At 32.4% G+C, this 128,988-nt stretch overlaps 10 protein-coding genes, 4 long non-coding RNA genes and 2 pseudogenes across 18 annotated transcripts in view; 10 read left to right on the top strand and 6 right to left on the bottom strand.

Moving 5' to 3' along the window:
• Positions 1-12,537: 12,537 nt before the first annotated feature.
• LOC146912552 (uncharacterized) lies at positions 12,538-13,947 on the bottom strand. The gene has a single exon (XM_085720748.1). The coding sequence runs from the start codon at positions 13,945-13,947 to the stop codon at positions 12,538-12,540; it is 1,410 nt and encodes a 469-aa protein (XP_085576874.1).
• Positions 13,948-30,942: 16,995 nt separating this feature from the next.
• LOC146912551 (7-deoxyloganetin glucosyltransferase-like) lies at positions 30,943-32,870 on the bottom strand. The gene is made up of 2 exons (XM_085722122.1): positions 32,126-32,870; positions 30,943-32,003 (listed from the first exon to the last, which is right to left on the bottom strand). Exons 1-2 carry the CDS (start codon positions 32,649-32,651, stop codon positions 31,093-31,095), a joined length of 1,437 nt encoding a protein of 478 aa, XP_085578248.1. The 5' UTR covers positions 32,652-32,870; the 3' UTR covers positions 30,943-31,092.
• A 5,328-nt stretch (positions 32,871-38,198) lies between these two features.
• On the top strand, positions 38,199-42,965 carry CM1 (chorismate mutase 1). The gene is made up of 6 exons (XM_085722121.1): positions 38,199-38,420; positions 39,869-40,094; positions 40,419-40,505; positions 40,801-40,944; positions 41,638-41,730; positions 42,547-42,965. Exons 1-6 carry the CDS (start codon positions 38,257-38,259, stop codon positions 42,781-42,783), a joined length of 951 nt encoding a protein of 316 aa, XP_085578247.1. The 5' UTR covers positions 38,199-38,256; the 3' UTR covers positions 42,784-42,965.
• A 3,898-nt stretch (positions 42,966-46,863) lies between these two features.
• On the bottom strand, positions 46,864-47,751 carry LOC146912549 (glutathione S-transferase T2-like). Its single transcript, XM_085720746.1, has one exon. The coding sequence runs from the start codon at positions 47,749-47,751 to the stop codon at positions 46,864-46,866; it is 888 nt and encodes a 295-aa protein (XP_085576872.1).
• A 986-nt stretch (positions 47,752-48,737) lies between these two features.
• ENODL17 (early nodulin-like protein 17) lies at positions 48,738-51,526 on the top strand. The gene is made up of 2 exons (XM_085722120.1): positions 48,738-49,021; positions 50,901-51,526. The coding sequence occupies exons 1-2, from the start codon at positions 48,820-48,822 to the stop codon at positions 51,236-51,238; spliced, it is 540 nt and encodes a 179-aa protein (XP_085578246.1). The 5' UTR covers positions 48,738-48,819; the 3' UTR covers positions 51,239-51,526.
• A 3,461-nt stretch (positions 51,527-54,987) lies between these two features.
• Positions 54,988-55,358, top strand: LOC146912547 (small ribosomal subunit protein eS28z/eS28y pseudogene; annotated as a pseudogene). Its single transcript, XR_015016746.1, has one exon. The product of XR_015016746.1 is annotated as a small ribosomal subunit protein eS28z/eS28y pseudogene (transcript).
• Positions 55,359-57,944: 2,586 nt separating this feature from the next.
• On the top strand, positions 57,945-61,960 carry LOC146912546 (uncharacterized). The gene is made up of 3 exons (XR_015016745.1): positions 57,945-58,078; positions 58,937-59,595; positions 61,656-61,960. It is a non-coding gene; the product is annotated as an uncharacterized LOC146912546 (long non-coding RNA).
• An 11,286-nt stretch (positions 61,961-73,246) lies between these two features.
• LOC146912545 (uncharacterized) lies at positions 73,247-75,091 on the top strand. The gene is made up of 2 exons (XR_015016742.1): positions 73,247-73,394; positions 74,058-75,091. It is a non-coding gene; the product is annotated as an uncharacterized LOC146912545 (long non-coding RNA).
• Positions 75,092-77,988: 2,897 nt separating this feature from the next.
• Positions 77,989-78,562, bottom strand: LOC146912544 (small ribosomal subunit protein eS28 pseudogene; annotated as a pseudogene). The gene has a single exon (XR_015016744.1). The product of XR_015016744.1 is annotated as a small ribosomal subunit protein eS28 pseudogene (transcript).
• Positions 78,563-82,931: 4,369 nt separating this feature from the next.
• On the top strand, positions 82,932-84,981 carry LOC146912543 (early nodulin-like protein 20). Its single transcript, XM_085722119.1, has 2 exons — positions 82,932-83,169; positions 84,518-84,981. The coding sequence occupies exons 1-2, from the start codon at positions 82,989-82,991 to the stop codon at positions 84,862-84,864; spliced, it is 528 nt and encodes a 175-aa protein (XP_085578245.1). The 5' UTR covers positions 82,932-82,988; the 3' UTR covers positions 84,865-84,981.
• Positions 84,982-85,079: 98 nt separating this feature from the next.
• Positions 85,080-87,029, bottom strand: LOC146912542 (uncharacterized). The gene is made up of 2 exons (XR_015016743.1): positions 85,656-87,029; positions 85,080-85,549 (listed from the first exon to the last, which is right to left on the bottom strand). It is a non-coding gene; the product is annotated as an uncharacterized LOC146912542 (long non-coding RNA).
• Positions 87,030-95,540: 8,511 nt separating this feature from the next.
• LOC146912541 (glutamate NMDA receptor subunit epsilon-1, putative (DUF3598)) lies at positions 95,541-100,443 on the top strand. Its single transcript, XM_085722118.1, has 7 exons — positions 95,541-95,829; positions 96,064-96,158; positions 97,737-97,854; positions 97,978-98,096; positions 98,572-98,752; positions 98,953-99,096; positions 99,928-100,443. The coding sequence occupies exons 1-7, from the start codon at positions 95,575-95,577 to the stop codon at positions 100,216-100,218; spliced, it is 1,203 nt and encodes a 400-aa protein (XP_085578244.1). The 5' UTR covers positions 95,541-95,574; the 3' UTR covers positions 100,219-100,443.
• Positions 100,444-100,686: 243 nt separating this feature from the next.
• On the top strand, positions 100,687-104,911 carry PAP23 (purple acid phosphatase 23). Of its 2 annotated transcripts, none has more exons than XM_085722117.1 (9): positions 100,687-101,286; positions 101,467-101,658; positions 102,030-102,366; positions 102,579-102,796; positions 103,024-103,214; positions 103,454-103,735; positions 104,055-104,177; positions 104,464-104,514; positions 104,610-104,911. In XM_085722117.1, exons 1-9 carry the CDS (start codon positions 101,016-101,018, stop codon positions 104,700-104,702), a joined length of 1,758 nt encoding a protein of 585 aa, XP_085578243.1. In that variant the 5' UTR covers positions 100,687-101,015; the 3' UTR covers positions 104,703-104,911. The 2 variants fall into 2 exon arrangements, with proteins under 2 accessions (XP_085578243.1, XP_085578241.1); XM_085722115.1 differs by having other exon boundaries at positions 100,734-101,286; positions 104,458-104,514.
• A 1,145-nt stretch (positions 104,912-106,056) lies between these two features.
• LOC146912539 (uncharacterized) lies at positions 106,057-108,163 on the bottom strand. Its single transcript, XM_085722114.1, has 5 exons — positions 107,899-108,163; positions 107,596-107,809; positions 107,013-107,192; positions 106,799-106,887; positions 106,057-106,538 (listed from the first exon to the last, which is right to left on the bottom strand). Exons 2-5 carry the CDS (start codon positions 107,779-107,781, stop codon positions 106,310-106,312), a joined length of 684 nt encoding a protein of 227 aa, XP_085578240.1. The 5' UTR covers positions 107,782-107,809; positions 107,899-108,163; the 3' UTR covers positions 106,057-106,309.
• A 2,510-nt stretch (positions 108,164-110,673) lies between these two features.
• Positions 110,674-112,060, top strand: LOC146912538 (uncharacterized). The gene is made up of 2 exons (XR_015014618.1): positions 110,674-111,182; positions 111,886-112,060. It is a non-coding gene; the product is annotated as an uncharacterized LOC146912538 (long non-coding RNA).
• Positions 112,061-128,345: 16,285 nt separating this feature from the next.
• Positions 128,346-128,988, top strand: part of LOC146912537 (cyclin-dependent kinase C-2 C-like) — a 5,091-nt gene continuing 4,448 nt past the window's right edge. Inside the window, exon 1 of one of the 2 annotated variants that reach the window (XM_085722110.1) lies at positions 128,346-128,984. In XM_085722110.1, the coding sequence (XP_085578236.1) occupies positions 128,640-128,984 (345 nt within the window). In that variant the 5' untranslated portion in view covers positions 128,346-128,639. The remainder of the gene's footprint in view (positions 128,985-128,988) is intronic. The other variant, XM_085722111.1, reaches the window with a different exon arrangement.

The raw sequence follows: 128,988 nt of genomic DNA, 5'->3' as shown, positions 1-128,988 counted from the left end.
GGGTTACTCCATCCGATACGTACACTCCGTAAAATGAACTCAGATAATATTGTTTGTTCAACGCTAACCCCTAACATAATGAATGGTTATGAATTATGATATGATATGTTTATGTTAGACTACGAAGTATGTATAAGCTTATGTATCAAGGCAAGACTATGAAGATGAGTTGTCGACGATCCTAGTATCTCCCCGATCGTTCAGTTAGGACCATGTCATGAATGATCTTTGTTAGGTTTCAATGCGATTATCATATCCTAAGTAGCGGTCTTAGGTTCCCTTGACCGCCATGACATGTAAAAGATAACGAGACATGTAACCCATGTTACGTAGAACCTAAGACGGCCCTAGTATGCACGAACGTCTAGGTATGCATGATCCACACTTGTATAATCAACCGGAAGGTTGTATTGTGTAACACCTCGTTTTCCCAACATAAAAATTTCATAAATAAATCAGAGTTTCTCAACGTAAACGGAATGTCACATATCTTTTCTTAAAAATCATAAACGGAATAATAAATAGTAATCCTTCAAAATCCAACAACGTAATATTTAAAACTTCGCAGCGGAATTATTTCAACAACTTAAATAGTCTTTGGCACAAGGGTCTCAACATAAAATCTCATAAAAAACGTAGTTCATCAACAATAATTCTTGAAAAGCTTCTGAAAATAATACGTAAGGAACAGAAAAGCAATAACAAAATTTCCATCCCGTTACATATCAGAGCACCTAGGACACACTTGTGAGGAGTCCACTCACGACCGCGGCTAATCTTGGTTACCTGCAAGTTACCCATACGAAGAGCAACATTTTCAAGCATAAGGGGTGAGATTTCACATTCATTAATAATAAGCATATAATTCTTCAATAGAATTTAACAACATAAACATCAGCATCATATCATATTAATAATCATAGAAAATCATAGCATCATCATAAACAACTTCATAATCAATCATCAATAACAACTTCTTAATCAACTTGACGACTTTGACTCGACTATGCAACTTCAACTTGACTAGGCAAATTTAACTTCTTAAAACCATCTTGATAATGCAAATGCATGTGGTACCAATTCAGGGCATCAAGCCCCCAACATATTTAAGCGTAAAAAGGCTCCAAGGCATCAAGCCCCCAACATAATTGAGCAAAAGCTCCAGGGCATCAAGCCCTCAACGTAGTTGAGCAATGGCTCCAGGGCATCAAGCCCCCAACTTGAATGATGTATGCATGGACTCAACAACAAATCAACAACTTCAACGACATCAACAACAACTTACAACTTAATGACATTGACGACAACAGCGACAACGACAACAACAACATCTTCTCATGATAATATCATAATTCATCAATTATAGACAACATCTTATATCATCATATTAAATAGCATATACCTTCATATAATATTTCATCAATCATGAACAACATCATTGTCGCGTCATTTTTCGGAGATCAAGGCTATTTGATTAGCTTTTGACTCACTAACTTATTTCACGACTGAACATTTTATTTTATAAAGAAAAGGGGAAAAAAGTTCAAACTACCCCATATTGGAAAGATTTAGGGTTCGGGGGTTAGTTACATAAAGGGAAGGTGTTAGCACCCTTTATGTCCGTAGTACTCTACGGGAACCTCTTGGTTTTATTTAAATAATGTGCTATAACTTGCTTATTTTGAAAAAAAAGGAATTTTAAGTGATTAAAAAAAGGAGGACCTAATTATCTACATTTTATTGATTTGGAAGGACAAGTGTCCTCTGCCTACGTACCCGTGAGGGATCAAAACCTCGTAGTTCGGGGTAGAAATTGACGTTTTGATTGGTTGAGTGTTTTTTAATGTTTTTGAAAAAAAGGTTTTAAAATGAAAGAAAAGCCAAAGTGGCAAAAGAATATTTGTTTGTGTTTTTTAATATTAAAGAAAATGGACTCGAAATAAAATTAAATGGATTGAAATTTGATTAAGAAAGAAACAAAAGAAGGACGTCACTTGATTTATGATCAAGGTTTGTTTAAGAAAATATTTTTGTGGTTTTGGTCATTTGCATGTTTTTGTTGTTTTTGAATGATGATGATTAAACTAAAATTAAAACTAACGGAGCGAGAAAATAAAGTGTAGGGGTTATGGTGGTGTTGGACCACCACAACGACCTTTGACCTAAACTACGAAGCAATAAAAGTAAAGCATACACACACGCACGCACACATGCTCCTAAGTTATTACAAAAAACCTATTAATACATTCTATGGTCTGCGAGAAAATAAATGAATTACATCAAGCCTATATTTACATTCTAAGTTCTATGCATGAAATAAATTAAATTACATTAAAGCCTAATTACATTCTAATAAATAAAAGAAACTAAATTAAAATGTGCAATGCTAAAACTACACTAAAAAATGCATGAATTATTTGCATCTAAACCTAATATGCCTCCTAAATTCCATATGATGAGAAATAAACAATGCAAAATAAACATGTATGTAATAAATGAATTTTAAATATGCAGCCTAATCTAATAAATATAGGAATGATAAAATGCAAAAAAAAGAAATTTAAAATGCGAGAGAAATCTAAAATGCATGAAAAATGCAAAAGAGGGGTGCAGGTAGTGAATGGGGGGTGCAGACATTAAAGAAGCAAGACACTGGGCTAGGTTAAAACGAACCGGGTCGGTCCATATGTTGGGTCGGTTCAGTGAAAGAAGCGGGTTTGGAAATGGGCTTCAAGGTTCAATCAGGACCCTTCAATCACGATCAAGTGATCAGAAAGGCGAGGGTGTATGATAACGCATACACTCACGCACACACAAGCAGGCATATGGGTATATAAAGGCTGTAGAAGCCTTTTCATTCATTTTTCCTTCCGCACTCTCTCTCTATCTCCTACAAATCCCTCTGTTATCTCTCTTCAGTCTTTTGCTCCCTCTTCTCTCTATTCTTCTCGGTCCTCTCTCTGTTCTCTCCCTCATTCTTTTTCACGATTTTCTTCCTAAATCCCTTATTCTTCTTCTTCTCTTTTTTTTCGTTTTTTTAAACCCACAGTTCCCAAAACATGAACCTATGCCCCTAGATATGCGAATAAAAAGAATAGAGACACTACCTTTGATGATTTGCTTCTCGGATTCGATTGGGTTGCAGCTTGCTTCGTTGATTCACCGTGATTGGGTTGTTGAAGCTGGATTGCGATTATGGCTTGATTGATGGTCGTTGATTCGCGAGACGGTGTCGGTACTGCTGTCACGTGTTCTTGCTGATTCGTTTGGTTGTTGTGGTGGTCGTGTACGTCGGTTTGGCTCGTCGACGGTGTGCGCGTGTGGTTCCGTTGTGGTGTCGAATTGATTTCGTGCCGCGTGTGTCTCTAATTGTAGGTTTGGGATGTGGATTTGTAACAGGTTTTGAGACTTTTGAATCGGTACTGATGTTTGCCTCGGATTTGATTGTTGTTTTCGTCTGGGTTTGGTGACGGTTTGGAATGATTGTGTGGCTATGATGTTTGTGGATTAATTGTCGTTTGGTTACTGCTGTGTTTTTAGGTTTCAGTGTTGCAAAATAATTTGTGCGTGAAACTTGGTTTGATGAATTTGTATTGTGCAGGTTTATGGGTGTTGAAATCGGCCTTTGAAAAAAAATTGCGTGCTTTCTATGTAACTTGGCTGTTTGTGAGTTGAAGATTTGGCCTCCCCTGTGACTGTATGTGCAGATTGCTTTTATAGTCTTAAGTTTAGAGATTAGGGTTTGTTTATCAGATGCAGAAAAATCAGTGGCTTTGGGATTAGGATGATGAAAAGAAAGCGTGTTCCTAAATTGTTGCAGATGAAGCATAATTTGGATTTGGACGAAACATGACAGGCTGTGTTGTTTTGGACTTGGATTTTTTATTGTTACCATTGGACAAAAATAATAAAAAAAATGAAAAAGGATATAGAAAGGATAACGACTAAAAAAAAGGAACATAATAACTAATAATAATAAAAAGATTCTAACAAAACAAAAATTAAAATTAATTAAAAACTAAAATAAAAGATGGAAATTAGAATTAGAAAATAAAAATAAAAATAAAGCAAAGAAAGAATGGGGTCCGACTCGGAACCAAAAAATGAGGTATTTTAAAATACTTCTCTGTCGAAATTTCACTGAAAAATCAAAGATTGAACAGAGTCAAACGACATGTGTCAGTGTATGTATGTAGGATCCATAGGTCAAAAATTGGGGTATGACAGATGCCCCTATTTAAGTTTCTTCGTCCGGAGATTTGAAGATGGAATCTTTAATTCGATCGGAGCGAAGAAACTTAAATACAAAGTACACCAATTTTGGACCTAAGATGATATGAATGCTCGTGATGCAAGTATGAATGCAGGATGACAAATATGATTCGACCGAGACGAGAAACAACAACGGGATACCCAAATTTGTTGAAGAAAAGGGATCCGACTCTGCTAGAGGGAATGTAGTTTCGCTGGGGAAAATGCTTGTCTACTACCATATTGACAGTTGTGTGAAGACAAAAACTATGGGGTGACATCTCTTGAAGGATAAACTGGGGACGACACATTTGAAATTGAAATTGATTAATGACATCACTGGAACAGCTGACGTTGGGGATGACACCGGAGGAAATAAAATGTGATTTCAAATTGTTCATTGGTCGGGAACTAACCGTTTGGAACATGATGAAAAGTAAACTCAAGCGGTCCGTTGTTTAGGACTGGTAGCTTGAAACAATTGAAAAAGGTAAAGTCGAGCGGTCCGTTGTTTGGGACTGACAGCTTGAAACAAGATAAACATTTGCGAGAATCCACTCGGCTTTTGCGAGAATCCACTCGGCTTTTGATAAAAGTTTGCCAGAATCCACTGGGCTTTTTGCGAGAATCCACTCGGCTTTTGCGAAAATCCACTCGGCTTTTGATAAAAGTTTTCCAGAATCCACTGGGCTTTTGCGAGAATCCACTCGGCTTTTGCGAGAATCCACTCGGCTTTTGATAAAAGTTTGCCAGAATCCACTGGGCTTTTGCGAGAATCCACTCGGCTTTTGATAAAAGTTTGCCAGAATCCACTGGGCTTTTTGCGAGAATCCACTCGGTTTTTGATAAAAGTTTGCCAGAATCCACTGGGCTTCATAAGAGTTTTGCGAGAATCCACTCGGCTTTTGCGAGAATCCACTCGGCTTTTGATAAAAGTTTGCCAGAATCCACTGGGCTTTGTAAGAGTTCGCCGGAATCCACCGGGCTTATAATGAGTGACATCTCTGGACCAGGCACACTGGGGATGACACTTCTGATGATAAGAAGGTAAATGTCAAATGTTCATGTGTAGAAACTTGATGCTTGACGCAATGATAAGTAAAGACCGAACTGAAGAGACACGATCGACACAAGATTTTGGTGACTAATGCAATCATGTATGAATTGATGTTGTGTATATGTTGTGTAGGCATGAGTGTATGAATGTGTGAAAGTATTACTGTATGAATGTGCGATTGTATAAATGGATGTATGAATGTATGGATGCAACTTGTACGACTGTATATGACAGATGACTTGATGAAACAAGACAAGACAGGTAAGATGGGAGTCGGACTGACATCGCAGTACAAACACTCGGCAAACTTCCTTGGAGATGATGTTATTGTGAACAAATCAAGTCGTTGACGATCACTTCGACTTAGCGAGCATGATGTATGTAATTTTACATCAAAAACAAGATAAGTATTTGTATCGTCTCCACAGGGATTAGTGCGACATCAAGGATATTTCAACATCAAATATCATTCTAAGTAAAAAGGGTGATTGTTTGTTTGAATTTACAACTATGTTAACTAAATGCAAAAAGTAAAAGATGAGATTAATAAGGATTGAAACTTGTTAGGAGTAGCGTTCCTTAACCAAGCGTCACACGTAACCTAATGATCCATACGAATTCTAGCTTTATAAACAACATTATCACAATCAATTCTAAACTACCCTTCGTGTCCAAAGTGATATAATTATTTCTAAGTTATCATTTAAACATTCGTGTCCAAATCCCTTAAACGATAACAAAGTCGATCGGATAACTTAATCGACCGTGTCCAGCCTGATTAAGCATCCGAAAGCATTAAACTCTTGATTATGGTGATTATCACAAGATTAACAAAGTTGTCAAGTAAGTTAACCTAAGATATATTGCTACTCTAGCTCTAGATTCAAGAGTTTGTGTCCAAAGCATCTTGAATCTCATTGAAAGCATTAACACAAGAATAACAACAATATTGAATATAAATTGCTAGAACCATATGTAAGCTTAAATCAAAGGATTGCATGTTAGCAAGGATCAAGTACCTCTCATCCCAACAAAGGATATTTAGCTACACATCATCATGGAAGCCTTGCAAGGATGGATTGAAAAGGAAGGATTCATTACACCTTGTGATGTCTCAACAAAGGAAGAAGAATCCAACTTCCAAAATCACTCTCACTCTATATGCTCTCTAGCCCTATTTCTCCCTCTCAGAATCTATAAAATATCTAATGGAATAGTCTATATCTAATAATCCTTCAAAGAGAGGTAAAAGTTCTATTTAAATGGGCTGAGTTTTTACAGCTACGCTAATAGCGAAATACACGCTATTAGCGAAGTAGGTCGGCCTATTTGGTGGCCAATGAGATTCTGCCACGTTGGTCCTTGGGCCTTGCTTCGCCCAAATTACGCTAATAGCGTGGTTCTCTGGAGCATTTACGCTAATAGCGTAGATCACGCTAATAGCGTATTTCTTCATGACTTCTTCTTGGCTTCGCTCCAGATACGCTAATAGCGTATCTCTCTGGACCTTGACACTTCATTGAACACGCTAATAGCGTAGAATACGCTATTAGCGCCATTTCTTCAAGCTTGCTGGACAGCTTCTGCCATTTTGCACTTTTTCATGATGAATTGGTCTTTGATCAGTGTCTTGAGGCTTATTCCTGCACAAAAGGATAGAGTAATGATAAGTAAAGCGTAATAAGGCATTTAACGCTTATTTCTCGGCTTTTCCTTCAATTACTTGCAAAGCAAGCAACAAAAAGTGCTTAAAATATAACATGAATTTAACACTTTTATGACACTTATCACTCTCCCCAACTTGACTCTTTGTTTGTCCTCAAACAAAGGATTGAAAATCAAACAAGTTAATAACAAGACACAAGTACAAAAGGCTTTGAAAATATTTTCAGATGAATGATTTAAAAGTGAATGCGCAGGCAAGTCTAAGTTTCCAACTAATCTAAAATTCTACTACCAACATGAGTTGAGTCCTAAGTAAAAAGTTCATGTCAAATATTTCAAGACAATAATACATTTATTTACGAACCACAACTAACACACTTCTTTGCAAGTAGATAAACAATTGAAATCAAATGAATGAGGATTATGAACACACATCCAGCAATCAAGTTAACATTCCAATCAAGTTATGTGTCCATCCAAATATCATTTCAAAAGGCATAAGAACATGGATCAAAAGGTCTTTGAGGGTTATAACTTGGCTTGGCTACAAAAGAAATGTCATATGTGGGGCAATTGAAATCAAAAAGCCTAACAAAGAGGAACATTCCTTGAATCAACTATTAAATTCCACAATTTTCCCTACCAATCATTACAAACCCTTGGTGTTTACACATGAAGCACTTTGATCTTGACAATTTATTCTATTTTTGGATTTTTCTTTCTTTTTCTCTTTTTCTTTTTCTTTTCATGTACACATTGTTTTCTTTTCTTATTGTATTTACAACACCATGTTGTCTTGATCAAAGATAAAATTACACCATTATACTTGACATAAGATTTACATCTACCTTCTCTCCCCAACTTGAATCATAATACACCCTATTTGAATGTTCCCTTACTCTAAGGCAAAAGAGACAAATAAACACTGAAGTTTTAGGGTTCAATAATTAAAAACAACTCAGAGTCCTAAAGTGCGTCAAAAAATGAACTGGGTTTAAATTTAAGGGCAAGATCATCAAGCATGGTGCTTGTGACTTGACAGTTCATAATTGAGGACTCCGATTCATTTGGCTCAAGTGGGTTAGCAAATACTCGCTCTTCTCACAAGGTAGGCTATTTGTGGTCAAGTATGTTTCACTCATTAACAAAAATGTGCCTTGATCACTTCCATGCCTTCACACAATTTAAAACAATTATTGGATTTAAAATAACACAATCGAGTTAAACAATGAAAGCCGGTCTCCTTGCATATGTACAAACACTTGATGTTTCCTCACTTTTAGCTAGAACTAAGTGGTTCACAAACAAACACAATATTGGGAAGAACTAAATGACATGAAATTTACACAAAGTACTCGTTCCATATTTGAGTAAAAACCTAGAAAAACTGGAAACTTGTACCTTGGCTTTGCGCTTTTGATCACAACTATGAATCATTATCAATCATCTGAGATTTGAAATTTAAGCAAGAGTGATACAAAAGAAACTTCCATAATTAAAACAAAATGAAGTGCCTAATCAACCAAAAGTGCTAACAAAATTATTATGCATTAAAACAATAAATGGACTTGCAAAGTTGGGTTGCCTCCCAACAAGCGCTTGTTTAACGTCGTTAGCTCGACGCCTTTTTCGTTAGGGTGGCCAAAATGAGACGGACAACACATCATCCTTTGTGTTCCTTCTCTGTAGGAGGAATTCCATGAACTTTAAGTACAGATGATGTGGAGTCCATGTCCTCCTTAACTTTGATTTGAACAAGGCGAAAATTTCATCAATGACCCGGTCAATTTCAGCCTTGCTCACTTTCTTCCCCTTTTGTTCAAATGTTTCTTCCTTGTTAAGTAACCGTTCCTTTCTCTCTACCACCTCTATCACTTCTCCGCTATCAACAGTTTTGTCCTCTTCAGTAAATGACCTTTCTTGAGGAAGTTCGATTTCATGTGGTGGACCACATTCCTCTACTATTGCATCTTCCTCAAGTTCAACAACACCTTCTCCAACAATCTCTCCGTCATGAGTGGATTGAATGTTGACTTGATTATCCATGATTTTAGCTTGAATCATCTCCAACTGAATTGATAAATTCCTCAATCTTTGGTTGGTATTTTTCATGTTTATCATGGATTGTTGCATGAAGATATTCAAAGTATTTTCCACATTGGTCATTCGTTCATCTTCAAAAGGATATTGCTGATGCTGTTGATATGGTTCATACTCGGGTGGAGTGTAGAAGTTGTTATAACCATGATCAGCCATGATTTTGTCTAGGTGATGATCTGAAATGGAAACAACTAACAAGAAACTTTTCTTTGTTTATCAAAGAGGGGTTAGTGGTAACAACTATTAAGTAAAGAAAAATATTTACGGAATATGTACGAATACTTAAAACAATAAATCAATCGTTCTATCTATGATATCTAAACACCAATCCCCGGCAACGGCGCCATTTTGATGTATGTAATTTTACATCAAAAACAAGATAAGTATTTGTATCGTCTCCACAGGGATTAGTGCGACATCAAGGATATTTCAACATCAAATATCATTCTAAGTAAAAAGGGTGATTGTTTGTTTGAATTTACAACTATGTTAACTAAATGCAAAAAGTAAAAGATGAGATTAATAAGGATTGAAACTTGTTAGGAGTAGCGTTCCTTAACCAAGCGTCACACGTAACCTAATGATCCATACGAATTCTAGCTTTATAAACAACATTATCACAATCAATTCTAAACTACCCTTCGTGTCCAAAGTGATATAATTATTTCTAAGTTATCATTTAAACATTCGTGTCCAAATCCCTTAAACGATAACAAAGTCGATCGGATAACTTAATCGACCGTGTCCAGCCTGATTAAGCATCCGAAAGCATTAAACTCTTGATTATGGTGATTATCACAAGATTAACAAAGTTGTCAAGTAAGTTAACCTAAGATATATTGCTACTCTAGCTCTAGATTCAAGAGTTTGTGTCCAAAGCATCTTGAATCTCATTGAAAGCATTAACACAAGAATAACAACAATATTGAATATAAATTGCTAGAACCATATGTAAGCTTAAATCAAAGGATTGCATGTTAGCAAGGATCAAGTACCTCTCATCCCAACAAAGGATATTTAGCTACACATCATCATGGAAGCCTTGCAAGGATGGATTGAAAAGGAAGGATTCATTACACCTTGTGATGTCTCAACAAAGGAAGAAGAATCCAACTTCCAAAATCACTCTCACTCTATATGCTCTCTAGCCCTATTTCTCCCTCTCAGAATCTATAAAATATCTAATGGAATAGTCTATATCTAATAATCCTTCAAAGAGAGGTAAAAGTTCTATTTAAATGGGCTGAGTTTTTACAGCTACGCTAATAGCGAAATACACGCTATTAGCGAAGTAGGTCGGCCTATTTGGTGGCCAATGAGATTCTGCCACGTTGGTCCTTGGGCCTTGCTTCGCCCAAATTACGCTAATAGCGTGGTTCTCTGGAGCATTTACGCTAATAGCGTAGATCACGCTAATAGCGTATTTCTTCATGACTTCTTCTTGGCTTCGCTCCAGATACGCTAATAGCGTATCTCTCTGGACCTTGACACTTCATTGAACACGCTAATAGCGTAGAATACGCTATTAGCGCCATTTCTTCAAGCTTGCTGGACAGCTTCTGCCATTTTGCACTTTTTCATGATGAATTGGTCTTTGATCAGTGTCTTGAGGCTTATTCCTGCACAAAAGGATAGAGTAATGATAAGTAAAGCGTAATAAGGCATTTAACGCTTATTTCTCGGCTTTTCCTTCAATTACTTGCAAAGCAAGCAACAAAAAGTGCTTAAAATATAACATGAATTTAACACTTTTATGACACTTATCAGAGCATTGATTTTTTGTATCATTTTTTGTATATATTTTTTTTGACTGTGAAAGCATCTTGCTTGAAGCAGAGGTCCCCTCCATTGTGTTTAGACATGTTTCTCTTCCGGAATGTAACCGTTCTCGAGGCGGATGCTGATGTACGCTTCGACTACTCATAAGTTCAAAGAGAGTGCGTTTGTTGTTCATACTTTTCAAAAGATGTAAAAAAAGTTTTTGTATTCTGAAAATTTTTGCTTCAAGTATTGCCATCAAAAATAGAAGAAATTTTGCAAATAGAATAAATGAGAGTTCCAAATAAATGGGCACAGGCTCGAATTTGATGAATTGAGTGGTGGCCTACCAATGGCATGGCTCCACGGATCTTTGAAAAATTTGGAAAATGGTAAATATATGGGAAGGTACATTGAACACATATAACTGTTATACTCCCTGACAACTTTGAATGCCCCAGTTCCGAGTCTTTGGTTTGTAGATGCTTCGAATCAGAGGTCTTTTGATAGTCAAGATGCCCCAAGTGGATTGTGCCTGACTGATGCAGTTACTTTGTCATGATCCTTAACTTTTGCATAGATTGCCCTTTTCGGGTTTTCAATCTATCAGGATAATCATCATTTTTTTGTCTCTAATTTTGCCTGGACCGCCCTTTCGGGTTTTCAGTCCACCGAGACGCTCATTTTTGCCTAAGCCGCTTTTTAAGATTTGCGACTTACCGAGCTTTTATTTTTTGACAGAGTATTTCTTGACTGCACCGGCATTCATAGGACGTGTGAGTTTGTCACCATCCATAGTGGTAAAAGTTTTTGCACATGAACCTTCATAGTTAGGCATCCACTTGCCCCTGGAGTCTGGTTGGAAAGTAGTACAAAGTTCCATTCTTGAAATTCATGGGGACGAACCTTTTTGTTAGAAGCTTGTTTCAAACCTCTTTTGATATATTTGTACAAGGTCGTCATGCATTTAAATTTGATCAAGCTTGGATTTTAGCAGAACTCCTATTGACGGGACTTCAACCTCCACGGGAAGCACGACCTCCATGTTGCATATTGGGGAAAGAGGGGGGTTGCCCCTGTTGAAATGTGTACTGAAGTACGACATCCATGCGAGGCAACTGTAACATCTCATGTCAGTCTTTGTGAGTGAATGCCATCTTCTGGACAATCTTCTTGATATTTTGTTTGCAGCTTCGACGGCTAAGATGCCCCAGTATGGGAGAGATCTCGTCGGGAGTCTCTTCATTCTCCTTCTTCTTTAGCTTCAGATACAAGGAACTCAAAGTTGGAAAAGAGTACATGGTTAATGTGTTCAACGGGTTTATTAATGCATGATTTGATTATTGATTTTGACAAGTGTAAGTTATGATTATGCAGATATTTGAGAATGATTATATTTTTTGGTTTTTTTGTATTACCATTTTTCCAAAAAAAGCACAAGATAAAATGAAAGTCGGGATCAAAACGACCTCTTTATTAACGATGGAAAATATATGAAGCAAAAGCCCTACACAAGTTCACTTTCATCTCGGGCGGGACGAAAGGATTTTTTTGAAAAGCAGTAAACAATAAACATATCATTTAAACAAATCGAGTAGCGGAAGAAAACATCAACATCGACTCAATTGCAGCTAATCCCTCTTTGTGTTGCAACATTAGACACCATGATCTAGTAGTAGATTGGCTTGCACATTTGGAGTCAAGACTTAGAAAGTCAGGCGATTGGTCCGGATCAAACTCTGGACTTCTTTCTTCAGTGCATTACAATGTTCAATATCATGGCCAGGTGCCCCTTGATGGAAGTTACAGAAAAGGTCAGGTCTATACCATGTTGGCAATCTTGCTGGCACCGGAGGAGGCGACTTGGTCTGGACTAGATTCTTTTCGAGCAACTGTGGAAGCAAAACCTCATATTTCATGGGAATCGGGGAAAATTGTGCCCTTGAGGCCTGTTGTCGAGGCTGCTGTAGCTGCTGAGGATATTGTGGCTGAGGGTGTTCTTTCACCATACTAACCTCCTGCTCTTTATTTTTCGAACTACTAGCGGGAACACTTTCTTTGACCAATCGTCCTTCTCGGACTCCTTCTTCCAACTGTACACCTATAGTAACCATCTCAGCAAAGTCCTTGGGCGTACTTCCGACCATATTCACGTAATAGAACTGATTGAGAGTCTTTAAGAAAAGTTTGGTCATCTCCTTCCCTTCCACACGTGGGCTGACTTGGGCAGCGACATTTCTCCACCGCTGAGCATATTCCTTGAATGTTTCTTTGTCTCCCTGAGTCATAGCCTGAAGATCGCTTCGGTCTGGGGCCATATCCACATTGTAACTGTACTGTTCTACAAAAGCATCACACAGATCACGGAAAGTTCGGATCTTTGTTTTGTCTAGATTCATGTACCACTTTGAGGCAGGACTAGCCAAACTTTCTTGAAAGAAATAGATAAGGACTTTGTCATCCTTGGCATATGCAGACATTCTTCTCACATACTTTGTTAGATGTTCCTCAGGACATGAATTCCCTTTATACTTCTCGAAATCTGGGACCTTAAACTTGTGGGGTATCTGGACATTCGGCACCAGACAAAGATCATAAGCAGTTTTCCCAAACACTTTCTTCCCATAGAGAGCTCTCATTTCCCTCTGCATCTCATCATACTTCTCTTGTAGGTCATCCACCCTGTCATAGGCCCCCACACCCCCATAATGGAAGATGGGTTCCTCTTCTTGTGGGATAGTATGAACAGCAAGTGCCGAGTAGGTCACGGCAGCTGGAGAAAATGTCGTAACTTGTTGAGGAACATGAGTTGCACGTTGAAAAGTAGGCATCTGAGCTTCACAAGCAATGGGACGAAGTATTTCGCCAGCAGTAAGAGGCGGGAACCAAGGCACAGAACGTTGCGGTGTAGAGTACTTCGAAGTATCAGCACAAAACGTCCATTCAGGACCAGTAGAAACAACTTCGGCTAGAGTCCTGATAGGAGGAGGAGGAGGTGGTGGTTGACTCTGCGCAGCTGCCAGCGTCTTCATCAATTCAGTCATTTCGTCCATCTTAGCCTGCATGGCTGCCATTTCCTCCCGGAGCAATTGATTTTCTTGCTCGAGAAAATCCATCTTTTCTTTATGATTGCTCGAGTGTTGTACATGTGAGTTGGTTTCGAACGAGGATGCCATGACACTTTTGAGATTGGTTGACCTTTTTATGGAAAAGAAAAAATTTGTGAGACTCGGAATTAAGACTATGAAATGCACGATGATGCATGATGTTATGCAAAAATAGACACATTTTTTATTTTATCGAAGGACTCATCAAAGTAATTGTAAACATCATAAGGAACATTGCTTCATTTGATGATTTGGAATATTACAAACAGTTTCGTTAAGAGCAAAAGCAAAGTCAAGGACAATGTCCCCTAACAAAAGCTAAGGTATAATTTAAGACTTTTGAAATTGTATTCCTTGTTGTTCCTCTTTATAAGGTCTACACCTTTGATGTTTACAAGAACTTATCTAAGTCTTTCGATGTTTTGATGAGAAAAAGTTAATGAATGTATGCATGTATGCATGATTATGCAACACAAACGGTGAAAGCATGGTGAGGTTAGGTCCATAATGATGGAGTCAAGGGTAACAACGCCATTTGGTAAGGACTATGGTTTTATTTGCACTTGTAACAAGGGTTCTACCAAGTTCCCAGAGTTGTCAACCACTTCCGAACATTATCGGGTTGCGGAACTACTTCCGGTCCAACAATGTTCGTAAGAAAGTCTCGTCTGAGTGTAGTATCGCGTATCAACCAACTCAAGACTACTCTTGATTAGCCACCGCACTACGTCCTAAAAGGCCAAGATGGGTTAAAGGTAACTAAAGGTCCTCAACATTAACAGTTACTTGAAAATAGCAATGCCAATCACGACTACTCATGTCGACATAAATTACTTCCAAGAGACCTCCGTTGAGTGGGGTTATCACATGTGCCATATCTCGAAACTTACTCTCGGTATGGGACTTTGATTATACCACCATCATATCTTATGTTTCCCTCAAGTCCGGGTGTAGGACTTATCTCACCACTCACGTTAAAAGAAGGGAGAAAGAAGGAGAAGGGAGAACATATATATATACAGGTATTTCCATCTTTTATTTTTGATTTTTTTAAGCAAGTAATAGCACAAAAATTTAGATAAAACCAAGTTAGGCTCAACCCTCTTAGGGGGGCCCCCAGCGGAGTCGCCATTTCTGTCGCATCATTTTTCGGAGATCAAGGCTATTTGATTAGCTTTTGACTCACTAACTTATTTCACGACTGAACATTTTATTTTATAAAGAAAAGGGGAAAAAATTTCAAACTACCCCATATTGGAAAGATTTAGGGTTCGGGGGTTAGTTACATAAAGGTAAGGTGTTAGCACCCTTTATGTCCGTAGTACTCTACGGAAACCTCTTGGTTTTATTTAAATAATGTGCTATAACTTGCTTATTTTGAAAAAAAGGAATTTTAAGTGATTAAAAAAAGGAGGACCTAATTATCTACATTTTATTGATTTGGAAGGACAAGTGTCCTCTGCCTACGTACCCGTGAGGGATCAAAACCTCGTAGTTCGGGGTAGAAATTGACGTTTTGATTGGTTGAGTGTTTTTTAATGTTTTTGAAAAAAAGGTTTTAAAATGAAAGAAAAGCCAAAGTGGCAAAAGAATATTTGTTTGTGTTTTTTAATATTAAAGAAAATGGACTCGAAATAAAATTAAATGGATTGAAATTTGATTAAGAAAGAAACAAAAGAAGGACGTCACTTGATTTATGATCAAGGTTTGTTTAAGAAAATATTTTTGTGGTTTTGGTCATTTGCATGTTTTTGTTGTTTTTGAATGATGATGATTAAACTAAAATTAAAACTAACGGAGCGAGAAAATAAAGTGTAGGGGTTATGGTGGTGTTGGACCACCACAACGACCTTTGACCTAAACTACGAAGCAATAAAAGTAAAGCATACACACACGCACGCACACATGCTCCTAAGCTATTACAAAAAACCTATTAATACATTCTATGGTCTGCGAGAAAATAAATGAATTACATCAAGCCTATATTTACATTCTAAGTTCTATGCATGAAATAAATTAAATTACATTAAAGCCTAATTACATTCTAATAAATAAAAGAAACTAAATTAAAATGTGCAATGCTAAAACTACACTAAAAAATGCATGAATTATTTGCATCTAAACCTAATATGCCTCCTAAATTCCATATGATGAGAAATAAACAATGCAAAATAAACATGTATGTAATAAATGAATTTTAAATATGCAGCCTAATCTAATAAATATAGGAACGATAAAATGCAAAAAAAGAAATTTAAAATGCGAGAGAAATCTAAAATGCATGAAAAATGCAAAAGAGGGGTGCAGGTAGTGAATGGGGGGTGCAGACATTAAAGAAGCAAGACACTGGGCTAGGTTAAAACGAACTGGGTCGGTCCATATGTTGGGTCGGTTCAGTGAAAGAAGCGGGTTTGGAAATGGGCTTCAAGGTTCAATCAAGACCCTTCAATCACGATCAAGTGATCAGAAAGGCGAGGGTGTATGATAACGCATACACTCACGCACACACAAGCAGGCATATGGGTATATAAAGGCTGTAGAAGCCTTTTCATTCATTTTTCCTTCCGCACTCTCTCTCTATCTCCTACAAATCCCTCTGTTATCTCTCTTCAGTCTTTTGCTCCCTCTTCTCTCTATTCTTCTCGGTCCTCTCTCTGTTCTCTCCCTCATTCTTTTTCACGATTTTCTTCCTAAATCCCTTATTCTTCTTCTTCTATTTTTTTTCGTTTTTTTAAACCCACAGTTCCCAAAACATGAACCTATGCCCCTAGATATGCGAATAAAAAGAACAGAGACACTACCTTTGATGATTTGCTTCTCGGATTCGATTGGGTTGCAGCTTGCTTCGTTGATTCACCGTGATTGGGTTGTTGAAGCTGGATTGCGATTCTGGCTTGATTGATGGTCGTTGATTCGCGAGACGGTGTCGGTACTGCTGTCACGTGTTCTTGCTGATTCGTTTGGTTGTTGTGGTGGTCGTGTACGTCGGTTTGGCTCGTCGACGGTGTGCGCGTGTGGTTCCGTTGTGGTGTCGAATTGATTTCGTGCCGCGTGTGTCTCTAATTGTAGGTTTGGGATGTGGATTTGTAACAGGTTTTGAGACTTTTGAATCGGTACTGATGTTTGCCTCGGATTTGATTGTTGTTTTCGTCTGGGTTTGGTGACGGTTTGGAATGATTGTGTGGCTATGATGTTTGTGGATTAATTGTCGTTTGGTTACTGCTGTGTTTTTAGGTTTCAGTGTTGCAAAATAATTTGTGCGTGAAACTTGGTTTGATGAATTTGTATTGTGCAGGTTTATGGGTGTTGAAATCGGCCTTTGAAAAAAAATTGCGTGCTTTCTATGTAACTTGGTTGTTTGTGCGTTGAAGATTTGGCCTCCCCTGTGACTGTATGTGCAGATTGCTTTTATAGTCTTAAGTTTAGAGATTAGGGTTTGTTTATCAGATGCAGAAAAATCAGTGGCTTTGGGATTAGGATGATGAAAAGAAAGCGTGTTCCTAAATTGTTGCAGATGAAGCATAATTTGGATTTGGACGAAACATGACAGGCTGTGTTGTTTTGGACTTGGATTTTTTATTGTTACCATTGGACAAAAATAATAAAAAAAATGAAAAAGGATATAGAAAGGATAACGACTAAAAAAAAGGAACATAATAACTAATAATAATAAAAAGATTCTAACAAAACAAAAATTAAAATTAATTAAAAACTAAAATAAAAGATGGAAATTAGAATTAGAAAATAAAAATAAAATAAAGCAAAGAAATAATGGGGTCCGACTCGGAACCAAAAAATGAGTTATTTTAAAATACTTCTCTGTCGAAATTTCACTGAAAAATCAAAGATTGAACAGAGTCAAGATTGAACAGAGTCAAACGACACGTGTCAGTGTATGTATGTAGGATCCTTAGGTCAAAAATTGGGGTATGACAATCATAAAACATCATATTCAACAATCATAAACAACATCATATAACATCGTATTTAAACAACAACAATAATTCACTATGTATCTTTGTAAAAACATAATAAATTATCCACAACATATTTTCATGTCAAACCAAAGCTACTGGAAATATATCACAAATATCAACAACTTTCATGTTTATACCAAAGACCAATTTAAAACAGAGACGTGTGAAAAAGACGCAAAAACATGAAACAGAGAATTTTGTCACTGTACAATTTCACTAAGATCTCCTTGGAGTATTTTCATCATAACTCAAAAACTAAAAATCATGTTCATGTCAAACCAAATCCATTGGAAAGCTAACAAAATTATCTAAAACTTTCATGTTTACACCAAAGGCCAATTCTGTACCGATCAATACCAGTTTTCATTTTAAATTTGAAAAAATGTGCAGAAGTCCATAAAAACTCACTATGACCTACGTGCAGTAATTTGACCATAACTCAAGTTCTATAAATCGTTTTGACGTCAGACCAACGACATTAGAAAGCTAACATCCATACCTACAACTTTTGTGTTTACACCTAAGACCAATTCTACACCGATCAATACCAGTTTTTATTTTAAAATTCGGGACAAAGATAAGAAAAAATCAGGAAAAGCAACTTATATTATTCAAACTTCACATTCATTCGAAATCATCACAATCAACAACAACATAACATAAATCATCAATTGAGCATAATTCATCAAGTATTCAAATACATATACCAAGAGCATGCAATTTCATCATCAACAATTCATTTATCAACAAATTAACATACTCAAACATATCACTACAACTCGAGCACGAATTTCATCAATTAAATTGCAATTCAAAACCCTAACTTCTTTAATCATCAAAATAAAACAAAAACAAACATGTTAAACCCTATTTCAGAACCATATACTTATGATTAAAGAAGGTTAGTCCCACTCTTACCTTAGATTAATTGACACTTCTCCTTCTCTAACTCTTCTCTTCTCTTCGTTTCTCCTCTTTCTCTAGGTTTCTCCTCTTTCTCCCAAAAACAGTTTGCACGTAATCCTTATTTTCTAACTCTGACTCTCCTCTATATCCTTAACCTATTTATTTTCCCTTATTTCCAATTCTGCCCCAAAGTCTCATTCTTCTAACTAATTATATTTTTCCACTAAATATATTTCTCCACTAAATATATTCTTCCACTAAATATATTCTTCCAGTAAATATATTCTCCCACTAAATATATTCTTCCACTAAATAACACATAATAACATATTTCATCTAAATATATATATGTATATAATATTTTAACACCAAATAACAAATATATCTTTACATCAAATAACAAATATATTTCTACACAAGATAACATATATATTTCTACACAAAATAACAAATATATTTCTACACCAGCTAACATATATATCTCTACATCAAATAACAAATATATTTCTACACAAGATAACATATATATTTCTACACAACATAACTAATATATTATACTAATATATTTCTACACGAAATAACAAATATATTTCTATACCAGATAACATATATATTTCTACACAAAATAACAAATATATTATACTAATAAATACCAACATATAACATAACAAAATATCACTCAAAAAATATATCAACTAAATTATAAAAAGACATTTAATCTCAATAAAATAAATAAGTAATAAAATAGGGTGTTACAACTCTACCCCCCTTAAAAGAATTTCGTCCTCGAAATTCAAAGCTCAAGAGAAAAATGAATTTAATTATTACTTAAATATCTTAAACAATATATAACAAAATAGTAACTTCAAACATTACACAAAAACCACATTAAGGTTAGTCAGTCAAACATGATTACATAATAAAACATAACCATTAAGTAGAAAGAAAAAAAAAACACAACGACAGTATTCAACTGTCACACGACACAAACGACTCGACTACTTGGCCGGACGGACCGACCTGCTCTGATACCAATTGTAACACCCCGTTTTCCCAACATAAAAATTTCATAAATAAATCAGAGTTTCTCAACGTAAACGGAATGTCACATATCTTTTCTTAAAAATCATAAACGGAATAATAAATATTAAGGTAAACCATAAGGAGGACCTTGAAGATTAAGGTGTTGCATCATCCTCCGGAGTATTTCATTGTTCTCTTGTTTCAAGCGGTTGCCCCTTTGGACATCATTCCGGAGCCCCGATAATTCAACATCTTGCCTTTGTTGTTCGGTGCTTATTCTCTCAACCTCGTTGTGCATCCATGCCCATCTTTGATTTTCATTTAGTTCACCGGCTTCATGGTCATGGTGCTCTTCCTCATGGTGCAAGTTAGCACCTTCTCCTACATCATGGTGCAAGTTAGCACCTTCTCCCTCATTATGATCTTGCTCCTCATGTACCTGGTCACCATCAACATACAACAAATTTTCTTCCACCTCGGTGGTAGTCCGAGATGGGTTAGGAAGTAGTAACAAAAATAAGCATATTGAGTTCGAGTGAATATTGCATTGGCGGATGATGTTTTATGAAGTTCATAGCAATAAGGGTGTCTATGTTAAGCATATTATTTCCCTGATCCCCTCATCTTCACCCACTCCAAATTGCCTATCTATGTATGTGATGATTCCCCCGCCACTATCTCTCCTGCTTGTTGGTTATTTTCCACTTCTCCTTGAAGCCATTGTCCTTGACCTTGGTTTGACTTTGTGTTTTGATAAAGGTTAGGGTCTAGAAAGGTTTTTGGTGTAAAAGGTTGGTTTAGGTTTGGGGTTTATGTTTGAGTAAGGTTTATGAGTTTAGGTGTGGAGATTGGTTAAGAATTTGTGGTTTTTAGGGTTAGGTTTAGGGAGAAAAGGGGTTGGTGAATTATGGGTTTGGGTGGATGAAATTTGTTTTTGATGGAAGGGTTTTGTTTAGAATTTGGGGAAGAAATTGGTTGAATTGGTGAAGATGTGATGGAGATATGAATGTTTGAAGGTTGTTGGTTATGGAGGTTTTAGAGAGAAGTTTGAAGGTAGAAGAAGAAGAATGAGGGAAGAAGTTTGAGGGAAGAAATTAGGTTTTAGAGATATGACTCTTCTCTTCTCTTCGTTTCTCCTCTTTCTCTAGGTTTCTCCTCTTTCTCCCAAAAACAGTTTGCACGTAATCCTTATTGTCTAACGCTGACTCTCCTCTATATATATAAATCATTAACCTACTTATTTTCCTTTATTTTCAATTCTGCCCCAAAGCCTCATTATTCTAAATAATTATATTTTTCCACTAAATATATTTCTCCACTAAATATATTCTTCCACTAAATATATTCTCCAAGTAAATATATTCTCCCACTAAATATATTCTTCCACTAAATAACACATAATAGCATATTTCATCAACATATATATGTATATAATATTTTAACACCAAATAACAAATATATCTCTACATCAAATAACAAATATATCTCTACATCAATATAACATATATATGCATTATATTGCTTACAATTTGAACTTACCAACACCTCTCACTAAATTCATCATTCTGCACGACTATAAACCCAAATCGATAGGGGATTTACGAACACAAAACCACATTTTAATCTAATATTGTTTAAGCAAGACCTCATTAATCGATCAGTTTATCCAAATTCGTGTATGAACAACCACCTGGACTGATGTTCTCCTCTGCCTTCTTCTTCAAATAGATCTAGTTACTCCACAAATAGCATATCATAAAAACAATACACTGCTACAATATATATATATTTTGCGATATATGATTGAATGTAGGTATACAGCAGCTATAGACAACCTTATGCCAAGTTCAATTAAGTAAACATCAGTTACTACCTATGAACTACTGACTTTCACATTGTTAAAAATTTGAAAGAAAAAAAAATAGTAAGTGATTGAAAGTATCCACATCTTGCAGTGTAGTGTCAAACCAACACATATCAGATACCATGCATATACACCTCCAATCTCAAATATCAATGTTACAAAGGTTACTACTCCACAATTGTGTGAATCTGATGAAAACTAAATTTTGACCTTTCATCTACTCATGTTAACTTTGGTAGTTTGGTTAATTAGGTATATAATAAACGAGAAATTATAGATTATTTTAGAGGTGAAGAGTGACTTCTCTAACAGTTAAACAAGAATTTTTTTCTTCAGTTTCTTTTAAACTTTTGAAATATACAGGAAATAGTTATGTTTTTTAATAGCTTTCTCATATTTCAAAACTTAAAAGTTCCACATAGGATGATTTAGAGAGTGTTAGAGTCTTTATATAATAATGTGTAACAGGAGCTATTGAATTGGCATATTAGAATAAAAGAGCTTATTTTATTTTATTTTTGCGAAAAACGTATTTGCGCATCAGAAAAATACCTTAGTTACAGAAAAGTATTCATCTAAAAGACAATTAGCAACTAATAACTATTATAACTAATGAAAAATATTATATTACAAGTACGGATGGGAATAGGCCGGCCTACAGGGGCCTACGGCGTAGCCTACGACAGGTCAAGCCAGACCAGGCTTTTTTCTTTCTTAAACAGAGAAGGCCTAGGCTTCTAAGAAAGCCTATTTAGCTTAAAGGCCAGGCCACATGCCATTCAAAAAGCCTCTTAGACCTATTAGGCCGGCCTATTTGAGTAAATATAAATAATATTATTTATTTTTATATTATATTTTGTACTTTGAATTAAAATAAAAATTTGTTAACTTTTTCAGTAATTTAAGCTTATTAGTATACATTAATTTTATATTAGTATACATTAATTTTATGCATATTTAAATGTATTATTATAAACTAGAATTGAAATATGATACAATATATAGTTAAATTCCCTAAAAACTCATTTTGATTATCAAAAGATAGTTTAATCTAATTGATATATTAGTTCGCTAGTCTATTTAAACTTAGATCACATTGTTTATTTAAAGATGTCCATATGAAACAGGCTAAAAGGCCGTATCAGGCTATCAGAAGGTCAGACTCAAGCCCAAAAAGTAAGCTTATGACAGGCCGCAGGCCAGGCTTAGGCCTTCAAAAAAATTGGCAGGTCAGGCTCAGGCCTTGCAAAGCCTAGCTCGGTCTAACCTATTCTCACCCCTAATTACAAGTCCATCGTTTTGTTTTAAATGAAACAACAAACTAAATCACAGCAGGAAGGAACAGAATCATGATGTTTGTTTACCTTTGAAACCTGATGCTCCTAAGATTACCATGTCGAATGTTGGTTGTTACTGTTTATTTTTTTTTTTGAGGGAATTGGTTGTTACTGTTGTTGATGCTATCATCACTTGTTAATCGCTTGCTTCAAAAAACACAGTTTCTGATTCATCTATGCTATTGTCTAGAAATAAAATGAGGTTAGCCAAAAGATTTAAAATGAGTTTTCTTTCTTTATTGGATTGTCATTCTTATGTACTAGGATTCAAAACTACATGTCAACCAAACGAGTTCAACCATCTTGTAGTCCACGTTAGGAATGTTAAAATTGCGAGTTAACTTATGGAATCGTACGAATTCTACGAGTTTAGATATCTATTTGAGTTTATTTGGATGTAAACTTGAATTTTAGTTCTCAAAAATGAAATCGATAAACTCGCAAGAAATTTGAACAAAACTTTTTTATATTTTCATCTTGGTTTTTACATTTTCAGTAAAAGTTGCTTTTGAGAATGCCCTCAAAATGGCAATGAAGATTTGATCACATCTTAATTACTTTTTTCTTATAATGGCAGCAGAGAGACTTGAAAACACAAACGTAAACATTTGGATTTTCTTCTAACATGTGAAAAAACAATACCATTAAAACTTGAAATTAGTAACGGTCATTAATTTGGGAGCTGTATGATTATTGTTGAGGGCTTCAATTACATTTGTTGAGTCAGTTTAGTCCTTAAATTATTTAAATCAATTGTCACTCACTCAACAATTTGCTCATTTTAGTTTACCCTATTCTAAAAACTTATTTAACATATAACATTGTAAACTTATCTTTGATAATTATTCTTGCTACTACGTAAAAATAACTTAAATCACGTAACTCTAATCTAAATATTGTTTGTTACGTTTGTCCAAAACTGTCATGATCCATGTTTGATTCATGACGAAAATCCCATAAAATGATAAAAGGTTTGCACATTAAATTATTCTATAACCATAACTTATTTTTAAAGAATTATATAACCATGATTTATTCATCAATGAAAGCTTGATGATGAAATTGAAGAAAAAAAAATGTTGAAAATATTATTTAAAGTTTTAAGTAGAGGAATGACATTTCTTAACCTTCTTCATCATCAATGAAGAGCAAAAAGATATTAGTTTTTTTTTTTTTGTGGTTGATTATGAATTGTTTGGGGTGAAAAGTGTCTTCTCTAAAGGTTAATAAGTGTGAAGATTTGTTTTGTTGGTATGATGTTAAACCAATTTTTTGTGAGAAGTCATGTTTCTAAGCGTTTTCCTTATATTTCAAAAGTTAAGAAGTCTCACATAGAATACTTTAGAGAGTTTTTGAGTCTTTATATACAAATGTGCCATCTAAAATAGTGTACAAGCATTAATGAGGAAACTTCTTCAGGGTCAGAGGGTATGATTGTGTTGTTGTTATGTGATAACACAATACAATCATACTTCACATAGCCTTTGGAGAAACTTAATCTTTATGATGTGTTTTTTTTTTAATATAACACAAATAAGAACTCGTGAATGTGATAACACAATACAATCATACTTCACATAGCCTTTGGAGAAACTTAATCTTTATGATGTGTTTTTTTTTTAATATAACACAAATAAGAACTCGTGATTGATTATGAAGTTTGATCAATTGTGTCTACATCTCCGACAATATAATGACTGCTATAACTTTTATATTATGCAATACTTAGAATTACCGTATACAAACCACTACTACAATAATGACATTTAGTAACAAGGTCACACTTGAAAAAATTGTCAGACATTCACGTGTCAATAATTTCCCAATAATTTTAGTCAACAATAGTCAAAATAAAATAGTAAAAAGTATCATAAGCCATTGTGTCACACTTTTCTTTCTTAGCGTCCCACTCAAATCAGCATAACATTTTTCTCCACCATCACACTTCCCACGACCACGATCGAACGTCACAGACAAATCTCGCACCGTTAACGGTATCCGATCCAACGTAACAACACTTAGATCGAAACATTCATCATGTGGCAGGGACTCAAAACCCTAACTTCTATGCACATAACATATCACACTTTACCCCTTTGCTCTGTTACACTTGATATATTCTCTATTTTTATGTGAGTATTACTGTATTTTGACTCAAAAATGAAGGTTTGGGAAAACATAGAATCGTGACACGATTTGTATACCGTGTCACGATTTCTGAGGTCGAATGGGATGTTGGTCCTGGAGGCAAATCGTGACACAGTTTGGGAAATCGTGACACGATTTTTAGCATGCTTGGCACGTTTTCAGGTTAAGGTTGGATGTACCTTGGGTCGTACGCATCAATCGTGACACGATTTTGGCAACTGTGACACGATTTTGACAGCTGCAGAGTACTATTTAAGTGTTTCAATTCATTCTTTTGAGAGAGAGCTTCAAGAGAGAAAATTGGATTACAAAGGAAGTAACTTTAGGGTTGAGTGTCTTTGTAGTGAGGTTCTCTTGGATTGGGAAACATTGTAAACACTTTGGGTTGTGAGATTTCACCATTGGAAGGATCAAAAAGCTTCCTTTTGTGTTTTCTCTTAGGATTCATTGTGAGTGTGGGTGACATGAAAATGGGTAGAAATTAGGTCTTGTTCTTTTGTAAGCTTATAAGTTAATTTCTTGTAACTCATTTGTATCACTTTCATCTTATTGGATTGGAGGGCTGCTCTCTCCCCCAGAGTAGGTCATATTGGACCGAACTGGGTTATTACCATCTTGGTGTGTTTGTTCTCTTTCTTGCTTTTCTTATCTTTGTTTTCTTTGATATTGGTTACTACTTTCCTTTGCTCCACAAACCATAGTTTCATTGGTGTGAGTTTTGAGTCCGGATTCACAACAATTGGGTGGGGTTATTCCTGTTATAATTCCGATGTTCCATATCAAGTTTCGAGTTTCCTTTTGAAGCAAGAAAACCCTTATTGCTAAAACCATGTTCTAGATCAAATCCGAGAAATATGAAGGTGTTCATTAATTTTAGAACTTGCTTGGTTTATTTTCTATTTTTATATTAAATTGATATTTTCAAGTCCCACCATTTTGTTCTGCAGAGAAATAGTCTAGAGATGACAATTAGTTGTTGAGCCAACATGGATCTAATAAATAAATGATGAATGAGCTGCACATGTCAAGAAGATAGGGTGCTTTTTGAAATGGCATCAAAAGATATTCCATTTTGTTGAAGTCTTTCTTGAAGATCAATTGGAACAAATACAATTCCAAGAGTATAAACTCCTCCCTAATTTGGTAGGTAGTGTATTCGAATTTGATCATGTTTTTCCAACGACAGATGCTGCTGAAGGTAGTGTAGTGTTATCTGCTAAAGGCGGCTCCTGCACTAAGCCACCCTTTTATAACTTTTGATTGCTTATACATCCATTTAAGAATCAATCTTCAATATGCATATGGTATATAAGTATTGAGTCGTACAGATCATAGACTATGGAAAATATATAAGAAATTATTTAGTTTTTTTTTTAATAGCTTTCTTATATTTCAAATTCTCGTTTAACCGTTAGAGAAGTCATTTTTCACTGCTATTCGCGATTGATACCATTGATTTGTACTTCTGTAGTGATATTTTAGAAACTAACATGGTAAAGTGATCTTATGGTATGATTTTGAATTAATAAATGAGTAAATAGGCAATTACCCACCTTCTGTAGTGATATTTTATCTTATGGTATGATTTTGAATTAATAAATGAGTAAAGTGATCTTATGGTATGTTTACATTTTTATCCATTTTAATTTGTAATTTAAGTTATTGAATAATAAATGTTAAAGGAGCGAAATTTGCTTATAATAGTGACCGGATGGAGTAATTCATTATAATGCATAAAACAAATGTAGTTTATCGTCTAGAAGAAGCAATATGACTAAACCAGAGTTCAATTTACTTTGTCGACTAGCTGGAACATACCGAGGTACATGAGGATAAATTTACCATCCAAATGGTCTTTGCTGTTTGTTTGAAACATGGATATGGAGACATAAAGGATGTTTTGATGGCACAAACTGCAATCAAGTAATCACATTAATCAGATGTTCTGCAAGGTTTTGATTCAACAAACTGCATATTCTACAATTTGTAAGGCAAAGCAGATTTGAAACACAAACCCTATATCTCATAGTAGTCAGTTTAATTATGTGTAACCACAGTGTCTCTTATGAGTAGATCTGTGACCGAGGTTTGTAGCCTGTATTTGATCTATGGTTTTACTCATAGTTATTTGTATTTGTGGTACCTATGCAAATTGGTTCGCACATATTCTCCTATAATTTCTGTGAACCGACAAACTAGCGAACCAAGATAAATAGGTGAAGATCGAAGAAAAAAAAGAGGTTGAGCACGAGATAAAAATTAAAGTAAAATTTATGGCGGTGCAAATAAATTTTTCAGAAAATATGTTTAAGACTTGGAGAAAGAGAACATCTTTTTGAAAATAACAACGATAAGAAAAAAAGTGGATATCAAAAAAGTTTTCGTAAGTGGGTGTTAGTTTGTCGCAGGCGACTATTATAATCATTCTACTTTTCCGTACTAATAATTAATATAACTAATTAAATATTAAGATATTTTAACTATTAAAGTAGAGACAGTGTTGATCAGTTGGAAAGACTCACTTTGGGTAAAAAATATATTTTTCTTAAAAAATTATTGATAGCTTACTATACTTAATTAGAGAGTACTCGTACTACAAACCGACGCGTAACGAATCCCTATATCCCTATATATATATATATATATATATATATATATATATATATATATATATATATATTGAATTCTTCATATGTCGTGTACCACGAACTCACACTTGTACCACAAACCTATGAATTGTGAATTATATGATTGTGGTTTATTTAGTAGAATTCAATAATTTAGAGACTTTTTTAGAGATTTAGTAAAAAAAAAAAAAAAACTTATTCAATTTTGTGTTTCTTTGTCTTAATAACAATCAATTCTTTAAAAACAAAATTTGTTTGGATATAACTATAGAAAAGAGATTTTTTGTTATAAAATTATCTTCAACTTTTGATACTTCTTTTCTCCATCTTCTAAAAATATCTCTTTTTTGAAAAGCTGTTGTTAACATCTTTATTTCAAGTTGTTTTTAGATTTTTTGTAGATCCTGTTTCTTAAAATACTATAACCAAAAAATAAAAGCTTTTGAAGTGATTTTTTTTAAGTATAAAAACGATTCCATAATAGATTTAGATTAAAAAGTCCGTTTGTTATAGATTAAAATAAAAGTGATTTTGACATTCAAATAATTCAGATATTATTTTTTAGATATTTAAAAAAAAATCAGGATCTATTTTGTTTTTGGTTATCCTAATAAAAATCATTTAAAAAATAATAATTTAGTTTCTTTTGATACAACTATATAAAATAGATTTTTCGTTACAAAATTCCTTCAATCTTTTGAGTTTTGACACTTTTTTTTTATATCTCCTTTAAATATGATTTTTTTTCTGTTACTTAAGACACAAAAGGGTAAAAATATATTGAAATATCAAATGATTAGGATGGAACATGTTTTTTCTGGTCATTATATTTCATAATTACATATAGATAAGTTGCTCCTACTTGTCAAACAAAAAAAAATTGCTCCTATTTTATAAGGACTTAACATTTATTAATCAGTAACTTAAATAATAAATTAAAATGCATAAAAATGTAAATATAATAGTTTAAACGAAGGATAAAGTTCGAAGTTAAAAGTCACCACAAAATCATACATTTCCTTTATACATGGTGTGTGTAGATATATATTGGTGTGTGTAGATATATATTTAAATAATATTCCATATTACAAAAATGATAAAATAATAAATAAAAATACTTTAAATTCAAAGTAAAATCGAAAAGAAAAAAAATAGTTCAGCTGAAGTATGCTCTTTTGCAATTATGCGTAAAGAGCATACCTAGCTTACATTTCCTTTATACATGGTGTGTGTAGATATATATTTAAATAATATTCCATATTACAAAAATGATAAAATAATAAATAAAAATACTTTAAATTCAAAGTAAAATCGAAAAGAAAAAAAATAGTTCAGCTGAAGTATGCTCTTTTGCAATTATGTGTAAAGAGCATACCTAGCTTAACCATTTAGTTACTTTTATTATACATTATTATATAGAGACTCAAAAACTCTCCAAATCATCCTTTGTGGGACTTCTTAAGTTGTGAAATATAAGAAAACTATTAAAAAAACTAAATAATTTCTTGTATGTTTCAAAAGTTCAAAAGAAACTAAAAAATTAAATTCTCGTTTAACCGTTAGAGAAGTCATTTTTCACTGCTATTCGCGATTGATACCATTGATTTGTACTTCTGTTGTGATATTTTAGAAACTAACATGGTAAAGTGATCTTATGGTATGATTTTGAATTAATAAATGAGTAAATAGGCAATTACCCTTTTCTGTATTGATATTTTATCTTATGGTATGACTTTGAATTAATAAATGAGTAAAGTGATCTTATGGTATATTTACATTTTTATCCATTTTAATTTGTAATTTAAGTTATTGAATAATAAATGTTAAAGGAGCGAAATTTTTTTTGACAAGAAATAGGAGCAACTTATCTATATGTAATTATGACACATAATGACCAGAAAAAACATGTTCCATCCTAATCATTTGATATTTCAATATATTTTTACTCTTTTGTGTCTTAAGTAACAAAAAAAAATCATATTTAAAGGAAATATAAAATAAGTGTCAAAACTCAAAAGATTGAAGGAATTTTGTAATGAAAAATATATTTTATGTAGCTATATCAAAAGAAACTAAATTAATATTTTTTAAATGATTTTTATTAGGATAACCAAACACAAAATAGATCTTTATTTTTTTTTTAAATATCTAAAAAATAATCTCTAAATTATTGAATGTCAAAATCACTTTTATTTTAATCTATCACAAAGAGAGTTGTTTTTTTTAGTATTTTTCTCATATTTCAAAACTTAAAAGTCCCACATGGTATGGTTAAGAGAGTTTTTGATACTTTATATACTAATGTATAATGTGAAAATATATGGAAGCTTAGAAGGGTAATCTCTTTAAACATACTTGCAAAAGAGATTACTCTTTATAGCTTTATTTTTACGCCATAAAGTTTATACTACACATTAGTATAAACTTTCTTAGTTTTAAAAAATGGCTATGATTTGTAAGCATACACAGTTCTAAGGCCACCATTCAAACCAGAGAGACAATTAGCCCATGCTTTTATAAGGAACATCTTGATACAATGCCCTCAATATGGATCTTAGCTTTTTCTTATAATGGTAGTAGAGAGACTTGAATTTATCTGGATCACTTAAAGTACTATAGTTGGTACAAAAGTGTTTATCATAAAATTGATATTTCCATACTGCATAGTACATTTGCATACTCAACCAATTTGCATCTATCATAAAAATATTCATACTGCATGGTACATTATTCCATAGCCTGCTACCCATTTTATTAACAATGCCATCTCTTTTTAGCCTATAAATAAATTAAGCTTCATATTTTCAGAACAGAAGGGAATGAGGTTGTGGAAGGAGAGTTACCAACCTTGTTTGTTCACAGTCTCAATAGTTTTCAACTGCATTTGTAGTAACACTCGCGTTGCAATCTATAATGTTGCAAAGAATAATGTTACGGTTCAATCTTTTAAACTACCTTCATCCACTTGTATGGATTAATAAGTACCAGGTCCATAGTAAATAATGTGCATGTTTCTGCCCTATGCAGATTCGTAAACTCCCAAAACCAATTATATGCAAACAAATACAGCTTTCAAGCCAACAAATACAATTATATGCCATTTTTATATATGCAAAGGAAACAAAAATAACACTAGTAACTGAATTTCATACAATTATATGAAACATTATTTATATTGAACCAAAATCACTAAATGCATCATATTTTTTTACAATAAAACAAATTCAAGAGGAGATGACACAACCAAAATTCATATAATAAATCACTTTAATCTAGTATTGTTTAAGCATGACCTCCTTAATAACTTTGTCCAAGTTCATCAATGAATAACCGCCAGGACTGGTGTTCTCCTCTGCCTTTTGCCTCATCTTCTTTCCTTTATCTCCCGACATCAATTCATTGATCAGCTTTGCCAATTCCTCTCTCTTCACATTAGTATCGATTTCAATTCCAATCTCCCATTCGTTACAAATAAATCTACAGTTTGTTGGCTGATCAGCAAAAAATGGCCAACACAACATTGGAACTCCGGCACAAATGCTTTCAATGGTTGAGTTCCATCCACAATGAGTCAAGAATCCACCAATTGAAGGGTGATTCAGTACTTGCTCTTGCGGACACCAGCTCGCGATTAGGCCTCTATCCGAAATTTCACTCTCAAACTCAGATGACAAAATAAAGGAGCCACCAATGACGATGTCAGGCCTAATGATCCACAAAAAGGGTTTCTTGCTATTGGCCAATCCCCAAGCAAACTCTAACAGTTGATCTGGAGTCATAACTGTAATGCTGCCAAAATTCACATAAACAACACACTCAGGTTCCTTGGATTCAAGCCATTCAAGACACTTGATATCTTCTTTCCAAAGATTGGAACCTAAAGATGCCAAGTGATTATGTGGAGTTTGATTTAATAATGAAGGTAAAGGTCCAATGGTATACAAAGAAGAGAATATAGAATAGAGAGCATTCAATACATCACTCTCAAGTTCATTATAAGTGTTAAAAACAATAGCAGAGGCTCTGCGAAATTGATTTGCCGCTTCAATGAAAAATTCTACCATGGAATCATTTTGGTCTGTAATCCTTATAAAGTCAGGTAAATCCTTTAGCCTGAAGTTCTTCAATCCAGGAACACAATCTACTTTAGTGTCCAGATATCCATTCGTCAGATAGCCCTTATCTGCTTGTCGTAATTACAAAAGTCAGGTAATAACAAAAGTTCGTGTGTGTGTGTGTGTGTGTGTATTATCATATTATAAGTAACTTTTTTGTCTCCTCATAAATATAATAACAAATTTTTACCTTTGAATGGTATTAGACCTTTCTCAAACAGTGTACGGAAGTGTAAAGCAGACAAGAACATACATGCACTAGCAGGGGAAAAGAGAACAATTGGGAGTGCATGCTCTTCAGCAGCTTGTATAGTAAATGACATGTAACAATCAGAAACTAAGGAAGTAACTGGTGGAACAAGACCAGCAGTGGCTGAGTCTTGAAGTTTAGCAAGAAGTTCAACAAAGGGCTGAAGGAAGTTCTTTCTTACTGATTTAGAAAGAGATGGTATGTCTTGACTAACATCACCATCACCTTCCTTTGGAATTAAACCATCTGGAATGGTTTCAAAGTTAAAACCAGTGAAACCATCAAAAGAATTAAGACCTCTTGATTTGAGTAAGCGTTTGTGATTGTATTCGGTGTTGACAAAGGTTATGTGAAAGCCTCTAAGGTGAAGAAGCTTTGCTAGTTTGAACAATGGATTGATATGGCCTTGAACTGGATATGGAATCAACACAGCATGTGGCTTTTTATTATCAGTAAAATAACTCATCTTTGATGAAACTTTTGTAATGTGTATAAGAATAACTGTTTTTAAACAAGGGAAAGAACTATGTGCTTTTATAGAGAGAATTGGTTGAAGAAGAAATAAAAACACATAAAATATGGTAACTCAACTAAGTTGTGAGGTATTTTTCGTATATTTTTAGTAAATCAAGGTATCATCGCCCGCAACTACAGAGACTTATCCAACAGAGATCGAACTAATATGTAGGTATATTTTTGAAGTATATATAACAGCAACAAATAGTTGCTTCTATTCTAGAACCAACATTGATTCTCAATAACCAAACATCAAAAAATTTGGTCAAAGTACATGAGACCAGACAACTTACAACTGATGGTAGTTACCAACTTCTAAAAAGTGAGAGTGACATTTGCAAGGTTGAGAAATGTCTTTATCCTAATGACATTTGTTAAATCTCAATTTCTAGAGAAAATTTATTTCTATCTATATGCAATATATAAATTTCAAGGTTATTTTAACTACTTTTTGTGTTCATTAGGTGTTAGATTAGTGGTAAGAGTTCGACATTGAAATTCATAAAATGGTCAAAATTTTAATCTCATGTTGCATTAGTGGTAAGGTAATAACTATGGTCAAAAATTTATAAATTGAAAATAGTTTGACATTGAAATTTATAAACTGGTCCCGTTTAAAATAGTCGCATCAATGTTGCATTTTATCTCCCATGCTGCCCGCTTGCACCATCGGATCAGAAATTGATTGGTTGTTGCGCTACTGCCTTGCTCTCCCCTTGCTGCTCACTTTTTGCTGACACGGATCTGCTGCCATTGCATCAACACATTCTACGTTGTGTGAACTGAAAAGCGAGGATGAGCTTCAACATCGTGGATAATGTGCCAAAGACCCGCTGTGCTCCACGCCGGTCTTAGAATGTTGATTCTACTGGAACAATATTTTACTCTTAGACTATGGTTTATTTGGCTTTGCTATTTTCCTTTATTGCATTTTAACATGTTTATTTCCATTTTCTATTTTCCCACTTCATACTGTAACAGAAGCTGTTGTTGCTGATGCCATAATCACTTATGTTTAAATTTATTGCTTAAAAACACACATGGAAATATATAAAAATGATAAAATGAGTTCCTTCAACAAAAAAAAATATGATAAAATGAGAGCTACGTTGAGTAACAATGAAAAATATAAAAAATAATAAAAAGAGAGGTAACAATGGAAAATATAAAAAATAATAAATAAAAAATAATAAAAAGAGAGGTAACAATGGAAAATATAAAAAATAATAAAAAGAGAGGTATTTTAAAATACCTCATAAATACTTCAATTTCTCCTTCTTCTTTCTCTTGGTGCCAGTCTCGAACTGTGTACCTTAAAGTTGAAGTGTGACCTTGCAACCATTGGCTTCACAGGAAACTCGGCAACATATTAACTACACAAATATATTTAACTACAAGCTTATGCTTTTTCTCAACTAAAGTGTTTCCAATTTTGTGGTGGGGCCTGTATGCTTAGAATGTGTTCATCTTCTATTGGATTGTTATGGGCAAGATAAGACCATCATTGTAGAGATAAACTATCATTTTGAATGTGTGAAATGTTGTCAAGCTATCATTATAGTTCATGAATGGAACAAAATTGTAAATTTATTTCAAATGTTTCTTTTGTTTGTAATTTTATAGAGTATATATTTTGGATAAATTAATTTTATAGAGTATATAAACACAAATTTAAAGTCGCTAAAATTGAAAATGATAAATTTGTAAACAAATTCACAACAAACATGTTACTAGCTTAAGATGGGAAAATACCTAAAAATATAAATAAAACAAAAATTATTAGAATATTTATGTCTTCGGATCAATAACATTGACATCCAAAGTATTGATTAACTATACAATGGATCAAAGTTGATTTGCCAATCTTAATTTCTTTAATGTTGAGAAAATAATATATATCTTTTTTTTTTCAAGGAAAATAATAAATATTAGTATATTCTGATGAAGTTAAATATGTTTTTGGTCCTTATAAATATATCAAGATTTCGTTTTAATCCCTCTAAAATTTTCCTTAAAATTTGTGTTCATATAAAATTTTCAATCACTACTTTTGGTTCTATTTCTAAGTTAATTTTTGTATTTTTTAATGAAATGTGTAGAATATTGTAAAAATCTGTCCAAAAAAATTAATTTTTTTTAACAAAACATAAATTAAATAAATGTGTCAATTCTGAGTGTTTGGATTGGTTGTGTGCGCAAAGTTGTTTTGAATTGTCGACCCACCACCATTAAACTTATTAAGTATTCAAATTTATATTTAATTCATGCTTTGTTAAAAAAATCTCTTTTGTTTTGAGAGATTCTTATAATATTATAGGTTTTTCTGCAAAATTTTATTCGAAAATATGAATTCTACATATGAGTTTACTTTAAAGGAGTGACCAAAAGTGAAGATGGAAACCTTTTAAGAAGTAAAAGCTAAAAATAAATTTTAGAAAGACTAAAACAAAAAGTAGACATTTATAGGAATCAAAAACACATTTAACTCATTCTGACGAAAAATATATTAATTTTCTCTCTTAACAAGGTAAAACTTAATTGTGCTAAATAAATAAAGACTTTAAAAACCAAAAGTCAACCAATTCAACAAATATATCAAATTTTTTTTTTTTGACTGGATATATATCAACTAATCTTCTTAATTGGCTATTCGATAGAATGCTATATTTACGAATGTAGTTTCCGTCAAAAAAAATTATAAATGTAGTAAACTAGAATTTTGATCAAGAACAAACTATTATTTTTTTTACTAAAAGGTTTATTACAAAAGTTAAAACTGATTATCTCAAAGAAAAAGAAGTTGGTCTTAAATTGTTGTCACTAATTTTCTTTAAATAAGCAAAGTAAATTACATAACATAAATATAAATTCTTAAAGCAAAGTAAATTACATAACAAAGACAAAGTAAATTAAATTACATAACATAAATATTTGAAATACCTCATATTCTTTATCAATTTCTTCCCTTTGATTCCCAGCCCTTGAACCAAGGACCGACCTAAAGATTGGGGGCACAACCCTCTAACCAATAGACCGCTTGGGAGCAGGTGTCAATTGTGACCAAACAATTGTATTTATTCATAGGCTTATGTTTCTTCCTATTTACGTATACATATATGCTAGGGAGGTGTTGTGTTCTTTTTTATTATTGGTGACCGGAGTTTAAACTCCGGACCTTGCATATTTTATGCATTGTTATTACCAACTGAGTTAAGCTCACGAGGAGAGGGAGTTAGGCAAAGAGTAGAGTAAGGGTGGAAAAATGAGTTGTCCTTATTGTTTTGGGATGGGGCTGAAAAGTGCATCCTAGCATCGCTAAATAAGTTAAACCATATTTTAGTGTATTGTTAAAATTGCTAGTTAATTTATGAAATTGTACAATTTTGCGAATTTAAATATCAATTTTGAATAGATTTGGCTGAAATTTGAATTTTAGTAAATTTGATGGAAATGAAATTGTACAATTTTGCGAATTTAAATACCAATTATGAGTTGATTTGGCTGAAATTTGAATTTTAGTAAATTTGATGGAAAATTATATCTTTTTGAATAAAAACATTTAACTCTTAGTGTTGATCAATTGTTGACTAACACTCTTAGTATTGAAACTTTATCTTTTAACATAAAATAAATTGTTAAGAGTCCCACATCGGTTAGGAGATAATCTAACATAGTGTTTATAAATAAATTGTTAAAAAAAACTTGAAATTAATAAAGATCGAACGATTCAAGTTTTTTTAAGGACCAACTAAGTAAAGTAAACATCTATAATAACTAATTTGAAATAAATATTTCTAATTAAATTAAATAAAATTAAACTTTTTATATTAGAATTTTGAAGCATAAACATCTAGCTTGAATCGTTCGATCTTTACATTAGCCACATTATGTGTGTATTAGGCAATTAGGCCACTTATATCTATTAAAAAGGAGTGGTGAACGCCAGCTGGGTCTGTCGTTTACTGAGTCGGATGGTGTAAATTAGATCCCCACTCGTAGTGGGCCCCCCGTAGTCGAACCTAAAAGTTATTAACGCGCAATGTGTTTAATCGTCGTAAATTTTGAGCACATAGTACATTTTTTTTATCATAAGAAACACGTAAGTTTGAATAGTATAAAACATAGTTGCATTTTCTTAAATGTTTTTCATATGATTTTTTACTTAAAATACATTTTATAGTTGTGACAAATTTGAAAAAAGGTAATGTGGGGAAAGTGTGAAAAGTGTTTGGTTTAGTTTGATATGGTAACTGATAGCTCTATCCACCAACCTACAACATTATCATGCCAACCACTTTGTTTTTTGGTTTCCTATTACAACTACTTTTATAATCAAACACATTTCATCTCCTAAGAGTTTCACCTAGATTAAACTAGTTCAGATGATAAGAGATTAAAAAAATGGTGATGACATATTTAAATTTTTAAATGGTCATACATTTGACCTTAGTCATTTGCGTATTGAAAATTTTTGGTTGAGAGGATAGGATTTATCTTATATGCACTATAAGTTTTCGATAAAAATTAATCATATTTAAACGACGGTACAAAACAAAACACATTAACAAAAACAAATAAAATTTATTCAAAAAAACAAAAACATATAAAAAAAATAGTTTAATTAATATACTCCGTCGATGTACAAATATTTTACACATATATATGTATTTAATGATATTTTTAATATTTATTAATTAACATTACAACAAATCGTTGAACATTAAACGTATGTTTAAAAAAATGGTTAAATATGTTTTTGATTTCTATAAAATTTTCAAGTTTTAGTCTCTATGAAATTTTTTTATCAAATTTTGGTCCCTAATAAATTTTCCGTCACAACTTTTGGCCTCTTCATTTAAGTAAAATCATGTGTATTCTTCAAAATCTTGTGTTATTTTTTGTGGTAATGTTTAGTACGATATAGAAATCTTCGAAATTTTATGTTTTTAACATTTAAAAATTCATATTTAATTCATTTTTTTAAAAAAATTCAATTTTTTTTGAAGAACGCCATAACAGATTGTTATAATATTATTATAAAAATCTCGATAAAAATTCATTAAAAAATGTGAAGTATACACATAATTTGATTTTAAAACAGAATTTTTTTTTAAAATCGGATATCCTCTACGCGCAACTTGCAGAGAATAATCCTTCGAGCCTTATGGAACTCGAATGAGAGGCAAACTCTCCCTAAAAATTTTAACGTTGTTGTATGCCCAAGACTAAGTCTGAACCCATACCTTAGTTAAGCTATAATAGAAAATACAAGTGACAAAGAAAATTTATAAGGAACCAAAAATTTTATTAAAAAAAAATTGATAGGACCAAAACTTAAAATTTCTTCTTTCCACCAACAACCGTTACCACACCACACAAAAACAACAGCCGCCAAATCAAACCCAACAACTCTCTTACGTTATTTGTTTCACTTTTTTTTTTTGCTTTTTTTAATGTTTCAATTTTCTTAAAACCCTTTCTCTCTTTCATTGTTAATGTTTCTTGTTCTTGTTTCTTTACCAATTTTTGTTGTTTCTCTCTTGTTTTGAATAACAATGGATGCTGCTAAGCTTCTTCAAGCTTCTACTATTTACACCCCACCTACACCCTCTTCTTCTTTTCATCAAAAAACTGGAGGGTCTTGTTTTTCTTTCAAGCCCATTTTTTATTTTCCTCAAAAATTCAATCTTTCTGTTAAGGCTCAAGCTGCTTCTATTGGGTGAGGACTACAAATTTTAAGAATTCTTCAATTTTGCTATTTTTGTGTTTTTGGGCTTTTCACTGTTTCAATTCTTCATTTTTTTTCTTCATGTTTGTTAAATTTTGCTTAGTGTGATTGTGATATTAACATTTTTGTTGTATAGGGTCAGCTCATGTTTTCTTAGTTTTATGTTTTTCTTTGATTGAATGGTTTTATGTTTTTTTGGTTGTGTTTGTTTTTATGTTGTTTTATTAAACAGTGATTATGCTCATGGTTTTCGATAGTGGTTGCGGTCGCGTTGTGATTTTTGATATTGTATAGAATCGCGGTGAAATTTGGCCGATGTAGCCTCAATCGGGGTGGCGTTATGGTTTTCGCCACATAAAAAACCGTTATGTCACGGCCCAGATCGCGATCATGAATATTTATTTAAAAATTTGATTATAATTACTATCGAGGTTTAAAATTGCGATTGCGATTCTTGATATTTCAGAAAATCGCAGCTGTGTCATAATTTTATATTTTGTCGAGAATTGTGGTCAAATGTGGCCGATGCGGCCTCAATCGTGTTAGGTGGCTGATGTCGAGGTCCAGATCGCGGACTTCCTTAAATTTTATATTTTGTCGAGATGTGTGGTCAAATGTGGCTGATGCGGCCTCAATTGTGTTAGGGTGACTGAGACATGAAAAACCTCGATGTCACGGTCCAGATCGCGGTCTTCCTTTAATTTTATATGTTGTCGAAATTTGTAGTCAAATGTGGCTGATGCAGCGTCAATTGTGTTCGGATGGCTGAGACATGAAAAACCTTGTTTTTGTGGTCCGGATCGCAGCCTTCCTTCAATTTTAACCTATTGTAGTCACTTTCCCTATTTAGTTAGTTTTTGTTCTGCCTTCAATTTTAGCCTATTTTTTAAATGGGATTATAGCAGATTCATCTGCATAGATTTCTTTCTTTAATTGTTTATACTATTCCAACTGTACTTACCTAATGTTTTGTTGATGCTTGTGTCTCTAATAGAGATAACACTTGTTATATTTTATACTATATGTTACAATTCTTAACAGATTAAGACAAGATATTTATGTTTTTAAATGATTCAGGGCCTGTTTGGTTCTACATATTTGAGCTGATCTACTGATGTAAGCACTTGTGAAATTGTTTTGAAGAGCTTATGAAAACACCTTATTGTTTATACAAAAACAATTTGACTTTATTTTATCTTTTCTTATTGAAATAGCTTATATATAAGCACTTATATGACAAGCGCTTATGCTATAAGTGCTCAATTAAGCTGTTTTTTACTCATGCCTTAAGTTTTGCATTCACAGTTTCCTTTACTTGAGTTGAATATTTCATCCTTAAACTTATGTATGCAAATTTGTGTGTTGCATGAAAGACTGTCGTTTTGGTCTTCTATTTCGGTCCATTCAAATTTTATGATTACCTTATTTCTTTTGTGTAGATCAGTGCCAACAAAGAATAGGATTGATGGGAGTGAAAACTTGACCCTTGATCATATAAGAAGTTCTTTGATTCGTCAAGAGGATAGCATAATCTATTGTCTCTTGGAGCGAGCACAATATTGTTACAATGAAGATACTTATGACCCTGATACCTTCTCCATTGATGGATTTCATGGCTCTTTGGTAGAATACATGGTCAGGGAAACTGAGAAGCTTCATGCCAAGGTATGGACTTATGCCTAACAAACAATGATCTGGTGTTGTCAAATAGCAGATATCAGTGTTGCTATTGCGCCGTAACGTAGCGGCATTTTAACAAACCGCTATTGTTTTGCAATACGTGATTTCATACAAAGTATTGTTAAATAGCAACAATAGCATCGCGATAGCATTGAGCGTCGCAAAATTTGAACAAACTGTTATTTTCTGTTATCTGTGATTTATGACGCTGCAATGATCAAAATGAAAGTTTTATATTGAAAAAACGATGAAGTGAATGAAATTTTATATAGATGTTAATTTCCCTGACTGGTTTCCATTACATTGAAGGTTGGTAGATACAAGAGCCCTGATGAACATCCGTTCTTTCCTACTGGTCTTCCTGAACAATTGTTACCGCCATTGCAATACCCTCAGGTAAATAATATTCCTTAACTACAGTCAAGGTTGTTCCCTGAGGATGTTAATAAGCTGAAAACAGTTTATGCACATGTCATAAAGTTTTTTTTTTTTTCCTTCTATAAGCTCTCTCATATAGTCTCACGAGTGATTATGCCAGTAGATAAACTCAAATAAGTCAATCCAAGTAGGCCATTAAAGATAAAGTCTCTCGTACTGCAAGGCTTTTCCTTTGCTGATTGCTTCTTTGCCGAGTGATTTGGTATCGTACTAATTGCTTCTTCATTGAATTTTCTTTGTAATGTCTGAATAGGTGCTGCACCCTATTGCTGAATCAATAAATATAAATGATAGTGTGTGGAGTGTGTACTTCAGAGTTCTTATCCCACAATTAGTCAAGGAAGGAGATGATGGTAATTATGGATCCTCCGCTGTTTGTGATGTAATGTGCTTGCAGGTACATATTATTAGTTGCCTTTTAATTAAATTCCTGTTTAAATTGACATGATAATTTGGGGTTGTATTACCTTGTATATTTTCAAATATTAAGGCTGTGTTTGGATAGACAACTTAATTATGCGCTTATAGCATAAGCACTTGTTATATAAGTGTTTATGTATAAGCTATTTCTATAACAAAATATAAAACAAAGTCAAACTGAAACAGCTTATTAACATGGAAAGGTTATGAAAATAAGTTGAAACAGCTTAGTAACATGTCGTAAGCTATTTTTCTCTCTTTTGTTCTCTCTAGGGTTCTAGGGCATTTCTGATGCTCGGCCTCAGTTATACTTGGTTACCTTTTTTCTCTGTATTATCTTATATAGTAATAATAATATGCTCTCGAGTCCTGAGTCAGATCTAATGACTGACTGTAACAGTCTACAGCCGGCAGCTCTATGATGCTGGTTGTAGAGTATCAATTTGAAAACCCGGTACACTTTACATATAGAAAAAGTATAAAGTGTGTATGTTTTTGGTATTGGAAAAATATAAATTGTACGAGCTAGGTTTCATACAAATTGTTGCAACTTTGCATTGACCGTGTTATATATGTTTGGGAAAACCAATTTCCTTAAGTTGAGATTGTAATTGCAAATTTTGGTTCTTACTTTGCTGAAAACTTATGATTTGTTGTGATGTGACTGCAGGCTCTCTCAAAGAGAATCCATTATGGCAAATTTGTAGCTGAGGCCAAATTTCAAGCTGCTCCTGATTCATACAAAGCTGCCATTATAGCTCAGGTACAAATACCTTTCAAGAAGGCCTTACTCCAATTCAATCCTTTTTATTTTTCTACGTTCTACGAAATTCATTAGATTTATAAAGGGCAATTCCACATCGAATTGCAAACACATGATCCAAGTGGTAATTAACTCATCATGCTACTTTTTGTTGGATAAAAATATGGTATTTGATAGAACAATATGACATCGTTTGATCCAAGTAGCCGACCCCAATTAGAGGGATAAGGCTTGGTTGTTGTTGTTGTTGTATGCTATTTTTTGTGGCATAAATTGCTTTGTTCTGATTATAAATAGATAAAACTTACCTATAGTACCATAGGTTTTATTTTCCACTATAAATGTCCTTAACTGTCTGCATAACTGATCTTAGAATGCCAACTTTCATGCGATTTTTAGAACCTATACAGAGAATGTGGTATTGTCGGTATATTTTGTCCTTTATAAATCTATTTTGTAACCGGCAAAATGGTATTGATTTGGATGGACATGCTTTCTTAGTTTTAGAAGTTTCAACCATTGTAGATTGTGAAGGGACATTTTCTGGTCGGTGTTGTCAAATGGTGGCGCTATAGCATAGTAGAATTTGAACTAATCACTGTTGTTTGTTTCACAATTTATTAGTTAGTACAAAGTGTGTTATCAAATAGCGGCTATAGCGGTACTATATTAGTGTAAATTAGCAGAGTTTTCACTAACTGCTATTTTCTTCAATCAGCGATTGATAACATTATTTCTGGTTTCATTTTTGTGATTTAAGGTTGTAACCTGGATTTTTCACATAATCAACTTTCTTTTACCGCGATGATTTTGCAGGATAAGGATAGGTTGATGGAGTTGCTTACATATCCTGAAGTTGAAGAATCAATCAAGAGGAGAGTGGCTATGAAGGCCAAGACTTATGGCCAAGAAGTGGCTGTAAATCTGAAAGATCAAAAAACCGAGCCTGTGTACAAAATCAATCCTAGCTTGGTTGCTGATTTGTACAGTGATTGGATCATGCCACTGACAAAAGAAGTTCAGGTTGCATATTTATTAAGGAAGCTGGATTGAACATACACCTTATTATCAATTACAATGTTCATACATTATCTTTTCGAAATAATGGTACTTGCTGTGAATGTGTATGAAGGACACAATTGGTGAATTTATTTGAACTGTGACTATAAATTCTATGTAATTAACATGTGAGGATGTTGATATTATTTTCTTATACAATTCATGATTGATGAGTATATTAAGTCTAGAAAAAACAGTGAGTAGAATGAAAGGACACATGAGAATATCGTCATAGGATTCACTACAATGTGCAGTAACTCGAATATTTATATCGCGGGTCCAATTTTACTCGTCCCATGATTTTTTAAAACCGCTAATGATTTTGGAAATACACTTTCAGACGGAAAAATAGTGTTTTGTTTGAAAATGCATATTCAGACCAAGAAGAACTATTTTTCTCCCTTCACGGAAACAGTTAGTGCCTCCCTTCTCTATACAGGGTGGTTCCTCGTCACCCTCAAGGCGTGACTCATTTCCCACATATTTTTACATATTCAACCTCATTTCTTACACTTACTTGAGCGTTAGAGTGCTAACGTGCCGGCAGGCACCCTCCGTTCCACCGTAACAACGTTGTCGCCACTGCACCAAAGTACCGCACCGTTACAGTTGCCTCCATCCATCTTCACCGGACAAATAAATATGAACCCATTCATCATATATATCATTCGATTCAACATTGGAGACTAATCTTTTTCTTGACACTAAATATGAAAACATTTATTTTTTTGCAATACTACATTTTTTTCTTGTAAGAAAAAACAACCAAAATCAATATTTTTTGACTTGTAAAGAAAAAAAAAACCAAAATAAATAAATGATAGTAGCTTAATACTCACAGGTTTAAATGTGGAATATCACAGCAAAATCTAAACAGATTGGAATGGAATATTCACACTTTCTGTGTTAAAATTAAAAAAATTAGGTGTGAGATAGTGAAAGTTTATGTCTTATTTGACGTACATGTTGCATGATCGTGATTTTAGGGAAAAAAATAATCAGGACCACTCACTGGTCACAATGATAAACAAGAAAAAGGAATATATATATTTAAAAAATATGTTTTGGTCCTTCTTTCCCTTTCTTTTCAGATCAACTATAACGCTCTCTTGTAAAGGGGAAGAAGAAGCACATGGATCTGGTCAAAGCATCAACCAACATGAAAAGCAAATAATAACAATTTTTTATAATAAAGTATAAAGTTCTTAGATGAGAATGATCAATGTTTATTATCAATATTGACAAAAAATTCAATAATATTCTCATGTTTTATATCGTTTTGAATTAGGTCTTAACCATTTGGAAAAGACTTCACTCAAAATGTCGACTGATATATGTTGTTCTATTAGCGTACACGCACGCTCATTACCCTTCTACGAAAAATAACTGTATGATGAACATCAAAAATTGATCAACCAATTACATTATAATTCTTCGAACAATCTCAACATGATTTTCATCGTTTCTCTCGAAATCTCCATTATAAAAAGGCAACATCAAATAAATAAGATAATGAATTTTAACTCCTTCCACCATTCCTTTACTAAAAAAAGAAAGTAAGATAGTGAAACTAACATCAAAAATAAATATATGCCACATCATAGCTATCTATTATATCCCTATTTGCTATATCATCATCTCAAAAAGAAAGTGACCCCAAAAAAATAAATATATATTATGTTTTCTAATTTTACAAGATGAACTTAAAAAATTTCTGAGAAACTAAAACTAAAATTTACAATACTTACAAAGCCTAAACAAATATTTAAACTTTTTTCTTATATTTAAAATCTGAAAGAATAAACACTAACATATCTTTTTATTTTTTCTCTAATATAATTGGAATTATTTTCCATTAGACCATATACAATGGGAAAAATAATTCAATACCCTTCAACACCCACTTTTTCAATTCCCAACACTCCACATCATTTTCTCTCTCTTAATTCAACACCCATTCAATTTTTACCACTCCAATGGTAAACATTCAACACCCTACCCCACCACTTTTTATTTCTTATTCTTATTTAATTTTTGTTTTTATAATTACATAAAATTATAATTATCGATTTAAATTAAATTAAAATAATACAATTAATTTTTTTTAAAAACAATATTTATTGAAATATTTTTTTTCTTAACTTAAAATGCAATACAACAAACTAAGCACGCGACACACAAATAGCTTAAAATGCAAGACAACAAACAAGCACACAAAACACAACTAATTTATTTAGTCTGATACAAATCATCTTCAATCACGAAACATTCCAAACTTTGTCCATATGTGCTTCACGAGATCTGCTTGCAATTCGTGATGAACATTTGGATCACGCAACTCGGATCTAGCACGCACATGATTTGCAAAGGTGGGTAACACCTCGGTCGAGTATGGTTGCGGTGTACTAGATTCACTTCCCTCAGATTGCTCAAAATCGGTCCAACGTTGAGCATATGTATCTCTTTCATCTTCAACAATCATATTATGTAATATGATGCATGTCCTCATGATGATACCCAAATCGGCTATGTCCCACAAGCGAGCTGGTTCACGGATGATTTTAAATCGAGCTTGAAGCACTCCAAAAGCACGTTCGATGTCCTTTCGACAGCTCTCCTGTTGTTTTGCAAATAACTTATCGGGTTCACTTTGAGGAAGTCTAATTGATTTGACGAAAGTTGGATAAGAAGGGTAGATACCATCAGCTAGATAGTATGTCATATTATAGGGACGTTGATTCACAAAGAAATTCACCCTTGGAGTCTTTCCCTGTTCCACATCATCAAACACCGGTGATCGGTCTAGAACGTTGATATCGTTCAACGTTCCTGGACATCCAAAAAAGGCATGCCAGATCCATAGATCATGAGATGCAACTGCTTCAAGAATAACTGTGGTGGTTCCCTTATCCCCCCTAGTAAATTGACCTTCCCATGCTTTAGGACAATTTTTCCACTCCCAGTGCATGCAGTCAATACTCCCGATCATCCCTGGGAACCCCCGCATTTCACTAACATGGAGTATTCTTTGAAGGTCATCTTGGGTTGGTGCTCTCAAGTACACATCCTCATACAATCGTATGATTCCTTTACAGAATCTACGTAAGCACTCCAATGCTGTAGTACCTCCTATTTTGATGTATTCATCGACCGCATCTGCTGCCACACCATATGCTAACATTCGCATCGCTGTGGTACATTTTGCTAAGGGTGATATACCTTCTTTGTTGGTGGCATCAACTCGTTGGGTGAAGTAGTTGTCACTACTTGAAAGGTCTCCAACGATTCGAAGGAAAACATGTTTTTGCATCCGAAACCGACGACGAAACATTGCATCGTCATATGTAGGCTCATTGGCAAAGTAGTCGTCAATGAGTCTTTGGTTAGCTGCTGCATGATCTCTATTTAAATATTTTCTTCTACCAGATCCACTACCGGATCCACTACCTTCCTCTAGTTTTTTTCGACGCTGAATAAATCGGTTGACCATATAAGTGTCTTCAGCATCACGTTTTTGGAAGTAGGCTTTCATATCAAAACCAAAAGGATCCATTGATAGTGTTTGGAAGTGGATATGAATGTAATTTGAGAAAGGAAATAGTTTAAACAATATTGAAGTGGCAAATAGGTTTGGAAGTAGATATGAATGTTATTCAAGTCCCTATATATAAGAAAATAGTTGAAGCAATACCATGGGCTACGAATACCATGGGCTAGGAATACCATGGGCTATGAATACCATGGGCTATGAATACCACGGGACAAATTATTTAAAGCATAGTAAACGCATAGTAAAGCATAGTAAAGTCACGGGACAAATTATTTAAAGCATAGTAAAAGCATAGTAAAGTCACGGGACAAATTATTTAAAGCAACACTGACAATTATTTAAAGCAACATTGAGGACTAAACAACACCGACAATTATTTAAAGCAACATTGAGGACTAGAGAACACTGACAATTATTTAAAGTAAACATTGGGGACTAGACAACACTGACAATTATTTAAAGTAAACATTGGGGACTAGACAACACTGACAATTTTGACCGAATACAAACAAATATTAGTGAAATTAATTTCCAAACAGCTCACGCTCCAAGTTTTCCAACATTTTTTTTTTCCTGTCATCGAGATGCTCTTGAGAACTTAACTTCATGTACAAGTCCATTTTCTTCAATCTGTTTTTCTCCTGTTGCACTGCAGTGTACTTTTCCATTTTTTCGGTGTACTCTTTAAATTGTTCCATCTCTTGCACCTTCATTTCTTTGAATTGAACCCACTCGTCTTCCACCTCCTTCAAGCGAGCGTCATTGCTTTTCTTTTTTCCTTTTTTTTTAGCTGCCTCCCTTCCCATTGGACGAGCACTAGATCCTACAGAGTCCTCGTGAGATCTCTTAGATCCACTACTACCTGAGCCAACATTTCCTCCCACTTGACTGCCTCCTACTTGACTGCCATAACGTGGTTGATCACGAAGAGCGCGCCATTCTTCCTTTAAAGTAAATTTACCATTCTTCCCACATGCATATATTTCCTGGGCTTTTGCCAAAACATCATCTTCCGACCAACCGCTTGCTTGCTGACGCTTAGCGGTATCATAAGCACCAACCCATTTATTTATTAATTTGCTCATATAATTAAAACGGTTTCGGCATGCAATGACATCGCGTGGAGAATCGAATGAGCAATGCTCATTACAATACTCAGTAATTTTACCCCAATATGATTCACTTGTCTGGTTTCTCCCGACAACACTGGACGTTCCATATTTTATCCACCCACTAATTAACACCAAATTTTGTTCAGTGTTCCATGATGGTTGGGGGTTTTTTTTGCTCTTAGGAGTTGTATCCTCTGGAGTGACTTCATTGTCTCTTGTCATTTCTCCAACACTCTGAAAATTTTCATTCATCATCGGCATATAACCATTAAATGGGGGTGTTTGAGATGGATATCCCATCATAGATCTAGAATATGGATGAAAGTTGTTTGGAACAGAGGATGAGTGATTGAAATTTGAGGCAAAACCAAAATTAGGCATGTTTTGAGGATTTTGGTTGAGAAATTGATTTGGGTTTTGAGGATATTGGTTGGGAAATTGATTTGGGTTTTGAGGATGTTGGTTGAGAAATTGATTTGGGTGTTGATAATTGTTGGGATTTTGGTAGCTAAATGGGTAATCAGAAGAATTTTGGGTGTTGAATTGATTGTTATTGGGATCCATTTCACTAATCAAAGACTAAAACTTTAAAAGAAAGACTAATAATGAGATTAAGAGAGTGAAAAACTCGATTTTTTTTCTGTGTCCAAATGAAATGATCCAAGTCTCTATTTATAGAGAAAAAAAATCACGAATTTTGGTAAAAAAAAAAAAAAAAAAAAATTATTTGCAATGAAATAATTGAGTCCAAATTATTAAGAAGATAAAAATCCAAGCAGCCAATCAACGCAAGCCACGTGGCATTATCTTTACCCCTTCCCTTTCTCTCACCGCGTGCCTCTGCTTCTCACCCTCCCTGTCGGCGCGTGACGTGCACGCGCCAGTTTCAGCCATTCCCGCTCGGCCACGTGGCAGTTCGCACAGTATTTCAACTTACTGAATTTTTTCATCCTCTCTTTCCTCTGCATAATATTCAATAGGGCATTGCAATGGTTTCAATAGGTTGAATTGTTTTTCAACAAGCCCATTGTAAGTGGTCTTATTGGCTACTAGTACATTAAAAAAATAGTAGTTCAAAAATTTTATTTTTAAATATTAGAACCAGCCTAGATAAACAATCAATGGTAGATCTAATAAGCAACAAACAACTACCATCAATAAAATAAAATAAAATTAAATAATGACAGAAAATAATATTATTTTTTTCAAAGAATAATAATATTTTTTTCAAAAACCCAAAAAAGAAGACAAAAGGTTCCTTAAAAGGGCCAAAAAAACAGAACATCATAGAACAAACAAAGGACACAAAAGAGTGTTCCAGAGTTTACAAAAACAGTGAAGAAAATTGTGCAATTTTCAGAAACAACAATGGAAGGAACAAAGAAGAGAGTGTTTGCTTCAACAATTTCACCAACAATGGTGTTTCTGTTACTTGGTTTTGCAGTTCTTGTCATGTTGCCTATGGTTTCAGCTACAAGGTTTATGGTTGGTGGTAGAATGGGTTGGAACACAAATTTCAACTACACTACTTGGGCTAAGGGCAAGCATTTCTACAATGGTGATTGGCTTTGTAAGTTCTTTCTCTCTCTATAAAGTTTGAATCTTTCTCTCTCTAAAATAGTTACTTTGGTTTGTGTACTTTGTTTAGATTGGATCTGAACTTGTTTGAATATAGACTGAGCTAAAAATTGTAACTCTTTCATGTTTTTGATGCTTAATTTGATATTTTATGGACTAATTAGCAAAATGGTTGAATTAGTTCATCTTAGATATTTTGGGATTATTTGGTTAATCTTTAAAGTTGATAGCTTTTTCATGTTTTTGATGTTTAATTTGATATTTTGTGGTGTAATAAGCAAAAGGGTTTGAATTGGTTAATGTTAGATCTTCTGGGTTTATTTAATTAATCTTTAATGTTACTAGCTTTTTCATGTTTTTACTTAATTTGGTATTTAATGGACTAACAGAAAAAAGGGTTTAATAAATTGAATTGATTAGTTTTAGATCTTTTGGGATTGTTTGATTAATCTTTAAAGTTGATAGCTTTTTCATGTTTTTGATCATTAATTTGACATTTTATGGATTAATAGGCAAATGGGTTTGAATTGGTTAATGTTAGATCTTTTGGGTTTATATGATTAATCTTTGAGTTTTTTGTGTCAAGAATAAATAGTTCTTGAAAAAGAAAGTGAAGAACTTGTTAGTGTTCTTGAAGAATATTGTGGTAGTTTTTGTCCAAAAGTATAGATTTGTGGGCAATGTCATTGAGATTTCTCTTCAAAATTTCCTTTTGATTGTTTATTTACTATTTTCTTTCAATAGGGACTGTAAATTTAAAAATAAATTTGGATCCTTTTTCTATCATTTTTTGTTAGTTTGTTCTGCATTCTCAGATCCACAATTCTTGGCTTCTTTTGACTAATGATGTGTATATTTTATTGCTTATTCATGCCTTTCTTGTTTCAGATAAACCAAATGCCCTCTTTTTTCTCCCTGTTGAGTGTTTTTTTGGTTTTTTTGTCTTTTTTTTAACGACTTAATTTGTGACTGTAGCTTAATTTGTGCTGGTCACAATCGATGAATTAGTGACACCGACACAATCACGACATTGATACTAACACGTGGATACCATTAATAATTTAAGAAAATGAAAGTAATGAAATGTAATCACATGTGTCAGAAACAGACATTGATTAGTGTTAAGCAAACAAGACTTTAATCTCAAGTTTTACTTGTGTTTCTATGTTTGGCTTTTTAAAACTTTTAAGCAAGTTTAGCTATTTTAGGACTACCCTGCCACTGTTTATGGACTCAATAATTCATCTAAAGTCAATCTATTGACTAACAAGTTATGCAATGTTCCCACCCATATTTCAACCAAAATGAAGTAAAATAATACAATTTCCCTCCTCAATCCATGGCTTAATTTGCAAATGAAAATCAAATTACCAGATGTTGACTTTCTTTACTTCTTCTTTAGTGATTTATCATTACTCTTAAGGTCCTAATTTTGGTCATAGTCTTAAAATAAGCAATATTATTTAATTAAATATTTTCTTCTTTAGGGCCTATTTGTTAAAAAAGGTGATTTTAGCATTATCTTTTAGAGATTTTTAAGATAGGCTGAAGCTATTTTGTGCTTGTTTGCTAAAATAAACATCACTTTCTAAAAAACTACTACATCAACATCCAAGCCTTATCCCACACATGGATCAAACACGCCATATTGTTATAAAAGTGATTTTTTTAAGAGCAAAAATGTAACAAATTGCGCTTAATTTTGCTACTAATGTCCTAAGTACACTTGTTAGATTCTCTTGTGTGTGTGTGTGTTAATTTCTAGTTCCAATCCAATCCATGAAAGTGCTTGGAAGATTAAATATTGACATGTTATTGTTTTCATCACATGATAATATACTATGTTACTAACCTTGATTTCATTTTTTCAGTTTTTGTGTATGATAGGAACCAAATGAATGTGCTAGAAGTGAACAAAACAGATTATGAAACTTGCAATTCGGACCATCCACTTCACAATTGGACAACTGGAGCTGGAAGAGATGTCGTTCCGTTGAACGTGACTCGCCATTACTATTTCATCAGCGGCAAAGGATTTTGCTTTGGTGGAATGAAGTTAGCCGTTCGTGTTGAAAATCTACCACCACCACCTAAAGCTGCACCTGAAAAAGCTAGTGCAACATTCCTTTCTTCTAAAGGACAAATCTTTCTCATGCCTATTGTTTTTGCTATTGGTGCAGCATGGGATTCATTCATTTATTTATGGTAACTTTGCAATGATATTTAAAAAATTAACATCCTTAAACAATACCAAATGGTGTTACATTTGTTCATGTTGTGTTGTATTCATTTATAATATTTTGCTTTGGTGGTAATTGTTATTGACCTCAAATGAGGTTAAAGGGTGGTGTGGTGTTTGTAGTTTTTTAGGTAGTGTTTGGTGTTTGATTTTCAAAATGTAATGTAATGTATTTCTGTTTGTTGTATGATCAGAAATATGTGACAAAACTTGTTTAATTTAATTTATTGGAGAAATCAAATGCGGAAATTATGGAAATGTTGTTTTATGCTTTTGGACCCTAGTAGAGTAGTAGGTCCTTCTTGTCCATGTGGGTGGAACACTAGTTGCTTTCCATCATTTTTCTTGTTTCTTAAGCCTAAATTCATTTTTTTATACTATGGTCTATTATTTGAATATATATATATATATATATATATATATATATATATATATATATATGGGGAATGCTAATACACACCCACTTGAATTTTAGAAGGTGTGCATTAGCATCCTACACCCATGTGCTTTGGACAAAAATTACCCTTCATCTCTTTTTTAATTGCTATTAAATAAATGACCTTTATAGTAATTTGCATGCCAATAGTTTCTCTCTCTTTCACTAATTTTTTTTTCACGTGGTCCCAAAAAAAATTTAAAGATTCATCACATGGCTGGTGTTTTTGTTTGAAACCGAAAGTGAAGAGCAATGGAAACCATCAGAGATTGTGATCATCCAATACCAAAAAATAGATCTGTGTACTCTCCAATCAAAGAAACTTGCTTGGTTGTGGTTGATCATCAAAAACCCTCACCACCGGCATCGGAACAGCGTCGAATGGGAACCCATCCACCGAAAAGCTTGTGGACGGTGGCACCTGTATCTCCACCCTTCCATGCTCCATTTCAGTGCAGCCCTCAAATGGGAAACCCTCCATCGGAATGCTCGCGGACGGTGACGCGTATACTGGAGAATTGGAATTGCTCTGTTTTGTTAGTTGTTATTACAGGGGCGCGTGGGAGTTTTTTTCCAGATAGAGAGAGAAACTAACATGATGAGATGGGATGGTTGAGAAAATTACTATAAAGGCCATGTATTTAATAGCAATTGAAAAAGAGATGAAGGGTAATTTTTGTCCAAAGCACATGGGTGTAGAATGCTAATGCACACCTTCTAAAATTCAAGTGGGTGTGTATTAGCATTCCCCTATATATATATATATATATATATATATATATATATATATATATATATATATATATATATATATATATATATATATATATATATATATATATATATATAGTTTGATCAAGGCTTCATTTTAGTTTGAACAGTAATTCAGAGGTCTAACCGGTTTAGGGATTTCGATGGATATATATGTATCCTATCCATACCAACGTTGATATCTGCCATGCGCCGCAATTTGTAGATATCCACATATTTCATAAATAAATAATTTAAAATATTTAAAATAATTTAAAATTAAATTATGTTGAATTTCTTTATCATTTTTTGACAACAAAATTACTAGCAATCAACCATAGTTTTTTTGTCATGCCTAAACCGGTTCTATGTTTGTTCTGTTTTTAAACATTCATTAATTTTTATTTGTGAAATAAACATTCATCAATTTTGAAACTTGTAAAATGAAACAAAAGAATAGGACACTCAAAATCAACAATTACAGTTCAAAACTTGTCTTCAAAGACACTCAAAAATTCAACACACATTTGTAACTATTCAATTTTATATCAACTAACTTAGCATTAAACTAACAGCATGCGAATAATGTGGTATTTAAAAATAGGTTAAATACAATTTTTGGTCCTTTTAGTTTGACAGAATTCTTAAGTTAGTCATTTAAATTTCAAAAGTTTTAAATATGTCATTTTAGTTGATGAACTATTTCACCATTATCCTTGCTGTTAGTTTCAGTTTAACTGATGCTGATGTGGTCATTAAATTGCTGACTTGGATCAAAACACTGCATTCTAAAGGCTCGAGGGTGTCAAAACGATGTGTCAATAGTTGTCTTTCTTGCCCTATAAATGATCATTTATGACCAATATAAGCAGTGTTTTGATTACCTGAATCCTTTAAAACTCAACCTTTTGATCCAATTCAGCGACTTAAGGGCTACATCAGCATCAGTTAAACAAAGATTGAAAGCAAAGGTAAGAATGAAAAAAGTTGATCAACTAAAATGACTTTTTTGAAACTTAAATAACTAGCTTGGTAATTCTGTCAAACTAAAAAGACTAAAAAGACTAAAAGATATATTTGACCTTAAAAAGAAAAGTATTTTAGTTTAAGGGTATGAGTTTTTACGACACAAGTCAATGACATTGACAAGACCATTCAATCAAAACTTGTCAATAAGTTCTTTTGGGTTTGTAAACCCACCATTAAGTTATAAACCACTTAAGTTTTTTTTTCTTTCTAAAATTATGTTTATGGTGACACACTTAAACTGAATTTACATAAACATATACTTTAAATGAATTTGTGTAAATGTACATAAATTGAGTTTACAATAAATTTAGAAACACACAATTTAATTGCATCATTGACATTACCAACCTATATTGTCATTTTAAAATTTTAGGGATCGTTTTAAAATATTATTACCAACTAAATATGATTATAAGGGTATTTTAGTCATTTTATTAATTAAATTGGGTGAAAAAAATGTGACTAGTAAGATGAAGGGTGTAACTAGTACTTTTCGTGTTTTTGGATCAGATACCGAGTCTTAAAATAAAAAAAATAAAAACTAGTACTTTTAGTTTCTGTTCAATAATATAAATACCAGACCACAAACCTAAGAACAAGGAAGAAAGGTTCTTGACAATTGTAACCGCAGCTGCGAAATTAGGGTTCTTCTCCTCCCTTCACCAACATCAAGTACGTTTCTCTGTCTTTTTTTCTTCTTTCAGTTGATTATTAATTTATCTAATTATCTATTTGTTTCTCTAATTATCTTCTTGATTTTGATGTCTTTTATGTTTGTTCTTGTTGTGTTTTTGTGAGGTTGTGAAATATGAATAACATTTGTATTTACATTGTTAATGTATCAAATCATTAGAATTATGAATATGTGATATCTATGATCGTGTTTTTTTTTACCCAATTGCAAAAAAACAATTTTTGTGGTTCAAACACTTCACGTTGTTGGTTTCAATTGGATCTTATTGTGTGATTTACATGTTTGTGGTTTCAATTGGCCTTTTATGCTAATGTTATTTGGATTTGATTGTTTCAAGTGTTTATAGCACCGACACTTTAGGTTGAAGGTGTTTCTGATGTCCGATGCGTGAGTATCGGACTGAGATATGATGTATTCAATTGGATATTGTTGTGTCCTTAATATTTTTGTTTATGAAAATTACTTGCCCTTGTATGTTACTTTTATTTGGATTGATTGTGTTAAGTCTATGTAGAATCGATACTTTAGATTGAAGGTGTTTATATTGTCCGATGACACCGACACATATGTATTCAATCACTTTGTATTTTCTTAAAAATATTGCGTGTATCATGTTCGGTGTTTAAAAGTTTTAAATGGATATTCATTGACTTCAGGCACGGATTCAACCATGAGAGTCAAATGCTGTGATTTTAGATTTGTTTATGAGTTGTTAAGTTGTTTCACTCCTTACTCTGTCACATAGATTATATGCTATATGCTTCTTTGCTTACTCTCTTAACAATTGCGAATGTGTTTGTGTTTGAGCAGGATGGAATCACAGATTAAGCACGCTCAAGTTGAGAAAGTTATGGGTCGTACTGGATCCAGAGGACAGGTCACTCAGGTTAGAGTCAAGATTCTGCATGAGAATCGCTACATCATGAGGAATGTGAAGGGCCCCATTAGAGAAGGAGATGTCATTGCCCTACTTGAGTCTGAGAGAGAAGCAAGAAGACTCCGATAGAAGAGTAGCTTTTCTCAATGGTTTGGTGCAAGATATAATAAAGCAATGCTGGTTTTGTGGTTGTTTTTATGAAAAATGTTTATGTATTGACTTCCATTTTGCACCTATGACCTATTTATTATTACTAGACCTTTTATTTTGCTGAGTTTTGAGTAAAGATTTTGGTTTGACTCTATATTATGTTTGGAGTTCTTGGTTACTTTGATATAATTATGCAAATGCTTATGATTGTTGGGTAAGATTGTCACGCATATGTGATGGAATATCAAAGAGTTAATTGCAGGTTCACTCCTGATTCATGCATGCAATAATGCAAATGAATTGAAGGCTCAAACTATTATTGCAGGTTGTGCATTTGGACATATCAAATCCAAAAAAATAAGTTATCAGTACATCTTCATTTGATAACTGAGATCCAAAATAGCTTTCAGATAAGGCTTGAGACTTATTATGGTCCCTTGGTGCTTGTTAAAGAAATTGCAAGCTTTTATGAATTGCTCATGTGACAGTCTTCTTCCAATAATTTATTTGGTCCCTTGGCTAATAAAAGTTTTTTGAACTTGTGTGTGTGAATTTTTGTCTTTTCAATACAATGCTTCAATTTTTTTATTCCTTATCACGTGTTATTGTGACACATGTTTATCAAGATCCATTTATAAATAAAAATATTAGTTTTATATTACAATAATGTTGATTTATGTGCAAGTTTTATATTGAATGCTTATAATGATATATATTATTGGGATGTGATTAAATAAAAAATTGTGTTATTGTTTGTGAAATAATGTCCTACTCTAATAGTTACATTATAATTTGATTATATGTTGATTTTACCCACAAGTTGGCTTTTGGGTGTAACCTCGTAAACAATAAACAAATTAAGTGCCCGTTTGTTAATTAAGTTGGTTAGACAATATGTGTCGGAAAGGATCTCACTAACATTATACCAAGTTTGCGTGTTTCTACATCTCTATGTAGTACTGATGTCAACTGATGTGTCAGGTTCGATGTGCAGTGTGTCGATGGAAACTATGTCGTGCTTTTTGTGATGGTGCTTGGGCGTCAAAGATTTGGGTGATGGTTGAGGGTGTCGCGCCTCATTCTTTTTGGAGGCTGATGTTGACGACCGGATCAATGCGAATTTGAAAGGTGTCGTGTCTTGTGGAGGCCGGGCTTGGACGCAGATTATGGAGGGATCAGAATTAAATGACCTTCGTTAGTATCGATTCAGGGGTAACATGAGATTATTTAGAGAGTTAGAGAACAAGCAATTGAGATGCAATTGACATTTGTTTGTTTAAGAAGAAACGACTAGATTGAGTTCAATGGTGGTTGACTAGGCTAACATGTCTTGGTTTTCACTGGAGGTGAATTAGTTAAAAAAATTAACAGTTATGGGACAATTTCATTGTTGGGTGAAATAGGTTTGCATGGGAAATTCATGTTTGGTTACTCTCATAATATCGGTTTTTGCTATGTTATTATGGCAGAGATGTGAGGCATCTTGAAGGAGTTGAAATTCTCTATTTTCAAAGGATTCTCAAATGTTCGTGCTGAAATTGATTCTGAGAGTTCCTTATCTTTGATTAATGGTAGTTGTGATCAAAGACATTTCTCCTTGGTTTTCAGGATTCATAGTTTGATTGACAAGTTGTAGGATTTCATGGTCAATCATGTATTGCACGAAGCCAATAAGGTAGCCAACAGTTTTGTCAAGTTTGACCTTAATTTAGAGATGAATTGCAAATTGTTTTACTATTCATGACCTTAATTTAGAGATGAATTGCAAATTGTTTTACTATTCATAATTTTGCTTATCAAGCCATGTTGACAAAACCCAGTTCAATTGATTGTTCGTAAGATCTAGTTCAATTGACAAATACATATAGGATATTGCTATGTATCCCGATAGTTGTCCTGAGAATTTCACGAGTTAACCACGAGTTAACATGTCTCTAAATTTATCTTAAATTATGCCCCACCACCTCCCTTGATTTGTGGTTAGGAAGAAATTTGATTTGGACAATTGATACTCGCTTGTAATTCAGTACAACATTTCTCAAGAGAAACAACATTACTCATACCGATATAGCTAAACTCAACACTTTCACTCAAGTTCAAGCTCAAAATCTTAAGTTATGCATTCGAGATGATATTGTCATTACATCTATAAGCCCTAATCTTTAAAAAAAAATGGACAGTGTTAACTTGTGCCCTTAGAACACATGTTAAGAAACCTAAAAGAAGAAAAACTTTTTAAAATTTTGTGCATTCAATTAATTAGAAAGTTAAAAATTAAATGCAATGCACACATTCCAATTTTCTATATTTGAATCATTAACTTGTGCCTTGAGGGCACGAGTTAACATTTCTCAAAAAAAATCAAACCAATTATTTTTTATTGGTTGAAATCTTATTCTACCAAAATATCTTCTTATACTCCCTCCGTTCCTTTATAATTGTCACTTTTACATAAAAATTTTGTTTCTAATTAACTGTCGTTTTCAAAGTCCAATGTATCATTAAATGTGGTTTTACCTATATTACCCTTAGATATTTATTGTAGAGAGAGAAATATATGAAATGAAGTATTAAATGATTAAGGTTATTATAGGAAAATGATAAATTGTTGTATCAAAAGTAGTAAAAGTATTTGTTGTCTTGATTTGTATAAAAAGTCAAAATGTGACAATTAAAAAGGAACGGAGGGAGTACTTATTTTTTATCTTTTATAGCCTAGCCCAACCCATGAGAGACCTATTTAACCCTAGGATTGATCACTCTTTTTTACATCACTTTGCAAAATCACCGAAAAACTTTACCGATTTCGACGCACTTTTACTCTACAATCACTTTTACTTAATCGATTCTCTCTCTTTTTTTTCGTAACTTCTGGTAAGTACTATTCACCACCACCTTTGTAGTATCATCTAGGGTTTTACTTTCTGTTCATTCATGAATGCTGTGTTCAATATGCCATTCTTCAAAAACAATGCTTGAATATGCTATGATTTGTTCACGAATACTTTGTTGTTTCGGTGTTTTCAGTTTCAATATGAATATGCTATGATATGTTCACTCGTTTTATCAATTTTTTGGCGCTAAGTTTGAATATGCTATGATTTGTAGTGTGATTTAGGGTTTTACTTTCTATTAAAAACATCATCTTTTCATCATTTTTAACTAAAATCGTCATCTGGGTTATTGTTATTTTGTCCTAAAAATGCAAATGGGTTTGTTGAAAAAATTTGATTTTTATTTATTTTCATGAGTTTTCAGAACCACCCTTCATTCTATTTTCTGTTTTGTTTGATTTCTTTTATTTGGGTGTTTCCAAAGTTTTGATTTTTATCAAGATATGGTTTGATTGAATATGCTATGCTTCGTTCATTTGGGTGTTTCCAATAGTTTTGATTTTTATCAATATATGGTTTGCTTCAATGCTTGAATATGCTATGCTTTGTTCATGAAAACTGTGTTGTTTCGGTGTTTTGAGTTTGAATATAAGCTTTTTTAAAACTTTTCTTTTACTCAAATTTTGTGTTTTTGTTCATATTTGATTGAATTGCAATGATTTCATATTTAGTTTGAGACTATCTTTAATTTCACTTTTGTAATAACAATGAAATTGAATTGAATTCATTTTTTTAGTGTTTTTGTTCACGTTTGATTGAATTGAGTTGATTTCATGTTTAGTGTTTCTTTGACTACTTCAAATTATTATTCTAACTCTTGATGTTTCTTAATGTGCAGAGGAATCATGATGAATATTTTAGGTTGGAATGTCACAGGAATTAATCAACCAGGACAATCTGAGAGCATTCATCAGCTTGTTCATATGTTTAATCCAGTTATGGTTGGATTGATTGACACAAAACATTCAAGGCTCACTGAGGAAAAGGTTAAAGGATGGTGGAAGGAGGGGGACAAAGTAGGCTGGATAGATGTTCCGGAAACACGTTCCAATGGCGAGAAAAGTGAGGGAATGGTATTCGCATGGAATGAACGTTGTTTTATGAAATCAAGAAGTTTAACAAATAAGAGATGGATCTTGGTTGAAGGAAAGCTGCTTCAGAAACGTATTGATGTGGGTTTTCTTTTGGTTTTTGAACCAGATTGTAGTCAAGAGAAAGCAAATTTACGGAATGATTTGACGAACCTCATTAAGACAATTTCACATCCTTTTATGATGATGGGTAAATTTAAAGATGGTTCACCACCAGATGAACAAAATGTCAATTTTAGGGTTTTTGCAGGTCCTAAATTTTCAGAGCTTTTTAAGTTTTCGACGATGTCGGGATTAGAGACAGGTCTCTCAGATCACTGCCCTTTAACAGTCGAGTGTTATGAAAAAGATAATATTTGATGTGGTGGAACTTAGAAGTGAAGATGAGGCACACGCATATGCAGAGGTATAATTTTGATTACTTTTAGATCTTGATTTTGTCATTTGGATAGGATGTCATTTTGCTTATATTTAGAACTTATTTTGATGGCAAATGGCAAAGTTGATTATAGTTATTAAGTATGGCCGTGCCTTTAATATTGTGTGTTTTTCTATTTTTGAGTATTTTGGAACTTGTTTTTTATTCTTCACAATTACAGTTATCCTGCTATCCTCCATACCGCTATAGTAATTTTGTGGTTTTGCGCGTAGATGAGATTAACAACATAGGTATTGACTTGCATTTTGCACCATTTATTACTTGAGATTTTATTGACTGTCCCAGATGCAGTTCTTGGTTACTATTATACTAGCAAATGCTTATGATTTGAAACCTATGTATTAGCTTTAGATCTAAAAGTAGGTAGGTAAGAATGTCGTGCTAATATGAATATATGATGGAATTTCAACAAGGCTCAAACTTAATTTCCTGTTTTTTATTGATAGATGAAGAGGAGGTTGTGAAAAACTAGTAGGGTCTGGATTTGGACTTATCAGGTCCATAGAAACAAATTATCAGTACATCATCACATGATTATTTTGATAAGGCACAAATGTACACCAGTTTGAGACTTATCAGTTTGAGGTTGTTTGTTCAAGAAAGTCCAAGCTTTTTAGAATGGCTGATTTCATAGTCTTCTTTCAGTTTGGTGCTATAAGATTTATTTGCAATTATGTTTTGATGTTCTCTAGGCTTTACATATACTGCTGAATCACCGCTAAAAAAAAACTGTTGAATCATTGAGGACTGGTAAATAATTTCAGTAATTAATTGTAAAACTAGTGTTCAGTTCTGAATGCCAATTAACTGTATCAAGCACTGCAGGAACCAATATGATAGTAACTGTATGAGGCACAATTTCAAGGCTTCCTTGATGATTTTGAAATATAGTATTCTAATGTAATGATTCCTATTTCTTATGGCATATGGTGCTGTAGTAAATACAAATTCTGCTGAGAATCAAGATTTATGATAGATTTTATATGGAAAGGTCTTGTTACAAAGTCCTCTAAGGAATAAATTCCTCAAATTATCCTTTTGATTTTGATGTCTTTTACGATTGTTAGTGTTTTTGTGAGGTTGATGAAATATGAATACCATTTTGTTTGATGTTTCATTGTTAATGTTTCAAACCGTACCGGTCACAATTTGAATTAGAAAATTTTGATTTCTTGAATTGTTTTCTTTTTTATAGACCCAGTTGCGAAAATCATATTTTTGTGGGTTAAAACATTTTAAGGAAAAACTCTTACCCCTGTTGAGTTCAATTGGACTTTGCTGCATCATTTATATATTTTTTTGTTTATGAAAATAACTTGCCCCCTTTTATGATATTGTGATATTTGATTTGGAAGGGCTTGTTTGGATTGACTTATTTTTATGTATTATTCATAACCTTTTTAAGGTAGTTTATGAAAAACAGCTTAAGAATATACAATTTTCGTTAGTGAGAACTTATGAATTAACATAAAAACTTATTTATTTGGGTAAGCTATTTTTTCATAAGCTAAATAATAAGCCAATCCAAATGGACCCGATGTCTATTTAGTACCGAGTACCGGCACTTCAGATTGAAGGTTTGTCTTTGTCTGATACGTGACGTTGGACATCAATGCATGTAGTTACATTCAATCACTAATATTTTCTTAAATTATCACCATTGTCTACATGTAAATTGTTTGGTGTGTGTGCTTGTCTCGGGGCTTCATAACTTTAAGGTCTAAATGTGTTAAATGGTTTATGGTTTATCTTTTAACACCCTAATTACAGTTTAGCTGGGTTGGTATTGATTTACTCCATCTGACCTTAAATACAATATGTAAAATACCTGTACTTTTTTGCTTATACTATTTAAAATTGGAGAGTAGTTTTACAACATGAGAATCAATCTTGTTATGATTTTGGATTTATGAGTGGTTATGCAATTTCACACCTTGGTCTGTCACAGAGATGGTATATGATGCATATTTTCTTGCTCTCTAACATTTTGCTCTCTGACATTTTGAATGTGTTTTGTAATTGAGCAGGATGGAGTCACAGTTATGGGTCATACTGGATCTAAAGGTTGTTGTCAAAGTTATAGCTTTCTCAATGGTTTGGTGCAATCTTTAGTGAAACATTAATGTTTTTCTGGTAGTTATCGCATGGCAAATGTTTTGTTGACTTATATTTTGTACCTGTTATTACTCAGCTTTTATTTTACTGATTTTCTTAAGAGTAAAACTATGCAAACTATGCCTTGACTCTATTATGTTTCTCATGCTTTGTTGGCTATATTCAAATGTAGTTCGTGGTACTTTGATATAATTATGCAAATGATTATGATTTGAAACCTGTGAATCTGCTTGGATCTTAAACTAGGCAGTGCTGTTTGTGCTAAACTCTCCGATATGTATGATTGCCGTGCTTATATACGATGGAATATCCAATAGGGTCACGTTAATTTTCCTTAGGTAGGAAATAATTGATAATGATTGGTTTGGAGAAAAAATGGATGAAAGATTTCCTCTTGATTCATGTTTAGAACATAGTTCATGTTAAAGATAATCTTTTTGAAACTTCATAAAATCTTTCGGCTTGGCCAATCCATAGAAAAATTTCTAAAAAGCATGTTTTCAAAACTATACTTTCAGACAACATATTTTGTTTAGATTGTTATACTTCTGAGCGGCACAAAATCAATTTTTTTTTAGAGGGTGTGAAATGTTCTTCCCTAACATCTGCTGTCAGTTGGTTATGAAGAACTTATCTTACAGGATGTGATCCGGACTTGTCAAGGATAGACCACAAATTTTCAATTCATCATCAACACATGATAATAAGATCCAGAGTAGTTTTGGGTTAGGACACATGAACACACATATGTGATATGACCATATGACTTTCAATTTGATGCTTTGAGATTCATTTGCATTAGTGTTATATTGTCATATAGTCTTATGTATACCGATGAATCATTAAGGTCTAGTAAAGAGTTTCGGTAATAAATTAACTGTAAAACTAGTGTTCATCTCGGATGCAAATTATCCTGTAACTAAGTAAACCAGTATGTAAACTTTTTTTATTTTTTTATGACAAATGTTACTAATTCGTTGCTCTAAAAAAATGTTAATAATTAGTTGTTTGATTAATATTTCCTCATTCGTCTAGGTTTGAACCTAGGACCTCAAATTCTTTAACCCTTATATCAAACCAGTTGAGGTATTCAGTGACAGTAACAGATGAAGCACAATTTCTTATGGCAGAGGGTGATAGATGTAGTAGATATAGATTCTGTTGAGAATCAAGATATATGATAGATTTTATATGGAAAGGGAAAAACTTTCCAACACTTCAACATTGGATCACGGGATGTATATCACATGTCCCATACTATAAAAATGGTGAAAAATCGTGTTCGACGCGTATCTGACACCGATACGCAGCGGCGAAGCTAGCAAAAAATTTACGCAGGGGCCAAATATAAAGGAACAATAAAATATTTTTAAAACGAATATATTAAATTCAAGGATAAAAATGTTTTTTAGTCCCATAGATTATAATTTTTTAGGTTCAGTCCTTGCAAAAAATTTATTCAATTTTTGCCTCGATTTTTAAAATTCTACAAAAAAGAATTTTTTTTAGTCTTGTATTTAATCTCTAACTAAACATTAAGGACTAAAATCAAACAAAATCTTAGAAACATAATTCAAAAATCGCAAGTGTTGTAGAGACTAAAAACAAATTTAATCCTAAAATTAATCAATACATGAAAAAATGACAATAATTCTTACTTATATGAAATGTAAATTAAAGCAACAACAAAGGATAAAAATTGACAATAACTATTTAAAAATGTTGGGTAAAATGCATTTCAAGAAACCAATTTTATCCATAATTGACCGTTTACTAAATAGATTAATAATGTCTTTTTCAATTAAACAAATAGGTTATTTGCAAGAAACTCAATGTCCATTTAATTTTTTTATGCTAATTTTCGACAACCGAATTTGTTTGGGGTAGCTCAATATTTATTATTTGGGGTAGCAGAATATAAATTTATACCAATCAATTAAAGATTAATATATTTTTTGGGGTAGCCAAGGCTACCCCTTGTCAATGAAGGGCTACGCCCCTGCCGATACGTGACTGATATGTCCTGATACGTATCGGAAAAGTGTCCGACAAAAATAATTATTTATTTTAAAATAATGACCGACACGCGTTTTTGGTTCTTCTTTTTTTGTTGCTCTATTTCATCCCATCTCTTCTCTCTGTCTATGTCTTTGTTTGACAGAAAAAATGTCTCTAGGAGAAGAATTTATTACAAGTTTGTTTGCTATAAATGAACCACAAAAAGCTTGCTTCAAGTTCTCATCTTGTAGTGGTGATTTTAAATCAATTGAAAATAGATATAATTTAAATCCAAAATTTTGGTTGTGATTCATGGATCTTCTACACCTTTACTCCAAAAGCCTGGTTTTAAGAGTCTTGTGCAACCTTGTTCTTCCTCCTATTGTGAGATAAATTGGAGTAATTATTTATCAGTTGTTTGAAAAAAAATAAAAAAGGATCCAAATGAACCAAAGTTGAAAGCTACATTATTCCTTGATAGCATAGTTGTCTCTTGCCACAATTAGTGTTAACTATTAAGTAGTCAACATTAGACAATGGTGTTCTTTTTTGATAGTACTAATGATGTTCTTCTTGGATGGTACTAACGATGTTTAACTATATTCTAATTTTGTGTGAAAAATATGAAATTGTCACTTGTTTTGATCATTTTTATTGATGCGAGTGTTTGTTTATTATTATTTTTAGTTATGTTTATGCATTGTGCACTTATACTACTAATTTTAAATTTAATTTTTTAATAAGGTATTGAGGTTGTATATTGAAAAATTTCCCATGTCAGAGAAGGCCTTGGCGAGTGACAACGGGGAAGCCTGCACTATTGGCTCTCATTTTGTGAGGGAGTGGTTTATTTGAAAGAGTGGTATGTAGGTTGCATAATAAGTTGCTTATAAAAAAAACACAATGTCTATGTTTCAATTACTTTTATTTGATTCATGTTTAATGTAGTGCTAATATAATGACTCAGAATTTTTATTTGAGTCATGTTTTAATCGTCTTAGATGTAGTAATCAAGAAGAGCAATGTTATTTGAACAATCATTTCTTGTGACAACCTTTTGGACAACTAAATTATACAAAGAAATTTAGGTAGTGACACAAAAATCAAAGCAATAGAGAGAGAGAGAAAGTAAAAGAATAATGTAAGTATGAGAGAGAAAGTTGTCACAAAAGTTGTCAAAAAGTGGTTGTTCAAATATCATTTCTCAATCAAGAATATTGTTGCAAATTTAAATGTTGTTTGAGAAAGCAGGAGAATTTTTATTTTTTTTTTTTTACAAAAGAAATCATGAGAAAATTGATAACTAATGGCGAAGAGAAAAAGTTACGTTTAGACATAGAATTATTACAAAGTATAAAATCAAAGAAAAATATTAGCACAAATAAATTGACTCATAATAAGATGAAAACAAAGAATAAGAAACTTATCGATTATTGACTGAGACGTGTAAATGCATTTAGCGGCTTAAAAGTATTTCGCCACCCCAAATAAGTTACATACGGTATGTTTCACAACTAATACGTCTCACATCAAATACTCTTCGAGATAAAACAGTCAAGGTCTCAGGAGGAGATGGAATCGGTTAGTATGCTCATGTGTTCTACATCTATATTCACTCTTCCTCTTCATCACACTCTGTTGATGTAACGTTAAATATGAATAACAAGATATTAAACAAATGTAACAAGATTGTTTATTAGGTAATCAAAACTAGACCATATTGTCCGGTTGGACTAAGAACCGTACCTATTTTCAATCATTTTAACTAAAAAAAATCTACCCATTAAGAAAATCGGAGAAAAAAAATTACTGCGAGTATTATAAAATACCAATGGTTAGCCACGTTGGGGTACCAGCACTCCCTTCTCCTTCATAACATGAGAGTTAAGGAAGGGAGAGAAAAAGAAGTATTAACGGGTGGATCCACCATCTATATCTATATCTATATCTATATCTATATTATATACAATTGCAAATGTTTTACATTGACCAAAATTAAATGCTGCTTCTCTCTTTATCTATATCTATATCTATATCTATATCTATATCTATATTATATACAATTGCAAATGTTTTACATTGACCAAAATTAAATGTTGCTTCTCTCTTGCCTATCCACATGTGCAATTGTGCCATTTGGCAAATCATGATTAAATTTAACAATTTTCATGACACTAATCTACAAAAGGCAAGGTTAATTGGCAAGGTTAAATTTTCCATCTGCCTCTTCTCTGTCGACATTAAGTATGAAATGATATTAAACATATTTTTTATTTTAATTCTTTATTTGAACAAACATTTGGTTGTTTATTTCAACATAATGCCCAATTCTCATTAGGATTTCTCATTAATTTCAATGAATTCAAATTTAAATGTGTTTTACTACCAATTGAAAACATTATGCCCAATTACCGAAAAATGCAGAAACAAGAATATTGTGCATACTTCCTCAAAAAAAAAAAAATTGTGCATACTTTCAAAATACACATCTGCTCAAATTTAATTAAATAATAGCACGTAGAAAGGTTGCTTAAAAAAATCAAAATATATATTTTTGTCACATTAATATAAGCATATCAGGTTTTTTTTTTAAAATTTTACGGTTCTTTTTATTTTTTTGTCAAGACTTTAACGGTTCTTAATATATGGTCCTTTACTAGAACAAAATTGTGTCACACCATACCCCTAGAAATATCAGCAAAGAGGAAATTATTAAACTTACTACGAGGGGTCTCTAAAATAAGTGGTTCTTTACTGAACAATTACTACCAATTAATTTATTCAAAAAAAATTACTACCAATTAATATTGCATTAAACCTATTAAAAGTCACATATTTTCGCTAATCATGAAAAGTTGAATTTTAGTTGGTGGTCATATTTTCTCAAAAAAGGATTGATTGGTGCTACTATTTAAGTTGTAAAATAAATGTCAATTAATTTCTGAAATTTTTGGTTGGTTTTGAACAAGTTTTGGGCGCTCAAAAAGTGATATTTCCGGCCTATAAATATATACCACTCAAATGCTAAAGACACAATTTATCTTCATCTTGACAAAGAGAAAACTATTTCATTGTATTTTCTTTTTTGAACAAGAACTAATTTTTTGTATTTTGGTTACTATCATAATGTTTTTTACGCTTTTTACTTTTTAGTTTGTCATACACACTTTTATTCCGTTATCTTTTTTCTTTACTTTTCTATTTCATGGAAGTAGCTTTAGTTTATATAGATTTAAGTATTTTCACATTTCTCTCTTCATGTTATGAATTTTTTTTTTTAATCAATAATATGTATTTCTTTGTAATATTATGTAACAATTATTGTATGTAACATTAATAGTACGAGTTAATTTGTTGAATAAAAGAAAATGCTCCTTTTTGTTCATATTTTTTCTTTTATTTTCTTTTGAGGATTCTTTTCAATTACAGGCATGCATTTTGTAACGGGTGATTATGATCTCCTGTATAATAATTGAATGTAAAATCATTCAAATCATTATCAATTGAAAGTATAAGAGATCTATTTGTTTGTGATGGTTAATATATTTATTGGTATTATTTTTCCTTCATTGTTATACACACAATTGTAAGTAACTTTTATTTTATAATTTTATTTTTGAACACCTCTGAATTCTCACCGATCATTTAACACTTTTTTAGCTACATATTACATCAATATCAACAAAAAAAAATTAATCCCATCACTCTCTTGGCATCAATATCAACAAAAAAAAAGTCAAAGGTGCAAGTGATATTACAAAAAAAAAAATCATACGAGATAAAATTTTAGTTGCAAGAATGATTTTTGGTGTCAAGTGAATAAGGATTGACTTTTAATTTTAGTGAAAGCAATTTCCGTTAGCTTGATATTTCACATCTCTTCTGATGTAATGATTTATCTTCCAAAATTTGTATTCATCCACAGTGCTTATTTTCACATGTTAAGATTGGTATATACGTTTATATATCTTTTTTTACCCACATACAACTATTTTAGATCATTTGTAAAAAAAAAAAAAAAACAATGGATCCATTTCTGTTTTCTTTCTTTCTTTTCATTTGTATACATAGTGGTGGCATGCTCCTATTGTACGTTTCTAGCAAGGGGTAACAATTAAAAATGTTCTATTACTTTCATTTTTAATTTTTCAAATTAGCTTTAATAATATATCTAAACTTTCATATTATTAAGTTTTGTTGATATTTTCTGTAAAAAGAAAGCTATTCTTGATATCTCTATTGTATATATTTGCCTTAATTTTTTTGAAAAGTACACTTGGCACTCTTCTATGTTAAACTTCATTTAATGTATTACACACCTAAGCATCACTAATACACATGTGCACCTCATCATCTAATTGTAGCTTGTTTATTGGTTATTGATAAATCATTGTTGCATATTAACACATGTTTGACCTTGCCATTTATTACAATTGATACTGATATGAATGCCAATACAAAAGTGGCATCCTATAAAAATATGTTCTCTATTGAACCTACAACCATTTCATTTTGTATGTGTATTTCCACTAATCAAACAATCACCCTTTAATGTCCATAAATGTCTTATAATTACGTGTGAAAAAAGTTCTAATTTAAGATCTGCATCAACAATTTTATTGCTCAATTTTTCTCTATAAATATTGGTTCAACTTTCGCCATTTCATATTCATTCAAAGAATTCAGAATTCTTTCCAAATATCATAAGGAAAGTTGTATATGATGGTGGTTCGGGTAAAAATGTGTTTTCATTTATACTATTTTCTGTTAGTTTTCTCTCATTGTATTGTTTTTATTTGATAGTATTATCTATCATTTTTTTTAATTCACTTATAAATTCTAGATTTCTTTATCAAAATCCAGGGATTATGGATCTAATATGTAAAGTGGAGGCTAGACCTAGCTATTAGACATCTAAATTTTGAACTCACACCTTTCAAGCGATTATTTGATATCAGGATCAACATGTAGCAGCAGTACAATTTCGTCCAAGAATTTTTGAAGAATATTAAGATTGAGAAGGATTGATAAGGATCTATGAAACATGGAGATTTTTTTTTCTTTCTATGAAACATGGATATAACACGTACATACTAATGTTCTTTTTAGTTTTTACAGGCATTATCATCAAATTGTTTGTTGATAATTTATTTTTTTTGGCTGAAATATATAATTTAGTTTGTTTTAAGGAATAATTTAGTTGTTTCTCCTTAAAAAAATAATTTGGTCGTTTCAAATTATAATTTTGCTACGTTAATGTTGTTGGTTTTTTTTGAAGGAATGTTGTTGGTTGTTTTTTTATTGTCTTTGTTTATTTTTTCATATTTTTTAATTATATTTTAAAACAAATCAATTTGATTAGATGCACCAATAAAACAAAGTGATTTGATATATCAATAAAAAAATGTTGGTATATACAAGTTAACTCATTCACTATATACGAAATTACGAATCTATATTATTATAAAGATAAAAAAAAAATAGTACACGGTGACATTTTAATTTGCTTACAAGACTCAATTGCTCTTATTTCTTCATTTGTAAATTTCCTACAATAAACACGTTATTTCTTTTTTGTTATTATTACTTACTCATATTAATTTAGTAATTTTTATGAACATTCATAATCAAATCAAGAAAGAGAAGATTTTCACGTGCCAAAGCAATTGTCCTTTTTAATGGTGAAAATTTTATAATTTTTTGTCAATCATTTCTATACATGCTAACAATTCAATTAATAATCTTAAACAAAATAAAAAAAAATATCTACTTCGAATCTCTATAATAAACAAAGGGCATGCACAGCAAAAATAAATCAAAATAGGCGAATAATTATTGATTTAAATTGTACTAGAAAAAAATGATTATGATTTTATTAAACAATTTCAACTCTATTTTATTACTCAATTATAACTTAATCGTTGTATTTTCTTCATGATTTTTTTAATCTATGAAAATAATATCCTAGGTAAATAGAAAATCATTTTTACGTATTAATTTTCCTACGAAAAATTTAATAAAATAATTTTCCAAAAATTTGTTTTAATTTTTGGAAAAATAAATCAAGGTTGGCAAATTTTCCAATGTGAGTTGGAGAGTTTTGGTCGCCCAATAAGATGTAGTCATTCATCATTTTGAACCGGCCCATTACTGTCTGTGATATAAAAGATAAGAGGCAACCCTAATTTTGCATTTTGCAGCAGCTTCCATATTAGATCTAAAAGATAAGAGGCAACCCTGATCGAAATTCCTCATGGCCTTCATTGTGAGGTCTATCTCTCAGCGATTTAGTCATCAGGTGGTGTTTTTTTTTCCTTCTCATTTCTTTCTTACAGTTACTCATATTCCACTTATCCTTACTTTTCTCATTTTTTTTTCTTACTTCCAAGGGTTTGGCAAGAAGTGGTGGAGCGTTCTCAGGGTTTTATCTGTCTAATTCGGTAGGTGAAGTGTTTTTTGTGTTGAAATTCTGAGTTGGTTTTGATTAAATAATTGTTGGAGTTTCTTGTTCATGTTTTTGATTAATCAACATTTAAGATTACTCTTTCAAAATTGGTAAAAATATTTTTAATTCCACAACCACACATTTTTTATTTTATTTTTGATGTTTAATCATATTTTTATGTGTTAATATATCTTTTGCTGTGTGTATAAGTTATTAAACTGTTAATTGTTTTCCTAACCAATGTACAAAAATCAGTGACATTAACATAACTAATATTTAAGGTCTCTTCCAAAAATTAGTTTGATATGCACAACTCATGACCCTTTTTTATGCCTTGAACAATTCATGATTGTTTTGTGTATATATTTATATATATTTTTGAATGTGTTATGTCTATTATGAATTGATTTTTATTTTATTTTTTCTTGTTGAGAAGCATGATAGAGTATTTGGTATGTGTTTATTATGAATTAAATTTTTTTGGTGTCCTAATTTTTAACAAATATAGGAGACAGATTTTGTTTTGTTCGATTTTTTTTTTTCTACAAAAAGTGTAGGTAATTATATTTAGCTTTTTTGACCAAATCCATTTCAACACATTTCATAACTAATCAAATGTTTAATACATGTTGAAGTTTATAAAAAAATAAACGGATTCTAGCTTTTCTTTGATATTATCACGTATCCCTCAACAACATCATTCGTGTCCAAACAATATTGTGAAATCTCTTGTATTGTTCAATCGTCGATGTCTCAAACTATTGAACAATCAATGAGTCGTTCTTATCATTTAAAGTTACGTATTAAAAACAATTGAGTCAAAGGCATAATTGAAAATAATTTAGTGCATAGTTTTTTATGCACTAAATGCAGTCAAAAACAGTAAAAAAAAAAGACGTGTACAACTCAATAAAACCAAGGTTGAATAATCGACCAAAGTCCAAAAAACGTGTTCTTGAGTTGTGACCACCGGCCACATTGGCGTGAGTTAACTCGCGCTAGTGTTAACCTGGAAGTGAGTTACCTCACGCTAGTGTTAAACCTTGCGTATGTTAACTCACGCTACTGTGACAAGTTGTTCATGCGTGTTCATGCATTTTAATGCATTGTACATGTTTTTTACACTCTTTTGTTAATTTTTTGCATTTATTTTATGATTGCGTATTGAATTAAAAATTCGAATAAAGTAAATAAAAATTAAATACAAATTGTGACAGCGTGAATTCGAATAAAAATTGCGACAGCGTGAAATCGAATAAAAATTGTGTATTGAATAAATTCGAATATAGCTGATTAATTCTCAATCATACATGTTCCTAAATATGTCATATCATTACATTACATTCGGGTTGCACCTTCAAACTACAACAATTGTCTTACCTCTCAAATGGTAAATTCAAACTGGCTAAACACCAGGACTCCAACATTCGCCCAGCACTCATGTTTTTCATTTGAAAAGAATAAATTTTTGTTAGGCTTGCTTTAGATGATGGTATTCAAGTGGCAACGAAATGAGGTTCAATCCTTGACACTTCAATACCTTCATCTAAACCAGCCTAACAAAAATTTAATCTTTCCAAAGGAAAAACATGAATGCTGGGCGAATGTTGGGGACCAGGCGTTTAGCAAGTTTGAATTTTCATTTCAGATGTACGACAATTGTTGTAGTTGGAATGTGCATTCCAACTACAACAATTGTCTTGCCTTTAAATGAGGCAAATTCAAACTTGTCAAACAACAACTATCAAGCATTCACCCAGAAGTTCTATAGTTCCATTCAAAATATTAACAAAAATTGAGGTGCTTTCCTTGACACTTCAATACCTTCATTTAAACCAGCCTAACAAGAATTTAATCTTCCGAGTGAATGCTTGATGATTGTCGTTTTGCAAGTTTGACCTACCTCATTCAAAGGAAGACAATTTTTGTAGTTGGAATGCACCTTACCCTACCTAATGACGATCTTTTGGCAGAATCAAACTTTTGATGATATCTTCAGTTGATCTCAGCAACGTTACCCGCATATCGATCCACTGGAACATGTTGTGCTCCCAAAACATGCTCGTCACATTTTCGTCGTTCTTTAACTCCACTCAAGTGAGTGATACTCTCCCCTCGTCGAGCGTTGGACATTTGTACCGAACGTATTCCACCCTCCTTGTGTCTCTGGGGTTGACTCCTAGGTTGAATTCATTCAGTTGTTCCATGAGACCTCTTAACGTTACATCAAGGCACCGAACCTTCAACCTCTGAGGTTCTCTGCCCTTGAATTCTGCATGAACGTCGATCTACCTGACCATTGCTTCAAATCTACACAATAAGAATTTAAACACAGTCAATGAAAAACTCATTCAAACATTTCATCAAACAATTGGAGTGCAAATTATACATAAACCCTAAAAATGATAACTTCAACATAAACATGCAAACATCTAAATAATTAAGCAATATTACTCATTTGCATGCAACATTGTATCATATCTTGCAAAAAATTTTTTTTTAAACAAACCCTAAATATAAAAAAATCTAATCTAAGTGTAAAAAATCTAACATAATCATGCAAACATCTAAACATCATAACAATTAAACACTATAAGTCATTTGCATGCAACATTCTATCATTTCTTGCAAAAAAAATTAAAATTTTAACAAAACACTAAACTTAAAAAACTCTAGATTAAGTGAAAAAATCTATCATACCAACATAATTTAAGTGAAAGCTTACTTGTTCTTGTTGTTGGAGTGTTGTTTGATTTGAAGTTGAAGGAAATTTGGAGTTGGATAATTTGAGAGAAAATTGAGATTTGTGTGTGTTGTTTGAAAATGAGGCAGAATGCTACTTAACTTAACTCACATTGCGTGACTTGAGTCACACTTCTCTTATAACTGGCGTGAGTTAACTCACGCTACGTGTGTTAACATGCTTAAGGGCATGTTGGACAATTACTTTGGGAATGAGCGAAACCATTTGGGTAAAGAGCAGATTTAACACTAGTGTGATATAACTCACACATGGGTAATATTGGAATTTTAGTTGGGAATGGGCAATTTTGGTTGGGTAAAGAGCAGAATTCCACACATAAGACCCATGAGCTCAAATTCATTGAAAACTATAAACCACCTCTTCCCTAGCAAAATCACTCTCTCTCTCTCTCTCTCTCTCTCTCTCAAAATCGATTTCTCTTATTGTTGTGTGCCCTAACTTCAAGTAAGTACCGTTTATCACCACCTTTGTAGTGTTAATTAGTTAGGGTTTTACTTTGTATTTATTCATGAATGTTGTGTTCAATATTATGCTATGCTTCGAAAATAATGCTTAAATATGCTATGCTTTATTCATGAATACTGTGTTGTTTCGATGTTTTCAGTTTCAATATGAATATGTTATGCTTTGTTTTCTTCATCTTTTCATCATTTTCAACCAAAATCATTATCTGGGTTGTTGTTATTTTTCCCTAAATGCAAATGGGTTTGTTCAAAAATTTGATTTTTATTTATTTTGTATGGGTTTTCAGAACCACCATTGCTTCATTTTTCTGTTTGAATATGATGTGCTTGTTCATGAAAACAGTGTTGTTTTGAGTTTCAGTATACTTTGATTTGGGGTTTTAGTTTCTATTCATCATCAATATATGCTATGCTTCATGAAAACTGTGTTGTTTTGGTGTTAAGTTTGATGAATATGAGCTTTTTATATAATTCTTTTTACTCAATTTTTTTTTTAGTATTGTTGTTCACATTTGATTGAATTTCAACGATTTCATGTTTAGTTTCAGTATCTTTGATTTCATTTTGTAATCAATTAATTCTCATTCTTTTCTTTGGTTACTTTAAATTTTCATTTCAACTCTTGATGTTTCTTAATGTGCAGAGGAATTATTATGAGGATTGTAGGTTGGAATATAGGAGGGATTACTCAGTCAGGAAAATCTTGGATGATCCGTGATGTTGTTCATAGGTGTAATCCAGTTGTGTTGGGCTTGGTCAACACGCAACATTCGAGTCTCACGGATGAAAAAGTTAAAGGATGGTGGAAGAAGGAGGACAATGTAAGCTGGGTAGATGTTCCAGAAACATGTTCCAATGACGAGAAAAGTGGGGGACGGGGATTGGTATTCTCTTGGAATGAACATCTTTTTTCGGAATCAAAAATTTTAACATATAAGAGATACATCTTGATTGAAGGAAAATTGATCCAAGAAGGTATTGACGTGTCTTTCCTATTGGTTCATGCACCGAGTTGCAGTCAAGAGAGATTTGATTTATGGAAAGATTTAATGAATCTCAAGAAGTCTATCTCAACACCTTTAATGATGTTTGGCGATTTTCAAGAAGTTTTGGAACCGGAAGAAATAATCGGTAATGAGGTGACTTCACAAGGAATGAAAGACTTCCGACATTGTATAGCTGAAATGAACCTTGTGGAGCTTCCGTTGTTGGACAAAAAGTTCACATGGTATGACTATGACAATAACCGTGCAAGCAGAAGAGATAGAGTTTTTGTAGATCAGGAATGGCTAGAGCATTTCAAGGTTTTGAAGCTGCGGGGATTAGAGAGATCGGTCGCAGATCACCGGCCTCTATTAGTTCAATCTGGTTCAGTTGAGGACATTACAAGCTTATGTGGAGACTCAAACTTGGAAGTGATCAGGGCGAGGCTTATGCATAAGTTGAAGCATGATTTTCAGTCATGATACATTTGGTATGGTGGAACTTAGAAGTGAAGGCGACACAGACGCATATTTTGAAGCATTAATTTTATTACTTTTAGAACTTGATTTTAATGGCTTGTCATTTTGAGTAAACTTGTGTTTCGACTCTGTTATGTTTTATGCTTTATTGACTGTAGTCGGATGTAGTTCTTGGTTACTATGATAAGATGATGCAAATGCTAATGATTTGAAACCTGTGTTAGGTTAGTGTTGTTTCTGCTTGTTCAATATGTTAGGTTAGAATGTCATGCTTATATGATGAAACCTGTGTTTTATGTGTTTATCCAAAGTGATATTGGCCTATGGTGTGTGGAAAGTTCCTCACTAGCATAACTCCTAAAAAATGTGATGAGTCCTTCTACAAGGAGAGGCTATAATGCTATGCTATAGCCTCATCTCAAAAGAATGAATTTGAATTGTTTAGTACAACATACAATTTTTTGTTTCTTGTTTGTTTTTGATAGATGAAGAGGAGGTTGTGAAGAACTAGCATTGCAGGGTGAGGATTTGGTACATCATCTCATGACTATTTAGATCCACAAGAACTTTCATATAAGGCACATATCCACACCTGTTTGATACTGTTTTTGGTCCCTTAGAGTGTGTTTGGATGGGGGAATGTTTTGAGGCAATTCAACTACTTTGAGGTGAATTCTATTCCACCTCAAAATAATTGAATTCCCTCAAAACATTACATTACCTCAAAATATTCCCCCATCCAAACACACTCTTAGTGATTATTTGTTTAAAAAACTGGATTAGTACTTGAACATTAGGCTTTCAATTTAGTGCTATATGATTTATTTGCAATTGTGTTTTATTGTTCTCTAGGCTTTATATATACTGCTGAATCATTGAGGACTGGTAAATAGTTTCAATAATAAATTAATTGTAAACTAGTGTTCAATTCTGAATGCAATTTAACCAATATGTCAATTGTATCAAACACTGCAAGAACCATACATATGTGACAGAAACTGTATGAAGCACACAATTTCAAGGCTTCCTTGAAGGTTTTGAAATATAGCATTTTAATGTAACGATTCGTATTAATCATGGAAGAGGGAATTAAGAGGTCTAATAGCGGTAAATTCTGAAGTCAATACTCAAGTGTCCAACTTATAAAAAAAAAATTCAGGACAGTCCCTAGCTTTATCGAAATTACAAAATTATCCATGACTTTTCAAAACGTTAATCAAGTTAGTCCTTCTATCACCCCTAGTTAACTATCAAAGTTAACCTTGATGACTTGTCACATTATCTCACACGTGGAAAATGTTAGGGACTTGTTTAATACTTTTATGGGAGTTATATATCCAAAGTAATTTACACGTCAGCAAACGTTGAGGACCATTTTAAAATGTTCTAAATAATATTAAAAAACATCATTCAGAGCCAAGTTGATGTATTGTTTAAAGATCATTGTTGGTTGTGAAGAGATCAGGTGCTCGAAAGTGACACTAATGACTATTTTACAATCATTAATCCAGAACACAAATCTTCTTCCATTTTGAAAAACACATTTATTTACAGGCGTATACATTCTATTCTACAAAATATTCAAAGTAAATACTTGTTTAACCAATAAGTATTAGCAACATCATCACCTTTCATGATGGCTACAACAAGTTCAACAGTTGTGAGATTAATGGTTCTTATAGAGATTGAGGGCAGAAAAAAGTGAACAAATAATACAAAAATGAATGTGCAAGGTGTTCACTATGAAAGATGTAATGAAACTTATCAAAGTAACAAATCACTGAGTGTTGAATAGGTGGACCGTACAATCAGAGGAAGAAATTGGGAAAAATAAGAACGATTCAATTAGCTTGTTGTTGAAGGTAAACCATGGAGAATGAAAACCGTGTTGTTTTGAGTTTCAATATGAATTGCATATATTTTGATTGAACTATGATGATTTCATGTTTAGTTTGAGTATTTTTAATTTCATTTTGTAATCAATTAATTCTCATTATTTCCTTTGATTACTTTAATGTTTCATTTTAACTCCAATTTTTAATTCCACTTTTGCGAACGGATGAACGTTCAGAGATGTCTTAAAGAAAACGATTTGATCGTGACTCAAGCATGCTTTGCTTGTTAATTGTTAATTTTATTAATTGTTAATTTTATCAATGAAATTTGTTATAAGAAGGAAAGAAAATTGTTATAAGAAGGAATGAAAATTGGACATAACTTGTATACTATATTTCTGTCATATATCCTCCTCCACGTTGTATTTCCCTATTATATAACCCCTTCATTAAATATTACACGTTACAATTTTCTCAATATGCAAAACGGTAAACTCCACATTATGATTCTCAAGTAAGCAACCGTAGGTGTGGTGTAACGTTATCTAGAAATAAAACGTGTTGTATACTAAGTCAAAGAGAATCTATTAATTATAATAATATTATAATTAATGAAAATAATAATATTTTAAACTAAATTAGACGAACAAACTATAAGAACAAATCCCCTCAAAAAAAAAAAAAAAAACTACAAGAACAAATAAAGATCGAAGATGTATTTATTTGCAATTGTGTTGTATAATACTGTTCTCTAGCCTTGCTGATTCATTGAGGAATAGTAGATAGTTTCAGTAATATTATTAATTGTAACTAACTAAACCAGTATGTGAACCATACCAAGCACTGCAAGAACCAATAGAACATTAGCTTAATAATGTCAAGTAAGGCTTTCTTTAAGATTTTGAAATATCAAGTATTCTAAGATAGTGATTCTAATCATTAGGGCATGTGTTTGCAAGATCCATTCACTAAGCCAGTTTACCACAAAAAGTTACTTCAATTAATGTTTACTTCAATATGATAACATTGACAATTTTTTACTATCCCTGTAACTTTTAATTGATGCAATTAAAATGGATTTAGATAACAAATTTAAGTACGTTTTAAATTAATGTTTACTTAAAGATGGTAATATTACTGAGTTGCAAATATCTCTGTAAGTAATGAAAAAATTTAGTAACCTTGATTATATGGTATATTGAAATCTCTAATTATATTTTTAGTTAAAAGAATAAAAGTACTTACTTTGACGTTGAATGTAAAAGGAAAGTACTGGTTTATCAACTGTGCAAACTTTGGCATTATTAATCATGAATACTACTTGTACGAAGATTAAGATAATAGAATCTCAGCAAAACAAAACACTAATCCGACACAACAGTTTTCAGAGCTAACTATAACAAAACAAGCATTGTTCATTGAATTATGCAGCAAAACATCGAGATAGTTACTCTTCTATCGGAGTCTTCTTGCTTCTCTCTCAGACTCAAGGAGGGTAAGGATGTCTCCCTCCCTAACTGGTCCCTTCACATTCCTCATGATGTGACGATTTTGATCGTCCAAAAACTTCACTCTAACCTGAGTGACTTGTCCTCTGGATCCAGTACGACCCATAACTTTCACAACAACAGCATGCTTAATCTGTGATTCCATCCTGCTCAAACACAAACACATTCACAATTGTTAAAAGGAGAGCAAGGAAAGAAGCATCACATTTACAATCTGTATTTAAGACTTAAGAATAGAATTAAAATAAGGTGCTTATCCAATACACTAAGAGCAGACGCTACTGAAAATCACTATTTTATCTATCTATTATCTTCCTCACTTCTTAAATCATAATTTTTAAGCTACTGAAATCAGCTTCTCTTTTATTTTGATTCTGATTAATTTGAATGACTCACCAAACAGAAATAAAAGCAATCAACAATTTATTAGTTATAATCAAAGAAGAAGCAACTGAAACATATACATTCACTTTTCAGAAGCTGCTAAAATTCAGGTTCTGATTTTAATTAGATTATTTTTGCTTAGATTCAGATGCATATGAAAAGCTTAACCAAACACAATTAAAAGCAATCAAAATGATTTTCAAGTTAAAAAAAGTTATTTCTAAAGCCTGATGTTTATGATTACGATTAATATTAGAATAGACCTATCAATAAATTAAGCTGAAGCTGGTTTGTATATGTATAACATAACAGTCAATCATTGTATTTATCTTCTTTCATATCTTTCACAGTTTAAAATCAGATTTTTACAGAAGCTACTTAATTCAGCTTCTCAATAGAATAAGAAAATCTTTTTTTTTTTTTTTAGATTCTGATATTCCAAAAATAGAAGTATTCAAAAAACAAACTAGCTTAAGCTAGTTTATGTATGTCTATGCAGTGAAAATTCTCATCTTCCAAACATTTTAAAATCAGATTTTTTCAGAAGCAACTATAATAACCTTCACATTTTTTTTGAAGGAATAATAAGATTCACATTATAATCACAAAAATAATTTCTTAATACTCTGATTAATTTGAAAACTTAAACAAGCACAATTAACTCAACCCAAAATGATTTTTCTAATTAAAAAGTAATTTTTCTCTCAAACAATATATTCCATAATGACCCATAATCAATAATTTAGAGAAAAGTAAGAAAAGAACAAACTTTAACTTTAACACTCAGAATCAAATCTAAAATCACATCGCTATAAAACAAACAGCATTAATTATTACTTAATTAGAATTAGAATATTAATTACAAATCCAACATATATTATACGGAGTAACTTTGATTTGAACAAATTAGGTAATAAACCAAAACTAATCAACAATTTCCAAAACTAAAAACACGATTAAGCATTAAAACAAGTACACTTTCTATCACGAAACCAAACACATAATTTGGGCATGTTTAGTGCTCCCAACATCCTACATTAGTACCCATTAAACTATATATCTAATTCCAAATAATTTTAGAAAACATATGCAAATCAAAACCAACATTTCATATTAAACATGACACTACATACAATCACATCTATTTCTCAAATTATAACCGGTGTTTACATATCATTATAGTGTCATGTTTGGTTTACAGGTAAGTATTTGTGCCTCATGCCATTAGAAAGCTAATTTCAAATCCACTAATTTCAACTAATATCCTACATCAGTTTTCATTGAACTCTATAGCTAATTTTACATAAACTAATTTTAAATCCACTAATTTTTTGCATGTTTGGTATTGTAGTAGTGGATTCGGCATAAACACAAAGAGCCATCGCTATATGCAAAGCTACGAAATGCAACAACCTAAATAAGTCTTAAAAATTGTGGTTGCGTATAACACAACCCTATAAAACATGCATATGAGGTGATGATTGCCGCCACTTATAAATATTTATCAGCTAATCATCTCTTATTTGATTCAAGAATTTTTAACAATAAGGTACAATTTTAACTCGAACTAATATTTGCAAAACTAAACACCGACTTAAACACACATTTCAAAAGTCAAAAATGACATTGCAACACTAAAACTCTTAACAAATTTCTTAACAAGCTTAATCCGAAGACAATTATTCTATTAGGAATGCTTTGGATTTCATTGTGGTGGAGGTTATGATTTTGGTTTGTTTTGGGTTTTATGAGGGGGATTTTTGTGTGCAGAATACATGAAGCAGTCTTCCAAAAGAAGTATTGAGGATAAAATCGCAAAAAGTTATTTGTTTATTGTTCGAGAAATGATAGTTGAACAACAATTTTATGATAATTTTTGAATAAGTCTCTCATTCTTTTTTTTTCTCTATTGTCACAAAAGTTGTCGCCAAATCAAATGACAAATATCTATAATCTTATGTTTTAGTAGAATAAAGTTTGAGTGTGAATTGAGTATCATTTATGCGCAGCTACAAATATCAATAATCCACATGGGTTGACCTGGTGGTATTGGCTTGTGATCTTGGATTGTGCTCCTTCTCAAGATCTCAGGTTCAATTCTCTCAGTGTCAATTTGGGTGGGCTGTCAATTTGGGTGGGCTAAGTTAGCTTCTTAAAAAAAAACTACAAATATTAATGACTCGTTGATAGAATAAAGTTAATTGTTTATTGAAAATTAAATCTAATTTTTTATATTAATTTATTCATGGGAAATGCTAACAAATGTCCGCACTTGATAAAAATCCAAAAAAGAAACTTTATTTTGGAAATGATGCATTTAACACCTCTAAACTTTAAAAGTTAACTTTTTTTTACTTTGAATTTGTCATTTATTTCCATTTTTAACTTTTTAACAAATATCCTTAAAGCACTTGTTAGCATAACCATTTATTTATTTGTGTACTCTATCTCTCCATGGCTGTTCCTAAAGTTTTACAGGCCTTAGACATAATATGAGAAAAGGGCCCCTTACATAATACATTATAATTTGTTTTAGCTCATTGTTGTGATTTTATCATGCCTTCTTTTTGTTTTTTCCCCACTTTTTACTACCAAAAAAGAACAAAAAAAGATGAGTGAGCCACACGATCCTAAATTCGTCTCACATGATTTAGCATAATGATATAATATAATTTTTTGGAACATTTTAAAGATTAAGATTAATTTCTCTAGTACGCTTATTTTCAACTAAAATATAATTTGTTTTGTTATAAAATTCCCAATTTCTTAGATAATAAATATGACCAATATATTTAATATTAGCGAGACACATTATTAGAAACAAAGGGCCCAAAAAAATATCACAAATTTATTCGATAATAATTTTTTTGGCAAATTATTAAGAAAACTAAAAAATTTATAGGAGGGTGTATATAGAAATCTTTGTATATAAGCGGGTATATATAGCAGAATGAGACAAAAGGGTCATACACATTAACAGGCTTCAGCACAGCCTTTCAACATGTTTGGGCCTTTTACTAAACTTTGATATACACACCGCCCAAAAACCAAATATTTCTATTTACACCCTCTATCGTAAAAAAAATTTAGGTCCCCCTTACTGGCAAGGGCCCTAGGCCGTCACACCCCCGGCCTATGCCTAGGGCCGGCCATGTATCTCTCTATCTATCCATAAAAGTACTCTATAAATAATTTGGTGGGGACTTTGTATAAAGTTGGTGGGGACTTTGTATTATATATGTAGGGGTCAGGGTTCGAATCTCAGATACCCTACTTATTTACATTAAGGGTTGAATTTTTAGTCAGTAGACTATTTAAACAAACAAAAAGTGTGACAATTTTATAAGGATTAATGGATGAATATTAATTATTTTCATAAATGTATAATGAAGTTTAATAACTTGAGTAGTATAATATTTATTTGGAGAAAATGGAATTAAAATAATTAATTATAAATTAAAAAAGTTGACCAAAAAAATAAAAAAATAAAAAAGTAAAAACAATGTACCCCATTATTCTATTATCTTTTTCTTAATACTTTATTATTTTCATTCTTGTTAGTTTTTTCTTCTAATTAACATTAATCCCCCTGATCTAATTAACATTAATATATTTCCATATTTTAAAATAATATTTTTTTAATAAATACTTTATATCTGCATAAAATACAAGCGTATTTGACTAATTAATATTAATTTATAAGTACTCCGGAACTTAACTCTTGGTAGGGACAATGCATAATATATGCAAGGTACGAGGTTCAAACCTCGACCACCACAAAAAAATTAATTTACAAAATATTATGATATATATCCACAAGTCCTAACTTTACTAAAAAAAAGTCGAACGGTGTGACTGGCGCGAACCCCAACTGCTCTATTTGTAAGCGAGATTTTTATAATTGTTTTATTTTGTCTATCTAAAAAAAATTGTGATATTCATTCATGTCATTCTATTTGCCATAGATTCATGTATGAGTCTAATATCATTGTTAAAGATATTTTTTTTTTTAATAAATGAGTTTAATTAGGACAAGAGATGGCCATATATTGTACTAAAAAAAATGTCATCATATTAAAAGTTCACAGTTAGGCAGTTATTATATTCTATTAAAAGTTTTTTTTAGAGGTCTATTAAAAGAAAATTTGTATAACTAAAAGCAATCCCATGCATATAATTTGAGTTTATGTGGACCCCATTGTTCTAATATGCGTGTTTGGCACTATAAAACTTATTAAAATATAGCTGTCATTTGTTCTTTTCTCACGTTTTACAAACCCCTACTTCACACTTTACACATATTTATATACACTTGTTCTATAGAAGAGTAGCATAGAAAGAGTTGTGTTTGGAAAGAGATAAAAGAGAGAGAATTTCTAAAGTGATGGAAAATTCAAGAGTTGTTTTGATGGTGAGTGTGGTTTTGGGAGTGTTGTCATTGTGGCCAATGGTGGTCATGGGAGGTCCAAAGCTTCATAAGGTGGGAGGATCCAAAGGTTGGAATCAGAATGTCAACTACACTAAATGGTCTTCTCAAGAGCATGTCTATGTTGGTGATTGGCTGAGTAAGTCTCTAAGTATCTTTTCTACATTTTGTTTGATTATCATATCAAAGTTTTGCTATTATATCAAACAATTAATGTATATCTAGCAAATTAGATTAGCAATATTATTAGATAAAGATTACACGATTCAAATCCTAACTAATTCATCTTATGAATTAGAAGTATGTGAACCATTCGATCTTCATGCTTATCGTTTTGATTATTGATTGTGGTGTTTGTACTATTTTTTCAATCATAAGTGTTTGTACTATTTTTTCAATCATAAATTTGAAACATTTTAATTTTAATTTGGTAGTTCTTACAAAATTCCATCATGTTTTTTAATCATTTTACAAATTAACTATCATATAATGTTGGTTCTCAAACTATATATTCTCAAATTTTGATATGAAGTTATGAACTATGATAATTTTTGGTTTTTTAGTGAAGTAAAATATTTCTCGTAATTATCACTGGATACAGCTAAGCTATCAGATATACTTGTAAGCTCTCAACGCGTTTCTTTCAGGTACAATTTTAAGTGTTTTATTAACTAATGTCAAATTGTTTAATACCCAAAGTTTGTAAAAACAAAAGGTGGTATTCAAATCCAAACAATTACTAGCCAACAATTGTTTATTTCTCGATCAAACTTTAAATTGTCAATTCCTTTTCTCATTTATTGATTTGTTTATTTCAAAATTGTTCTTATTTATTCGCCGTTTTCAAACTTTAACATTGTTACTATTTACTTAATTAAAATTATTATTTTTTTACACAAAAAAAAATGAAGTTTAGCATTATAATGATGCATGCATCTCAATTTCTTCTTAGAATTATGCAAAGCTTCATGAAAATATTTGTTACAATCAATCTTAAAGTTTTTTTTACGTGGGTTGGAGTATTGGCCAAGTATGCCACCCATTACAGTCATAAGGGTAATAAAAGAGAAAAAGTTAAAGGCAAAATCAAGAGAAGCAAAACTTAGTAACAGAAAAGAAAAAGAAAAAAGAATTCAAAACGTACGATTTGATATAGTGCTTTATCTTTTGTACCAAAAAAAGTTTGCAATGAATCACATGATGAACCAATTAACAAACATCCCCAGTTGGAGACAAAATTGAAATCCAATATGGAATTTCATAAAAGGTGCTTTATTTTCAATAATTTAGTATAATACTATAATTATGAATTAAACTTTGTGTAACCATATTATAGTAGACATAACTTTAGTATGACAATTTGATTATTAAAATTAACAAAGTTTCATATTGATTAATGAAATTAAAACTTCTTATTCTAACACTAGAAAAGGTTTTTGTCTTTATCATTACATGCTTAGCAAAATAATTACTGGTTTGGTGTGTAGAATTTGTCTTTAACAAAAGATACTACAACGTATTGGAAGTGAACAAGACAGGCTATGAATACTGCATCGACATGACCTTCATAAGAAACTTGACAAGAGGTGGTCGCGATGTGGTTCAATTGACGGAGGCAAAGACATACTACTTTATCACCGGTGGAGGTTACTGCTTTCATGGAATGAAAGTTGCCGTGGACGTTCAAGAACACCAAACACCTGCACCATCTCCATCTCTTTCAGATACAATGAAATCTAGTGGTGGTTCTATTTTGCCATCAATGTATACATGCTTTGGGATTATTGTTGCTAATGTGGTTTATGTGAGCTTGGTTTTAGTGGGGATTTTGTAAGAGATTAGGGTATGTAAAAGAATTGACAATTATTTGGGCATGGATTATATACATTAAGGATATGTTATGTGAGTGAAAAGTGAAAGCAGCTTAAATAATACATGTTACTTTTTCTTAGGATTTGGTACTTGTTACTTTAACCCATGTTTGCTTGAATGTATGTTTGCTTGCTTGTGGTAAAAGAAGAAAAGTAAATTTGGGAATCATGATCAAAGTTACCAGATGCTCTAAACATGTCATCAATGTTGGTTTATGATTTTCCAGATACAAAAATATCATAATTGGAAATAGAAACTTCACATTTTCTCAAACATCAACATAAGAACTTGTTGCAAATTAGTAAATGACTCAATGCTTCTTCGGACAACATAGAACACAGTAGACAACCGTACCATAAAGAGACCGGCTACAACATTAGCAGCACTATCATATAGAAAACAAGTTAAACAACGTAACTTAACATCATGAAAACTGGTAATTTCGAAATGAATATCATCAGTCATAAGTAAAAAAACTATAGTTAAGAAACTATGGTAATTTCGGTAAAGCTCACTTTTCTTGCCTCCAAAATTTCTAAAAGAGAAGACTTATTGTAGTGATCAAAGGCATTTCAGTTGGGGACAAATTGTGGATGCAATGAAATATGATCATCACCGCTTAATCCATAGCCTTCTCCTCCGATGACCTGACAACAGTAAACAAAACAAAAATTACATGAAGAAATCAAATAACTGAGGAAAAGATAAAATAAAAATTGTTGCTAATTAAATAATATGATAAAGTTAACAAACCTTATGAATCACAATACTTTGAAGAGAGGGGCAGGCATGGATGAATTTCTTCAACCAATCCCAATGATAAGAATAACAATATTCCTCATCCTCCTTCTCAAAGCTAAGCTCCATATGAGTTAAATTGAAAAACTGAGTAGTGTCTTGTTCTTCTGGTGTTTGTACCAGCGCGACATAGTCAAACAATTTCAAGGGTGTTATACCGCGACTTGCGCGCGTAGAAACTCCACATTGTAAAACAACTTCAAGGGCAAAAAAGACGAAATAGAAGAAGAGTCAGAAATGTGGGCTTTGAGCAATTTGGGGAAGGGTTTTAACAACTTGTCTTTTTGTTTAGTAAGAGCATCAAGAGTACCATTATCATCATTGGTGGTGACATTTTTTATGAGTAAATCCTCAAGAAGTGGACATACAGAGAAAATCTGAATAAGATATTAAAGCTTTAGAAAATGAACCTTTGTCATGTGGAGTTTTTTGAGGTTGGGCAGGTTAGTACAAGATTTAGGAACATAGTCTATAGTTAAGACCCCATTCCCATTCAAGTTCAAATCAACAAGAGTTGAACAAGTTAGAATGTTATATGGCAAGTAAATGGGGGTAGCGGAAGAGTGCTGCAAAAAAGTGAGATGGACATGTTCAACTTTCCGGTAAATTGCATAGTGAAGCCAAGAATGTAATGAATAGTGACAGAAGCGAGATGCGGACAAAAGAGTTAACGTTTTGATAGGTAGTTGTCTGTCAGACATAAGGAAGTCCACCATCGATAAATAAAGAAAATAGGTGTCTGGGTCATGGTCATGGTCATCTTCCGTGTCATCCAAGTTGATATCAAGAATTCTTTCACGGAGTGGTCTCCAGCGCCTTGAGAGAAGGGATGTGACGAAGATTTGTTTTGTGGGCAAAAGAGACAGGATGCGACATAATAGTTCGACGGGTAAAGCACTGATTCTGTCTGCATTTGGAATTGTTAGCCATAGTGGATTCCATCGCTTTGAGAGGAGGCTTGTGAGGGCGATTTGTGTGGAGGGCAAAAATGAGAGGATGTGATGGAGTATTTCATCCGGTAAATCGCTGATCCTGTCTGTTCCTTTTCTTGTTGGTGCCATGGATATTTAAGTTTCTTTCTTTGTTGATTGAATCAAAGAATGAATGAAAAAGAAGATAGTACAATATATGTCACCCTTGTATTCCTACTCCAATGATATTAAGCTTAGCCCAGTAAAATTAATTAATTATTAGAAATCTGTCAGCTGCATGATAAAGAAAAATATTAAAAAAAAAAGTAACACGCCTTTCTTTGCTTCATACTATTTATCACTATGTTTGGTCTGATACTAAGTAATAAATAACAGAGCAGACGAGAGTCCAACCCAAAAGACTAGTCCATTACGTGGGAGAGTCTCATGGCTTAAGTACCACATTGAGCAATTTTATCTACTTAATATGAGACTCCTGACACACTGCCTTGTATATTTGTCACCTATACATGCATCTATCTACTACCAATTATTCAGAATCGTTGAATTTAAAACCAAGCAAGGATTAGAGAACAACAAAAAGAAAACTGAAAGCAAGTGAGAGAAACAAAAAGCACGTAGATAGATTTGTAAAAACCTAAAGACGAAGAAGCTTTAGAATCAAAGACAAAACCTGCACTCTAGGTAGGGTTTGGATTTGAAGCTTGAGGTCAGATTCATAAAAACCTACCTGAAGAAGCTTATGGTGATTCTATGGGGGTGAGAGACATGCAATTATTTTGAGCTGTGTCCTGGACCAACTTATATCGACTTTGGTTAAGGCGAATTAGGTCTCAAGAGTTCACCAAAATGCATATGATGAATCAAGGCTTTTTGAGAGTTGACAAAGGTAATTATAGATTAACTACTAACGAAATTTTTAACACTAGGTGGTAATTCTTAGAACAAACGATTCAACAAAAGGTAGGCAATACAATCAAAAGGTAGGCAATACAATTAAACCTAGGCTTAATTAACAACTTTAGTTGCTGCATTTCACTATTCTCATCAGGATCACTCGGTTGCATCAAAATATCATGATCACTCAGAAAACACACACCAAATCCAATCGATTTACACAAAGAAAAGTTAAAGAATGAACCAACCATATTTGAATACATGATAAACAGTGTAATAAGTATCCTACAATACGATACGAATACGCCCTTCACTGATATGTATCTTACTATGTATCCCAAAACACCTTGCATCCTACGATACATACGATACAATACGGAAAAACTCTTCATCGATACATATCATACTCTGTATCCCAAAACACCCTGTTGGTTAGTATGCTAAGGGTCTAAAACATCCTAGTTATCATGGAGTTATGTTTGATTTTGATTGAATTAAGGATGATTTGTTATTTATTTTTGTTTATGACTTGAGTTTTGAAGTATCTTGAAGTTTATATATGATATTTGAAGTATTTTGGAGTTTATATATGATATTTTAAGTCATATTTTGTTTGTTAATATATCTTATGATACACAATACCAGCGGCGAAGCTAGCAACTTTTTTACGAGGGGGCCAAATATAAAAATATTATTTTTATTTTTTATTGTAAGCAACTAAGCAATTTGCAAGAAATTTTTTCTTTATTTTATGTTTGAATCTTGTATTGACAAATTTCATTGCTAACAAACTCTCTTTGTAGTTGTTAAAAAGACCTAAACTATACAAAAAATAAGATGAAATAAATCTATCAAGCTAACTTATGATAAATAAACTTATTTGAGGTAGCTAAATATATATTATTGGGGTAGCTAAATATAAATTATGCTTATTTATTCAAATAAAACAAAAAAAATTGGGGTAGCCAATGCTACCCCATAGGTTTAACTTAGCTTCGCCCCTGCACAATACGATAAGATACACGATTAAAAAATGTGGTCGAACATTACATGATACGTATCCCGATAATGTGAACTTCAAACCACAGCTAAGCCAAAATGTAACTGTCAACAATTTGATATATTCAAACCGTAGTTAAGCCAAAATATAGCTGTCTTACAAAACAAGGTAAAACATTATATCGTGAAAAATACTTCTAGTGTTTTAATTACTTCTAATGTTTTTGGTTTCTTTCATAGTAAAAGTTTCAGGCAATGTTCTTGCACTTTATAAGCTTATGTAGTAGTAGTTCAGTTTAATATAATCGAATGCATTGATCAAAAAACAAAGGCTTGTGCATTATATATCATTAATTAATAATAATAGTATCATTCAACAAGAAGAAAAAAACGTGGAAAATAAGGTGAAGGAAAATTCAGTAACACAACAACAAAAAGAAGAACAAATTGAGTAGCATAAAACAAATAAAAATTAGTACCGTCGAAGATTGGCAGAGGGTGCGATTTCAGGGAGAAAGCAGGTCGCATGGTGCGGTTTCAAAACGAACACGTTTTGGAAATAAACGTATTTTCTAGGGGAAAGTTAAAATTATTAAAATAATTTGAAAATAATAAATTCTACAGTTAATACTCTATAAATTAATAATGTCAGGACCGGAGAAATTTATTAATTTATAGAGTTATTAATTTATTGATAAATTAATAATTATTAATTTAAAGAGTTTTTAAGTAATTATACTGTACATACCAAACAAAAAGGCAAATTAGTCTATGCCTCGTAGAATTACGTTGCAGCGAACCTTGGGACTCAACGTAAATTAGTAACTACTGTGTTCATATGCATTGGAAATCAATAATGACTTTTGAAGTACAGTAAATGTAAACAAGATGAACAAATGTGTTCAATTTATTCTTAATATATTTTTTTCAGTTTCTATGAATTATTAATTTATGATTTTCTTAGGACCGAAAATTATAAAGGGATCTCCCGGAAAATTATTATCTTATTATTTTATCGAGTTTTTCAATTTTTTACATTGGCCCAAGTTGGGACCGGACAAATTTATTATTTTAGAGAGTTTATTAATTTACCGAATATTAATTTAAAGAGTTTCTACTGTATATGATAACTTTTTTGAATGGATTCAATAGAATAGAAATAATCGATTGTGATTAAAGAATACATAAATTTCTATGTGTAGCCTATTTTTTATTTTTTATCAAGGAAAAATGAAATATATTAACCTACAAAATATTTTACGTCCCTAACCATGAAGATCAAAAGTTAAGTTTACATTTTTTCTATATACAACCGCCATAAGATAAAAGTTTAACCTTGTCAAAAAAGTGGTCTATCGATTCATGTTGTGTCGAAAAATTCGAGAATTTCTTTCCTACCAAATAACACAAATGTAAGAGCCAAATCATATCATATGAATATGAACTTGAATTGATTTTGAAAAACCGCCTAAATTTTCAAATTGAATTAAATGATTCGCAAGATGCAATAGATTAATAGATAAAATGTCAGCTCATTGTCGAACCAACTACCAAATGCTCCCAAAAAAGCACAACCTAAGAAGAGATGATCGACACGTTCCTCCTTCCCACATCCACCCACACACATACTAGTATTAGGCAAAATCAAGAGAAGCAAAACTTAGTAACAGAAAAGAAAAAGAAAAAGAAAAAAGAATCCTGTTGTTTTTGGATTTCCAAACTGTTGTATTTGGATTTCCAAATTCTATTATCTACCGAAGTTGTTACTAGGTTGAGTCACGACCAGGTCGCTCTCTTTAAGACGTTTCGTGGCACTGCCCAAAATTGTGCAAGGTAGACTATCAACCACGCCGCCTCCAGCATAAAACAAGTCCAGCTACAACTGTGCGGTTAACTACTGCACCGTAGAAAACCGTTCGAGAATTACACCTTCAAATATGATACTAAGATCACTCTTTAATACTGAAACCACTTTAATATGGTATTATTACCATTCTATTATGGTGCTAAGACCACTCAAATATGGTGTTTCCACCATTCTAACCTTTAAGTTCTCCAAACTATCAATATGGTACTATGACCACTCAAATATGGTGTTACCACCATTACTCCTCAAATAGAAAAATATTGTTATAATATTTATATACCGTTAAGATCATTCTTGATTCCGACGGGACATTATTATTCCAAATAGGGACTATGATCTTAAAAGTACTCTTTATTCCGAAGGGACATATATTACCGAAGGGACTATGTTGTTTTTAAGACCATTCTTAATTCCGAAGGGACATTAAACCGAAAAAGGGACTATGGTCTTAATAACACTCTTAATTCCGAATGGACAGAAAGGAGTAGAAAAAGGAGAAGGACTTGTTAAACAAGTCGAAGGAGGGAGAAGAGAGGAAAGACTAGTCAACACAAGTCAAGAAAGGGAGAAGAGAGAAAGAGTTCCCAACAACTCAATGAAACTCTTTGGTGTGTGTGGAATGCAGTGTGTGAGCTCTCTATTTATAGAAAAAATTCACAACTAATAAGTGAGAAACTTTGGGAACAAGTAATACATTACTTTGTCATTAAGTAATTCACATATTAGATCTAGTACAAAAATATCTCAATTGAGTACCAAAATATATTATATTTAGTACAAAAATATATTATATTATGTACCAAAATATATTTCAGATCAAGCACTAAAATATATTAGATTGCCTACCCAAATATTTCAGATTGTTTTCCAAAATATTCTAGATTGCGTTTCAAAAATATTTTAGCAAAACTTAGGGACTAAGAAAACACTTTCTAATAACGATTAAATTAATTATTTAATTTATCATTTCCAAATAATAAAATATATATCAATATATATTTTTCTCTAGTGCTTATGTACCCCCATTAATTAGAGGTACACCCCCACTATATAAACACTACTAATGTGTGTGTTCCATCCGATGTGGGACTTCCACTTTTTTCAATTCACACAACACTAGTTCTACCCAACATGGGAATTTGTGTTTAGTCTTTTTACTCAATTTCCACACATGTTCCAACAATCCCCCACTTGAATTTAAAAAATGGTTTCATAAATAACGTCAAAAACGTCTCCATAAGATTTGCTAGTAAACAAAGGTGTCGCCTACAATGAACCTCTGCATAGCGAGTAAAATTCTGATTAACAAGAGTTGCTTACAGCATTGAACTCTATCTCAGACATAGAACCCACACACAAACCTTTTCATAAGGTGTATTCTAAAAGCCCGTGCATTTATGGCCTTGCACGTGTATCCCGGTTTTAACGAACGCTCTAGGTATTCTGCCCCGAATTCCATAGGAACCGGCCCTTAGTTCCACATTCGTATAGGTGAGTCTATCAAGCGTACTCTTGTAGCTATGTACTCCACTCCAAATAGAGTATAGATCTCATTAAGAGTTTCTATTATCTCATCCTTCTATCGCTGCAGGAATCATGCTTTCTTACTTTTATCATAACATGTTCTATCACTTGTGACTTGTTATTACCCATTGAACCTATTTCTTGGGATCTCCAGTCATGTAGGTCGAGTTACCATCACTTGTGACCTTTGGACATTAGTCCCATCCTATTGGATGTGTTTAGGACTTTCTTTTTAGTAATTCCTTTCGTCAAATGATTGACTAATTCTTTATCAGTACGTACATGATCTACTTTAACCGTTCCTTTTGAGAGTAGCTAGCTCTCTAATACTTTATGTGTTCGTGACTTAATAATCGTCTCTTACCATTGTGGTAACGATTCTCAATTTTGTAATAGCTGCAGACTATCACAATAAATTAACACTTCTGGAAACGGTTTTACCCACTAAGGGTTCTTAGCTAGCAAGTATCTTATCAACTTGCTTCTTCACTAGTTTTCTCTAGTGTTCTCATCCCAGATACATTCCATATTGGATTGAGTCCATATCATTTGTTTTAACAAACAACTCCTCCAGTGAAGCTCATTATGCAAACACTGGTCGGTAAACACTCATCTGAAAGATGTTCTATCTTGTACCATTTAAGTACAATAGGTTACTCCTAGTCAAGTAATCCTCAAGTCATAGTCTTCTTAAGGCACCTCATGACTTTTTCTATAGAGTGGCAATGCTTCTCATCCGTCTACTAGTAAACTTGCACAAGAGTTTTATGACATCGGCAATGTCAGGTCTAATACATTCAGTGGCATACCTAAGTATTGGCAATGATGCTCACATTTGTTTTTCTAACTCCATCTCAAGTGTTCTTACACTTGATCAAAATATATGATTGCATTTCCTTAAGATCTTCTCAACTTTGTGAGATTTATCAAAAAAGTTCTCTTTTCTGATCTAGTAATCTTGAAACCAAGAATTACTTCAACTTTGTCTAGGTCTTTCTTATCAATGTTGTTGATAAACAATGATTTCACATAATTCATAACATGAATCTTTAAATCAAATATGAGCAAGTCGTCTTTATAGAGACATATGATCGTGCAAATATTATTTGTCACTTTCATTCACTTTATACTCATTCGATAACATTAGAATGCCAAATTTTTCATGTCATTCCTTAAGAGTTTATTTTAGACCTCACAGAGAATTATCTAACTTACAGACTTTATTTTCTTGTCCATGAATCGCAAAACGTTCAGGTTGTTTCATATAGATTTCTTCTTCTAATTCACCAAAAAAAAAAGGCAACTTTCACATCCATTTGGAGCACTATCGAGTTACGAACAGCGGCTAAAGGGACTAGTACTTTCTGTAACACCCTACTTCTATTAAGCGGTAAAACGCGCGAATATACAATTATATTCTAGAAATAGATGCTACGTCTACCAAATTAAGCATACATGCAAAAAGATCATGTTACATCACATAGCAGCGGAACATATATATAATCCATAAACCACCTCAACGTCTCAATATAATAAGAACATATTCTCCAATCTCAAATACAAATAACATCTCAACTCCAAAATACATAATCAAACTAAATCCAACATGCACATCCTAGATCAGAGCCCTAATCTAGACACTTGCATATAAAAGAGGAACTCCACTCCTCAGCAACATCAAGCAAACAGACTAAGCATCCTGCACTCCATCTACCCGTCTATACGGAAAGGTAGGTGGTAAACCACTGAGGGTTAGCATTACATCATCATAATCCAATTAAAATTAACAAGAAACTTTGAGAATGAAAGATACATTTAAGAACGATGGAAAACAAACTATACACGTATTCACAAGTATTCTTAACATTCACATCATTCAATATCATCATCTCATGTTCACACACATCACAAAATCAACCATGTTAATCAACAACTAACAAATTCAATCATCATTCACAACTCAATGCATTTCAATTCACCAAAGAGTATGCAATGGCTCTAGACTCTTCTAGATGCATGTGGTACCAAATCTCCTCAAGGTCGTCACCCATGATGCAACAAAAACATCATTATCAACGGCTATAGTCAATGGCAATATGGATATAACATCCGATACGACATATGATGCATGAACATATGACTCAATCCACCATGCATATGTTCACAACAATTCAACGGCTATAATAATTATTTTTGTAAATAATAAATGCGTTCACTAGTCACATTTATAAACAAAAAATAATTTTTCAAGTACATTGAATAACTAATAAATCTTATCAATAAATGTGATCAGATACATTAGTTATTCAATAAACTTAAAATTTATTTTTTATTTATAAATATAACCGGAGAGGAAATGATAACCATTTTTTTAAGGGAATAAATAAAAATAACCATGTACCACAAAAAAGATAAAATAATATAATTATTGTATTATCCCTATAAATAAAATCAATACTGATTAAAGAAATACATAAAATTTTCTGTGCAGACTATAATTTTTTTTTAACAAAGAAAAAATGAAATATATTAATCCACAAACGATTCTACTATGAAGATCAAAAGCTAAGTTTACATTTTTCTCTATACAACAACCACAAGATAAAAGTTTAACCTTGTCAAAAAAGTGGTCCATCGAGTCATGATTGTGTCGAAAAAATCGAGAATTTCTTTCCTATCAAATAACACAAATGTAAGATAGTCAAATCATATGAATATAAACCTGAACTGATTTTGAAAAACCGCCTAAATTTCTAAATTGAATTAAATGATCCGCAAGACGCAATAGGTTAACATGTCAACTCATTATCGAACCAACTACCAAATGCTCCCAAAAAAGCATAACCTAAGAATATATATGATCGACACTTTTCTCCTTCCCACATCCACCCACACACATACTAGTATTAGACGATAATTTTCCTTCAAAAAAAAAAGTATTAGACGATAATTTCGCGCCTAACCAAGTTGTCCTCTGTAGATAATCGATTTCGTAGTAACCTACAAACAAAAAAATATAAATTTTAACTAAACTGATTTGTTCCAAGTATCATCAGCAAACTGTAAATGATAAAATTCAGCCCCTCTGTAGCAATTAAAAACAAATTTACTCTTTAATCTATTACTTATGAGTTGCTAAAAATATGTATTTCTTTTTTTCTTATTCTTCTTTCAGGTTAAAAAAAAAAAAGCATTTATCAACTCTCCTTTATTAATCCTCGAATTTAAATACAACATATTTAACTCACCATATTTTTTGAAGAGAACTCACCATATTTATTTATTACTGATCTTATTAAAAAAATTAGTAATATTTTATGTAATCATATAAAATTTTAAGATATATGTTTTTTATTGGACTTTTTTTTTTGTTTGTGAAGTAGTTTGGTGGCTAAAGAAATTCACCTTAAATGAATAAATGGGGTGTCTGGGGTTTGAACCTCAGCCCTGCGTATAATATGCATTATCCCTTACCAAGTGAGCTATGTTGAAAGGGACTATTATTTCTATTATTTGAGTTCCAATAAAATACATTTTCTTCAAACATTTAATTCATATTTTTCATTTAAACATTTCTCTAGTTCTAGAAAAAATAAAAGTGAGCTTTTGAGTAGATAAGGTAGAACAGTTGCAACAGTTGAGTTGTGTTGCGACAATGGCTTCTTCACTTCATTGCTCTGTTTCACTTCCTTCATCACTTCCAAAACTCTCCAATTTCAACTTCAACACCAACAACAAATTCTTCTCATTCAACCCATCATCAAATTCAAACGCTATCTCTACAATCAAATGTTCAGCTTCTTCTTTTTCATCTTTCTCTTCAACATCACTTGATGAAACTGCTATGAGCATTGAAAATCTACGTAGCTTCATCAACCTTAATATCGGAAAATGGAACGGTTCTTTCTATGTAATAATTTCAACCATTTCAATATTTGTTTTCTTTTTTATTTTCTTTTGTTTATTGCTTTGTGGCACTCTTCTGATCGAAGGCTGTCGTCTGTGTCCGACACCAACATGACACCGATACTATGATTACATATAATTTTGTTATTGTTTTAAACTATTACCAGTGTTGTCAGTGTGAGTGCTTCGTTTATTGAGAGGGAGGTTTAAATTTCAAATTTTTTTTTTTTTTTTGTAGCAATTTGATGCTGGCGGGAATCTGTTGCAACGAGTGAGCACTAAGCTTTCTGTTAGCTCTTATGGGGAAGATGAACTCATGAGTCTCATTCAATCGTAAGTTATAACTTGCAATCAATTTTTATTTTTTATGATTCATGTGTGTTTGCTTAAACAAACAAACAAGGGTAAGGATGTTGTCACGTGACTGAACGGTCATAAATTCAAGTCCTCGAAACAACATCTTGTGTAAAAAACAAGGTAAGGTTGCGTACAATACACCAAAAATGGTGGGACACCTTCCCGGAAACTGTGTATGCATGAGCTTTAGTGCATCGAGCTGCCCTCGCTTAAACAAACAAACAAGAGCAAGGTAGTTGTCACGTGACTGAAATGTCACGGGTTCAAATCCTAAAAACATCATCTTGTGTAAAAAACATGGCAAGGTTGCGTAGAGTACACTAAAAATGGTGGGACACCTGCAAGAGCTTTAGTGCACCGGGCTGCCCTCATCTGTGTTTGCTTAAAATTTTAGTGAAATGTAAGGTTTTAAATTGTTAATATTGTGTCAATCACTAATCTAGCAGATTTTAAGGTGACTCACTTTGATATATCGTCTAGGGTGGGCCATTATTTGAAAATGATTTGAAATACCAATGATAACCAATGTTGTCCCTTGGAAGTAGAAACTCACAGTCGTAGTTGTTCTAATGAGTGAGATGGTGAACTGATTGATGTTAGTTTAACTAAAACTTAGGGTAATGAGTGTAAGTTGAGGCTCTCATATTTATTTTCTCTTGTTTTTTTGTAACCCATATCAATCAAGTCACTGTCTCACTCACAAGGACGACGAGGGCTGTGAGCTTCTACTTCCAGCCAGTACCACGGGTCGTCATTGAGTTTCAGATGATTTTCAAACACTGATCCATATCGAACCACCTGTCAAAGTGGCGCACCATTAAATTTGCCTCACAATCTTTAATTGTAATTTGTTGTAACAGATCATAATTTAGAATCATGATCATCAATATCCTATTTTAGTTTCAGATCATTAGGATAAACACATGCTAAGAGAAAGTGGAATTAAACATATCGTGTTACCTTTTCTTTATAAATCAATTGTTGAAAAAGAAGGTGATATTTTTAAATTATTATCACTGAAAGTCTGAAACATATATAGACTGAACAAATAATAACAAAATAGCAAACCAGGTGCATCTGAAATTTTGCCAGTTCCTTATATCCAAGATAGCTATTATTAATGGTGTGATCTATTGTAAGGATTCAGACTACCTGTGGTCGGGAAAACATTCACTTAATCCATTCATGAGATTAGAACTTTTAGATGGAGATTAGACGGCTCACATTTCTGCCATTTTAAAACGTGGTTTAAATATAAGTTGTCTAATGTCCACCCAAAGGTTCCAAGCTCTTGATTGTGTTAATTGTGTGCTTTCGAGACTGCAGAGGATTCTTATTCAAGCAGAACGGATTGATTCTATCACACTATAATCTAACTATATCAATTGATGTGAATCTGAGAAAAATTTACTCATTATCACCAAATTGCTTAAAAAGTTAAATGGCGTATGCTTTGTAAGTGTTTCAAGGCCAATTTGTGGCATCTTATCTTACTTTTCGTGGATTTCATATAGAAAACAAAGTTGTAAACTGTACAGATGTTGTTCCCTGCAGGCTGTACATTAAACAACCTTCATCAAACACTTCAGTTTCTGGAGATGACGATGATGCGGAATGGGCAGAGTACAAAATTAAAGAAACCAATATGTTTACTGTTGACAAGTACCAACAAGTGAGACTTTATTCTGTTGCTGGAAAGTTGTAGTGTAAACCATATTCTTTTTTTGTTGATTTCTTGGTTCTTTCTTTGTAATTCCAATGCTTCTTTCAAATATCCATTACAATTAGTTTGCAGATAGGCTTTTTCCCATCCGAGAAAGCATTTGCATTGAGGTATCAAACAGCTGGTATGTTGGAAACTGTATTACGGCAAGGGGTTCTTGGAGAAGATGACATTGGTGAAGAATCGCCTAGGTAAGTGATTTGTTCCCAAAAAGAGTTAAATTAGCATCGTCTGGTTGATTTCTATATAGGTGAAGTGTAGCAACTTCTACTGTCCTACAAACATTTAATATGCATAGCGGGTGGAAATAGTTACAGAATGTGATATACTCGTTCATATAGCCATCACGTAGACAGAACTTGCTAATGTTTTTTATCAGAACATTTTGGCCACATGTCTGATGTTAACAACTTTTTATGTAAGAAATTGACCAAGCTCTTCATTTTAGATGACTATTATTGCTCTCAAGCAACAGATAACTATTTTCTGACATGTAAGACTCGTTTGGTGGACATAATAGGAATGAGAAACCTCTTCATTTTAGACTCAGGGGTTTATTGTTATCAAGTGTTGCAGCATGTTTGAACTACCCTGTAAAGAAAAGGCGCACACACATTATATTTTATACCTTCCTTGGACTTATTTTCACAATTTCTTATGGTGCAGAAATCTCAAACTTCCCTCTCGCCGACCTTCTCTTGTTTGTGAGAATTGCCTGTACTCTTTACAGAGAGATATGCGAGCAAGAGCCTTTCACATTTTGGAGCCAAAAGGCACTGTTGATATGCTTATCATCTTCCTAGAGGAACGAAGTGAGGGGTCTCCTCCTCTACTTGACAGTTCTGGGGTGAGTACACTAAGATATGTGAAGCTTTTGTGTGTGTGTACTGTGTAAGCCGATTTTCACACACACACACACACGGGTGCGCTCAAAATAGTCCATATTTAGTTATTTATTTATGAAGGATTTTATGTTTTAAGTTCGACTAATTTTGTGTATAGTTTCTCATGACATTTTCTCTGTCATTCATTTTTAATTCATGTCAGGACACAGAGAATAGGATTACACCATTTCTTGGTAAATGGAAAGGTCGTTCCGTTACAAACCGAAGTGGTGTCTATGGGTCTACGATTTCTGAAGCCGATACAGTTGTGTTACATGAGATGAATGACAATGGCCAACTTATTCAGGTATTTTACATCCTAATAACTCTTGCTGCTGCGTAGGTATACTGGAATTGCAGCTCAATAGAATTCTTATAGTGTTCAATGATGCTAAAATTTTATTAATGTAATGCTTTACTTATGCACCTTTGTTTAACTGTTTTAGTTTCGGAGTTCCTTGTTATGTTTTTAATGCAGTTTTACCTCGATAGTTGGTCTAGTACTATGTTGTCCGTATAGTATGTTCAACAAATACATGGCTAATGACTTTCGCTGGATTATAAATTGATATTACAAAGCGTCGCAACTCGTTACTTGTTAGCCATCAACTGAACACAATTAACCCCAATTTTGAACGTCATTAACCACAATTTTCTGTTATAAACTTGAACACCTATAAATCATATACATTTGAACACATTTGGAGGGTTATTAAATATAATGTATATTCAAACTCCTGAAAAATTGTGGTTAATGCCATCCAAAAATGTGGTTAATTACATTCGGTGGATAGTTAATGAGTTGTAATAGTTTCTTACATTCATTATTCGTCCATTGAACATAATTAGCCATATATTTAAACTGTATTAACCATCAAAATTGCTGTGGAAATTCTCTGTCAAAATAGCATTATATATCTTCATTTTGGAGTTGGCCACACAATCTTCTCTCCACCCATTCGCTCCACCCTTTTGTGTTCAGTTGGTATATATTTGATTAAATTAATATGTGATCAACAAGTACTTTGTTTATATGTCTCAACAAAAGCCCTCTCCCTTTAGCTTCATATATTGTGTACAAGAAGATAAAAACCACTTTCTCAAAGTTTTTGTTGTTGATTCTGCTACTGGAAATCAGGATGTTACTTGTACATCTGATGGGGCAAATGTTACAACCAATGTTCATTGGACTGGCACAATATCAGACAATTTAGTCACGTTTGATGGAGGTTATCAGATGATTCTATTACCTGGTGGCATGTACATGGGATGTCCTTGTGATGTAGCAAAAAGTGTGGCACAATCAAAATCTTTCCATTTGGAGTTCTGTTGGTTAGAGACACCTGACAAGAGGCAAAGACTGGTTCGCACGTACGATGTTGAAGGCTTGGCCGTCTCATCTACTTATTTTATTGAGACAAAATTGTGAGCCCTCAAGTGTCCAAATAGTTCTTATTGTGAAGATGAACCATGTAATACTCATTTACCTTTGCATAATTTTCATCCATTGATTGAATATGATTGGTTAATATATTTTATTTAGCTTTTCATGTGATATAGTTTAGGACTCGAGAAAAATATTTGTACTTGTATAAGTTGTTGCATTATTTGATTATCCTGTCTCAATCAGTTGTAATAAAAAGATGGTTCAGTATGTGACTATTGTAGATTTAACATAAAAAAAATAATTTCAAAAGTATAGATATGGTAAATACTTGACAAAAAAAAAAATCTGTAATAATTTTTTTTTTTTTGTGTGGGTCTGTAATGAGATTTATAAACAACAAGAATGTCAATATTTACCTTTAAATTTCAATAAATGAAAATCACAATGCATTGAATGCAATTAAAAAATTGGATATAACCATTGAAAAGAGAAAGTATATTCTACAGAATCATTTGTGAAGAACATCAAAATCCCCGTGACTCGTATACTTTGATTGCAATTTATTTTTGAAACTTATTATTATATGTTACAAAAAATAACAAAAAATGAAGAAGATGCGGCATATTCCAAAGTTACAACATTAATGTCTGTGCACTTAGTACACATGTCAATCCAACAGCAACATGGTTGCTTCAAGTTCAAGTTTATAGTACATCTTTAAGTCAAAAAAAGATTCTATTGTACATCTTATCTTATCTCCAACATCCTCAAAGAAAATCTAAAGACATTTCGTTCATTTTGATTCAGTTTGTATCACTTGAGGATCTGATCCAAACACAATGAAAATATGCACCTTTTGCATGTCACTAACAATAGTTTTGGTGATCATCGCAAATATCAACATGGTGGTGAGTAAGAGACACATTCCGACCACCCTTGATGGTCCATTTAAACCGATGACTCGCTGGTTTGATTCATCACTGCGAAGAGGCAGCGATGACTTGCCTATGACTCATCCAAGGCTCAAAATGAATGTCACTTTAAATTTCCCTGAACAGATTGCTCTCGCTATTTCTTCACCAACTTCCATGTGGATTTCTTGGATCACTGGTAATGACTACTTTTTCTCCTCAATTCTGTTTCCACATGAAAAAGTTTAATCACCAACTCTTTTAGTTTAAGGATCTAATTAAAAATCCTTGAAAAGTTCAATAAAAATATTGTATTTTTTATGTTTATTGTGTTCTAACTTCTAAAGAATTAAAATATTAATTGGTTTGTTTGGATAAGGGAAATCACAGATTGGTCTAAATGTGACCCCACTTGATCCTGCATCTATTGGAAGTGAGGTGTGGTATGGAAAAGAGAGTGGAAAATACACAAATGTAGGGAAAGGTGATTCACTTGTTTACTCTCAATTGTATCCCTTTGAAGGATTCTTGAATTATACCTCTGGTATTATTCATCATGTCAAACTTGAAGGTATGTTTTTGAGTTGCTTTTGGTTTTAAGTTCTGCTCATAGTTTTTGGTCCTTAGTAGGAAGCATTGATCATTGATCCACTGAATTGGTGATTAGTAAACAAACAATAAAATTTTGTTGTATAAAATTTGGTATATTTTTGGATCATATCTCATCGGACTCTTAACACATTAGACCTTCACGTCCAAGCTGATTGTACATCTGGAGTGTGACATAAGTGGCCGATAGCGTTTTATAAGATATTGTATCAAGAAAATTAAATGCATTTAACTATCACACCCTTAATAAGCACGCAAATAATTTAGTTTTGGTTATAGTTGAGTTCCGAGGTCTTGAACCTGAAAGTTTGAGACATTTCTTTCCTTGTGTAGGTCTTGAACCTGGAACTAGATATTACTACAAATGTGGTGATAGTTCTATTCCAGCCATGAGCCAAGAGAATTCTTTTGAAACTTTTGCAAAACCTAGTCCAAAGAATTATCCTGCTAGAATTGCAGTTATTGGAGATTTGGGACTTACAAGTAATTCTTCAACAACTATTGATCATCTGAGTTACAATGATCCTTCAATGATTCTGATGATTGGCGATTTAACATATGCAAATCAGTATCTTACAACTGGTGGAAAGGGAGCTTCATGTTTTTCGTGTGCATTTCCAGATGCACCGATCAGAGAGACCTATCAACCTCGTTGGGATGGATGGGGAAGGTAACCTACTTTTAGGTTCTGTTTCTACTACACTTTTAGCATTTGGAATAAGTGCTCATGTATAATTTATTCTAGAGAACTTATAAGCTAAAAACAACTATGAACATGTTGTTTCCCTAAACTTTCTCAAATAGCGTCACAAGTGCCTATGCGAGTAGAATCTCTCTTAAAGATAGGTGGTATGATTTGCTAATTCGATGTATAACTATTAGGTTTATGCAGCCTTTGACCTCAAAAATTCCAATGATGGTTATTGAAGGGAATCATGAGATTGAACCACAAGCTGATGGGATCACATTCAAATCATACTTGACAAGATTTGCAGTTCCTGCTGAAGAAAGTGGCTCTAAAAGTAACTTCTACTACTCTTTTGATACTGGTGGCATACACTTTATCATGTTGGGAGCATATGTTGATTACAACAGAACCGGTAAGTAATAAATGGTACAAAGAATGTTTGAATTGTCTTATTTGAACTTATGTACTGACATAAGTGCTTGTTGAACTGTTTGAGAGATTTTATGAAAACACTTGATAAATGCTTAATTAAGTTGTTTATCGAAACAAGGGCCGCGTTATAATTAGTTACGTGAACTAGTCAGTATGTATAATTTTAGATATTGCAGCTTAATGTGTTTCACTGGATTTTCAACCTAGGTGCACAATTTGATTGGTTGAAAGAAGATCTGCAAAATGTTGACCGTAGTGTAACACCTTGGTTAGTTGCTACAATGCATCCTCCTTGGTATAACAGCTATGCTTCACACTATCAAGAATTTGAGTGCATGAGATTGGAAATGGAAGCACTTCTCTATCAATACAGAGTTGACATTATTTTCAATGGTCATGTAAGTTAAATTTACTCTGTTGATGTTATTTTTGATCTATAGCTTTTTGGATATGATGTTTTCAATACAATTGTTTCGCTAAGGGATAAAGACAAATTGATTCTAAAGGTGTAAAATCGATTTTGACATGTTTGTCGCTACGAGTAAAACGACGTTCACGAGTAGGTCCACATAAGATGTAGTTTTCTCCTATTGTTTGTTTTTATATTAAAAAGTGGCACATGTTGCACATATTCCAGGTTCATGCCTATGAGAGGATGAATAGAGTTTACAATTACACATTAGATCCTTGTGGACCTATTTACATAACTGTTGGAGATGGTGGAAATATTGAGAAAGTAGATGTTGATCATGCAGATGAACCTGGAAAGTGTCCTTCATCTGGGGATAACGTACCAGAATTTGGAGGTGTTTGTCATTCAAATTTTACCTTTGGTCCTGCCAAAGGTAACTTCTGTTGGAATCAACAACCTGAGTGGAGTGCATTTCGAGAAAGTAGTTTTGGACATGGAATACTCGAGGTACTGACATTAACTTTCGAAGCTTCAATTTTCCTTTTCGCTACTTTTGTAGACACCATACAGGATTTGGGTTTGCTGCAGTCAGCAATCCAAGCATTCACGAAGTCAGGGACGTCGGTGGCTAGAGTTGTCAAGCCATCTCGATCCGCCCTAACCTAGCAGACCAAAACAAAACAAAAAACAAGTTGGTCCATAGTTTCATTTGGCAAAGACCAGCTTAAAACACAACGCGGCCAGCCAGGATGGACCAGCGTAAAACACATCTAGTAATTTTAATGCTTCCTTTAATTGAAAAAATCATTTTCTTATATTGTTGCAGGTTGTGAATTCTACATATGCATTATGGACATGGCACCGAAATCAAGATAGTTACAAAGAAAATGCAGTTGGTGACCAAATATACATAGTGCGGCAGCCTGAATTGTGCTTCAAAGATTCAAAAGTATTAGTCTCAAAGCTTGAGAACTTTCTAGATTTTTTTTTTCCGCATAGCCTATATCTAAAATTTTATGGCATGCAAAGTTGAATAAACGCAGTCTCATTCGATATGAACCATGATCAGTAATTCAGTATTGGTAAAATGCAAACACTTCTACCCAAGAATTGACACTGACACGTGTACAGTAGTAATAATTTGAGAAAATCGAATTGATTGAATGGAATCGCATGTGTCGTTTTGTACAAGTGTTAATTTCATCTTCCTTTGCCTTTGTTGTATACAATTACAGGACTCACAACAATCACTTCCACACTCTGCTGCTTCTAGTCACCTCTCTCAAGTAAGCTTCATTGTGTTTTCCTCTTCACTCTAAAGCCAAATTTTTCATCATGATTAAAATTAATGGAAACTAATCAATTGAATTTGTTCACACAGGATTTATCTATCATCATATCACAGTTAATCCTTGGGGTTCTCTTAATTTATGGTCTCTATTCTCATGTAAATCAGATTAGATTTAAGGATTAATGCATAAAATCAAACAAATTTCCCTTATTAAAGAGTTTGTTTGTACTTGTCATCCTTTGTTGAGGCATTAAATTGTATACATGGCTCTTTAATTTTCATTTTCTGTTGGGGTTCCTTTAATTTTCAAAAAATGTGTGAATAGAACCAAATTTGTATAGAGAAACTAAAAGTTAGTATACTGCAATAACAAGATATTATTATTACTATTACTACGTATGAAGCATGGACTCCGACACGGACACCTGACATGACACGGGCATGTCGACACCGACACCATACATATATGTTAATTTATTTAAAGACAGTCTAAAATGAAAATTAAAATACATATATAAACATCTAACTTGAGTATTTTATTTCATTAGAAAAAGTTCTACAACAAGATATCATAGTATTTGACTTTTATTTAGTCATCTACTATCAAAAAAGTTAAAATAATATAATCAACTGTAATGTCTATAACCCCATTGATCACTATTTCTCAAAACATATGTAACTTTTGTATCTATGGTGTGTGGAAGCAAAAAAGAAAAAAATTGTTTTAGATCTTTGTCTAAGTTGCCCGACGCGGCTCGTATAAGTGTTATATAGGTGTCAGGCACCGTAGGAGTGTTGGAGTAAAAAAAAAAAATTATTTAGGAAACCGGTTCGACACATGCCGTACGAGTGTCGGACACCCGCGACATGCCTAGTCCTAGATGTGTTTGTGCTTCATAGATTAATACTAATCAAGGTTTTAACAAAAAGGTATAGGTGGACACCCGCGACAAAAAGGTATAGGTGGACACCGATACCATTTTTACATGTTTTCAGGGCAAGATGAAAAATCACACTGAAACACCCGTGACAAAAAGCCGATACAACCGTAAAACTACGTTACGAATGCGACACACCATTACGGAAGCGAAAAAACACAATACCGTTCATAAGGAAAAATAGATAATGAGAGATTGTGATGAACCAATCCCTTTCATCGTCTATTTTCGTGTTGTACAGTGTTGTAATTATTATATTTATTTTAACCATCTTAAAATATATAAACTAATAGTTCAATTTAAGTTATTTTACACTATATCATAGAATACATGATTTAATAATATTTGTGCATTGTTGTGATTAATTGATACCGCGACGACTGCAATTAAATTCACACACAACTGTGAGGACCCGGGTTCGAACCCGGTTCACGACGTCCGGGCCTTGCAATTTCGGCATTTGTCAGTTGAGCTAGGACTTCTAGACGCTTTTTATTGTACCTAATTGTGTATAAATTTAACACATTTTATTGTATTGCTAACTAGTTTTAATTGTACGTAGTTGAAAGTAAAGTGATAAAGTTATTTGCACAAAAGGATGAATTAAGAAGAAAAATTGTTACATAAAACTTGGTATCCCTTTATATACAGTATAGTTAAGCACAATTTCATAAAAAAGATTTACCAGAAAGTGCCAGTCATACATAGATGTATATATACATAGAGAGAAATACACACAAAAATTCCATAAGCCAAACAAATAACATTACATAATTTGATACAATATTTCTGTCTACAACACTTGCTAAACAAGGTGTCTAAAACTTTTCTGTCACTGCTCATTGATTAATTCTAACAAGTGTTGGGAGCTGACAAAAAATTAGGGCAAGGATTATGGAAATGATTATTGACTGATACTGGAGGAGTTGAATATATCAGAGATGGTGGTGTAATTAATGGTACACCAAAAAATGATGAATCCAAACTTGGAAAAGGTCTTCGGCTCAACTCTAATAAGTGCTTATTAGATTGCAACAGCTTCTTAAAGTTTACTTCAGGAGGAAATTCAAGGTAGTGCCTCCTGCATTGATATAATTCATTAGTGTAAGGTATCACATTTTCTCTATAAATAACACTATTCTTTAACTAATTTACAAGGAAAATAATACTACTACATCATAATCAATCATTTGTGTCCTCTAAAAAAAATAAAATCAATCATGTGTGTGACATTAAAAATAGTTACGATCAAAGTCTAACATTTTTTATGATGTGATGATAAACTATTTACGCTGACAGTGTACAAATTAAATTCATATAATAAACTTAAATTATATATACCTGTATATGGCAGCATGACCATCAGTGAAGTCTTGTGATGATTCCCACTTGGAATTAATATGGTGATAAAATGTGGGTTCCTTTATTAACTGTAGAAAAAGAAAATCACAATTAAAATCAAATGCAAGTAATTTCTCTAATCAAGAGGAAAAATCAAGAATAAAGAGGAAAACCATGCAATTCATAACTATGAAAAAGAAAAATATATACACACCTCAATTTCAAGAATTCCAGGTTTGTTTTCTTCATCAACAAGTCGAATAGCTGAAATGTCTTCAAACCTTATTTCAATTTTGTACTTTATGTTATTGCTTTTATCTAACATCCCCCACAGAAATTTTTGATGTTCAAAGTAACAATGGGCCACCAAGTTTACTTCATTTGGAGACATAAACTGCAATAAACATTCAGCAAATTTTATTTTATTAAATAAACACAAACAAAATAAACAAGATTAGTTGTAATCACGTATCAAGTTTTATTCACACCAAATTGGCTACCAAATGTAGTTGACAATAGTTTGACCTTTTATTAACAATTTGTTGTGACTTAGATTCAAATTAATATATATATATATATACATATATATATATATATATATATATATATATATATATATTTATAAACTATGAAAAAATCGATTGTTAATAAATTCTATATTTCTCATAATTTGTTAGTTTTCATAATTTAGTTAACGAATTAAATTCTTATACTTCAGAACAAACCCAATATCTTGAGAAAAGTTTCACCAAAAAATAAAAATAAAAATTCAAATGCATATTTATGAACCACCATACCTCGAATGCTCCAATCTTGAGCAAAGTAGCCAAAAAACATACATGTGTGATTGTGTTGTTTGCCGTTGATAACGTAGTTCTTTGCAAAGGAGTCTCTCTTTGTCTTTTCTTAAACTCCAATTCATCAATTATTTCTTGGATGACACTCTTTGGGAATTTCAATCCAAGTGGTGGTGGGAGATCCATGATTTGGTCCAATGGGGTATTGAATACTCTAAACAAATTGAGTAGCATAAATCAGAACCAGAAATAAGAAGAATAATAAAAATCAGTACCGTCGAAGAAGAATAATAAAAATAGTACCGTCGAAGTTTGTTGGCAAAGGGAGCGATTTCAGGGAGAGAGCAGTGGAATGGCTGAAGATGGAAGCAGAGGGTCTCGACCAAACACGATTTCACCAAGGAAAAGGTTTTGGGAATTCAGGGTTTTGGAAACGCTTCTAAGAAACGCTTTTAAAGGTTTATATGATAAGGCTTTCTAGTCCCTATTCTTCTTCCTCTTTTGTCTATAATATATATCTATTTTGTCATTAAAAATAAGGGTTTTGGAAATCAAATATTATCTATATTATATATAAAGTTCCTCTAAGCTATTTTGGACCGACTTTTTCTTTTCTAAATTGCCCTCAATTTTCAATACAAATATAACACATGTAATAAATGGATAAGAATAAATTTAAATATTTAAATATTAAAATAAAAGGGTAACAAACACAAATGTCCAATCTTTTCCTTTTTCATTTAAAAAGTGTAACAAACTAGATAAGTGTATGTATACTTACTTTTTCATTATCACAATTATACCCTTAAACAACAACTTTTTCTATAATAAAGATTGTTGTCGGGGTCATTAAAAAAATAAAAATTTAGATTATATTTTTTTTGTTATATTGTTGGTTTATTAAAATCTTATCTTATATCTTATCTTATATCTTATATATAATAAAGCTTAACCCCTAAAGCTATTTCTAACCCTAATATTTCCCCCCCATTTCTTCCTCCACTTTTCTGAGCCATTGGATCTTGCACATTTAGGCGCCATTTAATTTTAGCCATTGATCATCTTACTTAATTAATGCCAGCCGAATTTTGTTATCAAATTTGCTATAATTTTGGCCATCCGAATCCTTATTATTATTTTTTGAATTCCTATCCTCCTTTTTTTATTCCTATCCTCCTTTTTTTTTCGAATCCTTATTTTTTTTTTTTTAATTCCTATCCTCCTTTCTTTTTCCTATCCTCCTTTTGGCCGGCCGAATCCTTATTTTTTTTTTTTTTGAATTCCTATCCTCCTTTTTTTTATTCCTGTCCTTCTTTTTTTTTTTAAGCAAATATTTTCTACACTTTTAGGTTTGCAATTATTTAACATAACAAATTCCATCTAAAAAAATGCATCGCACCAATTTTATTCCTATCCTCCTACCTTTTTTTTTATGAAGCAAATATTTTCTACCCTAATCTATTTATTTATCTATAAAAGTTAACCCGAAAGCTTATTTTAGCTCTAATTTTAACCTAAACCCTATTGCTGAAATTTACTGTTTTAACCCTAAAGCTTAATTCCGATTTGTTTAACCCTATTAACCCTATTTTTTTGCAAGCCAAAAATTGTATTGTTCCTAATCGTTTCCTACTAAACAGATAAACATAAAAAAAATCACTCCTATTAACAAATTGTTCCTATCCAGTCCTATTAACAAAATATTACTCCCTCCGTTCCTTTTTAAGTGTCTTTTTAGGGTGAATTTTTTGTTCCTATTTAATTGTCTTTTTGGTATTTTAAGGGTACAATTTCTCAATTATACCCTTTGTCAATTACTTTTATCTTTTTCGATAAAACTAATTAATGCTATCTATTTGGAAAACTAAAGTTTGTTTTTTTTTAAACAAAGTTTGTTTGTTTTTTTAAACAAAGTTTGTTTCTTATTATCTTCAAATTTAAACAAAATTTTGTTCCAGATAATGGTTCCAAGAAGAGTTTTTTTTTTTTGGATAAGCCAGAAGAGAGGACAGACATCAAGAGGAAGCACCGACATCCCAATTAGGTTGGCACCCCGTTAGAAATTTCAAGTGTGACTCTAGCATTGGTTGAAGTCATACTTGAAGCTTTAACTTTAATTAAAGAAGTTAGAAGAAAGTTAATTTTTTCTAAACTTTTGATTAATGTGAAGTTGGAATAATTTTTATGTTAACTTAAAATAATTAAAAAGATGTGTACAATATTTAAAAAATTGACAATTGTTTCTTATGAGAGAGATATTGTGCAAAAAAAAAGGAATTTGTTGGAGAAAAAGAAAATAACTGACAATTGTTTGTTACGAGATAAAGATAACATATTAAATTTATTGGAAAAATAAAGTGTGTGCAAAAAAATAGGAATTTATTGGTGGATTAAAATGAGGGTATAATAGGAAGAAAATGTGCAAAAATACACATTGCTATTTTGGTGTTAATTTTCTAAAAAGACACTTAAAAAGGAACGGAGGGAGTATTAACAATAAAAACAACAAATCTGTTGCATATCCACTCTTATCTGTCGCTACAGTCCTTCTTAACAAATTCCACTCTCATTTATCTGTTGCATATCCACTCCTATTTTTTTGACAATACAGATCGCTCCAACCTTTATTAACAAAATTAACAAAATTTTCTTGCATTAATTTCAGTCATTCCTGCCAACTACCCACTGATCCATTAAACATTTAATGTGGCCTTCCATATCTCTCCATGCAGCAAGTGAATTTGTATTCCACGAGAAGTCTCTCCAACTCCCCAATTCATTGTGTACACATGTCACCATGATTCAAATTCATTTTGTCTATGAGTCTGGTATAAATAGTGGCGTGCACATACCTTTGTAGTACAGTTAATCTTAATGGATTTCCATACAATTTCCGTTTTAATCAATCTAATCATGTTTCATTGAATATATTTGGTTCTAATCAGTTGCTTGGTGTTTTTTTGTGCAGCTCCTTTGAATCTAAATCCAGTCACTGATTTTGACAAAATTGTGAATGAATTACGACTTCAATACAAAAGGATTTGCATTCAGTTTCATGTTTGGAATGTAAGAATGCAACAGTGTCTTTTTTTTTTCCTGTGCTGGACTTGAATCAATGTGGTAACAATTTGTTATTCTCTTTTTATGCAGGGCGCTAGAAGGCCTACTCAAGGAGCAGCAAGGATGATCTTTAATTTCCTGTTTTCTGTATCACTCAGTTTCTTAAGGTTGTACCAGCGCCGCTCCTCCTGTTTACCTCGCCGTCGTCTTGAATATTTTGTCGTTGAGGTAATTTTCTCTCATCATTTTTATTCATGTGCAATTCCTTTTCTTTTGAGGATAGTTGGTTTATCTTCAATTGTTGACCTTTTTCTTAATGTGTATCTGAATGGCTAAAATGGATTATTGATTCGTTCGAGGTACAAATTGTTTTCTTAATTTGCTTTGGAATAGTGAGTTTTAGGACTGTTCTTCATCGACAACATGGTTTGGGCTACAATTACATTGATGTTGTCCCTCCTCACTATTGCAGATTCAAGTGTGTATTGTCTTTAATATTCATCCAAATTCCCTCCTCTACAAATTATGTAAGTTGAATCATCTTTCATTTTCATTTTTTATTTTGTTTTATGGGTTTGATTAGAAACAGTTTAATAATCTTTTTGGGGATTTTTACCAAAATATTTCTTCAACAATGATTGATAAGGAGGATAATACTTCAGAGCCTTTTGATGCAGAGACAAAAAGTTGGGTATATTGTGTTATTTGAAGCCATCCGAACTATACAAAATTATAAATAGGATTTCACATTTAATTTATCCCATCAACCTATAAATAAAGTGATCACTCATGACTCTGACATTGAGAAGGGCATATATAACTCCATTTTGCATATTAGTTTTAGTCCTTTTTATTTTTGAAATAATATTAGCTTTAGTCCTTGATATCTAAGTTCTTTGTATATTCCACAACATTTTTTCTCCAATATAATGGAATTGGGGAGCCAAAAAACTATATGTAATAGGCTAATAGCACTAATCCTCATTTGAAATATATGAATCTTTTTTCTTTTTTTTTTTGCAAAAAAAGCTTAAGTGTGTTTTATTGGATGAATATGAATCTTTTGTTGTTTTTTTTATGCATAAACTTTTGATCATAAAGATAAAATAGGGTGTTGAATAAGTGTTAGGGAATATGAGATGTGTACATGTATCATTGTGTTGTTGTTTCTTACAAGTTAAAGCTGTTTCTTTTTTACTGGTATTAATTTTTTTTCTTTCACATTGACAGATTCATATTGTAGCATTTCAGAAAGAGAATGTAACCAAAAAGCTTTTCAGAAAGAGAAAAGAAATAGAATACTCATAGCATGATTCTCAATGGAAGAAAGATGGTAGCAATGACAAAAAAAATAGAAAGTTTAAGCCACTCCACATTATTATTGTTGAGATTCTGAAATGAAAAATTCTATTGTTTAATGGTAAAAAAATGGGAAATTCTTTGTATATATCTCTAAACTTAATACATATATTTAAACTTATATATAAATAATTATTCTTCTGGATTATATAATTGACTTTAAGCCTCAATGTGGAATCTCTAACAATCGGTTTAGTCATCATCCAAAAAAGTACATGGGTACCATACCACCTATAAATGGTTGTTTAAAGGGATCCTATTGTAAACTGAAAAAAGGACATCACCAATTTTACTTCAAATTTTAGTTAATATCAGTAAAATATGTGGTTTTTTTATAGTTAACGGGTCTTAATTATTAGTTATAGTTCTACTTATTTTGATTTTCGAGATCATGCTAACATGTGTGTTAATTTTCCTTTTTAAAAAAAAATATTTTCCTAACTTTTGTTATCAAAAAGCAAACAAATAAGCTTAATAAATTACTCCCTCCGGTCACATTTATAAGCAAAAAATCAGTTTTTAGATTCATTCAATACTTAATGTATTTGGTCAATATATAGACCAAATTCATTATTTATTCAATGAACCTAAAAAGTGCATTTTTGCTTATAAATGTGACCGGGGGGAGTATGTTTTTGGATCTGCTAAAAGTAAATAGATGTTTTGGTAAGATTCAAATGTTATGAAGATTTTTATTTTTATTGCAACATTTATCTCTATTAATTTCTTTTGTAATTTTTAATATTGTCAACCTATTTTGTAATTTTAAATTTTTGACATTTCACCATCAAATAATGGCTATAACCGATGAAATCAATTTTCAATTCATTTTATTTTTTAATTTTTATATGACTTCCATTAAACTATATATGTTTACATTGTTGCGACTTATTCGTTTAACTTCTTCTTGGAAAGACCCGTGCGGTAGCATGGGTCAAGAGTCTAGTAGATAATCATGGTTAGTTTTTTTGGTTACAATCATGGTTAGTTTGATTTGTTATAATTTGAAAGCAAATTACATTTATATTTTTTACTTTTAATCAAAATTAAAATTTCATAAAAAACATCGTTCATAATTTTCAAATGTTAGTGCAATAAAAAGAACGGAAAGACGAGTAGTGCCCATCTTTTCGCTAGTTATTATAATATTAAGAATTAATTTATTTATTTTTTTAGCAAAGGCAAGATTATATTTTTTACTTTTAATCAAAATTAAAATTTCATAAAAAAACATTGTTCATAATTTTCAAATGTTAGTGCAATAAAAAGAACGGAAAGACGAGTAGTGCCCATCTTTTCGCTAGTTATTATAATATTAAGAATTAATTTATTTATTTTTTTAGCAAAGGCAAGATTAATTCATCACCTCCTGAAATAAAACACAGAATAATTAAAATTTTAAAATACATAATATTTGTTTTTGTAAAGAAATAACAGTCTATAAACATCTAAGCACCTTTTTTTTTGTTACAGAATCTTAGAAACCGTTTTTGAGGGTTTTGTACACGTTTTTTTAGCAAGTTTATTTGTACACAATAAAATTAGTTTTTTCTGTCAAAAAAAAGTAAAAATAGTTTTGTTTAATTTTGTTTTAAAGTGAAGACTCATTTGGATCCCACATAAAGTGTGTAGGGATCAAATTAATCCTAGATAAAAAAATGACTATATTTATTTAAAAAAATTTAAACGTGTTCGTAAACATGTTGCATTCCAGTTGTTCTAGTGACTCTCATGTGTATTGTTTAAAAAAAAAAGGATATTCAGGACTCTACTAATTTATTTTGTGGGATAATTTGATCCCCGTAAAAAAAAGTAAAATTAGTCATTATTATTTGATTTCTTTATGACAAAATTTAAATGCAATTTGTTAAATTTCAAGGGATCAAATTGATGTTTTTTTTGTTTTTCGCTCGAAACAACCGCCGTTGTCTGTGATACTTGCCGGAAAGAAAAGGGTGTGGAAGAAAACGAAAGCGGGAAACCGAAACAAAAGGATGTGTGGTTAGGGTTTGAAATTTCTTAACTCATTCTCTGTTTATGCGTTAAACGGTTCATTCATTCTCTTTTTAAACACAATCATTCATTCTCTTATAGTAGAATCATTCAAAAAAATTATTTTCCTATTTCTAAATGAGAAACTAATTTGTCCCCTTAAAAGTTCTTTTAATTTCCCTCAAGAAAAATTCTTTTAATTCTAACCAAATAATTGAACTCAAGTAGTTAATGAACTCGACCAAAGGATGAATCATTCGGGAAAACCCGAGTTCGATTCATGCGTGAAACAATTCTCAGTCATGCTATACTTTCTTCAAACTTGAACTTCGGAGGATTCATTATTGCAATCACAATCAACATGACTTATTAAATGCACGAACCACCAATATATCATACAAAGAATGCATATCATCATCATTATTCATGTATTGGATATGACTCTCAGAGTCATGCATTTCAGTCACAAACAACACTAACTACTATGTGAACCATCAATATATTATACCGAGAATACATATCTCCCTCATTTTTCATATATTATATATGACTTTTGAGTAATGCATGTTGTGTCATAATAATATTATATAAGCTAGACATACAAAGTGATTGTAAATTTTAAAGAATTAAATTTTTATACTAGCTACCTATATTTTGGAAGAAACTTTTTTTTTATAGAGAAAACTTTTATTTGTATGAGGGTTGAGGCTATAGTTTTACATGTTTTTTTGACAAGAATAGTTTTACATCTAGTTTTCTGTCTTATTCATAACATATTAATCTTTTCATTGAAATTCATTTTCTTATATTATTGCAGGCGGTGAATTAATATTCTATATATGAATTATATATGTGCTACATATACCATCTCTTATCCTTCTATTTTTTTTAATCATTGACTCACATATTTATTTGCTTTAGTCTCTAGTTATAAATAATCCTATTATTGTTTTATCATCTATTTGTAAGATATTTCCTTCACACAAAAAAAAAAAAACGATTAAAAAATTGGATATCACGTATCAAGTTTTATTCACACCAAATTGGATACCAAATGTAGTTGACAATAGTTTGACATTTTATTAACATTTGTTGTGACTTGGATTCAAATTAAAAAATATAAGGTTAATAGGGCTTTTCATCTCTGTAATATAGATCATTTCCGGTTTTCGTACCTATAAAATTTTCGGTTTGGATTCCGTTCTCGTAAAGTTTTTATTTTCCTGAAAAACCCCTCCCCCATATGACTGTGCATATTTGCTGACGTGGTACACTGTGTGGCATGCTGACTGTGCATATATGCTTATGTGGCGTGTTGACTATAATTTTTTTTTTTAAATGTACACGTGGCATTTGTGCCTTTTTTAAAAAAAATTATAATACAAATTTATTTATATTAATTTAGAAAAAAAATAAATAAAAAAATTTGAAAATTAATTTTTGAAAATAAAAAAATTCAGGAAATTTTTTATTACAAAAAATATTTTCCAAATTTTAAATTTTTTGTTTAAAAAATAAACTTTTAATTTCGAAAATTTCATAAAAAAATGAATTTTTTTCTAAAATTTTAATTTCAAAAAAGATTTTATAAAAATCTGGAATAAAATTTTCGAAATAAAAATCTGAATTTTTTTAAAAAATTTGTATCCAGAATTTTTAAAAATAAAATATTTTCCAGAATTTTTTTTTGTATCGACTTTGTTTTTTCTAATTTGAACTTTTTTTATTTTGAAAATTAAAATCCAGAATCTTTAAAAAAGATTAATTTCAAAAAAAAAACCAAATATTTTTTAATATTTGAATTTCGAAAAAAACTGAAGATTTCGAAAAAAAAAATCTTATTGTTTTTTCTGATTTTTTAATATTTGATTTTTTTTCGATTTTAAAATTTTTTTGGGAATAAAATCTGAATATTTTTTTGAGTTTTTGGATTTTTTTATTTTTGAAATTTAATTTTCAGATATTTTAAAAAATAAAATATGATGTAGACAATTAAAAATAAATAAAAATAAAAAAAACCAAGTCAGCACCAAATAAACTATTTTATGAGTTGGATGGAGGAGGGGTGTTTTCTGAAGAAAAAAAAGTTTTACAAGGATGCAAATTAAACCGAAAATTTTATAGGGGCTAAAACCAAAAATGCCCTATATTACAGAGGTGAAAAACACTATTAACCCAATAATATATAAACTATGCATGCAAATAAACTATGAAAAAATCGATTGTTAATAAATTCTATATTACTCATAATTTAGTTAACGAATTATGGAACAATAATTTCACCAAAAAACTACCATACCTCGAATGCTCCAATCTTGAGCAAAGTAGCCAGAAAACATACATGATTGTATATTGCCGTTGATGTAGTTCTTTGCAAAGGAGTCCCTCTTTGTCTTTTCTTAAACTCCAATTCATCAATTATTTGGGAATTTCAATCCTATTGGTGGTGGGAGATCCATGATTCGGTCCAATGGGGGTATTGAATACTCTAAATTAAAAATCAAAGAGTCAAGAACCTTCATATTACATCACAAAAAAATAAGCAATATTTAGGTTAGGGTTAAGAGTTAACCTTCTATATCTAAAAACCTTAGTATATTATATCACCAAAAAAAAATGTTCATGGAGTGGAGGGGTGGATTATTGAGATCTGGTGAATTACCTACAAACCAAGAGCCATCGAGAAGTGAAAGAGCTTATAGATATGAATGACTTGATAATCGATAGTGTGAGATCAAATCGAATCGATGATGAGTTTGGGAAATAAGGGTTTGTGACGGAAATATTTTTTTATAGGGTGAAAGTAACTGAAGGCGGTCAAAAAATACTAAAATAATGTTTTTGACCTTTTGTTTAGGGAAAAATAATTAAAAAAAATAAAAGGACTTTTTTTTAGGAAAAATAAAATAAAAGGACTTAGCGACTGATTATTTTGTTTAATATTATCCGTCTCTTAGGGTCGGTTTGATAAGGACAACAAATTAGCTTTTAGCGAATAGCTTATAAGCTCGTATGTTCAAAAAACTCTGTTTGGTAAATGTTATCATCTTGTCAGGAGCTTATAGCATATTTCGGTACCGTTTGGCCCGACTTTTATTCAACTTCTCTACATTTTTAAGGAGAAGCTAGACCAAACACAATATCAATTAAGTACTTACTAAAAAAGTACTTTTTTGAATGCATAAAATTGAATGGAATGAGCTTTGGTCAAAAGTTATTGAATGCTGATTGAAAAACTACTTATCTGCGATTTATTTCACATACATATTTAATTTCAATATCGTTTAATCATCACAACCTCACAAATATTTTTATTCACGCTGTCATTTAATGATACCAAATATTTTTATTTCCTTTCTTCAACCTCGAAAATATATACACACATTAACGTTTAGAGTAATATTTTATGTTTGTCTGTCAGTTTTTTTGTTACGCTAATGCGTATAATTTATTTTTAGTGTTGCATAATGCGGATAATTATTTTGATAAAATTTTGATTTCAATTAAAAGTATAAGTATAGATGCCTAAAAAAATTATACTTATATATATATTTTGCACCTTTATATTGTAACAAACTAAACATATATTTTTTAATGACTCCAACAATGCAACAAATATTTTTTAAGCCAAAAGAATGATGCATAGAGCATCATCCAAGGTTCCATAAATCAAAAAAAGAGTACAAAAGAGAAAAGGGGGACAAGGCCAAACCTTTTAACAGTATACAAACCTATAATTAGGTAAACTCATCATATTCCTAATGTACTCCCCCCTAATGTTATCAGGGACATTGTCAAACCAAACCAAAGTATTTAGAGTGGAAGAAAGGCCAATGTTAGCTAATCCATCAGCACAAGCATTCCCCTCTCTATAGACATGAGAGAAGCTAAAAATAACTACTTACAAAAGCCATGCAATTTGGATAGAGATAGACAAAAAAAAAATATGTGGTGGGTCCTATCACTAAGTGGATCCCACCATCATTATTTTTTTTTGTTATGAAACAAATTACAAATGGAGAGGATCTTAACCCCAGTAGAAGACCTTAGAGCTAAACAAACTAGTTGCGAATCAGTTTCAAGCCATAAAGAAGTGTAACCCTTTATTTGAGCGATTTCCATAGCCAGCATGGCATCTAGCTCTTCACAAAAAGCATTAACAGTCCCTAAATTTTTAGCATAACAGCCTATACAAACACCATTTCTATCCCTAAAAATTCCTCCTGCAGAAGCATTCAAAGGGTTTTTAGTAGCAGCACCATCTGTATTCACCTTGATCCAATTGAAAGAAGGAGGAAACCAAAAAACTTCTTTAATTTGAGGAGCTTTGGGAGGATGCAAGTTAACCTTGAAACACTTTAAGATAGTAAATTCTCTAATGTCTCTTGCTGAGGTTTTATTTGTTTTACTACCAGATAGATAAACTGTAACATCCCAGACTGCTGTCAGGATTGCCGACTAACCCCATTTGGGAGGATGCAAGTTAACCTTGAAACACTTTAAGATAGTAAATTCTCTAATGTCTCTTGCTGAGGTTTTATTTGTTTTACTACCAGATAGATAAACTGTAACATCCCAGACTGCTGTCAGGATTGCCGACTAACCCCACAAACCATCACGAGTCTTTTCAGCATGCTTTGTCCTCACTCACACGCTTACCGGAAAACTTCCCGGTAGGTCACCCATCCTAGTACTACTCCAAGCCAAGCACGCTTAACTGTGGAGTTCCTATGGATTGAGCTACCGAAAAGAAGATGCATCTTGTTGATATGGGTAGTACCTAACAATTCTTATAAGCCTTCCTTCAACCATGTAGTCCCATACCTACACGGCCTCCGGATCTCTCTCATTCCGATGTGATTTGGTTCCTCCTATTATCGTGGGGTCATCCTTACGGATAGTGCCCGTTCCAACTGGCGGGAACCTTTCGTATCCAACTTGCGGGATATCGAAAGCCACGACGTGGGTGTTACATGCCCACCAGCTTCCGCCTGGTTCGTCCCCGAACCACACCGTACTGGGAGAGGTCTGCTCTGATACCATTTGTAACATCCCAGACTGCTTTGTAACATCCCAGACTGCTTTCAGGATTGTCGACTAACCCCACAAACCAACACGAGTCTTTTCAGCGTGTTTTGTCCTCACTTGCACGCTTACCGGGAAACTTCCCGGTAGGTCACCCATCCTAGTACTACTCCAAGCCAAGCACGCTTAACTGTGGAGTTCCTATGGATTGAGCTACCGAAAAGAAGATGCATCTTGTTGATATGGGTAGTACCTAACAATTCTTATAAGCCTTCCTTCAACCATGTAGTCCCATACATACACGGCCTTCGGATCCTTCTCATTCCGATGTGATTCGGTTCCTCCTATTATTGTGGGGTCATCCTTACGGATAGTGCCCGTTCCAACTGGCGGGAACCTTTCGTATCCAACTGGCGGGATATCGAAAGCCACGACGTGGGTGTTACATAAACAGAAGAAATTATTCCATTAATGATAACTTTCCAATGAATAGGCTTATCATTGAATCTCATTTGATTTCTCCTATACCAAATAGCATTGATGATATGCACAATGCAAGACTTTACCACTACCTTACATTGAGGGGACCAATTCCTGTCGCAAAGTTTCCATATGTAGGGGATAAATTCTAATTTTTTGGTATCTAAATTATCTAACCGTTCTTAGCAAATAACACTCCATCAATATCCAACAAACCATATTTGTTTTTATACAGAACCTAATAAACTGTACTTCAAAACAAAAATCTAAGAAACCGTTTTTTGATGGTTTTGTACACGTTTTTAACAAGTTTTTTATGTACCGGTAAAATTAGTTCTTTCTGTCAAAAAAAGTGAAAATAGTTTTGTTTACCTTGTTTTAAAGTGAAGACTCATTTTGATCCCTCATAAAATATCTAGGGGTCAAATTAATCCTAGATAAAAAAATGGCTATATATTATTTTTTTTTGAAATGTGTTCGGGAACATGTGGCAGTCCAGTTGTTCCAGTGACTTCCATGTGTATTGTTAAAAATAAAATAAAAAATTAGAACTCTACTCATTTTTTTGGGATAATTTGTTCCCCATAAAAAAAGGAAAAATTAGTCATTATTTTTCGATTTCTTCATGACAAATTTTAGATGAAGTTTGTTAAATTTCAAGGGACCGAATTGATACTTTTTTTTTCTTTGTTGTTGATCTTTTTCGGTCGAAAGAATCGCCGTTGTCGGTGATACTTAGCGGAAAGAAAAGGGTGTGAGAGAAAATGGGAGCGGGCCGAAACAAACGGATGTGTGGTTAGGGTTTGCAATTTCTTAACTCATTCTCTATTTATGACGTAAATAGCTGGTTCATTCTCTTTTGTTAAACACGCAATCATTCATTCTCTCATTGTTGAATCATTCATTTTTTTTCCTTTTTTTAAACGAGAAACTAATTTATCCCCTTAAAAATTCTTTTAATTCCAGCCAAGTAATTGGATTCAAGTAGTTAATAATCTCTGCAAAAGGATGAATCGTTCGAGAAAACCCGAATTTGATTTCTGCGTGAAACAATTCATGTTATACATACCTCACGACTAAATTGTGGAGGGTTTACATAAAAAATATATTTTAATTCAATGTTGACGCTTAAGTGACACTTTTAACACCAGGTAGTCAAATTAACGGTACACATCATAGTTTCAATGATAGAAACACTAAATAAAGTCTTTTTATTTATGGAGGACTAATTTGGCGCCTACATATTTTTGTCAACGGCCAAAATAGGTCTTCACTCTGTTTTAAAAGGTGTTTTATAGTAAGTAGTGTAGTGGTTAGAAATTCACCTCTCAGGAGAAAGAGTGAGTTATGCTCTTAATGAACCTCGTGCCTAAATATATATAATGCAATATCTCTACCAATTGAGTTAAGCTCATAGTGACGTTTTAAAAGTTTTTTGCACATGTTTCCGTGAGCAAAGCTTAGCTAGCAGAGACATTACAATATACAAGGGTTGAGGTTCGAACTCCGAATTTTCTACTTATTTACCTTTAAGAGATGAACACCAAATATTGTTGGCAAATAAGATGATTAAAATAAGCTATATTTATACCATTCTATAATTTTGCTATTCTTTTGAAATTGTTTTATTAACTTTTACCTTTGTCATTTAGATGTAACAACAATAAGCTCATCTTCCATAGTTACTTCCTCAATTGAGAAAAATGCATTATCTCTATCGACCTCATCCCAACCTTCCAAAAACTTGCGGAGTATTTCTATTTCATGAATAACTTTAGGATTTGAATTTTGAGCTTTAGAGGAAATTTAATTCTCAAACTTGATAATAACATTTACATTAGATACTTACAATAGATATAGTTTGCTCAGGTTCCATATGTTCATGACTATCATGTACTACTTCAAACTCAGTCAAAGGTGTGTCCCTAGCATTCCTCTTTACAAAATGAGAGCCAATGACCTCATAATATGGTTTAGCCGCTATAACATCATTAGTACCAAGCACCTTGTCTAAGATGTTGTTGGTGTTATACCCTAATTTTGGACCTAAAAATACTAACTCAATTCTTCTTTTCTTGTATTTCAAGTCATTTGATATGTCTCTGATCAATTACATCTTTCTTTGCACTTTATTTCAATATTATTTGCAAAATTCACATCGAAGGGTATTTTAGTCATTTCCTATGTTAAAATTTCTTTCAGTCTTTTAAAAATTTGTTTGAGTCCTTTCAAATAGTTTGAATAAGTCTTTATTTCAACTCTATGTCAAAATCCATCTCAAAAATTGCATTTGAAGTCATTTTGAGTCAGCTTAGCCCCTAGGGGGCATTTTAGTCTTTTCAAGTGTTAAAGCTCTGTCTAATCTCTTAAAAATGTCTCTGAGTCTTTTAATTTTGCTTGTATAAGTTCTTGCTTTAATTCCCTGTTAAAAATCCATTTTTGAAATTTGCATCTGAGTCATTTTTAGTCGTTTTAGCCCCAGGGGCATTTTGGTCATTTCACACGAAATTTTGGCAGAGAGAGGTTACTTTGAAGTACCTCATTTAAGTAGTTGGTTCATTTTAGTCCATTTTGTGTCTTTTATTGGTTTCACTTTACGTTTTTTCCAATTTACCAATTTTATTCCAATTTTATTATTATTTTCATTTTAGTCCCTAAACTGTTAGGAATTGCACTTTGGTCCTTTTATGTCATTTTTTAGGTTTTTTTTTAATTTTTAGTCCTTTAAGTCATTTTTCTTGCTTTCAGTCCTTTTGAGTCAATTGCAGTCCAGTCCTTTAACTTCAATAAATTGCAGATTGGTCCTTAATATTTTTTTTGCAGGAAAGTCCTTTAAGTACTGGAAATTGCAGAATGGTCCAAAAGTTAGTTACAGACTCATGATCACGTGGCAAGCCCTCATTGGCCTACAGATACACATGTCAGCCATATAAAAGGTCCCAATCATTGCCATTCCACAGGGAATTGAACAACTCAGCAAAACTCACCAATAACACGTTCCTAATTCTCTCTCTGATCAAAAAAGATCAAACACCAAAATTTCCAGAAAAACCTTCAAGAACATTCATAACAGAAACCCTAACCGTTTCCAGAACTTCAAAATTCATCAGATTCATATCAGTTTCATCAATACAAAGCTTAATTCAGCAATTATTGTGCAAAATCAATTCAAATTGATACGAATTCTCAGAGATTCATCAAGAATCTTCACCATTGAATTCGTACCTTCGCAATTCAAGCACAAAGTGCGATCACGAAGGATTTCTTTGAGGTGAGAAGAAGAGAGACCGAAGCAATTTTGGATCAGTGAAGAAGAAGAAGATGATTACCGATTTATTTTCGGTTCCAGAACTTACCAGAAGCTTCAACAAGGATCTTTTGTTCGAATCTCCAAGTAAAACCAGGTAATCCTCAAAAAACCCCTTCGTTTTCATCGCAAAAGCTCAACGAAGATCCACAAACAGAAATAAACGGTGAATTGAAGAAGAACTTCGAAAAAGATTCGAAGAACTTTGAAACGAAACCCTAAAGATGTGAATCTTCAAAGATTCACCGTTTATTTCTTGAAACGAGGCTTATAATCATCATAAGTGAGTAAAGTAGTTCGGTTTAGGGTTTCGTTTCAATATATTCCAAAAGACTTTCAAAAACTTCGAAACCAAACCCTAAAATTTAGATCTGCAAAAATTCACCGTTCATTTTACAAAATCGAGTTCAAATTCATCATCAGCAGAGAAAATAACATAGATTAAAGCCTCGTTTCAAAAGAGTTCGAAGAGATTTGAAAGATCTAAAACCGAAAGGTTTAAACTCCGATTTGCATAGATCCAAGCTTTGTTTGCAATTTCTAGTGTTTGTTTCATGTTTAGATCGAAAAATGAACGGTGAAAAGTCTTAGATCATGATGATTTGGTGAGTTTAGGGCTTCATCGTCACCGGCGGTGGTTGTTTCCGCCGGGGAAGACGGTGGAAGAGTTAGAGAGAGACGAGAGAATCTGAGAGTTAGAGAGAGAAAGGAGTGGAACGAATGAGGCTTAGACCGGCCTCTTAGGTTATATAGAGGGAGTAAACCAGACCGGTTCACCTGAACCAGTCTGGTTCGCCCTTGAACCACGTGTCTGACCGTTCGATCTAGGGTTACACCGTTTGGATCAATCTGACGGCCTGTATTGCTCCCTGTGACCCAAGATCCATGTGTGAGTGGGTTTGGGCTTTTGCCTGTACTGGACTTCGTTTTCTTTCAATTTTCTTGCTATTTTGACACTGTGTGTTGATGTTTACACCCCCTGCCTTGCCTAAAATTCTCATAAAAATTCCATAAGTTTTTTCATATGTTCTTGATATTTTCCTTGACATTTTTGTGATATTTTTGTGTGTTAAAACCTGAGAAAAATATATGTGGAATTTCTTGCTAGTTGTCTACTATTTTTTTATTAAAATTTGTGAAATTGTGGATTTAAAAGTCCTTAAAAATTTCCAAATTTTTTCATGTATATTCCTTGTTATTTTTGTGATGTTTCTATACAGTTGTTTACTGAAAATCCTGATGGAAAATATTAGTGTATGTTCTTGCTTCATTTCTTGTTTTTTTTTATGTGAAAATTCATGGAAAAAATGTTTAATTCTATCTCAAGTTCTTGATAATTGTTTGTGATACATGTTACTTGAATTTTGTGAGTTTATTGCTACTATTTGTATATAATTTTGATGCATGTGTGTGGATTTTGTTTAATTGCTTGGCTTGCAAGTTATGTTTGTGAATAAAATACCAAATATGCATAAAATGCATCATGATTCTTGACTTGAATATGTTCTTGTCCTTCTCATATCATTGAATGTGATAAAACCTTTAGCAAATTGGCATGATATGAGGATTATAGGGTATATACTTGGCTTGATGTCATGGTAAATTTTAGGTGCATCTCGCTACTTCTAGGTTAAAATTCCATTACTTTTTGTCATTTTCTTTAGTACTTTCTTTTGCTTCTAGTTTCTATTCTATCATGCCTTATTCTACTAACCATTTTGTTTCACGTTTCATGCATCCCATAAGCATTTCACCTTCCATCTCACATTCTTGGCTTTTATTTTCTTACACTTTAACTTTCATGCAAAAATTAGAATGTAAAAACTTAGGAACTTTTGTACTTTACTTTTATGCAATTTTACTTTCTTGCAAGACCATAGAATGTATCTAGGCCAATGATGTAATAAGGACAATGGACTCTAATGATGTACACCGACACAAACACCGACACATGCACACACATCACTTTAGGTATATGGCTAGAATATGCATGTTTAGATGTATGTTTAGGATTGTATGTTTAGATGAATGCTTAGGGTTTACACTTAGAAAAATCAACTTTCCAAAAAAAAACTTGAATAACATCACTCAAATAATTTTCCAAAGAAACCTTGGGATCAAAATCCCATTGAATTTTCCCTTTATTTTCTTAAATCAAAATTTCAATGAATTTTAATCATACTTACACCTTTTTGCAAAATAACTAATTCCACCTCACATTTTCCAAATCTTATGCCCTTGAGGCCTCTCCATCTCTCATTCTTCAAATTCCAATTTTCAAACTTAAAATCAACCAACAAAAACAAAAACATTTTTTGGAAGAGAACTACGGTGGATTTGATCCCTTAAACGGGTACGTAGGCAAGGACAAAATTCCTTCAATACAAATAAAATAAAAATTCAAACATCTTCTTCTCCCTCCAATTCTCCACTTAGAAAACTCTTAGGCTTAATATTTTCTTTCAAAATAGCATTTAAAAATAAAGCGCGCGCGTAGAAAATAAAGACGGTTCCTATAGGATACTATAGTCGTTATGGGTGCCTAACACCTTCCCGTAGCGAAAACAACTCCCGGACCTCGACTCTCAAGGGTTTTGCTTACTTTTTCCCTTCCCAAGAAAAAATAAGATATCACCGGTTAAAAAGGTTCAAACGTAATCAATGTTTGACACCCGAAAACCAAGATAAAACGGTTGGTATTTGCATATTGGTCAAAATTATAACTAAAACTTTATTTTGATGATGTACATCGTTCCGGTGTTCCTGATTGATAAGGGGGTTTTACCCGTTGGATGATGCTTTTTCGTCTTCAACCATCATATCTCTCCGGGATTCATATGGGTTTCCCCTACCTCTTTTACCGATATATTATTTCTATCTGAGACTCTATCTCATGCTCGGACACTTGAAAATATTCGGATTATGTTGGGATATTTTGATTCGTGTTTGTCTATAGATGTGGAAGGAAGAAGTAGAGGTATGGCGATATTGTGACCGGAAGGAAGTCATTGCAGACTTGTTAATTACTCAAGAAGTTTCATTAACATTATTGTGGAGGATGCAGTAAGGAGAGAATGGAGGATAACATGCTATTATGGTTATCCACAACACAACCGTTGAAGAGAGAGGCATGTAATTTGTTATGAGTGTAACTGAGACTTGGAGGTGTTAAGGAGATAGCATAGTTTAGACAAGAATAGAGAATGGAGGTTAACATGATGCTATTATGGTTATCCACTACGCAACCGTCGAAGAGAGGCGTGTAATTTGTTATGAGAGTTTAAGTGATATGTCCTCGCTTCATTGGTGTGTCATAGGAGATTTCAATGATCGACCCTATCAGAAAGATAAAAAAAGGTGTTCATTCTCATCCTGATTGGTTGTGTATAGGGTTTCGACAACATAATTTAGACAATAATAGAAGGTACCACAAGTTGAATGAGAAGAATACAAAGTTGTTGATACAAGAGGAGTCTTTTAAGAAGGCAATGAGAAAAAGTACATTGGCTTAAAGAAGGAGACGTGAACACCAAGTTTTTTCATTTGAGAGCCTCGATTCAAAGCAAGAAGAAAATGTGAATAACCTCTTGAATGAAAGGGGGTGAATAAATTACATGTCGAAGTGGACTATGTGATGTGGCAAAACAACATTTTGATGCTCTTTTTAAGCCAAATGTGGGAGCTCAAGAGTTGGTGTTGAATCTCATTATAATCAATCTGATGATGATGATGAATAATGTAGTACTCACAGCACCCATTACAAAAAGGAGGAAATCAAACCAGCTTTGTTGAAAAACTAGGCGAGATAGGGGGTTAAATAAAAGATTGATATTAGTAAGGCTTATGATAAAATTGGTAAGGGTTTTCTTAGAGGGGTTCCGGAGAGATTAGGATTTCATGATAAGTGGATTCATTGAATGATGATGTGTGTGATTTTGGTTAATTATTTAATGTTGATGAATTTTATTAAAGTATACCCTACTTTTTCAAGGAGGAGATTCGACAAGGAAATCCTTTGTTACCCTACCACTTTATCTTTGTGGTGTAGGGGATGTCCTCCCTAATTTATCAAGCGCTTGGAAAATGGGATATTCATGTGGTGAAGATTTGTATGGGTCCCCTCAAGGTATCCCAATTACTTTTTGTTGATGTCTGTTTTTTCTCTTTTGTAGGAGAAATATATTATGGAGATGAATCAATTGTTGCATATCTTGAGAACCTATGAAGAAGCATCCGGCCAAGAAGTTGATTTCGCTAAGTCTGAAGTATTTTTATTAGCTGAATTATGAGTCATGCAACCCAAGAAGATTTATCAAGAATATTGGGAGTCCTTCATGTGCTTGGAATGGGCAGTTATTTAGAGCTACCATCCATGATCTATAGCTAAATTTTTATAGAATGGAATAGGATATAAACTTTGTACTTTGGTATAGAGGAAAGGGTCATTCTTAGCTAATAATCTTTTCCCATAATCTTAGGCAATATTTAGAGCTACCATTCATGTGCTTTGGTCAAATAATATATCATAAGTGGTAGTAGGGGTGTTCAAAACCGAACCAATCCAATAGAAAAATCGTAAACCGAATCAACCCAAATTGAAACCGCAAAAAAACGTATTTGGTTTGGATGTATTCGGATCACTTATTTATTCAACCGCATGGTTTGGTTCGGCTTGCGGTTTTTATTTTACCAACCGAACCAAACTGCAATATAAGGGAAAAAAAATGCTAATTGAACCTATATCACATAAACCAATACTCATAGAAACTATTAAAAATTGATATATTTTTTTTCTCTTGTTTAGTTTCTTCTTTGTTTTTTATTTCAAAATATATTTATGTACTACTTAAAATTTTATAGAATGATAAAATCTTAGTATTTTACATTTCTTACATAAGAGAATTATGTTTTGTTCACGTTTTTAATTTCGTTTATATTGTTTGATGAAAATAAAATTGTAATGTTCGATGAAATTTAAAATATTCTCGGAAACATTGCTGCAAATATGTTGTGTTATTGCTTTTTAAATCGATTTTAATATTGGATAAAAAATTGTATTGTATCAAAAAAACCGCATCAACCGATCCAACTCAAACCGCATTGGTTTGGTTTGGTTTGGTTCGGATTTTATTTTAAAAGTTAACCGAACCAAACCAAACCGCTTGTTTTTTCATCTTGTAGTTCGGATGACTTTTAGGCTCAAAATCGAACCAAACCGCACCGCGAACACCCCTAAGTGGTAGTACAACATTCTCTCTCTCTCTCTCTCTCTCTCTGTGTCTCTTTTCCAAGAAATAAAGCATCAAAAACAACTAACAAAAAAATAATGACAGACCCTCCAAATTCCAAATTGTAACATTACACATCATTTCTCATATTTCAACATCAAAATACTATACTATTGTAACAAAAAATTCAAAATAATAGTAACAATGAAAAGAACCAATTTTGTCCCATATATTTCGGTCTTGAAAATCCTCCACCCTTCAGTTATCAACGGATCTTACACATTCAGTTGCAAAAAACAAAACAATAACAAAATTAAATCAAATAGCACAAAAATAGAGACAAAGAGATAAACAGGGGAAGAGAGAGAAAAACAGAGGAGGAAAGAAAAAAAACAGGGGAAAGGGTTGTTTGTTCCACAAGAAAGGTGCAATTTTCCCTGAAATTTCAAATGCCCTTGTTTTCAATTTGTCCTCATCATCTTCTTCTGTGAAATCCCTTTGATCTGAGTGCACCGACCGCATTGGAGGGTGTTGATGTAGGGGAAAATCTCCCCTACGATCACCATCACCCATTATTTTTTTCTAAACCTTAAATGGGTTGCATTGGTTCCAAACATGCTGTGGCGGGGAATATTTCTCCGGCACCGACCGTCGGAGAAATTGTAGAGGTTGTTCCTTCTTCAAAGGGCCATTCTGGTTTGGTGGTTTTGGATTCTAATTCTAAATCATCATCACATGAAAATAAGAATAGCAAGTTAAAGAAAAATAACTCAAAAAAAAGTAGTGGCTCATTCAGCTTTAGAATTGGTTTTACACAAAGATATGTTGAAGCTGAACAAAATGCTGCTGGTTGGCCTCCTTGGCTTACAGCTTCTGCAGCTGAAGCTGTTCAAGGTTGGATCCCTCTCAAAGCTGATGCATATCAAAAGTTAGATAAGGTAC

This window comes from Medicago sativa, chromosome 6 (assembly GCF_051527215.1).
Source record: "Medicago sativa cultivar Bolivia chromosome 6, Bolivia_mono, whole genome shotgun sequence".
In the NCBI taxonomy this organism is placed as follows: Eukaryota; Viridiplantae; Streptophyta; class Magnoliopsida; order Fabales; family Fabaceae; genus Medicago; species Medicago sativa.
The sequence above is the reverse complement of the archived record's forward strand: the minus strand, read 5'-3'. Positions and strand labels throughout refer to the sequence as shown.

Excerpts from the sequence above, each read along its gene's own strand:
- LOC146912551 (XM_085722122.1), bottom strand. The coding sequence starts at position 32,651 with ATGAGTTATTTTACTGATAATAAAAAGCCACATGCTGTGTTGATTCCA. Across the intron at positions 32,004-32,125 it reads AGGTCTAATACCATTCAAAG|ATAAGGGCTATCTGACGAAT; the intron begins GTAAAAATTTGT and ends TACGACAAGCAG.
- CM1 (XM_085722121.1), top strand. The coding sequence starts at position 38,257 with ATGGATGCTGCTAAGCTTCTTCAAGCTTCTACTATTTACACCCCACCT. Across the intron at positions 38,421-39,868 it reads GCTCAAGCTGCTTCTATTGG|ATCAGTGCCAACAAAGAATA; the intron begins GTGAGGACTACA and ends TCTTTTGTGTAG. Across the intron at positions 40,506-40,800 it reads CGCCATTGCAATACCCTCAG|GTGCTGCACCCTATTGCTGA; the intron begins GTAAATAATATT and ends ATGTCTGAATAG.
- LOC146912552 (XM_085720748.1), bottom strand. The coding sequence starts at position 13,947 with ATGGATTTTCTCGAGCAAGAAAATCAATTGCTCCGGGAGGAAATGGCA.
- LOC146912549 (XM_085720746.1), bottom strand. The coding sequence starts at position 47,751 with ATGGGATATCCATCTCAAACACCCCCATTTAATGGTTATATGCCGATG.
- LOC146912543 (XM_085722119.1), top strand. The coding sequence starts at position 82,989 with ATGGAAAATTCAAGAGTTGTTTTGATGGTGAGTGTGGTTTTGGGAGTG. Across the intron at positions 83,170-84,517 it reads CTATGTTGGTGATTGGCTGA|AATTTGTCTTTAACAAAAGA; the intron begins GTAAGTCTCTAA and ends TTTGGTGTGTAG.
- LOC146912539 (XM_085722114.1), bottom strand. The coding sequence starts at position 107,781 with ATGGATCTCCCACCACCACTTGGATTGAAATTCCCAAAGAGTGTCATC. Across the intron at positions 107,193-107,595 it reads TCAAGATTGGAGCATTCGAG|TTTATGTCTCCAAATGAAGT; the intron begins GTATGGTGGTTC and ends TGTTTATTGCAG. Across the intron at positions 106,539-106,798 it reads GGTCATGCTGCCATATACAG|GAGGCACTACCTTGAATTTC; the intron begins GTATATATAATT and ends ATATCAATGCAG.
- PAP23 (XM_085722115.1), top strand. The coding sequence starts at position 101,016 with ATGAAAATATGCACCTTTTGCATGTCACTAACAATAGTTTTGGTGATC. Across the intron at positions 101,659-102,029 it reads TCATCATGTCAAACTTGAAG|GTCTTGAACCTGGAACTAGA; the intron begins GTATGTTTTTGA and ends TTCCTTGTGTAG. Across the intron at positions 104,515-104,609 it reads CTTCTAGTCACCTCTCTCAA|GATTTATCTATCATCATATC; the intron begins GTAAGCTTCATT and ends TTGTTCACACAG.
- LOC146912541 (XM_085722118.1), top strand. The coding sequence starts at position 95,575 with ATGGCTTCTTCACTTCATTGCTCTGTTTCACTTCCTTCATCACTTCCA. Across the intron at positions 96,159-97,736 it reads CTCATGAGTCTCATTCAATC|GCTGTACATTAAACAACCTT; the intron begins GTAAGTTATAAC and ends TGTTCCCTGCAG. Across the intron at positions 99,097-99,927 it reads ACAATGGCCAACTTATTCAG|GATGTTACTTGTACATCTGA; the intron begins GTATTTTACATC and ends ACTGGAAATCAG.
- ENODL17 (XM_085722120.1), top strand. The coding sequence starts at position 48,820 with ATGGAAGGAACAAAGAAGAGAGTGTTTGCTTCAACAATTTCACCAACA. Across the intron at positions 49,022-50,900 it reads CTACAATGGTGATTGGCTTT|TTTTTGTGTATGATAGGAAC; the intron begins GTAAGTTCTTTC and ends TCATTTTTTCAG.